At 35.6% G+C, this 127,991-nt stretch overlaps 1 protein-coding gene across 1 annotated transcript; it reads left to right on the top strand.

The window, feature by feature from the left end:
- The first annotated feature begins 7,693 nt into the window (after positions 1-7,693).
- LOC140713159 (triadin-like) lies at positions 7,694-53,206 on the top strand. Its single transcript, XM_073022440.1, has 6 exons — positions 7,694-7,755; positions 8,499-8,543; positions 17,369-17,392; positions 44,887-44,925; positions 47,861-47,902; positions 50,648-53,206. Exons 1-6 carry the CDS (start codon positions 7,734-7,736, stop codon positions 50,785-50,787), a joined length of 312 nt encoding a protein of 103 aa, XP_072878541.1. The 5' UTR covers positions 7,694-7,733; the 3' UTR covers positions 50,788-53,206.
- Positions 53,207-127,991: the final 74,785 nt, after the last annotated feature.

Here is a 127,991-nt window from a genome sequence, read left to right as displayed (position 1 = left end):
AATACACCACAGGTAGAGTAGATTTAGCGCAATTCTTAAAGGACCTAGAATTTTCAGAATGGTCAATAAGCATTGGCTTCAACTTCAAGTCACCAGCTTCATTAACCTCCAACAAGAGAATCAGTGTCTTTTGAAGACTGGAAGTCAGATATTGACTTTTCTCTCTAGCTATGAAAATTCTAGGTGACATTTTCTTTCAATAAAAGGCTATTTGTTAAGTTGTTGTTGTTGTTTGTTTAAAGACAGGGTCTCACTCTGTCACCAGGCAGTACAGTGGGGGAATCATAGCTCACTACAGCCTCAAATTCCTGGGCTCAAGTGATCCTCCCTAGAAGGCTATTTTGTCTACCTTGAAAGCTTATTGTTTATTGTAGCCACCTTGGTCAATTATCTTAGCTAGATCTCGATAACTTTCTGCAGCTTCTAAATGAGCATTTGCTGTTTCACCTTGCACTTTTACGTTATGCAAGTGGTTTCATTCCTTAAATTTCATGAACCAACCTCTGCTAGCTTCCAACTTTCCTTCTGCAGCTTCCTCACTTCTCTCAATCTTCATAGAATTGAAGAGAGTTAGAGCCTTGCTATAGATTAGGTTTTGGCTTAAGGGAAGGTTGTAGCTGCTTTGATCTTCTATTCAGCCCACTAAAACTTTCTTTGTCTCAGCAATAAGGCTGTTTCCCTTTATTAGCATTTATGTCTTCACTGGAGTAACATTTAATTTCCTTCAGGAACATTTTCTTTGCATTCACAACTTGGCTAACTCTTTGGTACGTGAGGCCTCACTTTCAGCCTATCCCAGCTTTCAACATGCCTTTCTCACTAAACTTAATCATTTCTAGTTTTTGGTTTAAAGTGAGTGATGTGCAAGTCTGTCTTTCTTGTCAATACTTAAGAGGCCATTTTGGGTTCCTAGCTGATCTAATTTCAAAGTTATTGACTCTCAGGAAACAGAAAGGACTAAAGGAAAGTGAGAGGGACTGGTGAATGGCAGTCTGAATACACACATTCATTAAGTTTTACCACCTTATATGGGTGTGGTGTGTGGCACACCAAAACAATTAAAATAGTAATATCAAAAATCACTGATCACAGACAACCGTAACAGATATAATAATAATGAAAAATTTGAAATATTGTGAGAATCACCAAAATGAGACACGGAAATGAGAAGGAAGCAAATGCCATTGGAACAATTACACCAATAGGCTTAATCATATGGGGTTGCCACAAACTTTTAACTTGTAAAAAATGTGATACCTGAGAATTGCAATTAAGTGAAGCACAATAAAATGAGTATGCTTGTATTCCACTCATTAATCCTTGAACATGTATTTATTGAGCACCTATTAGGTATATGTACCTGGTTTGCTAACACATTCACCATGATAACTAATACCTGTGCAAAAAACAAAACAACAACAACAACAACAAAAACCCAGTAATTGTATCTCTCTCTTATCTACTTTCAATTGTTTGTTTAGACGTATTGAATAAACACAGTATGAAGAACCCTTTAATAGTTATTGTGTGGGTTAAGAAAAATTAAGAGCAATATGTCCTCAATTTATTTAATTTTAACACATTAGCTTTTTATCTTCTAATTTTTTTAAAGCCCTGAGGTACATTTTATTTTGTAATTCAAAATCACTGGGGTTTCCTGGACATTTTAATCAATAATAAAAATGTCACAGTAAACAATGAAACTGTTTATTTAATCCTATTAGAATACTCAGACTGTAACCTGGATTAAAAATTGAGTACTTCAATCCAAAGTGTATCTGGATGTTGTATTTATATGTTTTGATACCCAGAACTAACCTGTCTTCTTGACAACACATGACAGATTACTTAATAATGCAGCTACAGTTTACTTCATAATGGATTCAATGCCAATTTTAAACATTAAGTGCAGCTTTGAGGCTGGAGAAATTCTCTAGTATAGTTTGTATTATTGCTACTAATGTGAATACTAGTACCAAAATTAAGGGTTGAAAGCCAAAACTAGAATGCTAATATGAAACATCATTATTAAGCCATTTAAAAATACTATATTTTTATGTAATATTATGTATTGTATACCTTCACTGTTAAAAATATTTTATTTTTTTGAATTTTGAAAATAGCTACCCAAAATAGTTATGTAAGACTGATAAAACTGATATAATGTTTATAGAAAACATTGACATTTTACAAGAGATATTTCTTAAACTATCAGAGAATTTTTATTTTCTGGAAATGTTATTATTTGAAATTATTTGTGATACAAAGTTTTTTTAAAAAACACTTGCCAGGTTATACTTAGAAATATTAATCTGTAAATTTACTGAAGGAACAAGAAGAAAGCATGGTTCTGTATGAGCACAGGCAAAAGGCAAATATAATTTTATGTCTTCTATCACTTATCAGACTGTAATCAACATGAACTGAGTTTGTTTTTGTTATACTTTTAATCTCATCCCATGACCACACTCAACTGCAATTCTGACAGCATCTTATAAATGAAGCTGGTTTAATAAATATTCTATGAATGAATGTTTGCATGCATCAATGAAGATGAAAAATTTGTGTAACAGATTTATAATTTATAATTAAGAAAACCAGCCATAGAATTTATAATTGATTAATTATATCATGTATGTTTTTCAATTTTTTACATTTCATTTTATTTTATTTTTAACTTGATAGGTACTTAGAAGTTGATATATTTATGGGTACATGAAATATTTTGATATAGGCAAGTAAATGGGGTATCCATCACATCAGCATTTATCATATTTTTTGTGTTACAAACATTCTAATATTTTAGTTATTTTAAAATGCACACTAAATTATTGTCTACTGTAATCATCCTGTTGTTCTATCAAGTACTAGATCTTATTTATTCTATCTAACCAATTCTATAATATTTAAATATACCATTTTAGATTAATTGAATACTTGTTCTATTTTTAAAATAGATGTCTAGTTACAGTTCTCAGAAATATTAAACATCAGCACATTTCCTTGCCATTTTGAGTATATGTGCCTATTGTAATTTGGAAATATCACAAGATAAGTTTCAATTGTCTGCTACTGAATAAAAACCTATACTTTTTCTTTTATTTTTTTCCTTTATTTCTACATTCTTCTTTTTTTTTTTTTTTTTTAAAGGAGCAACATCAGAAGTCACAGAATCAGGTAAATATTTACTTTTTCAGAGGAGATAAGATAGAGTTGTGGAAACGGTATGTAAATTTAAGTTTCTAGCTGTGCAACATTTAGAAAATCCCTTAGCTCCTCAAATTCCAGATATTCTGTTTTACAGAACAGCATAATGACTTCCCTACAGGCTTGTTATAAGGAGTAAATGATGCAATATGTCCATTTTTACCACATACAAACTTGTAAGTCACCGATTAAATATTGTTTTTCTTCTCACTTTTGTCTAAAAGGTGTAGCAAGAAAATTATCAATTTACCAAGACTGCTTTGAAAACTGGATCCATATTTTGCTTAGAAATATTATGTTACATTTTTATTACTTTATTTCATTAGTTTACTTATGAATCCATCATGCCAGGCAAATTCTTATTTCCTAAAGGTAAAAATTTAACATGTAGTTGTTTTTCCTGTTGTTTCTAGTTTAAACTTTTAACAAAGGCATGGCTTATTCTAGCTTCTCTTCAAAGCATAAAAGAAAAGGGGAGGAGGTGGGCAAGAGGGTCATACCTGTAAGTAAACCGAGCTACTCAGGAGGGTGAGGAGGGAGGATCCCTTGAGCCCAGGAATTTGAGCGTATATAGAAAGACTCTGTCTCAAAAAATGAAGAAGAGGAATAGGAGGAGGAAAAAAAGAAATAGGAGGAGGAAAAGGAGGAGGAAGAAAGTCATGTTTTTTAAAATGATGACTTCTTATTCTCCCCCCACCACCCGCCCCCAGGGAAAAAGAAAACTGAAATATCTGAAAAAGAAAGTAAAGGTAAAGATGACATTTTAAGATATATACATCAAAGTAGCCACATAAACAGAAACAAAAATACAAAATTATACAGATTACATGGTTTAAAAACAGTTGATGAAAATGCAGACACTGATTTTATAGCACATATCATAATTACAGTTCATCATGCAAAACATATAGGTATTGCATTTTTATTAAATATCTAAAGGATCAGGAATGTAAAGCCGAAAGCAGACTCTCCCTGTTCCTACTAAATTAAAGCTACAGACTTCTTTTCATATTACTACAGAACTGTGAAAACTGCCTACACAAAATTCAATTCCTCACCTTAAGAAGACTTGTTAATAAATATATTACTCTGATACAGAGAAAGTGGGAAAGATCTAAAATCAATACCCTAACATCACAATGAAAAGAACTACAGAAGCAAGAGCAAACAAATTCAAAAGCTAGCAGAAGACAATAAATAACTAAGATCAGAGCAGAACTGAAGGAGTGAGAGACACAAAAAACTCTTAAAAAAAATCAGTGAATCCAAGAGCTGTTTTTCTGAAAAGATTAACTAAATAGATAAACCATTAACCAGACTAATAAAGAATAAAAGAGAGAAGAATCAAATAGACACAATAAAAAATGATAAAGCAGATATCACCACTGATTCCACAGAAATACAAACTACCATCAGAGAATACTATAAACATCTCTACGTAAATAAACTAGAAAATCTAGAAGAAATGGAAAAATTTCTGGATACAAACACCCTCCCAGAACTGAACCAGAAGACGTCAAATCCCGGAATAGAACAATAACAAGTTCTGAAATTGAGGCAGTAATTAATAGCCTACCAACCAACCAAAAAAAAAAAAAAAAAAAAAAAAAAAAAAGCCCAGGACCAGATAGATTTACAGACAAATTCTACGTTCCACTAGAGGTACAAAGAGGAGCAGGTACCATTCCTTCTAAAATGATTTCAAACAATACAAAAAGAGGGACTCCTCTCTAACTCATTTTATGAGGCCAGCACCATCCTGATACCAAAACCTGGCAGAGACATAACAAAAAAAGAAAATATCAGGCCAATATTCCTGATGACCATTGATGCGAAAATCCTCAATAAAATACTGGCAATATGAATCCAGCAGCACATTAAACAGTTTATCCACCACAATCAAGTCAGCTTCATCCCTGGGATGCAAGGCTGGTTCAACATACACATATCAATAAATGTAATCAATCACATAAACAGAACTAATGACAAAAACACATGATTATTTCAATAGTACAGAAAAGGCCTTTGCCAAAATTCAACATCTCTTCATGCTAAAAACACTCAATAAACTAGGTATTGATGGAATTTTTATCAAAATAATAAGAGCTTCTTGTGACAAACCCACATCCAATAGCATACTGAATGGGAAAAAGCTGGAAGCATTCCCTTTGAAACCCTACAAAAGACAAGGATGCCCTCTCTCACCACTCCTATTCAACGTAGTATTGGAAGTTCCGGCCAGAGCAATCAGGCAAGAGAAAGAAATAAAAGTATTGAAATAGGAAGAGAGGAAGTCAAATTGTCACTGTTTGCAGATGACATGATTGTATATTTAGAAAATCCCATCGTCACAGCCCCAAAACTCCTTGAGCTGATAAGCAACTTCAGCAAAGTCTCAGGATACAAACTCAATGTGCGAAAATCACAAGCAATCCTATACACCAATAATAGACAAACAGAGAGCCAAATCATGAGTGAACTCCCATTCACAATTGCTACAAAGAGAATAAAATACCTAGCAATACAACTGACAAGGGATGCGAAAGACCTTTTCAATGAAAACTACAAAACACTGCTCAAGGAAATAAGAGAGGACACAAACAAATGGAAAACCATTCTGTGCTCATGGATAGGTAGAATCAATATCGTGAAGATGGCCATACTGCCTAAAGTAATTTATAGATTCAATGCTATTGCCATAAAGCTACCATTTACTTTCTTCACAGAATTAGAAAAAAAAGTAATACTTTAAATTTCATATGGAACCAAAAAAGAGTCTACATACCCAAGACAATCCTAAGCAAAAAGAATAAAGCTGGAGGCATCACACTGTCTGACTTCAAACCATACTATAAGGCTACAGGAACCAAAACAGCATGGTTCTGGTACCAAAACAGAAATATAGACCAATGAGAACAGAGATCTCAGAAATAACAGCACACATCTACAACCATCTGATCTTTGACAAACTTGACAAAAACAAGCAATGGGGAAAGTGATAATTCACTGTTTAATAAATGGTGTTGGGAAAATTGGTTTGCCATATGCAGAAAACAGAAACTGGACACCTTCCTTATGCCTTATACAAAAATTAACTCAAGATGCATTAAAGATTTAAACGTGCTGGGCGTGGTTGCTCATGCTTTTAATCCCAGCACTTTGGGAGGCTGAGGTGGGCGGATCATGAGGTCAAGAGATCGAGACCATTCTGGCCAACATGGTGAAACTCTGTCTCTACTAAAAATACAAAAATTAGCCTGGCGTGGTGGCACATGCCAGTGGTCCAGCTACTTGGGAGGCTGAGGCAGGAGAATCACTTGAACCTGAGAGGCGGAGGTTACAGTGAGCCAAGATCGTGCCACTGCACTCTAGCTTGGTGCCAGAGTGAGACTCTGTCAAAAATAAATAAATAAATAAAAATAAAATAAAATGGAAAGCAAAGAAAAAGATTTAAATGTAAGACCTAAAACCATAAAAACCCTAGAAGAAAACCTAGGGAATACCATTCAGGACATAGGCATGGGCAAAGACTTCATGACTAAAACACCTAAAGCATTTGCAACAAAAGCCAAAATTGACAAATGGTATCTAATTAAATTAAAGAGCTTCTGCACAGCAAAAGGAACTATCATTAGAGTGAACAGGCAACCTACAGAATGGGTGAAAAATTTTGCAATCTATTTATATGACAAAGGAATAATATCTGGAATCTAAAAGGAACTTGAAGAAATTGACAAGAAAAAATCACAGAACCCCATCAAAAAGTGGACAAAGGATATGAACGGACACTTCTCAAAAGAAGGCAAACATATTTAAAAAAGTTCATCACCACCAGTCATTAGAGAAATGCAAATCAAAACCACAATGACATACCATCTCACACCAGTTAGAATGGTAATCATTAAAAAGCCAGAAAACAACAGATGCTGGAGATGATGTGGAGAAATAAGAATGCTTTTACAATGTTGGTGGGAGTGTAAATTAGTTCAACCATTGCGGAAGACAGTATGGCAATTCCTCAAAGATCTAGAACCAGAAATAGCATGTGACCGATACTTGGAAGCAACCCACATGTCCATCAGTGATAGACTGAATAAAGAAAATTGGCACATATACACCATGGAATACTATGCAGCCATAAAAAAGAATGAGTTCATGTCCTTTGTAGGGACATGGGTGAAGCTGGAAACCATCATTCTCAGCAAACTAACACCGGAACTGAAAACCAAACACCGCATGTTCTCACTCATAAGTGGGAGTTGAGCAATGAGAACATATGGGCACAGGGAGGGGAACATCACACCTTGGGGCCTCTCTGGGAGTGGGGGTTAAGGGAAGCAATAGCATTAGGAGAAATACTTAATGTAGATGACGGATTGATAGGTGCAGCAAACCACCATGACACATGTATACCTATGTAACAAACCTGCATGTTCTGCACATGTATCCCAGAACTTAAAGTATAATTAAAAATAAATAAGTAAATAAATTACCGTTACTATTTCTTCTACACAGAAAAAGCAGACATGAAGCATCTTGAAGAAAAAGGTAATTTTTTAAAAGAATAAAAAAATAGAATGCAAAGCCCTGAAGCTAAAATATTTTAAGTCAAAATGTATTTATACCATATGAAAAAAAAAACTTTTAAAAATGTATGTGATGATTGCTAGCATGAGTAAAAGAAGAAATGTGGTAAGTAATTGGTGGCTATCTAGTAACAGCAGTGTCAAAGAAGCAATGGATGTAAGCCAAACCACGCAAATAAGCATTGATTTGTTCTGCCACTGATGAGCAAGGTATAAAATGGATTGCAGTGCTGCCATTTTTCTTAGCATTGGGTTTATTTATTTAGAAAACTACAGCATATAATATGACAATTACTGATTTGAGTGTAATTATAAAGCTTACAAAGGTCTTAATTATCAAAGAGATAGTTTATTAGATCAGTAGGAAAGCATTCTTAGGCATATCAGAATTATTGTCAATGACAAAATAACTCATTTTGTTTATCTCCAAATCCAGTTAATCAGAATGACCCATTTTTCATAGATTCTAGTTAATTTTGTTCCTACATTCATGTTATACCTCTGTTTATAAAACAATGTCTAGTGCTAACATTTATTTTTGTTAGGTACCAGTTAGATAGAAAAATTTTTTCAAAACCACCTTGAGAAAATGTTCATAACACTTAAATTATCTTCATTCTTTAAAGTTCAGCATTGATGTGAGACAATTTTTATGGAAATTTACTTTAAAAATTTAATTTTAATTTACGTCTTCCTTATTAACAGTCTCAACAAGAAAAGAAAGTCTTCAGTTACACAATGTGACAAAAGGTAATCTTGAATTACATAAGTACTATATTGGTATGAAAATATCTGAATTATTTTGTTGCTTAATATTAATATTAAATTATTTTGAAACAAAGAAATCTAAAAGATACAAACTTCTCTTAACAGCAGAGTAAGTGGACAGGTAGAAAATCTAGCAGAAGGCTTACATTTCAATAGAAAATAAGAAAATGTGAAGAAATCAGAACTATCAGCAACATTAACATGAACAAAATATTCTGTTACACACCAGAAGAAAAAGTTCTCAATTAACAAAAGACTTTTTTAGCATGAACAATGTCAAAAGTAATATGGTAGTAAAAATAAATATTACTGGGATTTATTTTCATCTATGATTAAATAACATGTAGTTAAGATGATGAATTTTTTTATTACTTATAAATTAGACCTTTAAATTAATTCAACCTAGACACAAAATAGGAAATGCCAGCATGCACAATGGAGACATTTGTTTCTTAAAAAGAGAATGATCTATTTTGCTGATATTATTATCCTAAAACTATAAATAATGTTTATACTAAATTATGTAGCCTTGGCAACATAATTTTAGGCAAATTCAATTACTTTAAAAAAGTGCTTTAAATTCTAAGTTGCTAGGTAAACATAGCATAACTAAGACAACTATTTCCATTCATAGCAAATACATAGATCTCTAGTAGGCAGAGAAAAAGCTTCGTTTTTCACTGACTCCCTTTTACTGCTCACTGTGGTGTGTATCCCTGCAATGACTAGATCTATCTAGACATACCACTTACACATAAAATTATTAATGTATTCATAATTATCACTAATATTAAGAGGTAAAACTTTCAATACAAAGGAAAATTACATCTGTAGAATAATACAGGGGCATAATTTTTATATTGAAACATTCTTTTAAATATTGTTTAATATCCTTTGAGATAATCAGCCAGAATGATGAGAAAAGTAAATTAATTAGAAAATGTATGGTTATACATTTTCCTATTATTAGTTTACTTAATCCTTAGGAAAGCCCAATTATCATGTCCAGTTTGAAGATGAGATAAGTGCAATGAAAGAAAATCTGACATATCAAGAGCATTTATATGGTACAGACAAGATTTGACTCCAAGTTTGTTATGTTTCCAAACACTATAATGGTTAAGGCCATCTATTCACACTTCAGTATTCTATTATGCTGCTGCATATACAAGAGAAAGTTTTCTGCCAATCAGAGCAGCCCAAGGACATACCCTATCCCACTTTGCCCCCAAGGGAGTGATCTATTAGAGAGATGATTTGAGGAAACCTCTGTAACTCAGCTGTACAAGGGATTCAGACTTCTGATTCAGATTCCTTACTCTGTTCTGTGAATCTATCATTTTAAAGTCTTCATATTGTGATTACATAAGAAAGCACAAGTCCAACGCAGAGATAATTGAGAGCAGGCATATTCTTATTCATTCCTTCATTTAACAGTTCATTATGTATCAATGAAAGTCTATTTTTTCCCTAAATTTCTACCTTTCTAACCAATGCTAGTATTTTTAAAGAAAAAAATAACAACATGTTAGTCTTAGTGAAATAGTTTTCCAAATTATTTATTTTATAATTTTATGCATGAACCATAGTACTCTAGTGATACAGAAAATATCTATCCAAGCTGAAAATGTTTTTTTTTTTTTTTAATTTATTTATTATTATTAAACTTCAAGTTGTAGGGTACATGTGCACAACGTGCAGGTTTGCTACATATGTATACTTGTGCCATGTTGGTGTGCTGCACCCATTAACTCGTCATTTACATCAGGTATAACTCCCAATGCAATCCCTCCCCCCTCCCCCCTCCCCATGATAGGCCCCGGTGTGTCATGTTCCCCTTCCGAAGTCCAAGTGATCTCATTGTTCAGTTCCCACCTACGAGTGAGAACATGCGGTGTTTGGTTTTCTGTTCTTGTGATAGTTTGCTAAGAATGATGGTTTCCAGCTGCATCCATGTCCCTACAAAGGACACAAACTCATCCTTTTTTATGGCTGCATAGTATTCCATGGTGTATATGTGCCACATTTTCTTAATCCAATCTGTCACTGATGGACATTTGGGTTGATTCCAAGTCTTTGCTATTGTGAATAGTGCTGCAATAAACATACGTGTGCATGTGTCCTTATAGCAGCATAATTTATAATCCTTTGGGTATATACCCAGTAATGGGATGGCTGGGTCATATGGTACATCTAGTTCTAGATCCTTGAGGAATCGCCATACTGTTTTCCATAATGGTTGAACTAGTTTACAATCCCACCAACAGTGTAAAAGTGTTCCTATTTCTCCACATCCTCTCCAGCACCTGTTGTTTCCTGACTTTTGAATGATCGCCATTCTAACTGGTGTGAGATGGTATCTCATTGTGGTTTTGATTTGCATTTCTCTGATGGCCAGTGATGATGGCATTTTTTCATGTGTCTGTTGGCTGTATGAATGTCTTCTTTTGAGAAATGTCTGTTCATATCCTTTGCCCACTTTTGGATGGGGTTGTTTGTTTTTTTCTTCTAAATTTGTTTGAGTTCTTTGTAGGTTCTGGATATTAGCCCTTTGTCAGATGAGTAGATTGCAAAAATTTTCTCCCATTCTGTAGGTTGCCTGCTCACTCTGATGGTAGTTTCTTTTGCTGTGCAGAAGCTCTTTAGTTTGATGAGATCCCATTCGTCAATTTTGGCTTTTGCTGCCGTTGCTTTTGGTGTTTTAGACATGAAGTCTTTGCCCATGCCTATGTCCTGAATGGTACTACCTAGGTTTTCCTCTAGGATTTTTATGGTATTAGGTCTAACATTTAAGTCTCTAATCCATCTTGAATTAATTTTCGTATAAGGAGTAAGGAAAGGATCCAGTTTCAGCTTTCTACTTATGGCTAGCCAGTTTTCCCAGCACCATTTATTAAATAGGGAATCCTTTCCCCATTTCTTGTTTCTCTCAGGTTTGTCAAAGATCAGATGGCTGTAGATGTGTGGTATTATTTCTGAGGACTCTGTTCTGTTCCATTGGTCTATATCTCTGTTTTGGTACCAGTACCATGCTGTTTTGGTTACTGTAGCCTTGTAGTATAGTTTGAAGTCAGGTAGCGTGATGCCTCCAGCTTTGTTCTTTTGACTTAGGATTGTCTTGGAGATGCGGGCTCTTTTTTGGTTCCATATGAACTTTAAAGCAGTTTTTTCCAATTCTGTGAAGAAGCTCATTGGTAGCTTGATGGGGATGGCATTGAATCTATAAATTACCTTGGGCAGTATGGCCATTTTCACGATATTGATTCTTCCTATCCATGAGCATGGTATGTTCTTCCATTTGTTTGTGTCCTCTTTGATTTCACTGAGCAGTGGTTTGTAGTTCTCCTTGAAGAGGTCCTTTACATCCCTTGTAAGTTGGATTCCTAGGTATTTTATTCTCTTTGAAGCAATTGTGAATGGAAGTTCATTCCTGATTTGGCTCTCTGTTTGACTGTCACTGGTGTATAAGAATGCTTGTGATTTTTGCACATTAATTTTGTATCCTGAGACTTTGCTGAAGTTGCTTATCAGCTTAAGGAGATTTTGGGCTGAGACAATGGGGTTTTCTAAATATACAATCATGTCGTCTGCAAACAGGGACAATTTGACTTCTTCTTTTCCTAACTGAATACCCTTGATTTCTTTCTCTTGCCTGATTGCCCTAGCCAGAACTTCCAACACTATGTTGAATAGGAGTGGTGAGAGAGGGCATCCCTGTCTTGTGCCAGTTTTCAAAGGGAATTTTTCCAGTTTTTGCCCATTCAGTATGATATTGGCTGTGGGTTTGTCATAAATAGCTCTTATGATTTTGAGGTACGTTCCATCAATACCGAATTTATTGAGCGTTTTTAGCATGAAGGGCTGTTGAATTTTGTCAAAAGCCTTTTCTGCATCTATTGAGATAATGATGTGGTTCTTGTCTTTGGTTCTGTTTATATGCTGGATTATGTTTATTGATTTGCAAATGTTGAACCAGCCTTGCATCCCAGGGATGAAGCCCACTTGATCATGGTGGATAAGCTTTTTGATGTGCTGCTGAATCCGGTTTGCCAGTATTTTATTGAGGATTTTTGCATTGATGTTCATCAGGGATATTGGTCTAAAATTCTCTTTTTTTGTTGTGTCTCTGCCAGGCTTTGGTATCAGGATGATGTTGGCCTCATAAAATGAGTTAGGGAGGATTCCCTCTTTTTCTATTGATTGGAATAGTTTCAGAAGGAATGGTACCAGCTCCTCCTTGTACCTCTGGTAGAATTCAGCTGTGAATCCATCTGGTCCTGGACTTTTATTGGTTGGTAGGCTATTAATTATTGCCTCAATTTCAGAGCCTACTATTGGTCTATTCAGGGATTCAACTTCTTCCTGGTTTAGTCTTGGAAGAGTGTAAGTGTCCAGGAAATTATCCATTTCTTCTAGATTTTCCAGTTTATTTGCGTAGAGGTGTTTATAGTATTCTCTGATGGTAGTTTGTATTTCTGTGGGGTCGGTGGTGATATCCCCTTTATCATTTTTAATTGCGTCGATTTGATTCTTCTCTCTTTTCTTCTTTATTAGTCTTGCTAGTGGTCTGTCAATTTTGTTGATCTTTTCAAAAAACCAACTCCTGGATTCATTGATTTTTTGGAGGGTTTTTTGTGTCTCTATCTCCTTCAGTTCTGCTCTGATCTTAGTTATTTCTTGCCTTCTGCTAGCTTTCGAATGTGTTTGCTCTTGCTTCTCTAGTTCTTTTAATTGCGATGTTAGAGTGTCAATTTTAGATCTTTCCTGCTTTCTCTTGTGGGCATTTAGTGCTATAAATTTCCCTCTACACACTGCTTTAAATGTGTCCCAGAGATTCTGGTATGTTGTATCTTTGTTCTCATTGGTTTCAAAGAACATCTTTATTTCTGCCTTCATTTCGTTATGTACCCAGTAGTCATTCAGGAGCAGGTTGTTCAGTTTCCATGTAGTTGAGCGGTTTTGATTGAGTTTCTTAGTCCTGAGTTCTAATTTGATTGCACTGTGGTCTGAGAGACAGTTTGTTATAATTTCTGTTCTTGTACATTTGCTGAGGAGTGCTTTACTTCCGATTACGTGGTCAATTTTGGAGTAAGTACGATGTGGTGCTGAGAAGAATGTACATTCTGTTGATTTGGGGTGGAGAGTTCTATAGATGTCTATTAGGTCTGCTTGCTGCAGAGATGATTTCAATTCCTGGATATCCTTGTTAACTTTCTGTCTCGTTGATCTGTCTAATGTTGACAGTGGAGTGTTGAAGTCTCCCATTATTATTGTATGGGAGTCTAAGTCTCTTTGTAAGTCTCTAAGGACTTGCTTTATGAATCTGGGTGCTCCTGTATTGGGTGCATATATATTTAGGATAGTTAGCTCTTCCTGTTGAATTGATCCCTTTACCATTATGTAATGGCCTTCTTTGTCTCTTTTGATCTTTGATGGTTTAAAGTCTGTTTTATCAGAGACTAGTATTGCAACCCCCGCTTTTTTGTGTTCTCCATTTGCTTGGTAAATCTTCCTCCATCCCTTTATTTTGAGCCTATGTATGTCTCTGCGTGTGAGATGGGTCTCCTGAATACAGCAGACTGATGGGTCTTGACTCTTTATCCAGTTTGCCAGTCTGTGTCTTTTCATTGGAGCATTTAGTCCATTTACATTTAAGGTTAAGATTGTTATGTGTGAACTTGATCCTGCCATGATGATATTAACTGGTTATTTTGCTCGTTAGTTGATGCAGTTTCTTCCTAGCCTTGATGGTCTTTACATTTTGGCATGTTTTTGCAATGGCTGGTACCGGTTGTTCCTTTCCATGTTTAGTGCTTCCTTCAGGGTCTCTTGTAAGGCAGGCCTAGTGGTGACAAAATCTCTAAGCATTTGCTTATCTGTAAAGGATTTTATTTCTCCTTCACTTATGAAACTTAGTTTGGCTGGATATAAAATTCTGGGTTTAAAATTCTTTTCTTTAAGAATGTTGAATATTGGCCCCCACTCTCTTCTGGCTTGAAGAGTTTCTGCCGAGAGATCTGCTGTTAGTCTGATGGGCTTCCCTTTGTGGGTAACCCGACCTTTCTCTCTGGCTGCCCTTAAGATTTTTTCCTTCATTTCAACTTTGGTGAATCTGGCAATTATGTGTCTTGGAGTTGCTCTTCTCGAGGAGTATCTTTGTGGCGTTCTCTGTATTTCCTGGATTTGAATGTTGGCCTGCCCTACTAGGTTGGGGAAGTTCTCCTGGATGATATCCTGAAGAGTGTTTTCCAACTTGGTTCCATTTTCCCCGTCACTTTCAGGCACCCCAATGAGACGTAGATTTGGTCTTTTTACATAATCCCATACTTCTTGCAGGCTTTGTTCATTTCTTTTTCTTCTTTTTTCTTTTGGTTTCTCTTCTGGCTTCATTTCATTCATTTGATCCTCCATCGCTGACATTCTTTCTTCCAGTTGATCGAGACGGTTACTGAAGCTTGTGCATTTGTCACGTATTTCTCGTGCCATGGTTTTCGTCTCTTTCATTTCGTTTGTGAGCTTCTCTGCATTAATTACTCTAGCCATCAATTCTTCCACTTTTTTTTCAAGATTTTTAGTTTCTTTACGCTGGGTACGTAATTCCTCCTTTAGCTCTGAGAAATTTGATGGACTGAAGCCTTCTTCTCTCATCTCGTCGAAGTCATTCTCCGTCCAGCTTTGATCCGTTGCTGGCGATGAGCTGCGCTCCTTTGCCGGGGGAGATGCGCTCTTATTTTTTGAATTTCCAGCTTTTCTGCCCTGCTTTTTCCCCATCTTTGTGGTTTTATCTGCCTCTGGTCTTTGATGATGGTGATGTACTGATGGGGTTTTGGTGTAGGTGTCCTTCCTGTTTGATAGCTTTCCTTCTAACAGTCAGGATCCTCAGCTGTAGGTTGTAGCTGTAGGAGATTGCTTGAGGTCCACTCCAGACCCTGTTTGCCTGGGTATCAGCAGCAGAGGCTGCAGAAGATAGAATATTTCTGAACAGCGAGTGTACCTGTCTGATTCTTGCTTTGGAATCTTCCTCTCAGGGGTGTACTCCACCCTGTGAGGTGTGGGGTGTCAGACTGCCCCTAGTGGGGGATGTCTCCCAGTTAGGCTACTCAGGGGTCAGGGACCCACTTGAGCAGGGAGTCTGTCCCTTCTCAGATCTCAACCTCCGTGTTGGGAGATCCACTGCTCTCTTCAAAGCTGTCAGACAGAGTCGTTTGCGTCTGCAGAGCTGCTGCGTTTGTTATTATTTACTGTGCCCTGTCCCCAGAGGTGGAGTCTACAGAGACAGGCAGGTTTCCTTGAGCTGCTGTGAGCTCCACCCAGTTCGAGCTTCCCAGCAGCTTTGTTTACCTACTTAAGCCTCAGCAATGGCGGGCGCCCCTCCCCCAGCCTTGCTGCTGCCTTGCCGGTAGATCACAGACTGCTGTGCTAGCAATGAGGGAGGCTCCGTGGGTGTGGGACACTCCCGGCCAGGTGTGGGATATGATCTCCTGGTGTGCCTGTCTGCTTAAAGCGCAGTATTGGGGTGGGAGTTACCCGATTTTCCAGGTGTTGTGTGTCTCAGTTCCCCTGGCTAGGAAAAGGGATTCCCTTCCCCCTTGCGCTTTCCAGGTGAGGCAATGCCTCGCCCTGCTTCAGCTCTCGCTGGTCGGGCTGCAGCAGCTGACCAGCACCGATCGTCTGGCACTCCCCAGTGAGATGAACCCAGTACCTCAGTTGAAAATGCAGAAATCGCCGGTCTTCTGTGTCGCTCGTGCTGGGAGTTGGAGACTGGAGCTGTTCCTATTCGGCCATCTTGCTCCGCCCCCCTGAAAATGTTTTTAATAGGAATAATCTAATTTTAATAAAATTTTAATCCTGAGGTTTATGTTAGAATCTCTACAAATCTCACAATAAACCATGTAATACAGATTGCTTAAAAGTTATATATTCTAGCCTGTCTCTTTAAATGAGACTAATGTTAGAATGCACAGGTTACTAGTCTTTTTCAAGAAGTTAGAATGTCTGCTCTAGTGTTTGGAATAATAATTTCACCTTAGTTATTTTGTCCTACATGCAGCTTAATAAGAAAGCACATTTCTTTGAAAAATAATAACCTCTCATTGAAATAAATAATCATGAAAAAGTAAACTTACTTACTTTGCATGTTGTTTTTTAAGATTTAAGATTTATTTCATAGTCTGGTAATTATTTATCTTACTTATTTTTTGAAAGAAAAATAATTCTAAATGATATATTTCATGAAGTCTGGGAATTTTAAAGAAAATATTTAGCTGTTACAAAATACAAAGTAATTTTATTCAAGTTAGGTATAATAATAGTTGAGCCAAAACTCTTAATTTTACAAAGATCCTGATTTTAGTAAGAGTATTTAAAAAGCATAAATATTTTGTGACACCTTGATGAATAGCTTTTTTGATAGCTGACATATTTTCTTAGATAAAATAGATTAACCAAGATATTCAAAGAATCAACCAGGCATAGTAGCTTACACCTGTAATACCAGCTACTTGGGAGGCAGAGCGGGGAGGATTGCTTGAGCACAGGAATTTGAGGCTGCAGTGAGCTATGATTGTACTACTTCATGTCACCTTGGGCAACTGAGACCCCATCTCTAAATAAAAATTTTTAAAAATTAAAAATTATGATAAAACAAAGACTCATGTTGACAGGCAATAGAGGACTGTATTTCTTCATTCATTCTTAAATAATAAGCAGGAAACAAAATAATTAGATATTTTTATAAAGTCTACTGATTTATAATTTCCTTGCATTTTATCTCAGTTAAACAAAACTTATTTATATTCTCTTTTTAGCAGAAAAACCTGCAAGAGTATCAAGTAAGTACAGTTTGTATTAATGCCAAGTTCTCTTTGATACATGATATCAATTTCAAGATGAAATTCATAAAATATTTCTATTTTTGATATGTTCAGTTTTAGTTTATTCTAAACTAAATCCTCTGACAGGAATTTATTAGCTTTTATTGCTACTTATATTGAAACTTAAAAAAAAGAACTATGCTATTTGAAATTACAACTTGTAACAGAAATACCTTATTATTTTCTCAAGCCTGAAAATAAAAGTGATTTGCATTTAAATAAATAAATACTTTCAGTGATTAAAGTCAAGTGAAATAAAATAATTCTGTATCTGCCTTAAACTGTCAATCACTAGAAATTTGTTAAAGACCACATATGGTCGAAAAGTGATGCTTTTGCTGCTGTTTTCTAATGTTCATTAACCTAAATAAAATTGTATATCTGAGAAACTTAAATTGTAATTTAATTGTATAGTTATAATTTAACTGTAAACATAAATTGTAATATAATTGTATATCTAAGAAACTAAATATAATTGTATATCTAAGAAAAACATCATAGTTAGGAATGGATGTATCTTCTATAGTATAAACCACAGCTCCCAGAATAGATTCGCTAGAATAGCAGGATCCAGGTACAGATAGAAATTCTCTGTATATAGGATATAACTGTAAATATTCTTACAAGTTCCTAAAATTCAAGGAAATAACAATTTATCCGTTTTTATTTCCATATTTGTAAAAAAGTTATTCTAATTAAGTGCCACCCAACACAAATATAAAATGTGACATATATGTAATTTTAATTTTCTAGTTGACACATTAAAAAACAAAAAGAAATAAGTGAAAATAATTTTAATAATATTTTATTTTATGTAACTTATTTTATACACATATTATTTCAATATATAATCAATATAGAAATGTATTTATCCTCTAAATTCATTTTTTGTATTGATATTTTGAAATCTTATGTGTATTTTATACTTACAGCACATTTTATCTTGTGCTAGTCACATTTCAATTTCCCAAAGCCCCAGGTAGTCAGTGGCTACAGAATTGGATAGAAAAGGTCCAACTGAGTGCTTATACTGTACCTAATGCTAATATTGAAGACAATAAAAATGAATCATTAAAATATGACATTTATCACATATGTCATTCAAAAGTCTTTGATTTCAGGTGATCGTAGACTTGCTTCAGGAATTTTAAAAAGGAAAGATATTGTAAGGACCCAAAATTGTCTCATTGATGGCAAGGGCAAAATGTATAGATAAAAGCAAAAGCCCTTGGAAGCTACCCCATTCCACACCATTCCTCTACAGCCAAAGGTAATGAGAGCAGACTTCATAAAGGAGGTAATGCCAAGATTTTTGCCTTGAAGAATGGTTAGGATTTGGATAGCTGGAGAAAAGGATAGAAATGGCTAACAAAGAAAGACAGCATCAGAAGTATTGGTTGAAGTTGAGGGGTAGTGTTAGAAAGAAGTGGGAAGTAAGCACATTTAAGGTGAAACTGTCAGGTGGAGAACATGTAAGGCCAAAAGATTTTAGAATGTGCCACAGAAAGCTATGGTTTACTTCCTCTCAGAAGGAAGTAAAAAGTCAAGGAATTATTGGGACACCTAACTTCATAGTAATAGCAGTTGTAGTAATAAAAGTAAGATTATGAGCAGTAACTGAAAAGGGAAAAATTTGAGAAAGAAAAATATATCATTTAAAATATATCATTTATAGGGACCATATTAAAATAAATGATCAGAGACATCATGGAATGATTCTGTTTAAAAGGTGGTTTTCTGAGTATGTGAAGCTTATTTTCTCTATAGCACACATCATTGTTTTTATTATGCTTTTTAGGAGCAAGCATCAAAAAACTGCCTTAGGTATTTATAAAGAAGAGCATACTATATATATTTGAAACTAAACAAATATCATTCTTTGTCTGAATCCTTTTACAGCGTTATGTATATGTGTTTTTTTGTTTGCGTTGGTGGTAGGAGTGGGTTTTCGGGTTCAGAACTTTTTTTCAGTCATTTGTTTCTGTTTAACTAAAGGAGTTTCATGAAATAGCTATGCTTTGTGGCCATCACTCTCTTCCCCTTGCATGTTCTAACTCCACTCTAGTGCCTGCACATCTTGTCTAGCAGGGACCAGGTCCTCTAACTTTTACAACCATGAGCATGTCATATCTTTTGTTTGTGTTCTTTTCAATTTCTTTAATCAGTGTTTGTAGTTTTCCTTGCAGAGATCTTTCTCTTTCATGATTATATTTATTCCTGGGTATTTTTCTTATAGCCGTTATAAATGGGATTACCTTCTTGATTTCTTCTTCAGCTAGTTCATTATTGGTGTATGGAAATGCTACTCATTTTTATGTTGATTTTGTATTCTGCTATTTTACCGAATTTATGTATCAAATCTAGCAGTTATTTGGTGGAGTCTTTGGGGTTTTCTAGATGTAAGATCATATCATCAGCAAAGTGGAATCGTTTGAATTCTTTTCCAATGTGGATGCCTTTTATTTCTTTCTCTTGTTTGACTGTTCACTAGGACATTCTATTTATTTCTTTCTCTTGTTTTGATTATTCTGGCTAGGACAGTCTATTCTCCCCCCTTTTGAAGTCATCACATCTATTATTTCTATCTTTATGTCCATGTGCACACATTGTTTAGCTCCCACTTGTAAGTGACAACACGTGATAAATTTGATTTTCTGTTTCAGAGTTATTTCACGTATTATGATGGGTTTCAACTCCATCCATGTTGCTGCAAAATACATGATTTTACTCTTTTCTATGGCTTTATAGTATTCCGTGGTATATAAATACTACACATTCTTTATCTAATTATCTCTTAATGGGCACTTAGGTTGATTCCATGACTTTGCGATTGTGAATAGTGCTGCAATAAACATAGAAGTGCAGGTATCTTTTTAATTTAATTATTGCTTTTCCTTTGGGTAGATATGCAGTAGTGGGATTGCTGGGTCAAATGTTAATTCTAATTTAGTTCTTTGAGAAATCTCCATAATGTTTACCATAGGAATTGAACCAATTTACATTCCAACCAACAGTGTATAAGCCTTCCTTTTCTCCACATCCTCGTCAACATCTGTTCTTTTTTATTTTATTTTATTTTTTATTTTTTAATAATAGGCTTTCTGACTGGTGTAAGATGGTATCTTATTATGGTTTTAATTTCTGTCATAATTGGTAATGCTCAGTATGTTTTCGTATGTTTGTTGGATGCTTGTATGTATTCTTTTGCGAGATGTCTGTTCATTTGCCCTATTTTCAAAGGGGTTGTCCTTTATTCTGTTGATGAGATATATCAGGTTTATTGATTTTCACACGTTGAGCCATCCTTGCATCCCTGAGATGAATCCTTCTTGGTCATGGTGTATTATCTTTTCTATATGATATTGGATTCATTATGCTAGTATTTTGTTGAGGATTTTTGCATCTATATTCAACAGAGATACTCGTTGGGAGTTTTATTTTTTTGTATGTCCTTGTCTGGTTTTGGTATCAGGGTAATACTGACTTTGTGGATTGAGTTAGGGAGAGTTCTCTCCTCATTAATTTCTTAGAATAGTTTTTAAACTGGTATGAAGTTTTTCTATGTTTCATAGAATTTGACTGTGAATCCATCCAGTCCTGGAATTTTTTGGAATGATTGACTAAATTTTGCTATGGTTGATCTGTTCAGGTCCTATTTCTTCCTGATTCAATCTTGGTGAGTTTTATGTTTTCAGGACTTTATCAGTATCCAATAGGTTTTCCAGTTACTTAGCATATAGTTGTGCATACAATTCTCTGATGATCTTTTGTATTTCTGTGGTATTTGTTGTACTGTCTCCTTTTTCCTCTGAGTTTATTTGGGTCTTTTATCTTTTTTTTTCCTTATTTTTTTTAAAATTATACTTTAAGTTCCCTTATATTTCTGCTCAGGCTAGCTGGCTGTTTTGATTTTATTATTTCAGCACACAATTTTATTGATCTTTTGTTTATTTTTATTTCAGTCTTTAATCCATCCTTTAATCCATCTTGAGTTAATTTTTGTATAAGGTGTAAGGAACAGGTCCAGTTTCAGTTTTCTGCATATGGCTAGCCAGTTTTCCCAATGCCATTTATTAAATAGGGAATCCTTTCCCTATTGTTTGTTTCTGTCAGGTTTGTCAAAGAGCAGATGGTTGTAGATGTGTGGTGTTATTTCTGTGACCTTTGTTCTGTTCCATTGGTCTATATATCTGTTTTGGTACCAGTACCATGCTGTTTTGTTTACTGTAGATTTGTAATATAGTTTGAGGTCAGGTAACATGATGCCTCCAGCTTTGTTCCTTTTGCTTAGGATTGTCTTGACTATATAGGTTGTTTTCTGGTTCCATATGAAGTCTAAAGTAGTTTTTTTCTAATCCTGTGAAAAGAGTCAAAGGTAGCTTGACAGGAATAGCATTGAATCTATAAATTACTTACTTTGGGTAGCAGGGTCATTTTAATGATATTGATTCTTCCCCTCTGTGATCATGGAATGTTTTTCCACTGGTTTATTCCTCTCTTATTTTCTTAAGCAATGGTTTGTAGTTCTCCTTGAAGAGGTCCTTCACGTTCCTTGTTAGTTGTATTCCTAGGTATTTTATTATCTTTGTAGCAATTGTGAATTCATTCATGATTTGGCTCTCTGTCTATTATTGGTGTATAGGAATGCTTGTGATTTTTGCACATTGATTTTGTATCCTGAGACTTTGCTGAAGTTGCTTATTAGCTAATGGAGTTTTTGGGCTGAGACAATGGGGTTTTCTAAATATGTAATCATATCATCTGCAAATAGAGACAATTCAACTTCCTTTCTTCCTATTTCAGTACCCTTTATTTCTTTCTCTTGCCTAATTGCCCTGGTCAGAACTTCCAATACTATATCAAATAGGAGTGGTGAGGGAGGGCATCCTTGCCTCCAGCTTTTGCCCATTCGGTGTGCTATTGGCTGTGCATTTGTCATAAATAGTTCTTCTTATTTTGAGATACATTCCATCAATACCTAGTTTATTGAGTGTTTTTAGCATGAGGGGGTGTTGAATTTAATCGAAGGACTTTTCTGAATTTATTGAAATAATCATGTGGTTTTTGTCATTGGTTCTGTTTATGTGATGGATTGCATTTATTGATTTGCACATGTTGAACCAGCCTTGTACCCCAGGGATGAAGTCAACTTGATTGTGGTGGATAAGCTTTTTGATGTGCTGCTGGATTCGGTTTGTCAGTATTTTATTGAGAATTTTGCATCAATGTTCATCAGGAATATTGTCCTGAAATTTTCTTTTTTTGTTATGTCTCTGCCAGGTTTTGGTATCAGGATGATGCTGGCCTCATAAAATGAGTTAGGAAAGAGTCCTTATTCTATTGTTTGGAATAGTTTCAGAAGGTATGGTACCAGCTCCTCTTTGTACCTCTGGTAGAATTTGGCTGTGAATCCATCTGCTCCTGGGTTTTTTTTTTTTTTTTTTCTTTTTTTTGGTTGATAGGCTATTAATTACTGCCTCCATTTCAGAACATTTTATTGGTCTATTCAGGGATTTGACTTCTTCCTGGTTTGGTCTTGGGAGGGTGTATATGTCTTGGAATGTATCCGTTTCTTCTAGATTTTCTAGTTTATTTTCATAAAAGTGTTTATCGTATTCTCTGATGGTAATTTGTATTTCTGTGGGATCAGAGGTGATATCCCCTTTATCATTTTTTATTGTGTCTATTTGATTCTTCTTTCTTTTCTTCTCTATTAGCCTGGCTAGTGGTCTATTTTGTTAATCATTTAAAAAAACAAAAAAAAGCTCCTAGATTCATTGATGTTTTGAAGGGATTTTCATGTCTCTATCTCCTCCAGTTCTCCTCATATCTTAGTTATTTCTTGTCTTCTGCTAGATTTTGAATTTGTTTGCTCTTGTTTCTCTGGTTCTTTTAATTGTGATGTTATCTTGTCAATTTTGAATCTTTCCTGCTTTCTCATGTGGTCATTTAGTGCTATAAATTTCCCTCTAAACACTACTTTATCTGTGTTCCAGAGATTCTGGTACATTGTGTCTTTGTTCTCATTGGTGTCAAAGAACTCATTTATTTCTGCCTTAATTTCGTTATGTACCCAGTAGTCATTCAGGAGCAGATTGTTCAGTTTCCATGTAGTTTTGTGGTTTTCAGTGAGTTTCTTAATCCTGAGTTACAATTCGATTGCACTGTGATCTGAGTGACTGTTACAATTTCCATTATTTTGCATTTGCTGAGGAGTGTTTTACTTACAATTATGTGGTCAATTTTAGAGTAAGCACTATGTGGTGCTGAGAATAATGTATATTTATTTGATTTCGATGAAGAGTTCTGTAGATGTCTGTTAGGTCCTCTTGGGTCAGAGCTGAGTTCAAGTCCTGAATATCCTTGTTAATTTTCTGTCTTCTTGTCCTGTCTTGTATTGAAAGCAGGATGTTAAAGTCTCCCACTATTACTGTGTGGAAGACTGTCTCTTTGTAGGTCTCTAAGAACTTGCTTTATCAATCTAGGTGTTCTTGTATTGGGTGCGTATGTATTTAAGGTAGCACTTCTTGTTGCATTGATCCCTTTACCATTATGTAATGCCCTCCTTTGTCTCTTTTCATCTTTGTTAGTTTAAAGTCTGTTTTATCAGAGACTAGGATTGCTACCTCTGCTTTTTTTTTCTTTCCATTTGCTTGATAAATGTTCCTGCATCACTTTATTTTGAGCCTATGTATGTCTTTGCATGTGTGATGTGTCTCCTGAATATAGCACACTGATGGATCTTGACTCTTTATCCAATTTACCAGTCTTTGTTTTTTAATTGAGGTATTTAGCCCATTTACATTTAAGGTTAACATTGTTCCGTGTGGATTTGATCCTGTCATTATGATGCTAGCTGGCTATTTTGCACATTAGTTGATACAGTTTCTTCATAGTATTGATAGTCTTCACATTTTGGTATTTTTTTACAGTGGCTGGTACCAGTTTTTGCTTTTCATTTTTGGTGCTTCCTTCAGGAGGTCTTGTAAGGCAGGCCTGGTGATGACAAAAATCCCTCAGCATTTGCTTGTCTGTAAAGGATTTTACTTCTCCTTCGCTTATGAAGCTTAGCTTGGCTGGATATGAAATTCTGGTTGAAAATTGTTTTCTTCAAGAATGTTAAATATTGGCTCCCTCTCTCTTATGGCTTATAGGATTTCCACAGAGAGATCTGCTGTTAGTCTGATGGGCTTCCCTTTGTTGGTGACCTGACCTTTCTCTCTGGCTGTCCTTAACATTTTTCCCTTCATTTCAACCTTGGTGAATCTGCTGGCTACGTGTCCTGGAGTTGCTCTTCTTAAGGAATATCTTTGTGGTGTTCTCTGTATTTCCTGAATTTTAATGTTGGCCTGTCTTGCTAGGTTCGGGAAGTTCTCCTGGATAATATCATGAAGTGTGTTTTCCAACTTGGTTCCATTCTCCCCATCCCTTTAAGGTACTCCAATTAAACATAGATTTGGTCTTTTCACATAGTCCTATATTTCTTGGAGGCTTTGTTCATTCTCTTTTATTCTTTTTTCTCTAATCTTGAATTTACACTTTATTTCATTAAGTTGATCTTTAATCTCTGATATCTTTCATTCCTCTTGATCAGTTCCGCTATTGATACTTGTGTATGCTTCAGGAAATTCTTGTGCTGTGTTTTTCAGCTCCATCAGTCATTTATGTTCTTCTCTAAACTGGTTATTCTAGTTAGCAGTTACTGTAATCTTTATCTAACTAAACTTCTTTAAAATCAGTATTTTGGTATTTTTATGTGGAATTTTGTGATTTTCTTTTCCATTAGGATCTATTGCTTGATAATTATTGTATTCCTTTGTAGGTGTCATATTTTCTTGTTTTGTTTTCTGTATCCTTACGTTGCTATCTGTGTATCTGGTGTAACAGTTGTTTCCTCCAATTTTATGGATTTGCTTTAATAGGAGAGGACTTTTTCCTAAAGATGTGTATGTGTTGTTGGTTTGGATAGGGTACTTTAGCTTTGACTTTGGGTGTCTGAAAATGGCCTGCCTTCCCTCTCTCTCGTTAGTGGCCATGGTGATGTTAGCCCCAGAGTAGAACACAGTTCTCTGGGGCTGTGCTCTGAGACTAGGGACAGCTGTGGGCCTACCACTAAGGATGATGGGGCCACTCTCAATAGAGTGGCACAGGCAGGCAACTAGGGGCATGTAGTTTTCTTGCACCTTGGTCCTGCAGCAACCTGCAGCAGCAACAGTAGAATTTGTCTTCAGGGCACATGAAAGTGTCAGGCCTTCCTTCTCCCTCCTTGACCTTGTGGTGACAGTGGTAGCATTGACTCCAGGGCAGGACACAGTCCTTTTGGAGCTGAGTTCTCAGAATGATGTCATGCTGTAGCTGCTCAGGGCTTGGAAGCCTGTGGGACTCAATATGAGTTCCTTCTTTGGAGCAATGCCTTTGCATAATTTTCAGGCAGCTCTCCATGTTAGTCTTGAGGCCTGCAAGAGTTGAGGAGCTCTCCCATATCCAGGAGTTAGTCTGTGTTTGAAATGTGGAGCCCTTGGAAACACTTACTGACACTTTCCCCATGTTCCAGAGCTTCTCCTGGCTCCCAGCCAATCACAGCCAGACACACTGCTACACTTTGTTTTCCTTCTTTGCTTTTGGTGCTTCCTATCACTTCTCTGTTGAATTCCAGTGTAATCTCTTGGACCATCTATTCAAAGTCTGACTATCTACTTGATATTTTTGTTTCTTTCCATGGAAGAGGCTCGTATTAGCTGAATCTAGACAGCCATCTTGCTCCCAGCCTCTGGCTTTCTAATTTCTAAATATTCATTTGATTTTCATTCTGTATCTTTATTTTTGTAGATATGGTAAATATATGATAAATAGTGTGCTTTTCATGGAGTTTGGAGGAAGACATTGGGAGGAGGATGTGTGAGATTGTGTTATATTTAGTACTTATTATCTTAAAAATTAAAAGCAAAAAAACCTACATTCTTAAAATTTAAATAACACCACTATCTATTCCTGATATTAACATTTTAAATTTTTTGAAAACTTTTTCTCTAAAAAAGCAAAAATACATCGTAAAATATTATTTTCCAGGAACTTGCCCAAAGGCAAAATGTGAAATAAAACCAAGGGATGATAAAATACATTCTTAAAAGGCAAACAATGCTGAGGGAAGGTTTTTCAACTAGATGAGTTGTAAGGCTACAGGGGGTCTATTTTTGATATACCCAAAATAGATTTGGGTATACCAAAGAAAAAGATTTTATAGGTGTGCATAGTTATTTTCTTGCTGTTGTCCGGGAGTCAACATTTAAATAAAGCTAGGTTGGTTAGATCCTCAAAATGAGTAATTCAAATGAAATAATGTAGTAGGAACATTTCTTGAGATTATTGTATTTAGAGGTTTAACTTTGCCATCTTTCCTGTATTTTTTTTTTTTTTTCTTGAATAGGGGAGCATTTTTGCCATTAGCACTTCATCAAAATTACCTGAATGCACCTAGTTTTGAGATCATTATAATCTTTGACATACAATTTTGATATTAGTCCAAGATAATAAATTTAACTTTGACATTGCCATAATAATAAATTTAGTGTTTTCTAGAAGTTTATTACTTTACAATGAAGTTTCAACCAAGCCTTCTAGAAAAGTACTTAGGATTTCCATGTTTTAAACAACTTTCTTTCTATCTTACTTTTGTGGTTTTTCAAAAGCTTTATAACTTTTAATATTCTGATCTAGATTTTTGGCTCTGCATTTTTTCCTTCCTTTATAAATATGCTAAGTAAATAAGGTAGTTGTTTCACTATTAGAGTGTAATAGATATTTTAGATGTCAGAATTAAGCACTTTGAAAATTCATCTGAAATTTAAGCATAAGGTAAAATTAAATACAGATTTTATAGATATAAAAGTTAATAGTCTTTTTCTGAATTTACATGTTTAGTGTATCTTATGTCTCTAAAAAAACTCAAATTAATATCTAGTATGGATTCTTTTAATGACTATAATTAACCATAACTAAGGCATATTATTTATTATAATATATATAATGATGAATAAATAAAAGTGTAGGCTATTTTTATTGATTATATTTTCCCAAATTGAAAATGTTCAATAATTTCAGAAAACTAGAATTTCCCAGTGTCATTCCCATTTGAAGGAATATTTCAATTTGTCAAATAATAATGTTACTATTAATGAGTAAGTAAATTATAAAATGATAATTCAGTGGCAGAAAACAACTAATTTTCTTAAACACAGAAATTCTTAAACACAAACAGAATGTGCTTCATTTTATATTGATAGCATCTTTAGTTTCTTTTTTTACATAATTAAATTAATGATATTTTCTAACATAATCAAATTCAACCTAAAAGCTACTTCAGAGTAAATTCACCTCAAAAATCAAGTAATTTATGTTATCTCAGACTAATTAAATTGTCTGAGATAAAATGACATATCAACATTTTAACTTTTAAATAAATGAATCGATTTTATTGCTTTACAACATATGCCAGTCCCATATCTAGCACTGCACAAGAAAATTTCATAGTCTAATTCGGATGTAGTTACAGAAGAAGTCTTTAAACATTGTTTACTTAACTTTACAAAATGAGTGTGAATAATGTTATTCATGTTTTGAATTCATTTGTCTAAAATTAGATCTAAATGATTCCAAAAAGTAAACTGAATTGTTGACACTAAAATGACTATTAAGTCTCTTTTACTACTTTGTTAATATTATTTGTGGAAAAAAAATCCATTGCTATAAATATATAACTGTATGTATGGCTTTTTTTCTTACATTGTTTCAGCAAGTAAGATTGATTATATATTGTAATCAAAAACAGAAAGAGAAAAAAAGATCTTCCCATTTCTAAAATAATTCATTGGAAAATAAAGTTTTGGGAGAGAGATCATCATTTTTTTTCATAACTTTCATTTATATACAAATTAATATCAAAAATTTGAATTTCCTATCCTTCTTACAAATGTAAATTATTCCAGTGTATTTTATTCTTTAAAAATACTTTATTATGTAGTTTCTGGTATATACAAAGTAACATATAGTTGAAAACTGGATACTACAAATACTGTGACTTCACTATTCCAACCCTCCATTCCTATCAGAAGTAACAACTACAATGAGTTTCATTTTTATGATTCCCTTGATTACTTTTTCCTAATTTTATGACATGTGTTGGTCTCTCATCTCTGTGTGTGTATAGCACATTGTAGAACATACACTGAAATTCTTTACTTAATGTTATGCTTCTCAGATTTATCAGTATTTTTAGGTAGTTAAACATTTTACTTATTTTCACTGCCATATAGTATATTGCTTTGTGAACATACACATTTAATCAGTTCTACTCTTGATGGATATTTGCATTGCTTCCCATTTATTTGAGGCTTTTCTGTTTCCTTTATAAATATCAAATATGTAAGCTTATTTTATTAATCGATTTCCTTTCTACTTTTACATATGTACGTAACAGCTATAAATTTCCCTTTAAGCACTACTTCAGCAGCGTCCCACAAACTTTTATAGGTAGTATTTTCATTACAGTTGAATGTTAAGCATATTTAATTTCCAGTATAATTAATTTTAACTAGTTTATTATATCGATTTTACTTATAGAATATATTTTTAAATTTCCAAAACTATGAGAACTGAAGTTATTCTTGTTTAACCAAACTCCAATTTAATTGTGTAGTAATCACAGAAAGAGTCGTTTCTTTGAAATGTGTTCAGTGTTTATCTTGTGAACTAACCTATTAGTTTCAGTGAATACTGTATATATTAAGAAGATTGTGTCTTTCCTAATGGTTGAAAGCACAATTCTGTAGCCATTAAATCAAGCTTAATTGTGCTTTTAATTATCCTGTATCTTCTTTGACTTTTTTGTATATTTGATGTATCAATAACTGAAGAAACTATATTGACATCTCCTTCTATGATGAGAAATTATCAGTTTATCCCTGTAGTTCAATCAATTTTTATATCAGGTGCTATTTCATGTTATACATAAGTTTATATCAATTTTGTGTCTTTCTGATATATTGAACATTTAGCTTTATATGATGACTTCTATATCCCTTACAATGCACTTTTTAAAAAGAGTGTATGGCCGGGGGTTGTGGCTCACACCTGTAATCCCAGCCCTTTGGGAGGCCGAGGTGGGCAGATCACGAGGTCAGGAGATCGACACCATCCTGGCCAACATGGTGAAATCCTGTATCTACTAAAATACAAAAAATTAGCCAGGCATGGTGGTGCACGCCTGTAGTCTCAGCTACTTGGGAGGCTGAGGCAGGAGAATCGCTTGAACCCATGAGGTGGAGTTTGCGGTGAGCTGAGACCACACCACTGCACTCCAGCCTGGCCACGGAGCGAGACTCCGTGTCAAAAACAAAACAAAACAAAACAAGAGTATTATACAGTATGTCTGATATTAATATAATTATTCTTTCTTTCTTTCTTTTCTTTTTTTTTTTTTTTTTGAGATGGAGTCTTGCCCTGTTGCCCAGACTAGAGTGCAGTGGCGCGATCTCGGCTCACTGCAGACTCCGCCTCCCGGGTTCAAGAGATTCTCCTGCCTCAGCTTCCTGAGTAGCTGGGATTACAGGTGCTCACCACCGTGCCCGGCTAATTTTTTGTATTTTTTAGTAGAGACAGGGTTTCACCATCTTGGCCAAGCTGGCCTCAAACTCCTGACCTCATGATCAACCCGCCTCGGACTCCCAAAGTGCTGGGATTACAGGCATAAGCCACCTCTCCCGGTCTAATTATTCTAGTTTTCTTTTGGTTAATATTTTATCTGAATGTATTTTCAATTAAACCTTTATGTCCTTCCGTGACATTATGTTTTACATACGTGTCTATCAAAAAATATTGAGCTAAATTTTATTTTACATTGTATACTACAATGATCTTTAGTTTTAATCTGATGAATGTAGACTATTTACATTTATCGTGATTATTAATATCTTAGGTCTGGTTCTCACTGTCTTACTTGTTGCTTTCTCTTTCTCATACTCTCTCAATGCTTCTTTATCATCTTTCTCGACTTTCATAAATTGAGGGTTTTTTCCTTTTATATGTTTGCATTATTCCATTTTGCAGACACTATACCTTATTTCTATTACTTTAGTGATTATCCTTACATTTTTACCATACCCACCTAACAAAGTATAAAACTGCTATTTGAAAACCCCTTCTAAACAAGAGAGGAATATGAAAACATTTAAATTCTAACACATCTAATTTTGATTTACATGGTAATCTCATTCAAAATCCTGAATATGTGAATTTTATTAGTATTATTTATTTAATCAGTATGTGCCTATATGTAGTTACATGTTTACCAGTTTGTTCACCATTTCTTTTGCCTTTTTGACTTTCTTTTGATAGCATACTTTTTCTAGTAGTGCCTTCTATGAAATTGCCTTGGGTAGAGTTCTATTAGTAGAAAACATTCTCAGTTTTTACTTATTTGACAGCTTTTCTACATCATTTCATTCCTGAAAACCTTTCTTTTTTCTTTCACATAATCCAGGGCACAGGAATTTATCGTTTTCTTGTACCTACTTGAGGAATCCATAACCATCGTTTCTTCAAAATATTGTCTCTTTTCCATTTTCTCCTTTATGCTACTGCGAAAAAGCAAGAAAAAAAATTAAGACATTTGGAAAGGAAAAAACAAAACCATCCCTATTCACATGATTCTCTGTGTAGCAAATCTAAAACCTGTATAAACACAAAAACTGGAATTAGTAAGGGAGTTTAAAAAGGTAGTAGGGTGTCCGGGCGCACTGGCTCACGCCTGTAATCCCAACACTTTGGGAGGCTGAGGTGGGCGGAACACGAGGTCAGGAGATTGAGACCATCCAGGCTAACGCGGTGAAACCCCGTCTCTACTAAAAATACAAAAAACTAGCCAGGCGAGGTGGCGGGCGCCTGTAGTCCCAGCTACTCGGGAGGTTGAGGTCGGAGAATGGCGCAAACCCAGGAGGCGGAAGATCACGCCTCTGCACTCCAGCCTGGGTGACAGGGCCAGACTCCATCTCAAAAAAAAAAAAAAAAAAAAAAGTAGTAGGGTATGAAGTTAATACAGAAAACTCATTGTTTTCCACATGCAATATGCGATTGGAAACAAAATTTAAAAAAATTAGTACAGGTTACCCAATATGGAATACTTATGTGTAAATCAAAATGTATACGTGATCTATATGTTGAAAATCACAAGATGATGATATAAATTATTAAAGAAAATCTAAAATAAGTAGAGATATACCATATTCATAAATTGGAAGATTCAACATAGCAAAGAGGTCAATTCTCCCCAAATTGATCTATAATTTAATGCAATTACAATCAAAATCTCAGACAGAATTTGTTAATATATAAAATCTCTTTTACAATAGCAAAAACATTTTTTAAAAAGAACAAATTTGGAATAATCATATTACCTAATTTTAAATGTTTCTGTACACTTACAGTAATCACAAGATGTAGCATTAAAAATCCAAGAAATAGAACCACATAACATAACCGTTTGATTTGTAATAAAAGCTCCAAAACAATTTAGTGGAGAATAAGTAGCCTTTTTAACCAATGACACTAAAACAATTGGACATCTATGTATTATTTGAAAATAAATTGTTATCTTAACCTCACATAGTATGCAAAAATTAATCAGAAAGAGATATCTCTAAATGTAAAACATGAAATTATCAAGCTTTTAGGAGAAATTATCTTTGAGACATAACATTAGACAAAGAGTTATAAGATATGACACCAAAAGGACTATTTGTAAAAGAAAAAATAATAAATTGTATACCATCTGAAAATCAAAAATATATGCTTTGTGGAAAAATAAAACTACATATCCAACAAAGGCCTTGTGTTTTTTACAAATTGGGTGAAATAAAATGTTAGTTAAAATTAATTTTAAAAAATAAACAAAAGATTTTACCATATACTTCACCAAAAAGGATGTATGAGTGGCAAATAAGAACAAAGAAAAGATATTTGACATTATTAGCTTTCAGATAATTGCGAACTAAGCTACCACTGTATAACAGCACACATTTATTAGAATAAGTAAACTTTTTAAAAACATGGAAAAACAAAAACAAGTGCTGGCAAGCATTTGAAACAACCAGAACTTTCATACATTGCTGTTGGGAAGGCAAAATGGTACTGGCACTATAGAAAACTGAGCGTTTCTTATAAAGAGAAACACATGCTTATGTTATGACCTAACCATCTCATTCCTGAAAGATGAGAGAAATAAAAATTTATGTTTGCACAAAAACGTGAACATAAATGTTTATTGCAGCTATATTCACAATTGCCAAATCTGGAAATAACACAATGTCCTTCAACCGGCAAATGGATGTAGAAGCTGTAGTACATCCACACAACAGAATATTTCAATAAAAATTTATATGTGCAATAGTTATATGAATTCAAATACATTATTTCTTCTGAAGCTAAGCTCCAAAAGTTACATACTGGGAGTTTTCATGTATATGAGATTCTTCCATTGGGTTACAGCTCAGTAGTTGCCCAAGGTTAGGGACAGGGGGAGAGTGTTACTGTAAAGGAGGAGAACAAAGGTATTTTTTGGCGGTGACTGTGGTTGTAGTCACACACATCTTTATGTGTCTTAAAATTCATAGAAGTTTGCACCAAAAAAACTCAATTTACTGTGTGATTATTTTAAAAAATAAACCTTAAAAAATAAAATAAATGATGTACAAAACTTGTGACAGATAGCTTTTTGAGATTTTCTAGCTGGGTTACTTTTTCTCACTTACCTGACCTTATCTTTTTCTTTGTCTTTACTGACCCTGTCCTGCTCACCTTTTATTCCACTCCCAGCAGTTCCTTACCATTCGTGGGAATCTATCCTGAAAGTGAGTCCTGGTTTCTCAGTTTCCCAAGATCACAGGGTATCCGATGGTTCCAGCACTTTCAGCTCTCAATGCTTACCTGCTATTGGACCTGACAAAGTCCCTCACAACTTCAGCTGATGATCTCATCAGTCTGACTTCCTTTGGGAAATACCTATTGGCTCTCTGAGAGACTGATTCCCATCTCTCAGACTCCCCATGCTTTCCCTCTGCTTCCTCTTCCACAGACTTTGATTCCTTGTAGATTTTTGACTAATTTGTCTCAACACATAGATATCTTAGGGTTCATGTAATTTTTTATAAATATTGTTCATGGTTTTTGCTGTCTACCTATTCTATCCATTTTGGGGGAAGAAATATGAAGGAAATTTAAGTTCTATACTGCTATTATGTTCTCACAGTCCCCTAGGGCAATTTTATCATTGTCCCACTCTCCCTGGCTTAATAAAGGATCTCAGCCTCTACACCCCCATTTTGCTCCTTGCACACTTAATTATTGAGTTTCAGTTTCAATACAAGCGCTTATCCTAATGTGGCTCCACTTTTCATGTATCAGCAGGATTAGTTTTTTTTTTTTTTTTTTTAATTTCCCTGGGACAGAAGGGACAATTCTATTCGAAGATTTCCTTTACTTCCTCTAAACCCAGTCCTTCAACAAAACGTATTAATTTTTGTTGCTGTGAGTGAACACTTTAGTGTATTCAGTCTCTCATATTTTCAGAAGTATTAGCGTCTGTTTTTAAGATTTTATCCACAAATCTTATTTTAACCAAGATTATTGCCTTTCTTTTTCTAAATTAAAAAACAAGATATCTTACGTCCCAGTTCTAGACAATTGTGTAAAACTAATTATGTCATTAAAAATTTAGCGAGTACTTCATTGTAGAATCCTAAATTTAATCTTTATTAAAGCAAAACAAGTCTCAGCTAATACAGATATATACAAACTGAAAAAAAAGTCGTCTTGCAATGAACAGATTAAAGCTTATTTCAGGCTACACATGGGTGTATATATATTTGATATATATGTGTTTATAAGTATATATACATCCTATACATATATGCACACACACATATATGATTTAAAAGTGATTGTTTTTATAAAATGACTTCCATTTTGTTAGAGGTCACATGCTGAAATGGAATAGCAACACTACTGTAGTTTTTGCTAAACAAATTAGCACTAAATTCATAATAGACATACATATACAAATGGTATCATAGGGTAGTAGCTGATACCAGGGAAACTAGCTTCAGAAGTACCGGTTACCATCATGACTTAAAAGCTGAATAACTTGAAAAAAATTCTAGAACATTTTTGTGCTTCAATACCTTTATTTTAAAATTCTGAATAACAATATTCCTCTCATAAATTTTGGGTAGATTAAGATAAAATAGTAGAGTGCATAAATAGAGATTGGTATATAATAAGTGAATAGTAATTGGTAACTGTAAGAATGAGGATGATGATGATGATTATGTAATGACAATGGGTTATTCCCCTAACTAGGGACAGATTTCAGTTATTAAACTTTCGTGTCAAAACGCATGCAATTATTACATGAAAAAATAAAAAGAAAGCATATATCTCTTATTTTTGCTTGGATTTAAAACAATATCACTTTTTAGAGCAAGGGTGATTAAGTTCATGATGATTTTGTTTTAGGAGAAAAAAAATGGAACCATTACCTTTGGCTGAAGCCTCCTTAATAGGTACCAGTGATCATACTCAGCACTCTGATCACCCTTTTTGCTAGACTCCAGAGAAAGGTTGTGTATGAGGCACATTTGGTGAAACACTTGTCACTGTTCATTATTAGACTTCGGGTCCCAGCACTGTGGCCTCATTCATTTAAGGGTGATGTTAAGTTGTTCTGACATTGCCCTCAAGAGAGCCGTGTTTATCCTGGGAGTGATGAGACAGACACTAAGAAAGGGTAGCATACATTTATTGAACACTCCTGGCTTCACTGTGTGCTGCCTACAAAATCCCAAATGTGAACTTTCCCTGCACAGTATATTATTCCCTAGACTCAATTTTAATAATCTTCAGTGAGTTATCAGTGTAGCAGTTCATTTTCTTTAACACTCATGATTACTTTAAGTTATAGCACTTATAGAAGGAGCGTCTCACACCTTAGGACTAAAATAAACTGGCCATCTAATGTTGCTTTGAACTACGGTGGGTTATTAAGATTTCTTGGGAAAATGTAAACTCTTAGAATGTAATATTCTGTTAAACTGGTTACACACAATTCGTCCAGTTAGTTGAGAAAATAATTTGGAGCTTTGGGTATCTCTGCAGAAACAGAGAAAGGCAGTGAATTTGATAAAGGAAGAGGGCTGAGGAAGAATACAAAAATTCATGCTAAGCTTTTTTTTTTGCATCTATGACTAAGGATCCCACATGTTTACTTATGAGGATTTCTTGTAACTGCAGAAGTCAAAATAGACTGCTGGTAGAGATGAACATAGAGTAACTGCGCTGGTACGTATACATGCATTATTTAGGTGGCTTTGATTTATTTATAGTGTTTGCTAAGAGCATGCAGAGCAGACAGGACACTACACAGAGGAATTTTATGTTTAAAACTGAGAAAGACAAAATTAATCTATGCCATAAATGTGGGTTCTTCAAAATTTGCCTTCTCCCCAAATTAAAATCTCTTTTTACTCTTTTGCATATTCCCTATCACCAGCCTCCCATTCTCATATCAAGACGCATTGCTTCTCCTAAGATTTACCATTCTCTATTCCTTTTTGATTCCATCCTCTCTTGCTTTCTCCCTCAATCATGTCTCTGTAGTTCTCACTGTAAGAGTTTCTCCCACCTCTGCCTATGAATATTCCTTTGTACAAAATTTTCCTTGCCCTTTCTGCTTCTCAGAGCTGTTGTCCTTTTGCTCCACTTGCATGTGCAGCCATTTCTGAACTAGATCTCCCAGTGATTTCTCTCCACTCCTCCAGCTTTAATTCCATGCAACCTGGGTATCTGCCCCCATTTCTGCCCCAACATACTCCCCAAATAGCTAACCTCAGGTTCAACACTGAGCTCCAAATTGTAAAGGTGAATTACCTTTTGCTCACTTCTCCCCTATTGTAACCTCTCTGATGCCTTCCACATTGTAGGTCACCTGCCCTTTTTGAAATGTTTTCCTCTTTTCCTCTTTTGGCTTTCATAATATAGGATTCTTTTTTTTTTTTTTTTTTTTTTTTCAGTCTATTTGCTCAGTACTGGGCTTCTGCTGTTTTTCCCCAGAGGCTGAATTCTTCCAACATCAGCTCTCTTTCTTACTCTTTTGCACTATTCCTCATTGGGGCCATCCAGTTTTGTTATCTACATTATCTACCTCTTTGTGGATAAGACCCAAAATTCTTCTGAAGCTTAACCTATTTTTTCAGCTCTGGTCACATATTCAATTCCTAACTTCACCCTTTGTCTGCACAAGTTTACAACTGATCTTCCCATCATAAATTTCTTCTTTCCCTTATCCCTCCACCCTCTCCATATCCCAAGAGAAGATTCTTCTCTTGCTATCCGACTTCTACTCTTTAGTCACTTAGACATAAAACTTTGAATTCTACTTTGACTAATCGGTATTTCTTGTCCCTGAACCTAATTTTGTTTTAAGTCATGTAGGCTTTTACTGTTTCTCCTCTAAACCATTACATTCACTCCCCCAGCAGCCCCTTTTCTGACTTGTCATTCTTCCTTTTTATGTCCACTGACATTAAATTTTCCAAACTTTAAAATGATTGGGCCATGTGTGTGAGAAACACTGACTATTTCTTCATAGTAAATTTGGAATAAATTCTACATTTCTAAGCCCAGGAGTCTAGAGACTCTAGAATCCAGGTATAAACTACATTTAAAATGTTTTTTGGTGTCATCATTTTCTATACATATTGTAGGTATTAGCCCAATTGAACATTCTATGTTCCTAATACTGCTGCCTCCTAAATTTGATCCTATCATTCTCTTTTCCTGAACAATTCTTCATACCTCTAACTATACAATTCATTACAATTGTTCAAAGTCTATCACCAGTGGAAGAGAGTCCATAAAATCTTTGATCTAAGTAAGAGGAAGTTACCATTTCACTCTTGAAACTACCTCGCAGTTATACTATCAATTGTCACATACTATACTATCTTGTACTTCAGAATCCCTTCTATTTGGTTGGATAGTTTTTCATTTTCTCTACATGTGACTGTAAATTACTTCTAAGTAGCATCCTGTTACCTTTTGGTTCCTTCAGGGCACTGAGCAAAGTGCTTTGCAAGTAAAGATAGTACAGTTTAGTGGAAAGAGTGAGGGTCTTGATGTTGAGGAAAGTTAGCTTCATGCCTTCTTTCAACACTTTTTAAAATGTGTTGCTTTAGGGAAGTTCTTTTCAAAACTTTGGGTCGCAAAGTTCTCTTGTAAAATCAGATATTTTCCCCCATAATTCATAGGAATATTGATAAGACTTAGGTTAAAACACCTATGTAAAATCGTGTACCTAGTAGAGTATCTGGCACAGGAAAATATCTCATTATAGTTCTTATAGTTGTTCCTGGAAAAACAACTTTATCTTAAATGAATAAATCATAGGAAACCTTCAAGGTAATATTCACTTTGACTGTAAAGCTAGACTGAAATTTTAAAAAATCTGTTTAAGATTCTACTTTTTATATTATAAACACACAGCCTACATCAAAAAATATACATTATGAATTAATCTTTTATATGAAGAAGAAACTGAGATTCCAACTATCTATGAAAAATGCTGTGAATATGCTTCTAGTAAAATGTTTTGCAAATATATAAGGGTGTTGATTGTATTCCAGTTATCCAAATTTAGAAGCAATGGTTTTCATAACTGATACCTATCCCTCTTTCCCTAACATCCATTTTTTTTTTTTTTTTTTTTTTTTTTTTTTTTGAGATGGGGTCTTGCTCTGTCACCTAGGCAAGAGTGCAGTGGAGAGATTATAACTCACTTGCAGCCTCAAATTCTGCAGCTCCAGTGATCCTCTTGCCTAAGCCTCACAAAGTGTTGAGATTACAGGAGTGAGCCACTGCATCAAGTCTCACAACTTTTATTGTTATTGTATATTTCAATTCAATTCAAAACGTTTCTTCGAATGCCAAATTAGCATTATTTAATTGGCAGGCAATTGGCATTGTACATTCATTTTCCACAAAATATGTAAAGTAAGGTGGAAATACAACCAGGCTTTTTCTCTGTAATAATTCTTACTTTGAGGAGTCCCATTTTGCCCTGTTTGTGCTCTTGCTTATATTTTGCATTATTTTATGTGTATTTCTGTGCCAGAGAAATAACATATCTTTCTTCTCAAGAAGTAATCTTTACTTTTCTCTTTTTTAAAAAATAGTTTGACATGACACTGGTTTAAATGCCTAGCAAACTTATTTTTTAATAAACATCTCTTCCTTTTGACAAGTTTATTTTTAATTATTTCCATGTGTAGTATGCTGGCTAGTTATTTATTTAGAATAGCCTTTTTTCAGAGGTTTCTCTAAAATCTTACATGACTTGAAACCAAATTTGGGTCAAGGACAAAGAATAGTGATTAGTCAAAGTAGAATTCAAAGTTTTATGTCTAAGTGACTAAAATCAGGTGGATTGCTGTAGCTTACTGAAGTCCCTGACATCCTTTCAAGCATTCCATGAAGTCAAAGCATGTTACATATCGAACCTAAGTCACTATTTATGTTTCCCTGCTCCTATACCTTCTCCAGAACCTAAATAACTTATGAGTATATCATTGCTCTAAGAGAATATGTGTTTGAGATTGTTGTGTTTAGAAAATGGCTGCTTTAGTTTCTATTGTGGCAACTATCAATATATATAATTCATAAAACAATGTTTTGGAGTCCTTAATATTTTAAGATTATAATTCTGTGAAGAAAAAAGAAAGCCACTGCTCTAGAGAATAAAACGTAGAACCAACATACAATTGATTGCTAAGAATAAGAAATCTGCATTTTAGTATAAAATTTGCAAATTCACTATCAAGCCCACGTAATTAAAAATACATGTAATTAGATACCATACCTACCATTTGGTACTGAGGCTAGCCTCTACATTTTCTCATATACTTGGAATTTTTATCAGCCAATTATAATTAGAGTCCATATTTATTAGAGTCCATACACACACAGTCTCCTAAATATCAGCAGATTAAGTCTTTAAATCATCTCTGTCTTCAACCTTATAGAACCAAGGCCACCCTTGACTCCAAAGATATGAAGACTTAATACCTGAACCCTGTTAAAAATTCCATTGGCCATGAAACTGTTTTGACCCATGGCTGCAGAGCAGTATTGGAGATAAGTAAAAACTTTCTGGCAGAAAAGAGAGGTAATTTCTTTCTTTTTCAGGCATTCCACTTGATCACAGAATAACACTTTTCTTAACAGACAGTTATATGAAATGAGGCAAATCATGGATTTTGGACAAAGGAGAAATTCCTTCAGTAAACCAAAAGATGCAAGGATTGCTTGACCAAACAAAATCCAGGACTTTCTATTGTAATAATTCTAATTTTTAATGAACTAATAGCTATTTAAGAAACCCTGTGTCAGTAGGCCAATTCATTAAGTATTAAAGAGTTCTACAAAACCTAGTCCCTGATTAAAATGACAGCCAAACAGACAAGATGGCCCATTTTTTCATGACTGTTTTATAGTGCAGACAACTGCTTGGATGGGAGGATGGATTCACTGCTATCTCTGATTCCTCTGGAATCTGTTTCTATGTAAGTGAAGAATGAAATCTACAATTTGAAAGTCAAGATAGTACATTTTTATTCTTCAATGTTAGAAATAACAGTAGCTTACAGTATTTATAATGTTTAGGCAAGCAGAAATAAAATAATATGCTTACCTCTTCATTGTCTTTATCATTTTCAAAGAAAATTAAGTAACTTTTCATTGCCACTGAGGGAGAATAGATTGTTGGAAGTGCAGAGGGACACACTTAGCACCCCTTCTCATTCTAAGGGGGTTAGTGGAATGCCTCTTTCTTCATTTCTGTTCTGCACAAGTGTGTGGCTCATGCATGACTTGACTGTCAGAGTCTGCCAGCAGGTGTGTTAGGCAACGTAATGCACGGGTACTAGAATCAGAGAGAAGTGGGTTTAGAATGTCATCCTCCAGAGGCAGTGATATGGTTTGGCTGTGTCCCCACCCAGATCTCATCTTGGATTATATCTCCATATCCCCATGTGTTGTGGGAGGGACCTGGTGGGAGGTAATTGAATCAAAGGGGCAGTCCCTCCATGCTATTCTCACGATAGTGAGTACGTTCTCAGGAGGTCTGAGGGCTTTATAAGGGGTTATCCCCTTTGCTCAGTTCTTATTCTTCTTCTCCCTGTCACCATGTGAAGAAGGACATGTTGACTTCCATTTCTGCCATGATTGTCAGTTTCCTGAGGCCTCTTCAGCCAGGCTGAAATGCGAGTCAATTAAATCTCTTTCCTGGATAAATTGCCCATCTTTATGGTGTATGAAAACAGACTAATACAGGCAGAATGGCTTAGTGATTAGCAGCACCATCTCTGGAACCAGAATGCCATAGTCTTAAAAACCAGTTCCTTCACTTCTTATAGCTCTGAGACATTGAATCTCTCTGATTTTTAATTGTCCCACCTATAAAATAGGAACAATAAGAGTATATTCCTCACAGATTCTCTGAGGAGGTGAAAAGTGTTAACATTTATAAAGTGCTTATAACAGTGGCTGGCACATAGCAAGTGTAGTATTTGTGGGATAAATTTCAATCCTCTTTCAAGAGGCCCTGATGTAGGCAGATTTGGATTATGTTCTTGTTCTGGCTCTGCCACTCATGAGTTTTGTGACCTTGGGCAGCATTTAACCCCCTCTCTCCTCCATTTGTACAGTAGATTCAATATAAGCATCCTCACCTCGGAGGTTGCAGTGAGCCAAGATCGCGCCATTGCCCTCCACCCTGGGTGACAGAGTGAGATCCTATCTCAAAAAAAAAAAAAAAGTCCTTGCCTGTTGTCAGGATCAAACGTGTTAACACATATGAAATAACTTAATAGGGCCCAGCACGTAGAAAGTCTTAAGAAATATTGACTATTTTGCTATAATTGGAAGTGATGATGTCACAGTTTACCCAGTTTTGCCCGTTAACTTGATGCATATCACTTCTAACCTTTTCAGATATCCTGCCAACTCTGTCTTGTTTCCTACTAAGCATTTGCAACTTCGTGACTGGCCTAGCACCACGGTTCAACCCATAGAAAATTGAACCTTTCATTATATCCAGCAAATATCAATGTCCCCTAGGGATTTCATTGTAGTTGGGAGTGGCACCACTGTCTTTCTCCAAACTCAGATAACATATTCTAATATTCTTTATAGTACTAATCTCTTGTGCTTACTTGTATTTAATTCTATTTCATTCTTTTGGCAAAGCCTTTTTTGTATTTAACTCCTTCAATGACTCTTACTTGGAGAATGTATTGTTTCTGTGCTATTAGAACACTTTCAAAATTGCCTGCTCTGCATTCACTTTCTCATGCTGTAGTCTTGTTTATTTCTACCAATTACATCTCTAAAACATTATTTATCTCTCGAGCAACCTTGACTAGCTGTGAAATTCAGTTGAGGGTACTTAGCCTGATGTATAAGATGTTCCACATGATAATCTTATCCAACTTTTCCAGAACATTCCCTCTACTCCCTGAATATCTCTGTCCTTTGCTGTCTGTAGCCTTTTTTCTTATTGTTGCCCTCACTTTAATTTTGGCATCTCCTTCTTCAAAATATTACAAGTCCCACTTTTATTTCCTTCATTAAACATGTTCCTGACTGTCTGTCCCACAAAAGCAGGTCACTCTTTAAAATTTCATTGGCACATTTTGACATTCCTTTCACTGCCATGATTCTACCTTTTCAGAGTCAAATATTCGTTTTGTCAAAACTACCACTCATTCAATGTGCAAGTTGTAAGAATACGTGGACTGTAAGTGCCTTATTCCTTTCTTGAATTTTATTACTAGTTCAGTAAACTTTTGCTGCTAAGTCACTTCCAGAGAAATTGCATCTCTATAGCAACTGTCCTAGGCTTGACTTTCTTGTGCTTCTGTCTCCTGAGCGATTGACATGTGACTCAGCTCTTGCCAGATTTTATCACTTATAGCCAGTTGATGCTGGATCAGAATACAGAATTTGAAAGCACGGAGGTCTTCATTCCTTCCACTTGTATTTATTTTTCTAGTGGTAATAAACGGACCCAAAGAAGAAGTTTCAAGTGTGATATAATCTACAAAAATAAAATATATGTTCCTTGTGGACACGGATTTTGCCTCATTTTATTTTTTTACAGATCTTTCATAGAAATTAGCAGGCTCTTATTACACAATTAAGATATTATTTGATTTGTTTAGGAACTGAAATTATTTTTAAAGTATACATATTAAGTTATTTCACAACATCATGTAACAGTTTGTACTGTTCTATTATTTATAGCTGTTGATTAAGCAGTTCAAGACCATGGTCATTTTATCCAGTATTTAATCTAATTAAACATGCTTAAATATTATTTAAAACTGATCAGATCTAAACTTTAATAATATATATTAAAAATATTCTAGTAATTTTCATTCTTTTTCTGTTATGTTCTTCTACATAATAGCATTTTTCTATAAAGGTCACATTGCCTTCCTATTAGAGGAAATTTGCATGCTGACCCTATCTTACCCCTTTTTCATTTATTAATGAAAAGTTGGTATGCAAAATCTAAATAAATAATACAAAACTGACCTTCTTTCAGATAATTTCAAATGTTAAAAATTAAAGCATCATTCCATTATATTGCATTAGAATTACCTCAGACTTAAAACTACTTCCACATTATTCCAATATGTGCTTGTAAGTTGAATGCAGAAAAGACCAAGTGATTTACACAATACAACTTAAGAGTCATTGTATACATATTTGAGTTTTAGTTCAAATGCAGTATCTTCCTTTCCCCACTAATTTATTGAGGTATAAGTGACAAAAATTATATATATATATTTGATATGTATATTTCAATATACATATACATTATGAAATAATTACCAACATCAAGCTAATTAACATAGCCATCACCTCACATAGTTACCACCATTCTGTGTGTGTGTGTGTGTGTGTGTGGTGAGAACATTTAAGATCTACTCTCTTAGAAAGTTTCAAGCATACAATATACTTGATATATATTTGGATATATACCCAGAGGTGAAATTGCTGGATCATATGGTAACTTCTTCTTATATATGTTGAGGATGACTATTGTCTAGTAATGAAATAAATAAATAAACAAACAAATTTTTGAGGAACCTCCATACTGCTTTCCATAATGGCAATATCAATTTACATTCCCATCAACAGTGTACAAGAGTTCCCTTTTCTCTTAAATCCTCACCAACACATCTCATTTGACTTTCTGATAATCACTATTCTAACAGATATGAGGTGATATCTCATTGTGGTTTTATTTCATTTTGTGATAATTAATAACATAGGGCATCTTTTCATGTGCCTGTTGGTCATTTGTATAGTCTTTAGAAAAGTGTCTGTTCAGGTCCTTTGCCAATTTATTTGTTTTTTTGCTATTGAGTTGTATCAATGTCTTGTATATTTTAGGTATTAACCTCCTTTGGATAAATAGCTTGCAAATATTTTCTCCCATTTCATAATTTGCCTTTTCATTTTGTTCATTTTTCTTTTGCTGTACATAAACATTTTAGTGTGATGTAGTTCCAATGGTTTATTTTTGCTTTTGTTGCCTATACTTTTAGTGTCAGATTCATAAAATCATTGCCAAGACCAATGTTAAGAATCTCTTCCCCGACGTTTACTTTTAAAAGTGTTTCAGGTTTTACATTTAAGTCTTTAAATCCATTTTGAATTGATTTTGGGGTGGTGAAAGATAAAGGTCCACTTTCATTGTTTTGCATATAGATATCCGGTTTTCCCAAGAGCGCATCTTGAAGAGACTATATTTCCCCCATTGTTTATTCTTGGTACATTTTTCAAAGATTAGTTGACCCATGTATATGCATGGGTTTGTTTCTGGGCTTTTTAGAATTGTCGAAAAGGCTCAAATCTAATCAATCTGCTAATAAATTGTGTGGGTAGACACCGATCTCTTTATCTAGCCTGTATGTGTGAATCCATTTACCTTAACTTTCCTAAATTCTATAAGTGATTATGATTTTTGCAAGGAGCTTTAGGAGTCAGAGGAGGAGGGAAACCTGGGGGTGAGTGTTAGAAGTCACCACAGGCCTTTTCTCTAAGTAACCTTTGCCAGCCTGATTATCATAGTGCAGCACTCATCATTTTCTCCACATCCTCTCTCCACGTCAGAGAAGTGCCTGTTTTGGTCATAAAGCTCTTATTTATGGAGACTGTAGGTGCTGAGTTTGTAGATTCAGGGATCTTGTGACTCTTAAAAGCCTTTAAATACAATACTTCCTCTTTGTGAAAACTGAAAAATTGACTGTGATTCTATGTGCCTTTTTTCTGTACTCTAGAAGATGTTGAAGATGTACCAGCTTCAAAGAAAGCTAAAGGTGAGTTTGCTGTCTTTGGATCATTTACAAGTTTTCTCTAAAATCTATAAGGTTTTTATCTGTCCTTATTTTTTTCCTAGCTATTCTTGATCTAGTCCTCAGCTTTTCTAGGTAACATTTACATGGTAGGCTTATTTTTAAAACAAACAGCTTTTTAACTTCATTTGGAATATATACATCTTTTCACATATTAAAGACTCTAGTTGGGTATTGATTTATTTTCAATTATCAGATGCATTTATTGGCCAATCTATGGGAATAATACTTCAAAATCACTATTCCATCAAGAATTACAAGAATGCCATGATTTTATCAAGAAGACTTGACACAAGTCACCTATATTAGCATCACCATCAGGAAGGAAGGAGAGAAGGAAAGAAGGAAGGAAGGAAGGAAGGAAGGAAGGAAGGAAGGAAGGAAGGAAGGAAGGAAGGAAGGAAGGAAGGAAGGAAAGAAGGAAGGAAGGGAGAGAGGGAGGGAGGGAGGGAGGGAGGGAAGGAGGGAAGGAAGGAAGAAGGGAGGGAGGGAGGGAGGGAGAAATGGAAGGTAGGACTCAACCCCTGCACTCTTCCAGCCCAAGCCAGAGGACAGGCAATCAGAAAAACCTGCAATCTCCAGATATACGACCTTCATGAAGTTTTTCCAGGACAAAACTTCTCCATCTGTAGAGTGAGGGCTTCAGCTAACTTGATTTTTGTTCTGAAAGGTTCTTGGCTTCTTCATTATGGTCTGGTATTAAAAAAAGGTATTATCTTAAAAAAAAAAAAAGAATTTTTATTTTAGGTTTAGGGGTACATGTGTAGATTTTTTATATAGGTAAACTCATGTCATGGGGGTTTGTTGTACAGATCAATCCTACTCTCCATTAGTTATGTTTTCTGATCCTCTTTTTCCTTCCACTCTCAACCCTTGCATAGGCCTCAGTGTCTGTTGTTCCACTCTTTGTGTTCATGTTTTCTCATTATTTAGCTCCCACTTATAAGTGAGAATATGCAATATATGGATTTCTGTTCCTGCATTAGTTTGCTAAGGATAATGACCTCCAGCTCTATCCATGTTCCTACAGAGGACACGATCTTGTTCTTTTTTATGGTAACACAGTATTCCATGGTATATATGTACCACATTTTCTTTATCCAGTCTACCATGGATTGGCATTTAGGTTGATTCCATGTCTTTGCTATTGTGAATAGTGCCACAATGAATGTATGTATGTATGTGTCTTTATGATAGAATGATTTATATTCCTCTGTGTATCTACCTAGCAATGGAATTGCTGATTTGAGTGATAGTTCTGTTTTTAGCTCTTTGAGGAATCACCACACTGTCATCAATGTGGCTATTCAGCTATCCACAATAGTTGAACTAATACACACACCCACCAACAGTCTGTAAGTTTTCCCTTCTCTCTGCAAGCTCACCAACATATGTTATTTTTTGACTTTTTCATAATATTCATGCTGACTGGTGTGAGATGTTATCTTATTGTAGTTTTGATCTGCATTTCTCTAATGAGTAGTGATGTTGAGCTTTTTTTCATACACTTGTTGATTGAATGTATGTCTTCATTTGAAAAGTATCTGTTCATGTCCTTTGACCACTTTTTAATGGGGTGGTTTGCTTTTTTCTTGAAAATTTGTTTAAGTGCTTTATAGATCCTGGGTATTAGACCTTTGTGAGGTACATAGTTTGCGTATAAAAAATAAGTATTTTCTCTTCCACTTCTAAATTTGTCTGCAGGCAATAAGAATTTGCCTAAGCATTGTTCTAGCCAACAAAGTATAAATTCTTTGCCATTGCCCAAAATTAACTACAATGTGGAAAATAGTGCTTTGAGAAAAGACACACAGGACAGGTACCTTATGAAATAAAAGTTAAGATTTACACTTGAATTAAGATACTTTTCTGAATACTATATATATATATATAATAATATGTATAATATAATATATATATATAAATTGAATTAAGAATAGCCACCCTAATAGGCTTTCTACTCATAGACCAGTGCTTCTAAAACTTTAATGTTCGTACAGATCAACTGTAGGTCTCCTTAGAATTAAATGTCTGAGTTAAAACCTAAAAATCTGCATTTATATAAATGAATCAAGTGATACTGAAACTACTGGTACATAGATCACACTCTGAGGGGAACAGCTCTAGAACCAATTGAAAAATTGATAAGATCTACAAACCTAACTTTCTATGAAACACACACACTAACATACATATACACACAAACACACACACACACACACACACACTCTCTCTTTCTCTCTCTCTCACAACTTACTATTTCAATGTTTTATAGAAAACCCCCCAAAACCCCATTCATAGATACCAGTTAAGAACTTCTAATCAGAAGAAAGGGATTCAAAGGAATAGTTCCAAATTATACAACACTACATAAACTTGTGATGTATATTGCTACAGCAAAAATAAATAGTCAGTGAATCAGATGCAAAAAGGGAAGAATGCAGGATAGTGGGCTGCTGCTCTACTTTCATGGCAAGGATGATCATGAAAAACATATGTCCCTCCAAATTTAGAATTATTTTGACTAAAATGGTCATCTTTAGCCAGATTTTACCCTTACCAAATTGTAACTCTGAGCATCGAAGATTTCTCAGGAAAGGGATGCATGTCAACTATCCTCATTAGTGTATGTGACACATCAGGGCCAGTTTTCCTATTTAAACAATTGTTTGCAGCATGCCATTTTTTTCATGGGCTTCCTTTCTATCTCTGGCTATTGCCTATCAAATTTTATAGTGAAAATATTAATAGAATCTGTGTACAAATCTAGGGTATACTATAAAAAGAGTAACTCCTGTTTCTTTCACAGTGTGCTCCTGTTTAGACATTCTCAGTCCCATACATATTTATGTAATAGCTGTAAATGTACAAGTTATTTACTTTGATTTTTTTTATCCAGTAGAAGAAACTGAAGATGTGTCTTCAACAAAGAAGCAGAAAAGTAAGTTTGTAATGAGATTAAAAGTAATAAATCATTCTATATTAAAGATGCTACATCTATGTAAAAATGTTAAACTCTTTTAAGACCAGTATTCGAAGAAGAAAATTTTTAGCATAGACATGAAAAATAACATTAAAGTAGGTCATTTATATTTTAAAGAGAAGCGTATCACTTTTGTGTTAGGCAAGAGGCACATAGTTGGAAGAGTTACAAGTAATGATTGAAGTGGCATTTATCGCAAATCCTTCTGCATATTTTTGATCCTTAGTACTATGGCTGAATCTATGCTTAAATGTGTGTCACCGTCTGCTTTATAATAGGACAGCTGAAGTAATATGCCAAATTTTTTTATATCAGGTAGAAAAAAATGAAGAAATAGGTTTTAGCAATTCGATTGCTTGGAAACTCACTTCTAAGATTCAAGATTCTTTTTGATTTTTCTAGATATACGGTAGATTCTAAATATTCAATCTTTGGGATCATTTATTTTGGAATCCAATCAATATTCATATGCAGTTACAAAATTCAATGCCCAAGTTTCTCATTATTTCAGTTCTTCCAAATTAGACATTTTTGTTCACATGGTAAAGCAATAAATTTTGAATCTACATATGCATTAATGTCATTGCAGAACAGCGTAAAGGAAGCAATTTTGAAATAGGTATAACTGAAGTTTCTTTCACAGAATGCTTTTAAAGTAAAGAGCTAGATATTTGTCTGAAGAAATGATGTTTCTTGATTCCCCAGTGCTTCTTGGATGTATTTGTGCAGGAAATTACTAAAATGCCCTTACAATAGCAAATGCCTCCTGCTTGGTACTAATAGGTGATTCATTAGACAGATACTGAATGCCTACTGTGTTCCAAGTACTTCTTTGGATGCTGGAACTAGTGCAGTAGATAAGACACTTATTATAATCCTTCATATAATAAGGTTGTGAGAAATATAGGGAAATAAGCAGAGTCTTTTGAAACTTCTGAGTAATATTACAAAATCCATAAGAAAAAGAATTATAGGTCAATCTGGACATATTTTCACTTTATATGGCAACACTTTCCAAATTATTAACCTACTGGTAACAATCTGTGGCTATGTCACATAAAAATTTGAAATCTCATATTTATAAATAACTATTAAAATATAATTCAATGAGACAGGTGAATTGTGTCAATGCCAGTTTCCTGGTTGGAATATTGTTCTATGGTTTTACAATATGTTACCACTGAGGGAAACTAGGTGAAGGCATGTGGGATCTTTCTGTATTAACTCTTACAATTACATGTGAATCTACAATTATTTTGAAGTAAAAATTTTAATTAAAAACAAAACACAAATACTTTTAGTAAAATGGTGTCAAATATTCTAACTTCGTTTGGGGGATCTATTGTATCAAAATGATATTTGCTATCTTCAACTTACAATAAGTCTGTTACTCACGAACCTTTAATGTAAGCTCTGATATTTGCAGTCATAATAATATTTTATCAGCTTATTCAACATCAACTAAATAAATGTGGCAGAACAGTGTCCACTTCTGATAAGCAGCTGGAAGGCAGCCTGTCATCGATGGGCCTTTCTACTTTTAGCACTGGGTTGCCATTCCTCCTCGTGCAGGGCCGGCTTTACTACTGTCCCTCTTGTAGCCTGCCTAACTCCCAAGCCCCCATAACCTCCAAAAACTTGAAGAAAAGGGAGTTGTATTATTGCTTCGGTTTGAAGATAGAAGAAAAGAGAAATCATTCCAGATGAGATGCATTGGAAAAGAGAACTAAATTCAAGGTTCTTCAAACTATTATCATCCTTGAAAACCCAGTGACCCATGGAAATGGAACTGGAATACTGCCTGGTTGCATCTCCAGCTTCCTTTTTCCTATCCTTTGCTTTATTCTACTTCATAAACCCCTAGTCACGTATAGATTGGGCCATCTTCCTTATCTCCAACACACCACTAGCTTTAATTATCATTTTTCTTTCCTGGCCTTCTATAAAAATCTTTGGTTGGGTGACAGAATGCCAATGGATAGGATAGAAAACACTGGAAGTCTGGCACCCAAGTTGAGGAGATACTAAACTTGCCATCTTTTACCAAAGCTGCTACCTGAGAGCACCGAATACTGAGTCCAGAGTCCTTACTTGCACCACATTCCCTTAACTTTCCTGTTTTGCTTTCTACTCAGAGCTGCTACCTGGCTGCTACCTTGGTTGCTTAAAGAGCAATCAAACCACCTTAGGAAACCTCTTGCCTTTAAAGTAAGGGCAAACAAAACTTCTAGATGTTGGCAACCACCTCTCTGTGACATTATAAAACATGCACACACACACACACACACACACACACACACACATACACAGTCTGTTGCTTTGCATATTGATAAGCTCATGTTTTGAAACCTGTGACTATGTCTCTATGATTTCTGTGTACATCAACAAATGTCTATATGACCGGAACTTTGACTTTCTCTGCCAGGCCATTTTTATTATCACTTATTAAAGGCTTATTATGTACCAGGAAGAAGTTTAAGAGCACACGTAACTCGTTTAACTGTCATAATATTTCTGTGAGGTTTTCGTTGTTTTAATTTTATACATGAAGACTCCAAGACACAACGAGGTTTAGTAAGTTGCCAACAGCTACCGAGGCTGATGGCAGAATCTGTGACCTTATCTGCCGCACTGTACTGCCTCACTGTGCTTTTTCACTCATGTTCTGTATGTTTTAACAAATTGTCATACTCTGCTCCTCAGGTCCCATCAGTTTCTTCCAGTGTGTCTACTTGGATGGGTACAATGGCTACGGATTTCAGTTTCCTTTCACTCCTGCACCCCGCCCTGGAGAGAGCTCTGGCCAAGCAAATTCTCCGGGACAGAAGCAACAAGGACAGTAAACACACATGTATGACCCTTACAAGTGCTTTAAGATTTTTAAAATGAAATATTTTGTCCACAATGGTTCAGGCAATTAAGATTATGCAACCCAGAGAATTTCTGTGAAAACATTTTGCTTTTTGGCCTGGTGTGGACAGAAAAGGTGGTCAAATGGATTGAGTGAGGAGCAGACATGTTTAAGGGTCTAAGTCTCAAGAATCTGTTATATGTGTTTGCTGTGGTACTTGTATTTATCTTATTTCCAATCACTATAAGGTTGTACACAAGCTAATTTAAAGTTTACTTAATAATGGTGTCTTTAAAATAATTGACACAATTACAAAATGGAATTCCTGGCTTCAGTTAGCTATTATTTTTTTAATGACAACACAGACTGTGCTCTAAGTTTAAAAGATGGGAAAGCTTATACAAAAGTGACTTTTTTGCATCATATGGGTATCTAAATTTAATTTACCCAATAAGTTGATGCTTAATGATTTTATTTTATTTATGTCTATTTCTATTTTAGTTGTGGCTTTGCTCTAAGAATGGGTAACAGTTGTACTACAAACTGCTATAAATTTCTTGTGATACTCTTTTAGAGCTCGAAATATCTCTGAGTTTTAGATATGGTAAGATGGAGAATAAATGCTTGATAAATCTTTAAGATATGTCTTGAATGATAATTAGGACATTCAGTCCAGTGGAAATACACCATTCAGTTAGGCAGGTCTGGTGAATCATTTGTTTAAAATATTAGCAAATGAGATGTAGAATTCTGAAATTTCTCCAGACTGTGTCCTAATAAAAATGTCACCTGGGTGAAATTTTAGATCAATCACTAAATTTGGGTGACAGATGTAAAAATATTTTCATTTCACTTTAGTATATTCTTTCTGTGAAATAAAATGTTTTCTTTCTCATAATGGCAAAATATGAATGCCATTAAAGTTTAAGGAATTCATTTTAGCCTTAAATGTCTTCATGAGATGTCTTATTTGTATTTTAGGTAACTGGTCATCAGTGCCAATGACATGGATAACAATTTTTAATCTACACAACAGTGCTTCACTGGGAATGACTGTTACATTTTTGTCATATTCCTAGTAATATAAATACTCGTGTTCTTTACCACATTGTTTTTATCAACTCTAAAAGTCATGTCTCTGTGACTTTTATCATGTTTACAGTTGCGACTGAACTTATGACAAATTAACTCAGGAAATAAATTGAGTTATCCTTTCTGGCGTTGTAATTATCATCAGCAAGGCCTGAGATAGCCAGAGCCAATACTAGCCTAGTGATTTATTTTCAAGGATTGCCACTAACTATGGTTCTTTAGGACCAAGATATAAAACGGTTTCACTAAAAATCATTAGGCTAGGTATCAGTAATATGTTCATTACTAATAATGGATATTTGGCCTCCGCCAGAAGCTGGTGGACCTCATTCACACCACGAAAGCCAGTGTTACATGAACCAGATTAACGACTCTATGGGGAATGTGGGACATCCTGGAAGTGCATAATTTCAGGAAAGATCAGACAGTACCATCTTGCAAAGCCCCTTCAGGTGACAATCTAAACTTGTGGGTAGGAGAGTGGATAAAGTTTATTGCTCAACTGCTCCTCCAGCCTGCTCAATTTACTGAGTAAAGAAATAGCAAATGTGATAGATGTTTTAGATTTCATAGAGCAGAATGGTTTGCCCATTCTTTCATTCAATGACTGTTTATTGAATACTTACTCTTTTAGGACACTGTGTTAGGTGCTGGATTGTATAAGAAAAATATAATAAATTATATTCCCAGTGCTATTCTGACATAGTGAATGACCTGAAAAATTTACTAAACATACTATGTTTATTTCTCCATGAGTAAAATAGGGATATAGCGACAAACAGTCTAATATCTTATAGAAATATCATGGAGACAAATGAAATATTTTAATATAAATATGATATTAAAGTAAATTTCTGAAGTAATGCTTTTGGATATGGCACTAATTTTTCCTCTGACTGTTTTACTGTTTCTTTCACTCTCAATATAAAAACTATTTGATGAGATAAAACATGACATATTTTATTGTAATTAGAATTTAGACAAATCAGCTATAATGTAAACGATGTTAATACTAATTGCGTTTTATCTGATTAAAGTTACAATGATCATAGCACTTTTAAAATATTATCTAAACTGTCATTTGTTTGTATGTTACCATCAAATAAAATAGTTATAGCTCTTTCAAGTTTGATGCCTTGCATTTTAAAAGGAAAAGATAAAAGGTTGATTAAGAATCTTTGTCTTTAATGGTTCATTCATAATTCAAGTTATACTGGTCAGGAATATGTAAGTATTTCATAATTGTTTTAGTTATTTTGCACAATTGGTATACACTACTCCCATTACATCCCTGCTTTTACCCACTCTTCATCCCCTCTTAATAAATAAAGATCTGAAAATAAGAATTGATTTTTCCCAAGGTTTTTGATTTATGTTTAGTTTTCTTAAAGCCTGATAAATCATTATTCAAATGGGGCAAGTTTTTTTTTCTTTAATGAACCCTAGCAAAAGCACCTGTATGATGGCTCATTCTGGCATACCTTTTCAAAACTTCTCAACTTCTTGCAGAAATATTTTAGAAACTGGTATTGAGATACTGTGTATTTTAGAGATTTAACTTGCACCCTTGAGTAATTTTTCTGGAGAAAAAAGCAAAGGGATAACAAATATTGCTGATAGAAAACTCAATGACCATATATGTCAAGTGGCACATACAGAAAATGAAACTAATCCTTAGAGAAACGTGAAAATTTGCCCAAAGTAACTGACTACTTCAAAACCAGGCCTACAACCTTGATGAAGTAACTCCCAATTGTTCTTTAATTTTCAGGGTATTATTACAAATATTGACTTATTTTTCCAGTATCCCCAAATCCATCTTGCAAATTATAATCGGTGATAAAGATGTAACACTCTATGGAAAGACTTGTCTTTTTTCCTACTTGAAAGCTGAAAAGTGCCATAAGAGTGTGTTGTATTCACTTGCTTTAGAGTAAAGAAATTAAATGTCAGAGAGTTTAGGTGGCAGGCCCAGAGGCACATTGTTAGTTAGCAGCAGAACCAATGGAATTGAGAGCTCAAATCTTTTTCTAATCCTATTCATATCCTTCCTGCCCTTTGTGACTCCATATGATATCGTCACCATCATAAAAGCTTCCCTTTGTTATTTGCAAACTAATTAAGAAATAGAAGCTCAGCACGACTTCCCAGGAGCTGGCCTCCTTGCAACATTCTTTGCTCTATTCATTTCAGGATTATATCAGTACTACGCTGTACCTTTCCTTTCCCCCTTATTAATCATATATGCCCATAAAACATTTAGTTATTACTGTAGATGCTTTCCTTTGTGTATAAAATAGAGACCTTTATTTTCCCAAACTATCCAACTATTGAAAATCATTAGTCTTTTTTTTTAAAAAAAGGTGCCCCAAATAAGAAGAAAGCAAAAACAACTTCTTTAAATTCAGCTTTCTGAAGATTCAGGTTAATAAAGTAAGAAGACAAATAATTGTAAAACATACTTGAACTCTAAAGAAGAGCTCAGAATAATTGATGAAGTGAATTATTACATATTAGTATTTGAGTCATACAAGTTCCAGTAAGAAACACATGTTAGCAAAGCAGTGATAGCAAAAAGAAGGAAATTCTTAGTTTCTCGTATAGCCACATCCAGCTCCAGGCCGTTTGCCCTCTACAATATCATCATTTCACTTATCTATGCTTCTTAGTGAACTATTAGCATGAGTTAAGTACTTGTGTTAAGTCATTAGTACTATTTTTTTACCCACCACATCCCAAATTCTCTTAAATAACAATGGTAGGTCAGTGGAATACTCCATGCCTCTGAATAGATCTGCCAGGCCAGATGTCTTTTCAGAAAACCCGCGCTGTGGTGGAGAGCCCACCGGATGAGGGGTCCACAAACCCAAGGTCAGACTTTAACTCTAGGAGTAACTCTGGCCATTTATCTTCTCTGTCCTTCAATGCTTCATCTCCAAATGAAAATAGAAGTGCTACAGCAGCAAAAGGACTTTCATCTTTGGCGAGGAATATTATGGAAAAGTACCTTGTAAAGTGGTATTATTGCTAAGATCTTTCAAATTTCCTTCCAGTTTTGTTATTAAATGATCCAAATGCAACCTGCATTGAAGACCTAGTGTTGCCAAGCGGCATTAGCCAAAGCAGCAAATAAAAATCAGAGCTACACGAACCAAATATAAAAATGGGAACATTACCACTGACAAAAACAATTTTGCATTTAAAAAATTTAGTTTTGTGTCATTTTCACAATTACTATAAATCAATGACAACAGAGTGTCCTTCAACTGACTGATTCAGAATACATGGAACATATAAGAGGCCTGTGGAAAAGTGATATTCTGAATGACAGCTGAGATGGAAAAGTGACTTATGTACCCCAAGACAACACCAAGGGGTGAGCACTCAGTACAATATCTGAAGGTATTCCAGCAATCTAAGTTAGCAAAGGTAGTGTTAAAATAAACACTAAAGGAAGCATCTCAAAACATTAAAGCATTTAGTGTATGGTGTTTGCTTAGGAAAGAAGCATCTCTCTTTCTCTCTCTCTCTCTGTGTGTCTCAGTGCACTCACACACACAACTCAGTGAGAAACCATTTAATATATTTGATATAATCATGGGCACAGTTGAACTTATCTAAATGGATGATCTGAATGGAAAATATGTTCCTCACAAAGGAAGCAATGCTTTATAGAAAAGGGAAACATAACTGCATTCTAGCAATTTTGAGGAACAATGTAGCAAGCAAACAAATTATTTTCATCTTTGAAACGTACATGTATCAAATAATATTTTTAAAATTAGGAATGTTAACTTTATTCAAAATCAAAATGGTATTATAAATGGACACGGAAAGTGTCCTTTAACTTCATCTCTGTTGCCTCGGTTTCCCATTCACCCCTATACTTTCTAAGGCTAAGCACGTTTATAGGGTCTCATGAAAATACAAATGGAAACAAAAATATATTTTTATTGTTTATTTTTCTTACACAAATGTTACATATTACAAGCATTATTCAGTGTCTTCTTTTCTTAACAATGTATCCTAGATTATCTGTATACAGGTATATACAAAGTTTCCTCATTTATACCAACAGACGTAGATGCAGATATAGATAGATCTCATACCCACAGTACAGTGCACACATCTCAAGTGTAGAGCTAGATGCATCTATGAAGTCACAACTGAAATCAAAATATGGAACATTAACACCACCCCAGAAGCCTCATTCATGCTTCACCTGGTCAATACCCTCTGGGGAACCACTGTTATGATTTCTATCATTGAAGAACTGTTTCAATTGTTTTGACTTTCATATGAATGAAATAGTAAATAACATCTTTTTTGTACCCAGTTTCTTTTCTCAACATTATACCTTTGAGATTCATTCATTTTGTTACACGCAGAAGTATTTTTTTCATTGTCTTATATTATCCATGTATGCATATACCAACAAATTTATTTACACATCCTACTATGTGTGGTAATTCACAGTGTCTCAAGTTTTTGTCTATTAGAAATAGCACTGCTTTAAACAGTCTGGTTATATGTGTGCAGAGTATGGGGAGGACATTATACATATAAGTAGAATTGCTGGCTTATCAAGTATGAGAATGTTCATCTTTAGTAGATAATATCAAACAATTTTCTAACTGCTTTATGGTTTGGATGCTTTGTTCCCTTCAAATCTCATGTTGAAATGTGACCTCCAGTGTTGGAGATGGGCTTAGTGGGAGGTGTTTGGGTCTTGGGGGCAGATCCCTTATGAATATCTTGGTGCTGTCCTCACAATAATGAGTAAGTTCTCACTCTTAGTTCACACTAGATCTGGTTGTTTAAAAGACCCTAGTGCCTCCTCCCTCCCTCTCTTGCTCACTTTGTCACCATGTGACACACCTGTTCCCCCTTTGCCTTCCACCATGACTGGAAGTTTCCTGGGTCTCACCAGAAGCTAAGCAGATGCTGGTGCCATGGTTGTACAGCCCACAGAACTTTGAGCCAAATAAACCTATTTTCCTTATAAATTGCTCAGTGTCAGGTATTCCTTTATAGCAATGCAAATGGATGAATACATTGGTTGTACCAATGTACACTCTATTAACTGAGTATAAGTGTTCCAGCTGCTCCAGATCCTTGCCAACACTTGCTATTGTAAGTTTTGTTAATTTTAACTTCTGGTGGGTATGAAGTGGAACATAATTGATCTTATAAATTGGATTTTCCTGATGACTAGTGATATTGAGACACTTGTGTTATGTTTATTGATTATTTGGATATCCTCTTTTATGTAGACTCTGATTAAACTTTTTGGACTTTTCTTAATTAGATTTTTATCTTTTTAAAAATACAGTCATGGACCTTAATGATGAGAATACATTCTAAGAAATGAATCATTAGGTGATTGTGTCATTGTGTAAACATCATAGAATGTGCTACTTACAGGAATCCAGATGGTAAGGCCTACTATACACCTAGGCTATATGATATGGCCTATTTTTCCTAGGCTACAAACCTAAACAGCATATTACTGTACTGAATACTGTAGGCAATTGTAACACAATGGAAAGTATGTGATAGAGTTTGACTGTGTCCCCACCCAAATCTCATCACGTATTGTAGCTCCCATAATTCCCTTGTGTTGTGGGAAGGACCCAGTGGGAGATACTTGAATCATGGGGGCGGTTCCCCCTATACTTTTCTCATGGTATTGAATAAGTCTCATGAGAACTGATGGTTTTATAAGGGGAAACCCCTTTCCCTTGGCACTTATTCTCTTCTCTTGTCTGCTGCCATGTGAGACGTGTCTTTTCCCTTCCACCATGATTGTGAGGCCTCCCCAGCCATGTGGAATTGTGAGTCCATCAAACCTCTCTCTTTTGTCAATTGCCCAGTCCTTGAGTATGTCTTTATCAGCAGGGTGAAAACAAACACACACAGTATGTATATATCTAAACATACCTGAGCATAGACAAGATATAGTAAAATACACCATTATAATCTTATGGGACCACTATTGTACATGAAGTCTGTCATTGACTAAAATATTGTTATGTGATGCATAACTGCATAGGAATTTTTAATATATTTTCATTACAAATCTTTAATTAGCTATATCTGTTATAAATGTGTTCTCTTACTCTGTGGCTTGCAACTTTACTCTCTTAAACCCATCTTTATCAGAAACTTAAATTGTAAAGTAGCCCAATTTTTAATTCCTTTATAAATAGTGCTTATTATGCCCAACTTAAGAAATTCTTACTTATCTTAATGCCATAAAGATACTTTCCTCTATGAACTTATAGAAGTTTTGTTTTACCTTTCACATTTAGGTCTGCAATCTGGGTAGGATTCATTTTATGTATATAATGTGAAGTGGGAGTCAAAGTTGACTTTTCCTATATGGATATAGAGATAATTCAGCACCATTTACTAAAAAGACATTTTTTTTCCACTATGTTGTAAGGGTTCCTTCACTGTAAAAGAGAAAAATGTTATATGTGTGAGTCTGCGTCTCAATTTTCTTTTCAGTTCCAGTGTGCCAATACCACATGGGTTAACTGTGGTAACATTATAGTAAATGTTAACAACAGTAGTATTACTCATCCCAATTTGTCTTCTTCATAATGGTTTTCACTGTTCATTATTTCTAATATTCTCTCTTGTGCATTGTTTTTACTTGGTTGATATTTGCATTTACACCTATAAAAATAAACTTCAGTTTGTCATTTTCCCTGGCTTCCTAAAACAGATGATTATATTATTCATTCTTATTCTTGATTCTTTTCCAACATCTGCACTGAAGTGTATATGGTGTGTGTGTATATATAATATTTTACTCTTAAGTCTGCCTTAGCATTTAACACATTTTGTGTCATATTTTGTTATCATAAAATTTAAAATATTTTCTTATTTTCATTGGTTTTTGGGTTCCATGGGTTACTTAAAACATATTGCTGAACTACAAACAATTATAAATTTGCTGGCTCTTTTTTTCTGTTTGACTTCTAGCTTAATTCCACTATGTGTTTTCAATTATTTAAGATATGCTGATGCATTCTTCATGGCCCAGAATATGATTAATTTAAAAATAAGTGTTGCCTACTCCTTGGCTGATTAATACAATATCTGCATTGCAAGGAATCTATTTCTATTGTTTGGTTTCGATCCTTTTTCTTTCCTGCATTTGGTCCTATTTCATACATGACTTTTTAAAATCCCGAAACACTGTAGAGGCCCTGGTTTCAGAATATTTAATGTTTTACTGGCAGACCATGAGCAGATTGCTTTGATACAGTTGAGTTTGAGATGCTAGCTGTATTAGGGCTAGTTTATTTCCCAGCCTCAGAGCAGTTACTCCTAGGGTATCGCCTTTCTGTGTTCTCAATGAAGGCTGGGTTGTTGACAAGGGCATCTCCACTCTAATGGGACCTGAACTTCATTCTGTATTACTACAGATTGCTGAATGCTGTGCTCCAATCTCTAGCCTCCTAGATTGTCCATTTTATTTGATTTCTTGTGTCTTACCCTACATATGGAAGATTAGCAGTAAGCAAATGCCTTTGAGGAAAAATTGCATGGTATATGTGTTCTCCAGGAATTGCATTCTCTGTAGTCTTGAACCCCTCAAGTGTCAACCACCTTCGCTGCCAGAACTCCAACTTCTGTCTTGCCAGCTCGTAGAGGCCACTGAAAGATTTAGCTTGGCCTCCATTCCTTATTATGTAGCTTGTCAAATCCCTCCAACATACAAAACAGATGAATATGGAACGCACCAAATTATGTTTCCTTTCTTCTCTAGAATTTTGGACCCTTGATTCTTGGCTACTATACTTGATTTTTTGATTCTTTGAAATGGATTTTTTTTTTCCAACTAGCTTTAGTAATTGTTTTCAGCAAGAGGATTAGTTTGATAAAATTACTGCATCGTGCTTGTAAGTAAAACTAGTGCTCATATTTTGTTTACAATTGTATAGGATTTCAATGTATGGATATACCATCATTTATTGAAGTAGTCCTCAATTATACACTTAGGTCATTTTCAATTATTTTGCTGTTATTGACAATGTTGCAATGAATAATCTTGGATACTATCACATGTACACACACACACACACACACATACACACACACACACATACACATAAAAGGCCAAACTCATTGAAGGGGCATTTTCAATTCAAAAATATATGCATTTGTAATTTTACAAGCCATGGTTGTTTGCCAATAGCATCCACAGTTATTGCTCCCTTTAAGGTCCCAGAGTTGCTCACAACAGTTAGCATTCTGATGAGGTTTTCTCCCTCTGTGAATGAATGTTCACTGTTGGATTTTGAGATCTTCCAATTTAGGGTCCTGCCACATTCTGTAGTTCTGAGCACTGTTTGCGACTGCCCATGTAGGTTTCATTGGTCTCATTTATTTTGGCTGCGTATATATATATAGTTTTGACTCCATGTTTTGCTTCCAAGTTTTGGTGAAGATACATGCTTTTGGATCATTTTGTTTTGTTTTGTTTTGTTTTCTTTGTTGTTTCATGTAGTTTCCAAAAAGTGTCAACATTTAGAATTCAGCAGCTGGCATATTTCCATTAAAATGAGAAATACATTCCTTTAAAAAATTAAATTGAATATTTTAATAACTGGATATTTGACAAATATAAATGGCAGTACTACCAGTCTAGTGATAAGTTTTTGCATGACTGAAACAAAATATATTGCACAAGCTTTTATAAATATAAATGTTTGTTTCTTTTAAAATAAAGTTTTGATGTGGTTGAGGAAATTACCCATATTTTTTGAAGAATATGAAAGAATTTTAATGTGTAATATTTACTTACAGAAATGTAAGACTACTAGGCAAAGATTTTCTAGTAGGTCATTTTGAATAACAGGAAATCTGATGTCTGCTTTCAGAACTCTGGAAATAACGCAAATTTTTAATCTCATCATGAGCCCCATAAAACGTACTTTAAAGAAATCAAAAGGTCATGATTCACACCATTAACACCCTCAGCTTTACAATTGTACCTTTGATGTGAAAGAGTCTTTAGTACTTCTTAGTTCAAAAGAATCTTTGCCTACAGTCTATAAAAATTTTCCTTCATATCTCATTTTATTTAGTTTTGTTAGAGTTTGCAAGTCCTTGTCTAGAGAGGAGGAAATTTATCATATGCATATCTAAAGTGACTTAGCTAGGGCCTAGGACAAGATGGCTGCATGCCTGTAATCTCAGCTCTTTAACAGGCCAGGGCAGGAGGATTGTTTGAGCCAAGGAGTTGAAGACAAGCCTGGGCAACGAAGGGGAAATCTGTCTCTACAATACATAAATAAATAGCCAGGCATGGTGGCCCACATTTGTGAACCAAGCTTCTCAGAAAGCTGTGGTGGGAGGATCGCTTGAGCCCAGGAGTTCGAGTCTGTAGTGAGCCATGATGGTACCACTGAACTCCAGCCTGAGCAAAGAATGAGAGTCTCAAAATAATAATAAATAAAATAAAATAAAATAAAATAAACAAAATGACTTAGCTAGACTGCTTAGCTCTGCTAAAAGCTGTTAAATACAAAAAGACTTAAAATAACTTCAGTTTATGGTGTTGATATCCATTTTATTGAAATTTGCTTTTGGAAGCCCAGTTACAGATTTTTTTTTTTCATCATTGACTACAAATTATTAGGTGGCTGAGGAGGAATTAGTGATTTCTGTTTGCCTCACTAGTGATTTTCTATCACTTTTTACTATAGCATAATGCTAAAACTGAGTAAAAATAAAACATATGTAATGTTATAATTGTTCGGAGCTCATTTTGAGGAATGGTATAGAAATTGTACTTTATGTCTTGTGTAAAGTGGTCACAAATAACATATTTAATGTGAAATGAGCTATCTACTACAGAAAATAGGACTGCAACACAGTATGTTTTCTGAATTTCAGTGGCACTACTTTTAGTCAAGAATTGGGCAGTTTGGGGAAATAGAGAAAATAATCTTGAAACATACTGAAAGATTTTTATTGTTCAGTTAACAGAACAATTCCTAGATATACAAAGATGTTTTTAAAATAAAACTCTAACCAGATTAAAGATGTCAGGATCTTTTGGCAGATTAACTACTAGAATACAGACAGCCCTCAATTCATGACTTTTCAACTTTACAGGGTATGAAAGTATCACAGTCTTGATACAATGTACAGTATTCAATACATTACAATAATTCAGCACATTACATGCTGGGTTTGGCCAATGAGATTAATTTTAAAAAGTAAAAAATTAAAGAAATTACATGAGAGATTCAATACTTTACTCTAAAATAGACTTTGTGTTAGATGGTTTTGCCCACTGTAGGCTAATATATCATGAGCATATTTTAGGTAAGCCACGATGTTCCATAGGTCAGGTGTATTAAACATATTTTTGACTTATGATATTTCCTGGGTTTATCAGTATGCAAACCCATTGTAAATTGAGGAGTATCTGTGTATTAGTAATCAAATTGATAATTAAAGCTCCTGACTGAGAGTTAACAAGAAGATAGATGCTGGTATTTATGGAACATCAATTTAATAAATGGCAAAAATTAGTACCTTTTGTTTCCTTTCAGAAACAATTGGCCACCTATTTTTAAAAGAATATTTAAAAATTCTTTACATTTAGTATTTTATTATAAAATAATACAAATTTTTAAAAAATAGTTACTAGTGTAATATGAATAGTCTTAAATGTCTAGAGAAAAGCCTACACATGTAAGTAGAAAGCTTGTATATGTAATCATAGAAATTTTGAACTTGAAGAGACAATCCTGCAATTTGACAAATAGGATAACAAAAGACTAGAGCACCTCACTGACTTACCCAAATCACAAACTTGTCAAAAGCAGAACTTATATATTATTTAGATAATATTTAGACAGCAAAATAAAAAAAAAAATCATGTCTAGTTTTACTTTCTATGGTGATACGGATTGAATAACATGATAATGGGGAAGGGCCATTTACTACATGTTATGAATTAGTTCATTAAAGGTATACATTTATGTCATGTTAACATGTCCACTGCTTTCTAATTTTTTTTAATTTCTTTTAAGTTTTCTAGTCCATTTTGTTCAATAATTTTCAATGATGTATTCTCTATTTTCATCTTTAAGACAGCAATTCCTTGATGTGTAGCATCTTTCTATTGACCTGAAGTTGTACATTTTTCTTTAATAATCTTTCAAACGGAACCTCAATCAAATGGTGTTTGCAGTAGAGGGAGTATGAAGACAATAGGGATGGTATAAATAAATACTGTCATGGATTTTATTTTATTTTGTTTTGGTTATTTTAGTCATTCTAATAGGTCTGTAGTGATATCTTATTGTGGTTTTGATCTGAATTTCTTTAATAATTAATGATGTTGAACATCTTTTCATATGCTTATTTGTTATTTATATATCTTCTTTAGGGAAACGTCTATTCAAATATGTTGCACATTTTAAAATGGTTTTTTCCTTACTGATTCTTAAACATTATGTACACATTATGTATTCAAGTCCTTTACCAGATAAGTGCTTTGCAAATATTTTCTCCTGTCTGTGGCTTGTTGTTTATCTTCTTGATGTTGCTTTTCAAAGAGCAAATACTTTGATGTAGTCCAATTTATCAATAATTTTTATAGATTGTGATTTTGTGATCTTATCTAAAACATTCTTGCCTGACTCAAGATCATAAGGTTATTCCATTATGTTGTTCTCTAGAAGTTTACAGGTTTGAGTTTTACATTTAAGATTGTGATCTATTTTGAATTAATTCTTCATATGGTGCAAGGTATGGGTCAGAGTTCTTTTTTTTTTGCAAATAAATACCAATTATTCTATTCCATTTGTTAAAAACTAAATTTTCCACATATAATTGGTTGGTATAACATTTTCCATAATCAGTTGGTCATATATATACATATATTCATATATATGTATGTATATGGGTCTATTTCAGAAACATTTTCTCTCTTCCACTGATATCTATATTACATTAACACTATGCTGGATTTGATTTGCAAATGTTGCCAAGAAACTTTTTTTGGCTGGGCGCAGTGGCTCACGCCTGTAATACCAGCGTTTTGAGAGGCCAAGGCGGACGGATCAGGAGGTCAGGAGACCGAGACCATCCTGGCTAACACGGCGAAACCCCGTCTCTACTAAAAATACAAAAAAATTTAGCCAGGCGTGGTGGCCGCAGTATGTAGTCCCAGCTACTCCGGAGGCTTCATGAAGCAGGAGAATGAACCCGGGAGGCGGAGATTGCAGTGAACGGAGATAGCGCCACTGCACTCCAGCTTGGGTGACTGAGCGAGACTCCATCTCGGAAAAAAAAAAAAAAAGAGAAGAAAAAGAAATTTTTCTTGTAAATTAATGACAGATACTGATTTTTAGTTTTCTTTTCCTGTAATGTTCTTGCTTGATTTTGGTCTTGGGGTAATGCTGGCTTCATAATGTCAGTAGAAAGGTGAGTCCTCCTATTTTCTGGAAGACTTATACAGAATTGGTAATATTTCTTCCTTCAATGTCTTGTAGAACTCAAAAATAAAGTCACTTAGGCTGGGAGTTTTGTTATTATTGTCGGAAGGCTTTTAACTACAAATTCATGTTTCAGCGATATAGAACTATTTAGGTTATCGATTTCCTCTTGCATGACTTTAGTAATTTGTATCTTCTCAGCATTTATCCATTGTATCTGAGTCATTAAATTTATGGACATAAAATTGTGACATTATTTCCTAGTCCTTTTAATGATTGTATGATTAGTAGTGATGATCCATCTTTTATTCCTAATATTGATAATTTGTATCCTGTCTCTGTTTCTCTCTTTCAGTCTGGCTAAAATTTTATCTTTTTTTTTTCTTTTCAAAAAACAGCTTTGGGGCTTATTGATTTACTCTACTGTTTTCAGTAATCATTTCTACTGTCACCTTGTCTTGGTCTATTCAGGCTGTTAACAAATTTTTTTCTTCACAGTTCTTGAGGCTGGGAAGTCCAAGATCAAGGTGCCAAGGTGAGACTTTCTCAACAATCTTGCTCCTCTTTCTGAAGTAGAAATTTTTTCTTTTACATTTACTCCAACACAGCCTGTCTTCATCTTTGGCTTGGGAAAGGCAGCTTTCTGCCCTTCTTTCATTGTCTTAAAGTTTTTCCTCAGGGACAAAAAGACGTGGTGGAGCTCTATGCCTGTCCTGATTTCCCTAATCCAGGGCTGCCTTTTTGAGAAAAGCTTTGTTTACTCTCCTGCTGTGCCTCAATCTTTTTCAAAAGCACCAGGTGAGGTCCATAAATTAGAACTCTGGGGAGGAAGGTGAACTCTCTTTGTGTTTGTGTTTGTGACTTTTAGGTTTTAAATACTTTCATCTGGCCCATATTTATTTTTAAGGCATTAATGGAAAATTTTTTCTTTCTTTCTGGTATTGAAACCATTTTTTCTCCTGCTGTTCTAGTAAGCCAAGAATTACATCTGGTCTTTACTTGGAGGTACCCATCTTTCCTGAGGTTGCATGCTAGTTTTCACAGGTTAGCTACAGTTCTTTGATGAGTATGAGAAAAGTTATAATTCTGTAGATGTTCTGATCTTTTTCTTATTTTTACGGTCAGAGTAACATTCTCCTAGCTTTGTACATCTTAATAGAAGACAAAATTCTTCATACTTCATTTACATAATTGCTAATCCAAGTTATATATTAGAAGAAAGTAAATTAATTTTTCTGGAAAAAGATTCTGAAGTATTTAACTTGATAATGGAGTACAGTTGGAATTGTTACTGCCCTTAGATCATGTTGACAAAACTATTCAGGGTTAAATGATTCCGAAGTTCTATTTTTCAAATAAATGCATTTATAACAAATATCCCTGAAATATAAAGAAATTCTTATAAGTATTCTTCTGCAAGTGTAAACCTTTCTCTAGTCTGTGAAATTATTCATATGCATTCATATGAAGATGAAGATTATAGAAAATGGATTTGGATTTTGATGTGGTTTGACTGTGTCCCCACCCAAATTTCTTGAATTGTAGTTCCCATAATTCCCAAGTGTTGTGCAAGGGACCAGTGGGGCATAATTACATCATGGGGGTGTTTTCTCCCATATTGTTCTCATGGTAGTAAATAAGTCTCATGAGATCTGATCGTTTTTTATGGGGAAACATCTTTTACCTTGTTCTCATTTTCTATTGTCTGCCACCATGTAAGATATGCCTTTTGCCTTCAACCATGATTGTGAGGCCTTCCCAGTCACATGGAACTGTGATTCCATTAAACCTCTTTTTCTTTATAAATTACCCAGTCTCAGGTATATCTTTATCAGTTGTGTGAAAACAGACTAATACAGACTTCCTTTAAAACCCCTTTATTCTCAGGTCTAAACTCTGCATGTCTGACCTCTATCTGTGTTGCCTGCTGGGGTATTTCCTGGTTTTTTGTTTGTTTGTTTCATTTTCTTCCTACTTGCCTTTATTTGGTAATGTTTCTAATCTAGGAAAAACTTTGCTTTCTCAATACATTGTTAGCATAAAACTTGGTCCTTTATTGCCTCTTGAGTCTTGCCTTTGGCATTGATTTTCTGCCCTCTGTTGTCTCTTATTTTTTGAATGCAGTCACATACCCCAATTTTTTTACTTGTCCAAATGATCTTTGAAAATATGTCTTAATAATTTTACATGTAGAGGCTACTTGAAGTACACATCCAATGCTTTGGTAAAGAACAATGCTATTCTCTTAAGAAGCATTATAAAGACATCATGCTGCTATGCATTTCATGTTAACATTATGTCCCTTGATAAGCTTATACAACAAAGGCAGAACCCTAAGCAATATTGTGGAAGGAAAAAGTCTTTGTTTCTGTCTCTATCTTTAAAAATGAAGGTCCCAATGGCTTCATATTATCTGCTGTTAGATATGAGGTTCATACCTCAGTGGTACAGTTTATAATTAAAAATAATAAAGACATCTGCCATTATTGACAATCCCCCTATGTCTCACCCTTTTCTCCACTCACTCAAGCTACTCTAGAAAAACACCTTTCTCCTATTTGGTCTAATGCAATTGGAAACATAACTGATTAGATATACATCGCTAATTGAATGCTATAAATTAACTGTGACACTGAGGGCATAGCTATTGCAGATGAAGTTTTATGGCCATTATCATTTTAAGCACAGTTTTGAATTCAAAAATTTCTCTCTATTACTGTAGTTGATTTTGTCTTTTCAATAAATTTATATACATAGAGTTATATGGTGCATAGTTTTTTGGCTATTTTTTTTTCACTCAGAGTAATGTTTTTGATCATTGTTCCAAAACTCTGCAGGGACACTGTAGAGAAATTCACAGGGACACCACATATTTTAGATTTTTGAGGGAAACATAGTCATATCTGCCAAATGCTGTGTGGACTCATAGCTTAAAGCAATATACAATTTCAGCATTAAATTGTGCTCCATTCCTTTTGATAACATGAATTCTTTGTGAAGCTGCATTTTCAGTAATTGCTTCAATAAAAAATAGGCAATGTGTGAAAATTACTCTGAAACAGGAAAGGATGGTGGTGGTAGTTTCCAATCTAATTCCTGTGTAGAAAGTTATATGATGCTCAATTGGTACACAAATTCAAATGGGAAATAATTGCTGTTTTTAAAAAATAAAATAAAAATCATATAAAATATAAATATGTAATATCATTTTTCTTTCTATTAATATGTTACTTTTAAACAGTTACTGAATTGTTAATATATAAATAATTATAAATTGTTTGAATTTAAATACTTAATCAAATTAAGTAGCGTAATATATTTCTGTTGGTCTAAGGCCTACAACAATATGACAAACACTTCAGGCTCTATGAACCAAGAAAATTTGGGAAGCTTTGGTTTTTAAGATTCCTCCATAATAACAGAAAATCAAACATTGCATGTTCTCACTCATAAGGGGGAGTTGAACAACGAGAACACATGAACACAGGGAGGGGAACATCACATACCGAGGCCTGTCAGGGGGTGGGGGGCAAGGGGAGGGAAAGCCTTAGGACAAATACCTAATGCATGCAGGGGTTTAAACTTAGATGACAGGTTGATAAGTGCAGCAAACCACCATGGCACATGTGTATCTGTAACAAACCTCCACGTTCTGCACATGTATCCCAGAATTTAAAGTTAAAAAAAAAGATTCATCCATAATATTGTATCAGCAGTTCATTCCTTTCTATTGCTGAGTAATATTTCATTCTGTAGTTTGGTTATACTGCAATTTGTTTGTCTAATCATCTTTGAGGTACAATTGGCATGTATAAAGTTTTTGGTTATTGTGAATTAAGATGTTAGAAACATTCATGTTCAAGGCTTTGGTGGGTATGTTTTCATTTCTCTTGGGTTAACTCCTAGGGGTAGAATTCTTGGGTTACAAGTGAAGTGTGTGCTTATCTTTATAAAAAATAGCCAATGAGTTTCCATCTCTTTTTATTTATTTTTCCTCTGAATCAGTGCAGTTTGGCTGGTGATATGGTTAGGTTTTGTGTTCCCACCCATATCTCATCTTGAATTGTAACTCCCAGGTCTTGAGAGAAAGAGACCTAGTGGGAGGTGATTGGATCATGGGGGCAGTTTTCCCCATGCTGCTCTCGTAATAGTGAGGGAGTTTATGTTAGCCTGTTCTCACACTGCTAATAAAGACATTCCCAAGACTGGGTAATTTATAAGTGAAAAGAGGTTCAATGGATTCAGAATTCCATGTGTCTGGGGAAGTCTCACCATCATGGCAGAAGGCAAAGGAGGAGCAAAGTCACATCTTACATGGTCACAGGCAAAGAGAGCTTGTGCAGGGAACTCCCATTTATAAATCCATCAGATATCATGAGACTTATTCACTATCAGTAGAACAGTATGGGAGAAACGACCCCCATGATTCAATTATCTCCACCTGGCCGTGCCCCTGACATGTGGGGATTACTACAGTTCAAAGTGAGATTTGGGTGAAGACACAGCCAAACCATATCAGAGTTCTCACAAGACCTAATGGTTTTATAAATGGCAGTTTCCTCCGACCAATACACACACTTCTCTCTCCTGCTGCCATGTGAAGAAGGTCCTTGTTTCCCCTTCACTTTTCACCACGATTGTAAGTTTCATGAGGCCTTCAAAGGCACGTGGAACTGTGAGTCAGTTAAACCTTCCTTTGTAAATTATCCAGTCTTAGGTAATATCTTTATAGCAGTGTGAAAATAGACTAATGTAGCTGACAACAAATTATTTCAGCTTATTTATGTCTCAAATATTTTCTCTGCTTTGATTTATAAGGGATTTATTCACTGAATATAAAATTCCATTTGTATTTTTCTTTAAGTATTTTAAATATGTCATTTCATTGTCTTTTGACTTGTATTATTTCTAATGAGAAATCTTCAGACTTTCTAGTCTTTGGTTTTTGTACGTGATGTGACTTTCCATTTCTAAGATTTTCTTGCTAACATTTGTTTCAGCAATATGATTTTTATGTATCTTGGTGTGAATTTCTTTGTTTTTCTCTTGCTTCAGTTTTGTTGAGGATATTTATCTGTGGGTTTATAATTTTGATTAATTTTTAAAATGTAGTCACTTGTTCAAATATTTAATTGCCCTTCATCCTTTTTGGGCATCAATTACATGTATATTAGACTGCTGAATTCACTATGGCTCTGCTTGTATCTTTTAAGCCTTTTTTCTTACTATACTTCAGTTTGAAAATTTTTGTCATTGTTATGCTTACAAGCTCACTGACCATTTCTTCTATACTATGTAATCTGCTGATATGCAGACCCAGTTAAATTTTTATTTCTAATATTTCTTTTTATTTTATTTTATCTATTTTTACCTCATTATGTTCATAATTTTTTTAAAAAATAATTTAACATATTTATAATAGCTATTTTAAGGTTTTTCTTGCTAATTTGTTCATCACTGTCATTTCTGGACTTGTTTCTATTGACTGATATTCCTGATATGGGACACAGTTTTATGTTTCTTTGCATGTTTAGTAATATTTAATTAATGCTGAACATTTTTTATTATGCGGTGGAATGTTGGAATTTTTGTTTTCCTTTAGAGAGTGTTCAACTTCTTCTGGTAATAATCAAGCCAAATATGAATCAGCTTTTTTCTTTAAGCCTTATTTTTCACCTTCATTATCCATCACTTTAATATTTTATTCTCTGTGGTCTCCACTGAATGATCTGTTTTCAGTGAGAAGTCTCCACTTTGGTTGGTTAGAATTAACTGTGAGAACTCAGGGAATTATTCAAGTGAAAATGCCCCAGTCATTATTTACCTTGCGTCATAGATTTTCACCCTAGGTAAGCATGGATTAGTATTCAGCATCTGACTTCATGTGTATTTCTGAAACCCTCTTTGTATCTCTCTCCTCTCCAATACTCTGCTGTACAAATTCCTGACATATTGGCCTGTCTGAGTCTTCTCTTTTCCTACCTAATGCACCGTGCCTGCCGTGTCCTGCCTTGGTTTCCCCTCTGTGCACCACAACTTGAAAAGTTTCTTCAGACAGAATTTTGTGGCAATCATTGCTCCTATAGTTTCTTTCAGTGAATCCATATTCTACTCTGCTTCTCATTCAGTTTGTACAGGCAATTTGTGCTATTTATATTCATCAGGCTTCTAATCATTTATGGTGCAAGAACAAGTACTATATCAGTTATTCTATCATGGTCGGAAGTAAAAATCTCCACTCCCTTTCACATTTTTATAGACAGTGTCAGCATCACCAGCTTTTTGGGGCTTAAATTTGTATTGTCATAGCCATATAAAGCCATATCAGGAGAGAACTAACCAAGTGAACAGTGTCACACAAAAAAAGTGGTATGAGTGTTGGGTGTAAGAAGACATAAGGTTTAGGGAAGTGGCCAAGGTACCCTGTTGTTTGAGGCTGAACCTTTGTAAACCATTAAAGCATGAGAGTGAAATGAGAAGTATTAATGGATTCTCATTCGCACTATTCCCTAAAGTACTAATGCTCTGTAAAACTGAGGCTGAAAGCAAAAATTGAAGAAAACATATTAAAATATGTTTCACAGGAAACAAATCTAAATTTAGGAATAAAGTCATTTGTGGGTAGCTATTTGTGTCCTTAGATAAATTTATTCTTCATTATAAGTATATTCACTTAATGGGAAAAGCCTAATTATGAAGAGTGTATAGCCATTAGAAGGTGAAAGAAAAGTAAAATGGCTTTTGTTATAATTTGATATGTAATAAAAATTAAAATTCATTGGTTTGAATATAAAATTTTGTAGAAATACTTTCTAATTGGTTATTTTTTTCAGTGCATTACTACAATTTTAACTCAGAGATAATACATTAAGCAATGAGACACTTTTATGGTTGCTCACTAAACAGAAGTTGCCCAGGGGGAAAATGATTTGATTAACTATTCAGAAGTGTGTGTTGGATAGCATCCAAACATGACCATAGGTCAACAGTTCCAGGATGAAGAAGGCTGTGAATCTCAAAAAACAGGCTCTTCTGGAGTATATTAAGTGAAGGCAATAGTTAATATAATGCTGGCTTATGGCGAAGCACCAGCCTGAGCTCCCTGAGGAAAAATACAGAGGGTAGGTCCTTACTCAGCCAATAAGACAGCAAATAGGTGTCTTTATATTAGGACCCCTCCAGGTCCCACCACGGTTTCATTTGTTTGAGTTCTAACTTTCAACTGCATTAACACTGAGCAAAGTCCTTCCTTATAAGACCTCTCTTTTAGAATATTCCTAAATGTATTCCATCATTAGCAATGCTTTTATTAAATATAAAAGTGAAGAATTTCCCATATTTATATTTTGATATAAATATCTCTGGATCCATATCTGGGACAAGCCTATATTTAAGTCTAATTTGGAGTCACTTTTGGGGAAAAATGGTCAGTTTTTTTTTTTAAGTAGGTTGTTTGTGTTTCTTTTACATCTTCCTCCATCTCACTTGGTAGATGTCTTCATGCTGTTTTATCTGCTGCCACCACCTGATCTGATGTATCATTGTTCATAGATCATAACTGGAAAATCCACTTTACTCCTTTCTTTTCCTCTAGTGAAATGTACCCATTTGTACTTGCAGGCCTGAGATGGGTTAAGCCCCATTATTGGCTTTTTTCCCACTTAGAAATTTGTAGCCCAATTACTTCAGAAAACTTTATAATATAAATCACTTGGCTTTAAAATCAGGCCGATTTAGGTTTGCATCCTGGTTCTGAATCTTATTTGCCTTTTGCCTTGGAGAAATTTACTTAACCTCTTTAAAAAACAGTTTCCTTATATAAAACAGGTATATTAATAACAGTTATGCCTCACTAGGCAGTTGGGAAGATTAATTTATAAAATACATGGATGACTTATTCTATGAACTCAATAAAAGATAGTTTCTTTTATTCCTACCCTCTATTTCTTCTTTTCGGTCTTAATTTCCTAGCAACCACCCTGCCTTGTTTTTCAGTGTCTAGGTCAATCAGTTGTTACCTGATCCATTGATATTCTTTGGTCATATGATTCTTGAGGAGCGCTCTGACTTTAGCCAGTCAATATCCAGTATGACCTTGCAGTTTCCTATGTCTGCTGATTCCTCTGCTTTCACCGTCCCATCTTTATATTCTCAAGCCCATCTTGCTTTCCCGCCTGTGCCCTCCACAATTATTTTCTTCATTTTGAGGGACTTGGAAAAAAAAAATGTTAAGGACATTTTCTCTCTTGGGGGTTATTTATTATTTTTGTTTTGTTTTTGTCCCCAGAGGTAAGATATAAGAATGCCACCAAAAATCAACCTCAGGAAGAATAAATTGTTTTGATAAAGATAGCTTGCCCATGTCCCAGAAATCATGCTTCCAAGGCTATGCCTGTGCTGCTTCTTCCCAAAGCGGCCTTGTCTAGAGGAAACAGATCATGGAATCTAGCAACCACTTCCAACACGGTGCTCAGGAGAGTTTAAGCTTTGGCATAAGGGAGAGCCTCCTGATGTGAAAAAGCAAGGCGATGTGGAAAGGGAGCAGCAAACACATACCCATACTAGACCACATAGATATTTTCCAAAAAAAACATGTAGTCCAAAATGTCTTCCTATAATGCTTTCTTACCTGGACTTTAACTTTCATAGCAGCATGTAGTAATCAACTTTTACTTAAGTTGGAGAACAATACTCTCAGTCTGCTCAAAATATCTCTGAGAATCAATTCATTCCCACCCATCTATCTTTCAGTCTTAGAGTTGCTGTACTTGTTCTTAACGTTCCCTTTCATTTAATTTCTAGAGATACTACATTCTCTTGTCTCTGCTGCCTTTCTAACAGGCAGGTGCCACCACAAAGCATTTTACCTACTGATGTTTTTAAGAGAAGATAATTTAATCAGCATGTGTAATTTTCTGCTCCCTTACAATCCATTGCCCCTGATGCCATCTTCTAGGAACACCTTTCTCCCTATTTAGTTCAATTTCTTCAGAGCTGTGGGGAAACTCTATTACGCTAATGATGAATCAGATAAGTGGTTTACTTAAATTAAATTAGCAAATAATTACATCCAATTACTCTGCAACCATTCTGAACTTAACAAGAAAAATCATTATCGGTACAGAAAAGATAAGGCCTGCTCTTGCCCTTCTTGGGAGAATACCTCATCTGTGTTAAAATTTCCCATCAAAAGGATTAATGGTTGACTGGTTAATGTTAACTTCCCTAAATTGAAAACTGGTATAATAAAAGAGCTAGTGACTAAGCCTGTCTCTCAATTAGAAGGCTCTAAAGTTATAGCCCTAGCTGGGCAGCTTTAACTATGAGAATGATGTCCTAAAATAGCTACTCTGTCGCATTTACTTGTAAAAGTAACGCTTTGTCATTATTTTTAAAGATATCATTACACATTCTGAGTATTATTTTTAAATTGCCAGGGAATAAAGTGCACAGATTATACAACATAATGTTGGTCTTCCTATAAGAATTCTAGGCAATAATCTCACACTAATTCATTTACAAACATTTGGTGATCATTAATTGCACGCCAGACCCATAGCACAGCCACTAGGGGTTAAGATACCACAATGAATAAGTTATGGTTTTTGGCTCAAGCATGTCAGATCAAGAAGAAGAGACAGATCTGTAAGCAAATAGGAAACAATGATATCATGCTTATAAAATGGTCACACACCACACACACCCTGTTTTGGGAGCCCAGAGGATGATGTGCTTCATTCTGACCTGTGTGACACAAAAGGACAAAGTGGGGATATTTAAGGGCAGACCCAATGGCAGTAAGGTGGGAGACACGGCAGTAGAAGGCAATTCAGGAGAAGGGGAGAATTACCAGAAAAGGCCTAAGGTTGTGAAAATCATAATGTGATGGTGTTTTGAAGGAGCAGTCTTACTGTTGTGTGAGAGGGCCATGGGAAAGGACAGGTAGAGTAGTGAGGAAATGAGGAACATGAAGTAGTTAATCAAAGATGCTTCTAAGCAGTCAGTTTTGGTGCCTGAGTGTGAAATTCATGATAAAGAAAATATTGATTGCCATTAAATTTCAGAAAAAGGCTACATAATATCACTCAGAATGTTTAACCAAGGAATCAATGACACTTACGAAACGAGAGCTAACTCTTTTATCTACTGAAGCATACATAAATCAGTTCCTTTTGATTCTATGTGATGTTTCCTTACATATTACATATTTCCTGACACAGTTCCTGACATAGTTGGAGACAACTATGTCATCATTTATTTCTTTCAAATGATATCTCATGGAAATTGCTTCTGGGCATTCAAACATTCTCCTATCCCCACACTCAGAGCTGAATTGACTTGGAAGAATGAATAAAAGCAACCTAACTAAGCTGTAATTTACGTAAGTGTTATCTTCGCAAGCATATTTGTGGACAATACTAATTTGTCAGTGTCATTATTTTACACTGTTGGGCCATTACTGTTTTCAGCTAAATACATCAAAGACTTGAGTTTTCTATCGTCAGTCTTCATAGTTTTCAATTAAGTCTTAAGAAGAAAAATGTGTCCACAGATATTGATTCTGAAGCCAGAAATCTGTCTGTGTCTGTGTGTTTTGCCTTATCATCTCCCTTTCCTTTTGAGCCACTACCTTTCAAACCAAGTTCTGACAATTCTGTCTTCTCAATGTCTATCCATTTCTCTCCATCTCCACTTCTATTTCCTTAATTCAGATCACCAGCATCCATCACTGAGTAACTATAGCAATGTTCTAAGTGATCTCTGTGCCTCTAGTCTTGTCCTTTCACTCCATTTCCTACACTGTCATCAAAGGTTCATGTGAAAATCTAATTATGTTATTTTACTGCTATTCTTCTTGGTGTCTACCCATAGAAGAGAGTCTAAACTCATCATAGCATTGCCACAGTTCACTGTCTGTGTTCAGCTTTTCTCTGTAGACTCATCTGTCACAGCTAACTCTCTGTAGCCATTCCCTCTCCACATTTTTGCAGTGCTAGAATACGTATAGTTCCCCTTACACTCCTACTAATGTAGAGTAACTTCTCAAACTACAAAGTCTTCCCATAGATTTCCTGCTTTAGCTTCCAATTATCCTTTAGGAATCAGTTTCATGTTAAATTTTCATGGAAACTTTGCTTTACCACCCAAGAATGAGTAAATGAATTCTGCAGTGCAGTCTTATAGCAACCTATGGCACTTAGTTCCCTGGATATGCCATTCTCACTGGATTCTGAATTTCTGAGAACTGAGGCTACATTTTATTCATAGAAGTATATAAAGCTTAGGGTTAAGGTTAGGGTTAGGCAAACAAATCCAATTTGTTGGAAAAGGATGGTTTATTGGAGGAACTTACAGACAGGAGTGTGGTCTTGGGTGGCCACAGGATAACTAGAGTTAAACACTATTACTCCCCAGACTCAGAAGAAATCATCTGCTTCAGTTCACTTTTCAACTGATGCAGGCCCTGATGGAACTACAGAGGAAAAGCTGATGTACCAGTATGTATGTGCTCTATAGAGACAATTAAAGGCAACCCTTCAGAACAAGCAAGAAAGCTATGTGCGTCATCGCCTGTAATTTGTACAGTAACATCAAGGTTGACATGTTCTCACACTTAAGGACAGTACATAAAATAAGAATCAGGAGGCATTCATGGGACTGGGGCTAATCAGAGGTCAATATGGCAGATTATCATCCAAGATGGAATCACCTTTGTCTCCACAAACAGGAATTTCTCACAGTTTTGGAGGCTGGAAATGTGAGATTAAAGTGCCAGCAGGGTTGGTGTCTCCTTAGCCCTCTTTTCGGCTTGCAGATGGCGGCCTTCTCGCTGTGTTGTCACATGACTTTTTCTCTGAGCATACACACACACCTGGTGTACCTGTCTCTTCTTAGAAGGTCAACACAGATATTGGGTTTGAGCTTCACCCTTACGACTTTATTTAACTTTAATTATATTTTAAAAAGCCCTATCTACAAATGCAGTTACATTCTAAGGCACTGGGGCTCAAGTCTCCGACATTATGAATTTTGTACAGAAGGCACAATTCAGCCCATAATAGTGGTATGAAATGAAATGAGAAAACACAGGATATAAAATCTTATTTCCAGAAAATCTTGAAGATAAGATACCTTAAGTCTAAAAACTAAGCAATAAGAGATAAATATATAACTTCACATATGAGGAATATTTTACTTTCTCCAGTGCAGATGGAGGATAAAATCAGAATATCTTGGGCATTTCCCCATACCTAAGAGGACATTCTAGCCCTGCTTGAACTTTTAGATGAGATTGGATCATATTAGGTAGTTTTCCTTCTTAAACATCATTTTTGTTTCCTCCATATTGAGTATAATTGTTATCACACACAAACAGAATCTTTACATATTTCTAAGCTTTGTATATCTACAAATCAACTATTTTTTACATATTGGATTTTAAAAGTTATTAAAAATCAATATTATCTAGAATCTCTATGTAGCTTTTACATTGCATTCTATCACATACATGGGCTCAGACCTAAGGTACTCACGAATCTCAACTTCCTGAGCTGTTTGGGAGTGAAGATGGCATGAAGGCCAAGTAAGGATGGAAGAACAGTAATGATAATATCCATGGCCAAAGCTGGTTAGTGATTTTGAGCGCCAGTATCTGAAATGATCCAGTCTGCTGGGAGGGTTGTAGCCTTGTGACCAGAGGTAATTAGCATTAGGCTGTCAGTAGCAACACAGAGATCTGCATTTCCTCACTGTACAACTCTAGTTTGCATCACTAATACAGGAAATGAGACCCACATCCATAAGAGAGGGCTGCTAAGTTCCAGGAGTAGCACAGGATTCTACCTTGATGGGCTGGTTCTCCTGAATGTCCCATATCACAGAAAGTATGTGGAATGCACTGGCAGGGACCAACTATTACAGGGCAGATGTTAGAGAAACCCTGAGATTTCCTAGGCCTAGAGAAATGTTAATAATTCCAGATCTGACTCCTTAAGAGACCTAAGATAGTATCATGAGTTAAATTGTTTCCTCTCCAAAAAAGAGACACATTGGAGTCCTTACCCCAGTATCTCAGAGTGTAACCTTATTTGGAGATAGGGACTTTACAGAGCTAACCAACTGAAATAAAATCACTGGGCATACCCTAATTTAATATGACTGGTGTCCTTATGAAATGGAGAATTTGGACACAAAAACAGAAATATACAGAGAGAAGATAATGTGAGGACATGCACACACAGAATGTCACTACCCACAGGTCAAGGAGAGAAGGCTGGGAGAGATCCTCTCCTCACGGCCCCCAGAAGGAACCAGCTATGAAGGCACTTCGATTTCAAACTTCCAGCCTCCAAAATTGTGAGAAATAAATTTCTGTTGCTTAAGCTATACAGCCTATGATATATTGTTATGGCAGCCCTTGTAAACTAACAGAGATGGGGAAAAAGTTTCTCACCTTGAAAAGTTCATCTTATATTTGCAAATCATGTATTATAAAAAAACACTTACCTGCCAAATCTCATTTTGAGACACTGTATACATTTATATAAACACATGATTATTTTGATGATCAATGATCATTTATCAGGCTGTGTATGTTTGCTTTACTCAGTGTAATTTGATAATCAATATCCTGCATTTTTTGGTTTATCTTTATCCTGCTTTTTCTCTTCATGGCAGTTATCAGCATTCAACTTAGGCTTATAGTTTGCTTTTTCTTCACTGGAATACAAGCTTCTTGAGAACAGGATATATATTTTTTTTTTCCTAACTAATATCTAGAACAGGGACCAGCACTCAGTATATGTTAAATGAATAAGTATATTTAAGATTGAACCACTAGTCTCCGAATGTTGGTCCATTACTATTAAATCAGTATCACACCAAAGCTCATCAATATACTACAGCTTTCTTTTAGTGTTGCTACAGACATGATGAGGCTGACTGTAAAATCAATAAACAAAAATAGTCAGAATTCTGTTGAAAAGAACATAATGCTTATGATAACAATAATGACAAATCTAAGTCACAGCAAGTATTTTTAATTGCTCATGTTTTAATTTTTGGTAATAGAATTTGCAAGCATTGCCATCCCCTCAGATATTCCCCCTTCACTCTAACAATAAGTGTGTTTGTGTTAAGTATTATTCAATGTCTACATTGTTTTTTAGAATATTTTTCAATTTTACATTAAGTTCTGGGATACATGTGCTGAACATGCAAGTTTGTTACATAAGTGTATATGTGGCGTGGTGGTTTGCTGCATCTATCAAGTCATCATCTAGGTTTTAAGTTCCGCATGCTCTAGGTATTCATCCTAATGCTCTTCCTCTCCTTGTCCCATAACCTCCAACAGGCTCCAGTGTGTGATGTTCCCCTCCCTGTGTCCAGGTGTTCTCATTGTTCAGCTCCCACTATGAGGGAGAATATGTGGTGTTTGGTTTTCTCTTCCTGTGATATTTTGTGGAGAATGATGGTTTCCAGCTTCATCCATATCCTGTCAAAGGACATGAACTCATTCTTTTTTATGGCTGCATAGTAGTCCAGGGTGTATATGTGCCACATTTTCTTTATTCAGCCAATCATTCATAGGCATTTGGGTTGGTTCCAAGTCTTTGCTGTTGTAAATAGTGCTGCAATAAACATACGTATGCATGCATGTGTCTTTATAGTAGAATGATTTATAAGCCTTTGCATATATACCCGGTAATTGGATTGCTGGGTTAAATGGTATTTCTGGTTCTAGATCCTTGAGGAATCACCACACTGTCTTCCACAATGGTTGAACTAATTTACACTCCCACCAACAGTGTAAAACTACTCCTGTTTCTTCATATCCTCTCCAGCATCTGCAGTTTCCAGACCTTTTAATGATTGCCATTCTAACTGCTGTGAGATGGTATCTCATTGTGGTTATGATTCACATTTCTGTAATGACCAGTGATGATGAGCTTTTTTCATATGTTTGTTACCCACATAAATGTCTTCTTTTAAGAAGTGTCTGTTCCATCTCCTTTGCCCAGTTTTTGATTTTTTTTTTTTTTGTAAAGTTGTTTAAGTTCCTTGTAGATTCTGCATATCGCCATTTTGTCAGATGGATAGATTGCAAACATTTTCTCCCATTCTTTGGGTTGCCTGTTCACTCTGATGATAGTTTCTTTTGCTGAGCAGAGCAGAAGTTCTTTAGTTTAATTCGATCCCATTTGTCAATTTTGGCTTTTTTTTAATTGCTTTTGGTATTTTAGTCATGAAGTCTTCACCAATGCCTGTGTCTTGAATGGTATTGCTTAGGTTTTCTTCTAGGGTTTTTATGATTTTACATTTTATGTATAAGTCTTTAATCCATCTTGAGTTAATTTTTGTACAAGGTGTAAGGAACGGGTCCAGTTTCTGTTTTCTGCATATGGCTAGCCAGTTTTCCCAGCATCATTTATTAAAAAAGAAATCATTTTTCCATTGTTTTTGTCAGGTTTGTCAAAGAGCAGATGGTTGTAGATATGTGATCTTATTTCTGAGGCCTCTGCTCTGATCCATTGGTCTATATATTTGTTTTGGCACCAGTACCATGCTGTTTTGGTTACTGTAGTCTTGTATATAGTTTGAAATCAGGTAGCATGCTGCCTCCAGTTTTATTATTTTTGCTTAGAATTGTCTTAGTTATACAGGCTCTTTTTTGGTTCCATATGTATTTTAAAGTAGTTTTTTCTGATTCTATGAAGAAAGTCAATGGTAACTTGATGGGAATAGCATTGAATATATAAATTACTTTGGGCAATATGGCCATTTTCATGATATTGATTCTTTCTATCCATGAGCATGGAATGTTTTTCCATTTGTTTGTGTCCTCTCTTATATTTCCTTCAGCAGTGGTTTGTAGTTCTCCTTGAAGAAGTCCTTCACATCCATTGTAAGTTGTATTCCTAGGTATTTTATTTTCTTTGTAGCAATTGTGAATGGGAGTTCACTCATGATTTGGCTCTCTGCTTGTCTATTATTGGTGTATAGGAATGCTTGTGATTTTGCACATTGATTTTGTATCCTGAGGCTTTGTTGAAGTTGTTTATCAGTATAAGGAGTTTTGGGGCTGAGATGGTGGGGTTTTCTAACCATACAATCTTGTCGTCTGCAAAGAGAGAACTTGACTTCCTCTCTTTTTATTTTAATATTGTTTTTGTCTTTCTCTTGCCTGATTGCCCTGACCAGAACTTCCAATACTTTGTTGAACAGGAGTGGTGAGAGAGGACACCCTTGTCTTGTGCCAGTTTTCAAAGGGAATGCTTCCAGTATGATATTCACTATGGGTTTGTCATAAATAGCTCTCATTGTTTTGAGATATGTTCCATCAATACCTAGTTTATTAAGAGTTTTTAGCATGAAAGGGAGTTGAATTTTATTGAAGGCCTTTTCTGCATCTATTGAGATAATCATGTGGATTTTATCATTGGTCTGTTTATGTGATGGATTACATTTATTGATATGTGTATGTTGAACCAAATTTGCATCCCAGGGATGAAGCCAACTTGATCATTGTGGATATAATTTTTGATGTACCAATGGATTTCTTTTGCCGGTATTTTATTGAAGATTTTTGCATCAATGTTCATCAGGGATATTGGCCTGAAATTTCTTTTTTTTTTTTTTTTTTTGCTTATGTGTCTGCCAGGTTTTGGTATCAGGATGATGTTGGCCTTATAAGATGAGTTAGGGTGGAGTCTGTCTTTTTTTGTTGTTGTTTGAAATAGTTTCAGAAGAAATGGTACCAGCTCCTATTTGGACCGCTGGTAGAATTTCACTGTGAATCTGTCTGGTCCTGAGCTTTTTTTGGTTGGTAGGCTATTAATTACTGCCTCAATTTCAGAAATTGTTTTGGTCTGTTCAGGGACTCGATTTCTTCCTTGTTTAGTCTTGGGAGGGTGGATGCGTCCCGCAATTTATTCATTTCTTCTGAATTTTATTTGTTTAGAGGTGTTTATAGTATTCTCTGGTGATAGTTTGTATTTCTGTGGGATCAGTGGTGATATCCCCTTTATACTTTTTTTTATTGTGTCTATTTGATTCTTCTTTTATTTTCTTTCTTTCCTTTTTTTTTTTTTTTTTTTTTTAAGATGGAGTCTCACTCTGTCACTCAGGCTGGTGTGCAGTGGCTGGATCTCAGCTCACTGCAAGCTCTGCCTCCCGGGTTTATGCCATTCTCCTGCCTCAGCCTCCCGAGTAGCTGAGACTACAGGCGCCCACCACCATGCCTGGCTAATTTTTTGTATTTTTAGTAGAGATGGGGTTTCACCATGTTAGCCAGGATGGTCTCAATCTCCTGACCTAATGATCCACCCGCGTTGGCCTCCCAAAGTGCTGGGATTACAGGCGTAAGCCACCGCACCTGGCCCTCTCTTCTCATCTTTCTTTGTTTAGCTAGTGCTCTATTTTGTTAATCTTTTCAAAAAAAAAAAAAATTGCTCCCAGATTCATTTTTTTTTTTTTTTTTTGAAGAGTTTTTCATGCCTCTATCTCCTTCGATTCTGCTCTGGTGTTAGTTATTTCTTGTCTTCTGCTAGTTTTGAATTTGTTTGCTCTTGTTTCTCTAGTTCTTTTAATTGTGATGTTAGAGTGTCAATTTTACGTCTTTCCCGCTTTCTAATGTGGGCATTTAGTTCTATAAACTTCCCTCCTAACACTGCTTTAGCTGTGTCACAGAGATTCTGGTACGTTGTCTCTTTATTCTCGTTTGGTTTCAAAGAACTTCATTATTTCTGCCTTTATTTTGTAATTCAACCAATAATCCATTTAGAAGCAGGTTGTTCAGTTTCCGTGTAGTTATGTGGTGTTGAGTGAGTTTCTTAATCCTGAGTTCTAATTTGATTGCTTTGTGTCAGAAAGACTGTTATGATTTCTGTTCTTTTGCATTTGCTGAGGAGTGTTTTGCTTCCAGTTATGTGGTCGATTTTGGAATAACTCATATGTGGTACTGAGAAGAATATGTATTTTGTCGATTTGGGGTGGAGAGTTCTGTAACTATTAGGTCCACTTGGTCCGGAGCTGAGTTCATGTCCTGAATATCCTTGTTAATTTTCTGTCTCGTTGATCTGTTAATATTGGCAGTGGGATGTTAAAATCGCCTACTATTATTGTGTGGGAGTCTAAGTCTCTTTGTAGGTCTCTATGAACTTGCTTTATAAATCAGGGTGCTCCTGTATTGGGTGCATATATATTTACGATCGTTAGTTCTTCTTGTTGCATTGATCCCTTTACCATTATGTAATGCCCTTCTTCATCTTATTTGATCTTTGTTCATTTCAAGTCTGTTTTATCAGAGTCTAGGATTACAACCCCTGCTTTTTCTTTTTTTCTTTTTTTTTTTCTTTTTTTGCTTTCAATTTGCTTGGTAAATATTCCTCCATCCCTTTATTTTGAGTCTATGTGTGTCATTGCATGTAAGATGAGTCTCCTGAATACAGTACACTGATGGGTCTTGAGTCTTTTTGCCAGTCTGTCTTTCAATTGGCGCATTTAGCCCACTTACATTTAAGGTTAATATTGTTATATGTGAATTTGATCCTGTCATTATGATGCTAGCTGGTTATTTTACACATTAGTTGATGAAGTTTCTTCATCGTGTCGATGGTCTTTACATTTTGGTATGTTTTTGCAGTGGCTGGTACTGGTTTGTCCTTTCCGTATTTAGTGCTTCCTTCAGGAGCTCTTGTAAGGCAGGCCTGGTGGTGACAAAGTCCCTCAGCATTTGCTTGTCTGTAAAGGATTTTATTTCTCCACTTACGAAGCTTAGTTTGGCTGGATATGTAATTCTGGGTTGAAAATTGTTTCCTTTAAGAATGTTGAATATTGGCCCTCGCTCTCTTCTGCCTTGTACAGTTTCTTCAGAGAGATCCACTGTTAGTCTGTTAGTCTGATGGGCTTCCTTTCGTGGGTAACCTGACCTTTCTCTCCTGTTGTGCTTACCATTTTTTCCTTCATTTCAACCTTAGTGAATCAGATGATTATGTGTCTTGGGATTGCTCTTCTTAAGGAGTATCTTTGTGGTGTTCTCTGTATTTCCTGAATTTGAATGTTGACCTGTCTTGCTAAATTAGGGAAGTTCTCCTGGATAATATCCTGAATTGTGTTTGCCAACTTGGTCCCATTCGCCCCATCACCTTCGGGTACCCCAGTCAAATGTAAGTTTGATTTCTTCACATAGTCTTATATTTCTTGTAGGCTTTGTCCATTCATTTTCATTCTTTTTTCTCTTGTCTTCACACCTTATTTCAGTAAGTTAACCTTCAATCTCTGATATCTTTTCTTCTGCTTGGTCAATTTGGCTATTGATAATTGCGTATGCTTCACGAAGTTCTTGTGCTGTGTTTTTCAACTCCATCAGGTCATTTATTTTCTTCTCTAAACTAGTTATTCTAGTTAGCAGTTTCTGTAATTTTTTGTCAAGGTTCTTAGCTTCTTTGCATTGGTTTAGATCATCCTCCTTTAGCTCAGAGGAGCTCGTTATTACCTACCTTCTGAAGCCTACTTCTGTCAATTTGTCAAATTTCTTCCCTGTCCAGTTCTGTGCATTTGCTAGAGAGGAGTTGCGATCATCTGGAGAAGAAGAGACATTCTGGTTTTTGGAATTTTCAGCATTTTTGTGCTGGTTTTTTTTTTTTTTTTTTTTTTTTTTTTTCTTATCTTCATGGATTTATCTACCTTGTATTTTTGAGGCTGAACACCTTTGGATGGAGTTTCTGTGTGGGGGTACTTTTTGTAGATATTGATATTATTGCTTTCTGTTTGTCAGTTTTTCTTCCAACAGTCAGGCCTCTCTTCTGCAGATTGGCTTCAGTTTGCTGGAGGTCCACTCCAGACCCTATTTACTTGGTTATCACCGGTGGAGGCCTCAGAACTTAGCCTGCTTATTTCTCTGGAAGATCTGTCCCAGATGGGCACTGACCTGATGCCAGTCGCAGCTCTCCTGTATGAGGCATCTGTCAACCCATGTTGGGAGGTCTCTCCCAGTCAGGAGGCATGGGGATCAGGGACCCAATTGAGGAGGCAGTCTGTCCTTTAGCGGAGCTCAAGCTCTGTGGTGGGAAAACCCTCCTTGTCAGGATCTGCTGCTGTCTTCAGAGGAGGCTGGTAGTAACGTTTAAGTCCGCTGAAGCTGTGCCCACAGCTGCCCCTTCCCTGAGGTGCACTGTCTCAGGGATATGGGAGTTTTATTTATAAGCCCCTAACTGGGGCTGCTGCCTTTCTTTCAGAGATACTCTGCCCAGTGAAGAGGAATCTAGAGAGGCATTCTGGCCACAGTTGTTTTGCCAGACTGTGTTGAGTTCTGCCCAGTCTGAACTTCCAGGCCTCCTTAGCGCTGTCAGGGAAATACCACCTACTCAAGGCTCAATAATGGCAGACGCCCCGCTCCCCACCAAGCTCAGCAGCTCAGCCGTTCCAGTTCAACTTCAGACTGCTATGCTGGCAGCAAGAATTTAAAGCCAGTGGTTCTTAGCTCACTGGGTTCTAGGGGAGTGGGACCCACTGAGCGAGACCACTTGGCTCCCTAGCTTCAGCCCCCTTTCCTGGGGAGTGAACAGTTTTGTCTTGCTGGGGTTCTAGGCCACTGGGGTATAAAAAAAATTTCTTCAGAGAGCTCGGTGTCTGCCCAAATAGCCACCCAGTTTTGTGCTTGAAACCAGGGCCCTGGTGGTGTAAGCTCACAAAGGAATCTCCTGGTCTGCGGATTGCAAAGACCCTGGGAAAAGCATAGTACCTGGGCGAGATAACACAATCCCTCACTGCTTCCCTTAACTGGGAAAGGGAGGCCCTTCCTTCTTTGCACTTTCAGGGTGAGGCGACGCTCACCCTGCTTCTGCTCGCCATCCATGGGCTGCACCCAATGCCTAACCAGTCCAAATGAGAAGAAAAGGATACCTCAGTTGGAAATGCAGAAATCACCAGCCTTCTGTGTTGGAATCGCTGGGAGTTACAGACTGGAGCTGTTCCTATTCAGTCATCTTGCTGATCCCTTACCTGTGTCTACATTGTTCTATCCATGAAAATGTTATTCATAATTGAATGTTGTATTTTACTATAATCGTATAATATCACCCAATTTTTTCCTGCTTTGTTTTATTTGCATCTGTTGCTAATTCTTCCCCTATCTTCCAGCAGCCTCTCAGTACAATTTTCAACAATGTCAGTCACACTAGGCCATCCATATGTTGCCATTTTTTCTTGGACATGACCTACCTGGAGACATCTACTCTCCTATCTGCTGCCCAGTTGCCATCTTGGGACATCCTTAGCTTTATATTGGAATTCTCTCTGTTTTTCCTCTAGGTTGGATTCCCTGGATTATTTCTCTCTTGTGTTTTTTTTTTTTTTCTTCATTTATTTTCCAATTTTGCTGAAATATATGCCCCAATAATTATTTCAGATCATAAAATAGTATCACAGAAAAAGGTCTGCTAATGGTAGCCTCAGTGCGCATGTCCTTTGAGTCAGACTGCCCCAAGCTGAACTGTTTGCCCTCCACGTCTCATACATAGGTTATCACGCTGAGCTTTCCTTTTGTGTTATTCCAGGGATTCGATTTGCCACTCTGCTTTTTCAGTTCTCTGGTTCTTGTATTTGGGGGCCCACTTTCTCTTAGTCTATTAGCTTATTTTGTTGGAGTATATCTCCTGGTACCTCTATTGGCAAAGGGTTCATGAGAGATATTCCTTGAAACTTGTATGTCTGAAAATATTTTGAGGAGAAAGTGCTCAACACCAGTATCTTTAAGTATTTCCTCCAGAGATACAAATTTTTTCCTGAGATTTATCCCTTGTGTGAAGTATACAGTTTTGGCTGCCAGCATTCTGGGAGTTGAGAAGAGGAAAGAGAATCACGATGCAGCAATGAGTATGTATGAGGTCATTTGATGGCCCTATTTTCAATAAGAAACCGATGGCTTTTACTGTTTCTATAGATCTCCAGGACGAAGACTTTATCCTCTGTTTAAGAAATAACATTTCATAACTGTGCTAGTGTAGGAGGGAAGCACTCATCTGGAGGCGAAAACTCTGGGAGGGATTCAGGGCTCTTACACAAATATCCTTTACCTACATCATCTTTACATGAGTGTCCTGCCTGCCCCAATTTTCAGAGATATTTGGGGCTGGTGTTTTCTGAGCTTTTTGACAATTATTCAGGAAAAAAAAAAAATATATATATATATATTGGTTTGTGCTTTCCCCTCTGCTTACCTAGGAACCGTCTTCTCCATGTCGTTAATTCAGCTTTTCCTTTTTTACTTGCTTTCTAGCTTCTAAGATTCTGTTGTTTGTCCTCTTCTCTTTCTCTTTGTGGTTTAACATATTCCACAAAATGTCTTTAAAAGATTTGTTATAATTTAGTGGGGATGTGGGACCCAAATTAGATGTGTGTGATCAGTGTGCTCATAACTTACAATATCAATTTGCTCTTAATTTCTATATTTTAAAAACTTGAATTAATGACATTGACATATTCTAACTACCTTTGGTAAAAATTATTATGTTTATGGCTGTGATTATACACTGAGAAATATCTAGGAGAAGAGTAATACTCATTTTTTCATAATGCTATATGGCCTGTGTAATGTCAAAACAACTGGATGACTAACAACATTTTATTTTCTGTCTAGATATTTCGATGTAAACTAAATGGTAGGCTTTGTCTGAGAGCTCTTTAACCTTCATGAAATACACGTAAAATTATCAGCTCCTAATACTTCTTTCTTCCCATCCCCCAGGACCCTCGTGTTTTCATCTCTTTACCATTAAATTTTTAATCCTTTATTTATATAAATAAATTACTGATAAGAGATTAATGTGCTACTTTAGCCACTTACATTTCCATTTAAAATAAACTTATCACAAAAGCATAAAAAATCTTATCAAGGATTAATGGCAGGTAGTTGTAGGTATTGAAAGTTTTCTTTCTGCCTCTTTAATCATGTCATATAGATCAGTCTTAATGACTGAAAATGTCCCTGTAACTATTATAGAAAGTTTATATTATGAGGGTTAACTCTATCTTGAAGTGATATGCTGCTCTTCGGATCTTTGAAGAATGTAGACAGTTTTGAGGAGCTCCTAATACGAAAATTTCCAGAAAGCTTAGAAGAAGGGTTTGAGGTCAGATACTATGGCTTTCTTTAGTGAAGAGCTGAGTTGGATATATAGCAAGGCTCTATTTTTCACCCATTTAACTAAAAAAAAAAAAAAAAATCCCTGGAAACTTATGTATGGATTAGACAGTTTTTCTTTGAATGATCCAGAAAACATGGCCTATAAGTTGAAAATAATTCAAGACAATTTGAAATCATTAGTATTATCTTTTACTTTCACTAAACATACCAAGATTGTTGGGAATGCCAACATTCTACCAACAACCAAGTTGACTCTTTCTCTGTCAGCCATCTATAACCCTTTGAAGTTGTCACCCACCCACTAGGCTAATATGTAAAATCTAAGCTGAAATTGTATTGATTTGGCCCAGCTTTCACCTTCTACTTATAATCATGTTTGTCCTGTAATCTAATTATAGTCATTTTTTGTCTTGTATTCCTTATTTCAATTATTAACTTCCTTTGAAGTTACTTGGAGCTTACTGAAATACGTTGCTTTTACATTATCTAGCAAACTGCCTCATGTACCTTAATGTATATACCAAAAATGTGGTCAAAAGAAATGAGATTGCAGTTGCAAATTTTCAAAAGTTTTCAAAATTCAGGGCAAACATTGTATGCTCTCGCTCTCTCTTATTGTTTAATTATAGAATTCCATCCACAATAATTCTGAATAGGTCATACCATTTATTTTTCCTGTTCTCATTCATTTTAGAGAAAGATCGTTCTATTAACATTGACCTGTGCCCCATTTGTCATCTGTTTTGCAATCTATTCAACTCCAACTACATCAAAAGGATTTGCAGGCTTAATAAAGAAGACTCAGAGAGCATTTCATCTCTCAAAAGAAGAAGCCATAACCTCAGTACAGTAGAAATGTTAACACATCACAAAACAATATATCCATTGAAAAATATGGTCTCCAAGAAATATAAAAGGGTGTAGAGGTGAGCAAAATGCAAATATCTCATTTGTACTCTTTCTTATTTTTCTTCAGAAGTAAAAGGTTTAACAGTCTTTTATGTGGGAGAAAGTTATCATGATTCTTAAAGAGATTAGAAACATCAATTCATAAACAGCACCTGATAATATAACAGAAACTGTCAAAGTAGATTTATCTACACATCCTGCAAGTAAGCCAAACACATAAACAAGGAGAACAAATTAAATAAGCTTAATCTTCACATAGGGAATAACCAGAAGACAAAGGCCCAAAGTAACATTTTGCATAATTTAAGAAATAGATACCAGAAAGTAGTAGAGCCAATTTCATGACCACATCAGAGTAGAGTGAGACTAATATTATGGAGAATAAAAAAAGAGGAGAGGGTCAGAGAGGTGATGGAACATAAACCAGTCACCCCAGAGAGAGAAGGTTCCACCCTAGAAGCTGATATACTGAGAACACACATGATAGAGCGAAGTGTCAGGCACTGGAGAGTTGAAAGGAAGTGATTAAAATTGTTTGGGACTAGATATGGCACCGCTTAAGAAGGCACTGCCTCTGGGGGAAAGTGGTGTGAGTTAAAAAAGGAAGGCATCACTTAGAGATTGGCAGTGAAAAGCAAGAAGGAAACAGGACTGGAAGTTAAAAGACAAAAACAGAATCACAGTATCAGAAAACACACCAAACTTTTGCTGTGCATTGACACAAAGGAAATAAAAATAAAAATCTCCAGAGACTATATTATTTATGTATGAATACATTAGAAAACCTGTGTAAAATAGAAAATTTCCTAGAAAAAATACAATTTACTATTACTAAACACAGTTATCCAAAGAAGAAAAAGAGAAAAATGTCAAAGATTATCCAATAGAAAGCACAAAGATCAGATGGTTTCACAGATAAATTCATGAATACTTTCAATGATCATGAAATCCCAATGCTGCATAAATCGTTTAAAATGTTTCAAATCAGGCTGGGCACGGTGGCTCAAGCCTGTAATCCCAACACTTTGGGAGGCCGAGGCGAGTGCATCACTGGAGGTCAGGAGTTCAAGACTAGCCTGACCAACATGGTGAAACCCCATCTCTACTAAAGATACAAAAAATTAACTGGGTGTGATAGCAGGTGCCTGTAATTCCAGCACTGGAATGGAGACGGAGATAAGCAATAAAAGGGGACAAGCCCTATCAGACACTGAAACACCTAAAGCCTATGTAATATATCTTGTAATATTGGCACATGGAAAAAAAGACCAGTGGAATAGAATAAATATTCCAGAAGCACATAAATCAAGTACATAATGATAGAATATGATAAAGGTAGCACTTTAACATTGCTGAGTAAAAGATAAACCTTTGTAATTAAATTGAGACAACTGGACAGCCATTTGTAAATGATAAAACAGGTCCCATATCTCACAGTACACATGAGAAAAACTTAAAAGTATCAGTGATCTAAATGCAAAAAAAATAAAAAAATAGTAATACTAGAAAACATATTAGTGAATTCTTTCTTAACTCAGCATTAGGAACATTTAAAGAATACTCAAAACCTTGATGCACTAAAAAGATCAATAAATTCAGCCATATAATAGTAAAAAATACAATATTTTGCATAGAAAATTATCAAAAGCAACCTAAAAAAATCAAATGTGCAGAAAATATTGGTAACACATATCACGAATATAGTACTCTCTCACTAGTATGTAAAAACTCTTATAAAAATTATTTTCAAAATATGAAAGCTGATAGAAAATGAGCAAAAGGTATGAACAGAAGTTTAAAGTAAAATATAGACCAATGACCTTTAAACATATGAAAGCTTGCTCAAGTTCTCTCATAATAATGGCAAATGTCTGCACAATCTGATATATTGTATTTCTGATATTGGTAATTTTTTACTTCTGCTACGTTTTTTTCCTCTTTTTTCTAGTATTTTAAGGTTGAAACTTAGATTATTGATTTGAATAATTTTTCCTTTTTAATGTAGGCATTTGATGCTGTACATTTGCCTTGAATAACTGTTTTTTCTGTATCCTGTATTTTTTGATATGGTGTTTTTATTTTTTATGAGTTGCAAATATTTTATCATTTCCTCATAAACTTCCTTTTTGACCAAGATTATTTAAAAGTTAAACTTCTAAATGTTTAGTGAATTTTACAGACATCTTTTTCTTTTTGATTTCTATTTTAATGTGATTACAGTAAGATAACATAGTTTGTATGTTTTCAGGTCTTTTAGAGCTGTTAAGATTTGTTTTATGTCACAGATTATGGTTTATCTTGAAGTCTCCGTGTTATCTAGAAAAGAATATGTATCCTGCTTTTTTTAGCAGTGTTAAATAAGCATCAGTTAGGTCAAGTAGATCTATAGCATTGTTCATGACTTATATACCTTTGTTGATTTTCTGGTCTGCTTGTTCTGTCAATTACTAAGAGTAGAGAGTTGAATTTTTCAACTACAGTTGTAGATTTGTATATGTTTCCTATTAGTTTGATCATGTTTCACTTCATCTATTTTGTATCTTTGTTGTTAGGTGCATACACATTGAGGATTGCTACATCTTGGTGAATTTACCCTCTTATCATTATTTAATATCTTACTTTCTCTGGAAATTTTTCTTGTTCAGAAGTCTATTTTGCATAATATCAATATAGCTACTCCATCTTTAGTTTGATTAGTATTTGTATGATATATCCTCTCCTAACCTGTAACTTTTAATCTATTCATATTATTATATTTAAAATGGGTTTCTTGTATACAGGATTTAATTGTGTTTTTTAAAATCAAATCTAACAGTCTCTGTATTTAAATTAATGTTTAGACTATTTATATTTTAAGTAATGATAAAGAATATTTCATTATTTTTCTGTTTGTTTCTTCTGTTTCTGATCCTCCTTTCCTGCCTTCTTTTTAATTACTTGAGCATGTTTGGTATTACACTTTAATTTCCCTACTGTCATTTAGGCTATAATGTTTTGTATCAATTTATTAGTGGCTTCTATAGAGGATATAATCTAATACTTACCTTTCCACAGTCTCCTTAGAATAAATATTTATTTATTTATAGATACACTTAAAATAAATATTTACTTTTTTATGGATGTACAGGAGCCTTACAACCATATGAGTGTATTTTATACTTCTTTATTTTTGTTATGTTTGTCATATGTATTACACCTGTATACTTTAATCCCAATGTTGTGAGTTTTGCTTTTAACAGTCATAAATGTTTTAAATAATTCATGAGTGAAAAAAAATCCTATTACAATTTTCCTATTACCAATTCTGTTTTTAATTCTTCATTTCTAAACTTCCAAGGTTTCCTCTGGGACCATATCTCTCCATCATAAAAATTTCCTTTTGTATTTGTTCTAAAGCAAATATACTGATGACAGAGTCTCTTAGTTTTTCTTAAGTCTAATAATATGTTCATTTCTCCATTATTCTTGACAGATATATTTACTGGAAATACAATACAGATTGAACATCCTTTTTCCCCCAGCACTCTAACTGTATTTTTTCGCCATCTTCTGGCTCAATAGCTTTAGGAGAGAAATTCACATTAGTTCTAGCTATTGTTTCCTGATACATAATGTGTCATTTTCCTCCAGCTTCTTTAAGATTTTTTTCTAACTTTGGTTTTCAAAAGTGTGATTATATATAATGTATCTGAACTTTTTTTCATTGAGTTTTTCCTATTTTGTGTTCACTAAGCTTCTTGAATTTGTAAATGTATTTATTTTATCAAATTTGGGGTGTTTCTAGTCATTGTTTATTTTTTCTTCATCCATGCCTTTATCCCATCCTTCAGAGAATCAAATAACACAAATGTTAAATATTTTAATATTTTCCACATACACCCAAGGCTTTGTCCATTATTTTTTTCTTTCTAGTCTTCAAATATGATAAATTATATTGTTCTATATTTATGGTTAATGACTTTTTCTTCATTTATTTTTATTCTGCTATTGAGCTTATCCAAGAAAATTATTTTTGTTCTGATTTTTCCGTTCTAATATTTCCATTTGGTCTTTTTTATAGTTTTTTTATTTCTCAACTAAGAATTATTATCTTCCTATTCATCTAAAAACATTGTATTTCTACCTAATGGAATGTGGTTCTAATAACTGCTTTAAAATGTTTATCTGATCATTTCAATACCTGGATTTTCTTGAGGTTACTATGTTGATTGTCTTTTCCCTGATAATTTGTCATAGTTTCATACTTTTGAGTATGTTGAGTAACTTTGGATTTTATTCTACATATTTTGAGTATTATATTTTTAAAGCAACTTTGGGTAGAATGCTGATTATTTGTTTCTTTTAGCAGGCAATCAACCCAGTTGGGTATAAACTCCAAATTCTGTTGCACCTCCCAAGGGGAGTGGTTCTAACTTCAGATCAGTTTTTAAAGCCTTTGCTGTGCTATTTGGATAAACCTGACACATGTGCAACTCAGATTCTGTCTGGAACTTGGACAGTAGTTTACACTTTAATTTAATTCCAAAATTGCTGTCACGAGTCTTTGGATGTGTTCCATATATGCACAGCTTAGCAGTGAGCCCACAACTGGGATTGGTTCATACAGAATCTCTCCCACACTCTCCCACTCTCAGTGAGAGAGAAACCCCCTTTTCCAGTTTTGCTGCCCAGAAATGCAGGTCTTTATCAGAGGTTTAGCTTCCCACTCGGTTAAGCCGTTGTTTACAATTGAATCTACCTTTTGGAGTGAAGCAAAGAGAGAGAAATATTAATGGGAGGTCTCTTCACACTCTGTACAACAAAGGATACATTTTCTAGTTTCTCTATCCAGGGGAAAAATCCTTCTCTATAGGATTTTAAATACCCAAGGCCATCACCGCAGCAATATAGCATTGTAGTCCCATGACTCAGGTTGGCCTCAGGGTAGGGCTTTAAGGAAAATACAGAAAAAAACAAATAAGGATTTACCCTCTTCACACTTCCTGGCTCACAGCTTCCTTTTTCCCCAGACCTCTGGCCAGAAAGATAAATTTTTCTTGGAGTTTGCTGTGTGTTACATAGTTTCTCAATTTGGACTACCATTGTGTCAAAGCTGAGAGATAAAGATGCAGAAAAAAATGCAAGGAACTCTTAACTGCCATATTGTTATTCAGTGTTTTGCCTTCCTGCCCCAATCTACCTGTTATTAATCATTGATCACTTTTCAGAAGTCTCAGGTACGTTGCTTTCTGTATTTTTCCCAGGGTTTTAAGTTGTAGTCAGTGGAAGAGATAGGCTGCAGAGGGTTTCTTCCATCTTGATTGGAAGTGGAAGTCCAGATCTTTTGTGTTTTAACAATAGTTATTCCTTACTGAATAGACAGATGAGTTAAACAATTGCAGAACCATTGGGGGCATAACTACAAATTCTACATTTTTTTCCTAAATTATAAATTATAAAACCTATTCTATCCAAATCACATGAATATCTTAATTTACATAAAAATAAAATCACACTGTCCAGTTCAATAGCAGATGAGCATTTTGGAAATAGATTTAGCAGATTATTTTCATACAACATTAAGTAACTGAAGAATACATTTTTTTTTACCTCCTGATTATGTTTCTTTGCTCACTAAGGAGCTTTCTGGTTTAACTTATCTTCCCTTGTGTAACTTCGACATGTATATTACTGAGTTTTTAAAGATGTGTTATATTCAAGAGGTAATTATGGTTCTAGCAAGAATGCAGAGATCTTCAAGTATCTTATAATATAAAAAGGCTAAACTCTACGATTACATTTTCTAAAAATTTATATTCTTTATACTAAGTGGAAATCAATACATTGATTTTTATTCATCAGATTGATATTTTTATCCAAGAGGAATGCTAACACATTTTCCAAATGGAATCATTAAAAAAAAATTCTGCCAAAGGATATTGCTTGACTGGACTACAAAATTACATAATATATTGCAAACAACAGCTGAATTCTAAGACATTCAAGACGCTGAGAGCCTCTTGAACATAGCTAAACAATTGAACTAAAGAAAATAAAACATTTAAAATACTTAATTTCTGAAGTGCCATATCAACCTCAGTTATTACTGTTATCCGCCGGGATTTATACCACGGTTTCTGTTTTAAAACCCATGCTCCTTTCACTTCATCATACTCCTTTTCTATGTTTCCATGTTAACTGAATTTCCTCCTTCAGACTTGACCTGTCTAATTCCCCTCCAACTTGCCACTATTTAAAACACAAATATACTCATGTCAATATCCTGCTTTAAACATTTCAATCACTCTCAATTATCAACAAACTAAATTTGAGGGTCAGTAGTATGTAAATAATGGTTTATCTTTTCCAGTCACACATATGCCTCTTGTTCTCCAGACACTGAAAATACTTGCAGTTTCCAGAACATAATATGCTCTTTCAAAGCTCTGTAGTTATCAAAGCCTGTTTCTTCTTCCATCTGATTCTTCTGGTGAACCATTATTTATCCTCAAATATGCATCTGACATTTCTTTCTTGATGGCCCCAGAAAAAGCTATAAAATTCCTTTTTTTTTCATCTTTTCTCAAAACATAATTGCATTTTTAGCTCATAAAACATAACACATGCTTTCCTAACTGCTTACTTTCTAAAGATTTCCCTGGCACAAACTATGTATTCAACACATGTTAAATCAGTGGTGTGTAAAGGAAGGAAGAAAAGAAAAAATTAAAGAAGGAAAGGAGCGAGGGAGGGAGAGAGTACAACTAATAAGCAACAGTACATGGAACCAGGTAGGCTGTATACTTCAAATACACGATAGTCTGCTCCCTCATTGCATTCTATTATAAAGCAAGAAAATGGTGAGCCCTGTTCTGTTCCAAAAATTCTGTTGGGTCTCTAAATTTGACACACTAGGTCTGTCACCACTGAGAAGGACGAAAAAAGAGCATTCTTGTCAGCAGTGATTGTCATCGTTATAAGATTTTATTTTTGTAATATAATCAAGGACCTGTGCTGGCACTGCTGTAGTTGTCACAGAGCTGTGACATGTCTCAACAGTCAAATTTCAAGGCTTTAAGGTCACCTGTTTCACAATCACCTTCTATTTGCTCTCATGATGAATGTTCTAAGTAGTTTCTAGTACACCAAGTGTCTTTAAGCCAAAAAAAGTTCTTATTTGATAAGATTTCTATATTTCTTGACTTGAAATGTGAAGAGAGTTTCTAACATAAATGTCATTTACGAAGATGATTTAAGGTGTTTTCTCAGCTTATACATCATATTTTCTATGACGATTCCTATGAGAAATATCTCAGGACATTGCATTGCATAAGTGGCAGCTGTGCTTCTCTAAAGCAACAGGACAGCTTTTATCTTTGGTCACAATGCATTGTATAATCGGCAATATTTCTCTTCTCACTTTTACTGGTACAAGCCTTGGATTTAAATTTGAGAGCCATCCTAGCAAGAATATAGACTTAATAACTTGCATTTTCTACATAATCTTATTTCTGTTTACATAATTTAATCCCACTTTTGCTTTTTCTTTCTCACTACTTTTCAATTGACTTTCGTCCTTTCGGAAACTCAGAAAATCTTTACCAATCAGGTCAGTAGAACACAGGGCATGCAGACTCTATACTTTTAAAAACCACTCCCACTTTTCATGTTGAATAAATGTACTAGGATGCAGTTACTGCATGGAAAGAAAGTAATTCAAAGGACTAAAGTACTCAGAATGCTTCAGCATGAAACCCAGCATCTGCTATGGTCATTTTTAGTAAATGGCCTTCTGTTTTCTGGATTATTCCTGTATCATACTCATAAGCCCAGGACAAATTCCAAGATAAATACATCAGAATTTTAAAGAGTTCCTGCTGGGTGACAGTTTCATTGGAGTTGCTTTCATTTGCAAACCCAAAATGGTTAATAAATATGTTCTTCCACCATAATTTTTTCTAAGACATTTTGGTGTATTTAAAAAAAATTGTGGGTTCATAGTAGGTGTATATATTTATGTGGTACAAGAGATATTTGGATACAATTATGCAAGGAGAAATAAACATCATGGCCAATGGGATATCTATCCCCTCAAGCATTTACCCTTTGAGTTACAAACAATCCAATTACATTATTTAAGTTATTTAAAAATATACACTTAAATTATTATTGACTATAGTCAACCTATTGTGCTATCAAAGAGTAGGCCTTATTTATTCTTTCTATATTTTGTACCATTAACTACCCCCACTACCCCCACCTCCTCCCTAACCCCACACTACCCTTCCAAGCCTCTGGCCACCATCATTTTGGTCTCTATGTCCATGAGTTCAATTGTTTTGATTTTTAGATCCCATAAATAAATGAGAACATGCGATGTATGTCTTTCTGTGCCTGGCTTATTTCACTTAACATAATAATCTCCAGTTCCATCCATTCTGCAAATGACAGAATCTCATTTATTTTTATAGCTGAGTAGTACTCCATTGTGTATGTGCACCACATTTTCTTTATCGCTTCATTTGCTGATGGACACGTAGATTGCTTCCAAATCTTAGCTGTTGTAAACAGTGCTGCAACAAACATAGGAGTGCATATCTTCGATATACTGATTTCCTTTTTTTTTTTTTTTTTTTTTTTTTTGGTTACATACCCAGCAGTGGGATTGGTGGATCATGTGGTAGCTCAAGTTTTAGGTTTTTGAGAAACCTCCAAACTATTCTTCACAATTCTTGGATTAATTTACATTCCCACCAACAGTATACAAGGGTTGCCTTTTCTTAACATCCTTGTCAGTATTTGTTATTACCTGTATTTTTGATATAAGCCATTTAAAAATGGGATGAGATGATTTCTCATTGTACTATTGATCTTCATTTCACTGATGATCAGTGATGTAGGGCATCATTTCAGTTGCCTGTTTGCCATTTATAAGTCTTCTTTTGAGAAATGGCTATTCAAATTATTTGCCCATGTTTTGATCAAGTTATTTGCTATTTTTCCTATAGAGTTGTTTGAGCTCCTTATGTATTCTATTAATCCTTTGTCAAAGGGGTAATTTGCAAATATTTTTCTCCCTTTCTGTGGGTTTTTTCTGCACTTTGCTGTTCAGAAGCTTTTTAACTTGATGTGATCCCATTTGTCCATATTTGCTTTCATCGCCTGTGCTTGTGGGATATTACTCAAAAAATCTTTGTCCAGATCAATGTCCTGGAAATTTTCTTCAATGTTCTCTTATAGTAGTTTCATAGTTTCAGGTCTCAGATTTAAGTCTTTCATCGATTTTGATTTTATTTTCTAATATGGCAAGAGATAGGGGTCTAGTTTTATTCTTTGGCATTTGGTCATCCAGTTTTCCCAGCATCATTTATTGAAGAGACTGTCTTTTCTCTAGTATATGTTCTTGGAACCTTTGTCAAAAATAAGTTCACAGTAGGTGTATGGATTTGTTTCTGGGTTCTGTATTCTGTTAAATTGGTTCATGTGTCTGTTTTTATGCTAGTACCAGGCTGTTTTGGTTACTGTAGCTCTGTAGTATAATTTGAAATCAGGTAACATGATTCCTCCAGTATTGTTCTTTCTGCTTAAGATAGCTTTTGCTACTATGGTTTTTTCATGGTTCCATATACATTTTAGAATTGTTTTTTCTATTTCTGTGAAGAATGTCATTGGTATTTTGACAGGGATTGCATTAAGTCTGTAAATTACTTTAGTATGAACACTTCAACTATATTGATTCTTCTAATCCATGAACACGGAATATTTTTCCATTTTTTGGTGTTCTCTTCAATTTCCTTTATCAGCATTTTATAATTTTCGTTATAGAGATCTTTCACTTATTTGGATAAGTTAATTTCTAGGTATCTAACTTTATGTATGGCTGTTGTGAATGAGATTACTTTTAAAATTTCTTTTACACATTGTTCACTGTTGGCATATAGATATTCTACTGATTTTGTAAGTCAGTTTTTGTATCCTGAAATTTTACCAAATTTGTTTGTCATTGCTTATAGTTTCCTTGCAGGGTCTAGGTTTTTCAAAATATAAGATCATACTATCAGCAAATAAGAATACCTTGACTCCTTCCTTTCAATTTCAATGTCCTGCATATCTTTCTCTTGTCTAATTGCTCTAGCTAGTACTTCTAGTACTATATTGAATGACATAGTGACAGTGGTCATCCCTGTCATGTTACAAATCTTAGAGGGAAGGCTTTCTATTTTTCCCCATTAAGTATGATACTAACTGTGGGTCTGTCATACATGACTTTTATTATGTTGGAGTATGTTCCTTCTATACCCAGTTTTTGAGGGTTTTCATCGTGAATGGATGTTGAATTTCACCAAATTCTTTATCAACATCGATTGAAATGATCATGTAGTTTTTAACTTTCACTCTGTTGATACAATGTATCATATTGATTAATTTGTATATGTTGAAACATCCTTACATCCCAGGGATAAATTGCACTTGGTCATGATGAATGATCTTTCTAATGTACTGTTGAATTCAGTTTGGTAGTATTTTTTGAGGATTTTTGCAGCAATATTTACCTGAGATATTGGCCTGCAATCTTCTTTTTTACATGTGTCTTTGTCTGGTTTTAGTATTAGGGTAATATTGGCCTTGTAGAGTGAGTTTCGAAGTATTCCCTTCTCCTCTATTGTTTTTGAAATAGTTTGAGTAGAATTGGAATTAGTTCTTTAAGTGGAAGAATTCAGTAGTGAAACCATTGAGTGCTGGACTTTTTTTTACTGGAAGACTTTTTATAATGGCTTTAATCTCATTACTTGTTATTGGTATGTTCAGATTTTGCATTTCTTCCTGGTTAAATCTTGGAAGATTGTATGTATGTAGGAATTTGTCCATTTATTCTATATTTTCCAATTTCTTGGCATATAGTTGCCCATAGTGGCCACTAATGAGCCTTTGAATTTCTGCAGTAGGTGTTGTAAGCTCTCCTTTTTCATTTCTGATTTTATTTATTTGGATCTTCTCTTTTTTTTTCTTGTTCTGGCTGAAGATTGGTCAATTTTGATAAACTTTTATTGCTTTTGTTAAACAAAACCAACTATTCATTTCATTGATCTTTTGTATTTATTTATTTCTAATCTGATCTTTATTATGAATTTTCTTCTAGTAATTTGGGGTTTGGTTTGCTCTTGTCTTTCTAGTTCTTTAAGATGCATCATTAAATTGCATTTAAAGTTTTTCTTCTTTTTTGCAGTGGGCATTCATAGCTACAAATTTCTTTTTCAATACTGCTTTTCTGCATCTCATAGGTTTTTGTATCTTGTATTTCCATTATCATTTGTTTCAATAAAATTTTCACTTTTCTTCTTAATTTTTCATTGTCTCACCAGCCATTCAGGAGCATATTATTTAGTTTCCATATATTTGTATAGTTTCCAATATTCCTCTTGTTATTAGTTTCTGATTTTAGTCAATTGTTGTCAGAGAAGATGCTTGGTATTATTTCAATGTTTTTGAGTGTTATAAGACTTGTTTTGTAACCTAACATATTGTTTATCCTTGAGAATAATCCATGTGTTGGGGAAAAGAATCTGTATTCTGCAGTTCTTGAATGAAATATTACGTAAATATCTCTTAGATACACTTGCTCTATCGTACAGATTAATTCCAATGTTTCTTTGTTGATTTCCTGTCTGGAAGATCTGGCCAATGCTGAAAGTGGGGTGTTGAAGTCTCCAGCTATTATTGTATCAGGGACTATCTCTCCCTTTAGCTCTAATAATATTTATTTTATATATCTAGTTGCTCCAGTGTTGGGTGTATATGTATTTAACATTTTTACATTCTCTTGCCAAATTGACCCTTTTATTATTATATAGTGACCTTCTTTGTCTCTTCTTATAGTTTTTGTGTTAAAATCTATTTTGTTTTATATAAGTAAAATGACTCTTACCCTCTTTCTGGTTTCCATTGGCATGGAATATTTTATTCCATCCTTTTATTTTCAGTCTATATTTGTCTTTTTTTTTTTTTTAATTTATTTATTATTATTAAACTTCAAGTTGTAGGGTACATGTGCACAACGTGCAGGTTTGCTACATATGTATACTTGTGCCATGTTGGTGTGCTGCACCCATCAACTCATCATTTACATCAGGTATAACTCCCAATGCAATCCCTCCCCCCTCCCCGCTCCCCATGATAGGCCCCGGTGTGTGATGTTCCCCTTCCCGAGTCCAAGTGATCTCATTGTTCAGTTCCCACCTACGAGTGACAACATGCGGTGTTTGGTTTTCTGTTCTTGTGATAGTTTGCTAAGAATGATGGTTTCCAGCTGCATCCATGTCCCTACAAAGGACACAAACTCATCCTTTTTTATGGCTGCATAGTATTCCATGGTGTATATGTGCCACATTTTCTTAATCCAATCTGTCACTGATGGACATTTGGGTTGATTCCAAGTCTTTGCTATTGTGAATAGTGCTGCAATAAACATACGTGTGCATGTGTCCTTATAGCAGCATAATTTATAATCCTTTGGGTATATACCCAGTAATGGGATGGCTGGGTCATATGGTACATCTAGTTCTAGATCCTTGAGGAATCGCCATACTGTTTTCCATAATGGTTGAACTAGTTTACAATCCCACCAACAGTGTAAAAGTGTTCCTATTTCTCCACATCCTCTCCAGCACCTGTTGTTTCCTGACTTTTGAATGATCGCCATTCTAACTGGTGTGAGATGGTATCTCATTGTGGTTTTGATTTGCATTTCTCTGATGGCCAGTGATGATGAGCATTTTTTCATGTGTCTGTTGGCTGTATGAATGTCTTCTTTTGAGAAATGTCTGTTCATATCCTTTGCCCACTTTTGGATGGGGTTGTTTGTTTTTCTCTTGTAAATTTGTTTGAGTTCTTTATAGGTTCTGGATATTAGCCCTTTGTCAGATGAGTAGATTGCAAAAATTTTCTCCCATTCTGTAGGTTGCCTGCTCACTCTGATGGTAGTTTCTTTTGCTGTGCAGAAGCTCTTTAGTTTGATGAGATCCCATTTGTCAATTTTGGCTTTTGCTGCCGTTGCTTTTGGTGTTTTAGACATGAAGTCTTTGCCCATGCCTATGTCCTGAATGGTACTACCTAGGTTTTCCTCTAGGATTTTTATGGTATTAGGTCTAACATTTAAGTCTCTAATCCATCTTGAATTAATTTTCGTATAAGGAGTAAGGAAAGGATCCAGTTTCAGCTTTCTACTTATGGCTAGCCAATTTTCCCAGCACCATTTATTAAATAGGGAATCCTTTCCCCATTTCTTGTTTCTCTCAGGTTTGTCAAAGATCAGATGGCTGTAGATGTGTGGTATTATTTCTGAGGACTCTGTTCTGTTCCATTGGTCTATATCTCTGTTTTGGTACCAGTACCATGCTGTTTTGGTTACTGTAGCCTTGTAGTATAGTTTGAAGTCAGGTAGCGTGATGCCTCCAGCTTTGTTCTTTTGACTTAGGATTGTCTTGGAGATGCGGGCTCTTTTTTGGTTCCATATGAACTTTAAAGCAGTTTTTTCCAATTCTGTGAAGAAGCTCATTGGTAGCTTGATGGGGATGGCATTGAATCTATAAATTACCTTGGGCAGTATGGCCATTTTCACGATATTGATTCTTCCTATCCATGAGCATGGTATGTTCTTCCATTTGTTTGTGTCCTCTTTGATTTCACTGAGCAGTGGTTTGTAGTTCTCCTTGAAGAGGTCCTTTACATCCCTTGTAAGTTGGATTCCTAGGTATTTTATTCTCTTTGAAGCAATTGTGAATGGAAGTTCATTCCTGATTTGGCTCTCTGTTTGACTGTCACTGGTGTATAAGAATGCTTGTGATTTTTGCACATTAATTTTGTATCCTGAGACTTTGCTGAAGTTGCTGATCAGCTTAAGGAGATTTTGGGCTGAGACAATGGGGTTTTCTAAATATACAATCATGTCGTCTGCAAACAGGGACAATTTGACTTCTTCTTTTCCTAACTGAATCCCCTTGATTTCTTTCTCTTGCCTGATTGCCCTAGCCAGAACTTCCAACACTATGTTGAATAGGAGTGGTGAGAGAGGGCATCCCTGTCTTGTGCCAGTTTTCAAAGGGAATTTTTCCAGTTTTTGCCCATTCAGTATGATATTGGCTGTGGGTTTGTCATAAATAGCTCTTATTATTTTGAGGTACGTTCCATCAATACCGAATTTATTGAGCGTTTTTAGCATGAAGGGCTGTTGAATTTTGTCAAAAGCCTTTTCTGCATCTATTGAGATAATCATGTGGTTCTTGTCTTTGGTTCTGTTTATATGCTGGATTATGTTTATTGATTTGCGAATGTTGAACCAGCCTTGCATCCCAGGGATGAAGCCCACTTGATCATGGTGGATAAGCTTTTTGATGTGCTGCTGAATCCGGTTTGCCAGTATTTTATTGAGGATTTTTGCATCGATGTTCATCAGGGATATTGGTCTAAAATTCTCTTTTTTTGTTGTGTCTCTGCCAGGCTTTGGTATCAGGATGATGTTGGCCTCATAAAATGAGTTAGGGAGGATTCCCTCTTTTTCTATTGATTGGAATAGTTTCAGAAGGAATGGTACCAGCTCCTCCTTGTACCTCTGGTAGAATTCAGCTGTGAATCCATCTGGTCCTGGACTTTTTTTGGTTGGTAGGCTATTAATTATTGCCTCAATTTCAGAGCCTACTATTGGTCTATTCAGGGATTCAACTTCTTCCTGGTTTAGTCTTGGAAGAGTGTAAGTGTCCAGGAAATTATCCATTTCTTCTAGATTTTCCAGTTTATTTGCGTAGAGGTGTTTATAGTATTCTCTGATGGTAGTCTGTATTTCTGTGGGGTCGGTGGTGATATCCCCTTTATCATTTTTAATTGCGTCGATTTGATTCTTCTCTCTTTTCTTCTTTATTAGTCTTGCTAGTGGTCTGTCAATTTTGTTGATCTTTTCAAAAAACCAACTCCTGGATTCATTGATTTTTTGGAGGGTTTTTTGTGTCTCTATCTCCTTCAGTTCTGCTCTGATCTTAGTTATTTCTTGCCTTCTGCTAGCTTTTGAATGTGTTTGCTCTTGCTTCTCTAGTTCTTTTAATTGCGATGTTAGAGTGTCAATTTTAGATCTTTCCTGCTTTCTCTTGTGGGCATTTAGTGCTATAAATTTCCCTCTACACACTGCTTTAAATGTGTCCCAGAGATTCTGGTATGTTGTATCTTTGTTCTCATTGGTTTCAAAGAACATCTTTATTTCTGCCTTCATTTCGTTATGTACCCAGTAGTCATTCAGGAGCAGGTTGTTCAGTTTCCATGTAGTTGAGTGGTTTTGATTGAGTTTCTTAGTCCTGAGTTCTAATTTCATTGCACTGTGGTCTGAGAGACAGTTTGTTATAATTTCTGTTCTTGTACATTTGCTGAGGAGTGCTTTACTTCCGATTATGTGGTCAATTTTGGAGTAAGTACGATGTGGTGCTGAGAAGAATGTATATTCTGTTGATTTGGGGTGGAGAGTTCTATAGATGTCTATTAGGTCTGCTTGCTGCAGAGATGAGTTCAATTCCTGGATATCCTTGTTAACTTTCTGTCTCGTTGATCTGTCTAATGTTGACAGTGGAGTGTTGAAGTCTCCCATTATTATTGTATGGGAGTCTAAGTCTCTTTGTAAGTCTCTAAGGACTTGCTTTATGAATCTGGGTGCTCCTGTATTGGGTGCATATATATTTAGGATAGTTAGCTCTTCCTGTTGAATTGATCCCTTTACCATTATGTAATGGCCTTCTTTGTCTCTTTTGATCTTTGATGGTTTAAAGTCTGTTTTATCAGAGAGTAGTATTGCAACCCCCGCTTTTTTGTGTTCTCCATTTGCTTGGTAAATCTTCCTCCATCCCTTTATTTTGAGCCTATGTATGTCTCTGCGTGTGAGATGGGTCTCCTGAATACAGCAGACTGATGGGTCTTGACTCTTTATCCAGTTTGCCAGTCTGTGTCTTTTAATTGGAGCATTTAGTCCATTTACATTTAAGGTTAAGATTGTTATGTGTGAACTTGATCCTGCCATGATGATATTAACTGGTTATTTTGCTCGTTAGTTGATGCAGTTTCTTCCTAGCCTTGATGGTCTTTACATTTTGGCATGTTTTTGCAATGGCTGGTACCGGTTGTTCCTTTCCATGTTTAGTGCTTCCTTCAGGGTCTCTTGTAAGGCAGGCCTAGTGGTGACAAAATCTCTAAGCATTTGCTTATCTGTAAAGGATTTTATTTCTCCTTCACTTATGAAACTTAGTTTGGCTGGATATAAAATTCTGGGTTTAAAATTCTTTTCTTTAAGAATGTTGAATATTGGCCCCCACTCTCTTCTGGCTTGAAGAGTTTCTGCCGAGAGATCTGCTGTTAGTCTGATGGGCTTCCCTTTGTGGGTAACCCGACCTTTCTCTCTGGCTGCCCTTAAGATTTTTTCCTTCATTTCAACTTTGGTGAATCTGGCAATTATGTGTCTTGGAGTTGCTCTTCTCGAGGAGTATCTTTGTGGCGTTCTCTGTATTTCCTGGATTTGAATGTTGGCCTGCCCTACTAGGTTGGGGAAGTTCTCCTGGATGATATCCTGAAGAGTGTTTTCCAACTTGGTTCCATTTTCCCCGTCACTTTCAGGCACCCCAATCAGACGTAGATTTGGTCTTTTTACATAATCCCATACTTCTTGCAGGCTTTGTTCATTTCTTTTTCTTCTTTTTTCTTTTGGTTTCTCTTCTCGCTTCATTTCATTCATTTGATCCTCCATCGCTGACATTCTTTCTTCCAGTTGATCGAGACGGTTACTGAAGCTTGTGCATTTGTCACGTATTTCTCGTGCCATGGTTTTCGTCTCTTTCATTTCGTTTGTGAGCTTCTCTGCATTAATTACTCTAGCCATCAATTCTTCCACTTTTTTTTCAAGATTTTTAGTTTCTTTGCGCTGGGTACGTAATTCCTCCTTTAGCTCTGAGAAATTTGATGGACTGAAGCCTTCTTCTCTCATCTCGTCGAAGTCATTCTCCGTCCAGCTTTGATCCGTTGCTGGCGATGAGCTGCGCTCCTTTGCCGGGGGAGATGCGCTCTTATTTTTTGAATTTCCAGCTTTTCTGCCCTGCTTTTTCCCCATCTTTGTGGTTTTATCTGCCTCTGGTCTTTGATGATGGTGATGTACTGATGGGGTTTTGGTGTAGGTGTCCTTCCTGTTTGATAGCTTTCCTTCTAACAGTCAGGATCCTCAGCTGTAGGTTGTAGCTGTAGGAGATTGCTTGAGGTCCACTCCAGACCCTGTTTGCCTGGGTATCAGCAGCAGAGGCTGCAGAAGATAGAATATTTCTGAACAGCGAGTGTACCTGTCTGATTCTTGCTTTGGAATCTTCCTCTCAGGGGTGTACTCCACCCTGTGAGGTGTGGGGTGTCAGACTGCCCCTAGTGGGGGATGTCTCCCAGTTAGGCTACTCAGGGGTCAGGGACCCACTTGAGCAGGGAGTCTGTCCCTTCTCAGATCTCAACCTCCGTGTTGGGAGATCCACTGCTCTCTTCAAAGCTGTCAGACAGAGTCGTTTGCGTCTGCAGAGCTGCTGCGTTTGTTATTATTTACTGTGCCCTGTCCCCAGAGGTGGAGTCTACAGAGACAGGCAGGTTTCCTTGAGCTGCTGTGAGCTCCACCCAGTTCGAGCTTCCCAGCAGCTTTGTTTACCTACTTAAGCCTCAGCAATGGCGGGCACCCCTCCCCCAGCCTGGCTGCTGCCTTGCCGGTAGATCACAGACTGCTGTGCTAGCAATGAGGGAGGCTCCGTGGGTGTGGGACACTCCCGGCCAGGTGTGGGATATGATCTCCTGGTGTGCCTGTCTGCTTAAAGCACAGTATTGGGGTGGGAGTTACCCGATTTTCCAGGTGTTGTGTGTCTCAGTTCCCCTGGCTAGGAAAAGGGATTCCCTTCCCCCTTGCGCTTTCCAGGTGAGGCAATGCCTCGCCCTGCTTCAGCTCTCGCTGGTCGGGCTGCAGCAGCTGACCAGCACCGATCGTCTGGCACTCCCCAGTGAGATGAACCCAGTACCTCAGTTGAAAATGCAGAAATCGCCGGTCTTCTGTGTCGCTCGCGCTGGGAGTTGGAGACTGGAGCTGTTCCTATTCGGCCATCTTGCTCCGCCCCCTATATTTGTCTTTATAGGTGAAGTACATTTCTTGTAGGCAACAGATCAATGGGTCTTGTTTTTTCTTTCATCCTGCCAGTCTACGCCTTTTGATTGGGGAGTTTAGTGCATGTACATTCAATGTTATTATTGATAAGGGAGGATTTACTGTTGACATTTTATTATTTGTTTATTTTCTTATTGTTTGTGGTCTTCCCTTCTTTCTTTCTTTCCTTTCTGTCTTTCTCTATTGAAAGTGATTTTCTCTGGTGATATAATTTCATTTCTTACTTTTCATTTTTTGTGTTTCTATTGTATGTTTTTTCATTTGAGGTTACCATGAGGCTTGCAAGTACTATCTTTTTTTTGGGGGGGTGGAGATGGAGTCTCACTGTGTCCCCCAGACTGGAGTGCAGTGGCGCGATCTCCACTCACTGCAAGCTCCACCTCCTGGGTCCACGCCATTCTCCTGCCTCAGCCTCCTGAGTAGCTGGGACTACAGTTGCCCACCACCATGCCTGGCTAAATTTTTGCATTTTTAGTAGAGACGGGGTTTCACTATGTTAGCCAGGATGGTTTCTATCTCCTGACTTTGTGATCCTCCCGCTTCGGCCTCCCAAAGTACTGGGATTACAGGCGTGAGCCACATGCCCCGCCACAAGTACCATCTTATAACCAACTAGGTTAACCTGATAACAACTTAACACTATTTGCATAAACAAACAAGCAAAAAGAAAACTAATAAAAATCTCTATGCCTTAACATCATTCCTCCATTTTTTAACTTTTTGCTGTTTCTGGTAATATCTTATTGTGTTAAATATGTCTTGAAAAATTTTTGTGGTTATTATTTTTGATTGGTTCATTGTTTAGTCTTTCTACTTAGGATAAAAATAGTTTACACACCACAGTTACATTCTTATAATATTCTGCATTTTTTGTGTACTTACTATTACCAGTGAGTTTTGTACCTTCAGGTGACTGTTTGTTTTCATTAATTTCCTTTTCTTTCTGATTGGAGTACTCCCGTTAGCATTTCCTGTAGGATGTGTCTGGTATCGATGAAATCCCTCAGGTTTTGTCTGTGTGGAAAAGTCTTTATTTCTCCTTCATGTTTGAAGGATATTTTGGCAGACATACTATCTTAGGGTAAAAGTTATTTTCCTTCAGCACTTAAAATATGTCATTCCACTCTCTCCTGACCCATAAGGTTTCCATTCAAAAGTCTGCTGACAGATGTATTGGAGCATCAATGGATGTTATTATTTTATTTTCTCTTGCTACTTTTAGGATTATTTCTTTATTCTTGACCTTTCAGAGTTTGATTATTAAATGCCTTGAGATAATCTTTAGGTTAAATCTGCTTGGTGTTTTATAACCTTCTTGTATTTGGATATTGATATCTTTCTATACATTTGGGAAGTTCTCCTTATCCCATTGAATAAACTTTCTACCCCTATCTCTTTCTCTACCTTCTCTTTAAGGCCAATAACTCTTAGATTTGCCCTTTTAGTTTATTTTCTAGATACTGTAGGTGTGCTATATTTTATTCTATTCTTTTTTCTTTTGTCTCTTCTGTGTACTTTCAAGTAGTGTGTCTTCAAACTCACTAATTCTTTCTTCTGCTTCATCCATTCTGCTGTTAAAAATCTCTGTTGCATTCTTCTGTATGCCAATTGCATTTTTAGGCTCCAGAATTTCTTCTTGATTCTTTTTAATTATTTCAATCTATTTGTTAAATTTACCTGACACAATTCTGAATTCCTGCTCTGTGTTATCTCGAATTTCTTTGAGTTTCCTCAACACAGCTATTTTGAATTCTCTATCTGAAAGGTCACATGTCTTGTTTAATTCATTTGGTGCAGTCGTGTTTTCATGAATGGTGTTGATGCTAGTAGATGTTCTTCAGTGTCTGGGCATTGAAGAGTTAGGTATTTAATGTAGTCTTCACTCCCTGGGCTTATCTGTAGCTCTCCTTCTTAGAAAGGTCCTACTGGATATTTGAAAGGATTTGGGAGTTGTGATCTAAGCTGTGTCTGTTTAGGGACACTCCTAGCCCTGTGACTGTGGTACTTGCAGACTTGTAGAGGTACCAATTTGATGGTCTTAGGCAAGATCCAGGAGAATTCTCTGCTTTTTCAAGCAGAGAGTCTTGTTCTCTTTTTTCACTTTTTCCCAAACATACAGTCTCTCTCTCTTTTCTGAGACACCTAAAGCTGAGGGTGGAGTGACACAAGCACTCCTGGGGCCACCACCACTATGACTGCATTGGGTCAGACCTGAAACCAGCACAACACTGCATCTCACCCAAGACCTGCTGTAACTGGTCTCTGGCTACTGCAAGAGAATAGTTCATTCAAGGCCCTGGGCCTCTACAGTCAGTAGGTGGCAAAGCCAGCCAGGCCTATGTCCTTTTCTTCAGGGCGGCAAGGACCTCTAAGACCCATGTGGGTCCAGAAGTACCATCCAGGAGTCAGGTACTAGTCAGAAACCTTAGAAATTTACCTGATATTCTATTGTACTGTGGCTGAGCTGGCACTCAAATAACATGATGCCCCCCTTTCCCCTTCCAAATGCAGTGGTCCTCACTCCATAGCCACTGCCATCCCATGCCACAAGAAATACTTCCAGACTACCACCAATGTTCCCTTAAGGCCTAAGGTCTTTTAAGTCAGCTTGTTGCGAATGGTGCCTGGCCTGGAACTTTTCCTTCAGGGCAGTGGGTTCCCCTCTGACCCACAGCAGGTCCAGAAATGCCATCATAGTTGACTAAAACCTGACTGTTTTAGAATTGGGACCCCAAGAGCTCACTTGGAGCTCTACTTCCCATGGCAGAGACCCCTTCTTTCTGCTTGAGGACATGAGAGGGAAGACTAAGGAAGACTAATTTACACCTAGCCACAGCAGTGGTCCAACTAGAGAGGCCCCCATTTTAGGCCCTGGCTTCCAGACTACACTTCTAGACACACCCTAGGCCAGAAGGAAAACCACTGCCTTGAAGGAAAGGACTCGGTCCTGCCAGCATTAATCACCTGCTAACTGAAGAGCCCTTGGCGCTTAATAACCAGCAGCCATACTGAGGTACTAAATAAAGGGCCTTGGTGAGTCTCTCAGTCTTGCTGGCTTCAAGTGAGACTCAGTATATAAACCAGCTGTGGTGTCTATGGGGCAAAACTTTTTCTGCTTGAGGAAAGCAGAGGGAAAAGTAAAGGGAGTCTTTGTTTTGCACCTTAGGTACCAACACTGCCATGGGGTCTCTTTTGGAGCCCCGGGCTGTGCAGCCTGAGGTTAGAGGAGGGATGACATCAGCACTCTCTTGGCTGATGAGAATGAAGAGTTGCTGAAGTGGGCACTAGAGTCACAGGTGGCGACAAATCTCAGTGCGGGTTTGAAGGTGGGATACCTAAAACTACAAGTTTGGATGTAGTACAGCAGCTATTGGTAAAAAGCATAACAGAAAGAAGCTGAAATGGAATGCCAGAGTATGTGTATATACATACACATATGTACACATTCACACTTACACATATGTACACAATTATGCAGTATTTTATATATTATACCTGTAATATATATGATATGAAATATTCTTCATATTTTAAAAATTCATCAAGAATTATGAAGGAATGAATGTAAAGACAGTGACTGACCTAGGTGACCAAATTTTCCATTAATAAGAGCGAACATCAGGAAGGTAGATTGAGGGGCAGTAGCAGATAATGTCTCCCAGTGGCCTATACATCAAAACATATAAGGATTTTGAGAGAGGAAGGAAAACTTAAGCAGGACATTTATTCCACTCTTCAGATAAGTGAGTAACATCCACGAGAGGCTGCTGGGCAACCAGTGTGGTTAGTGGACAAGCATCAGATGGAACTCAGGGCAAGACTTTTCAGGGCAGGAAAAGGGAGTAAAGATACAAAGGAATCCTTGAAGGGTTCATGAACATTCTAGAAAGTCACAAAGCTCTATTCTCATTAGAAATGCCTCCTAGCTCTTCCCTGATTCTCACATCTTCTAATAAGTGACAAAATCTGCCACGTTTCCCTTTAAAATATCTCTTGGCCAAGTATTTGCTTCCCTCCAAAAATAAAGTAGTTCATTCCTTGATTATATTTCATCCAGATAGGAAAATTATCCCTTGTTTGGGTCCTCCCCTTTTTGATCCAAAGCATACATTGCATCAAGATAATTTGTCTCAAGGGTAAGCTCTGATGTTGTCACCTTTTTCATCAAACATTTTCACTGCCTCCTTGTTATTTCATAAAGAAATCCAAATCCCTTACTCAGCCTTTCAACATTCTCTGTCCTCCATCATCTGAGAGGCAGCCAATTCTTGTGGCTAAGAGCCCAAATTCTAATGCTAAACCTCTGGGTTTGAATTCTGGCTCTGAGTCCCTGGGAAACTTACTTTCTGTATAGCTCAGATTTCTCCTCTAGAAATGGGATTAATCATAATAATACTTACTTCCTAGAGTCGTTATGAGTATTAAGTGAAGAAAGAGTCACAACAATCCTCGGCATATAAAAATGTGCTATTTTTTTCAGGACCCAATTTAACTTCTCATGTTTTTGTTGTTGTTGTTGTTGTTTCATCAGTCCCCTTCAACTATTTGTCCACAATAAGGGATACTGCTTTTTTGTAGTTTGTTAAAATCTGTGTCATATGGTAACCCAATCAGATTTGGGTTGGAATTTAAACTAATACTGAGAAGCTGCTCCCATGAAGAAATCTTTAAAGTTCCCTGCACTCCACATCTGTAATATCTATCTTACAAGGTTACCATGGATTTGAAAGGAAGGTATGCCAAGTGCACACTACAGTCATATAGATATTCACTGAGCGGTGACTATTTTCAACATTGTTATACCCACAGAAGAATCACACTTTCCAGCCTCCAATTTTTTGCCTATGCTACCATTGCAAAGAAGGGTTTCCCATCTTTGTTTCTCTAAACTTTGTCCATTATTTAGCTTGAACACCAATGCCCTCTCATTCCCTATCAAATGGTCTCTAAATTTCTTCCCATAAGAGCAATATCTTCCTCTTCTAAGTCCTATGACATTTTATTTGTACTTCCCTTTTATACCTATTTTCCAAATTGTTTTAAATTCATGCTATCTCTCTTATTGGACTGAAAGATTCCACAGGAATGATTTACACTAGTTCATCTTTTTACCACATATTTCCATACACATCATAAGCACTCAATAATGTCTTCTTGAATGGATCACAGTGGAGGCATTCATTCTAAATGTAAGAAAAAGAATTTCCACAAAATATCTCTCTTGGATGCTGCTCTTCAGTCTCATTAGCTACAGACAAGTGGACATACATTGGAGACAGGACGTAAATCAGGTTCAGATTTCACTTTTGAAAGTAACGTCTAACATTTTAGAATGTATAATGGGATTAAATACATGTAATAAATTGCCTACCATTTGAAGTGATCAACGTGCTAACTGACATGGCAATTTGGTAGTAGTTAGGGCATAATTCAAAAGCCATGTAGGTTAGTTACACTACTTACCAGCTGTGTGACTAAAGGTAAGATACTTAAACTCACTCCCAATTTCCTCATTTGGGCATGTGGATAATCATATATATTATCGAACGACATTGATGTTGGAATTAAGTCAGAAAATGCTGTTCAGTTTTATTTTTACTATTACTGCCAAGGTTATTTCAGCCAAAAGGTTGTAGTTTTTCATGTTACTGAGATATTATCATAGTATACTTGAATCGCCATCACTTAAACACCAGGCAAGAATCAAAGCCATCTGCTCAGCATATTTTTATCATGGCTCAGTGGGTTAACTATACACTGTCATGTAAACATATAGCATGCTACCACAAAATGATATTAGACAGTTTTAGGTCTTATTGCGTATTTTGGGTGCTTCTTGAATGATATTTTAAATTTTGATACTGAGTACACGCAGGCATTAATATTGTTAAAACTTGAAATGTGCGTGTGTGTGTATGTGTGTGTATTTTGCAAGAGACAGCCTTGAACAGTATTATGATAGATCCAGGGAGCCTCGCTAGAGTATAAGTTTATAGGTTCTGGCCACTATAACTGAAGTTGTAGGGCCTGGGTCATACACACTAGGCCAAGAAAACAAATGGATTTATGAAATCTCAGTAACAACCTCTTTCAAAAGCATTTCTCCTTGACTTTCTCCTTGGGACAATTCAATGATTAAGAACATTTTTGCTAAGAGCCATCTGATGCTGACTTCTTTTTTTTTCGGTCTGCCTCCTATGTGCTTACCAGGGCCAGGGCCACAAAGCAAAGGAAGTATTAATTCCTCTTTGGCTGTCTCCGCTGTAGCAATAGAATCAGTCTAATTTTCTGTATTTACCAGTACAGCACAGAGGCAGCTCAGAAAACATAGTACAATTAGAAGGAAGGCTTATCACATGTCTCAGTGTTCCCGTAATTCAAAAATTGACTTTATTTTTTTCCCTTTACATTTCTAAAGTGATTTTATTTTATTCTAACTGGAAATCTGTTTACTCATGCTGACTCATTTATTACTTGGACCTTAACAAGGCAACACTGAGTGCATCTCCTGGTCATCCATGACTGGGGAGCACTGAAGCTTTTCCTGGAGGAGAAGGCTTCTCTCTTGTATTCTGTACCACACAAATGTCTCCACCCATTCTATCATGTTTGTGCCCACCTGATGTTTGAAAATCAGTTCATATATAGATGTAAGAGGTCTATATTAGTCCATTTTCATGCTGCTAATAAAGACACACCAAAGACTGGGCAATTCTTAAGAAAGAGGTTTAATGGACTCACATTCTCACATGGCTAGGGAGGCCTCACAATCATGGTGGAAGATGAGAGAAGAGCAAAGTGACATCAGGGCAGCAGGCAAAAAAGGCATGTGCAGGGTAACCCCCTTTATAAAATCATCAGATCTCATTCACTATCAAGAGAACAGCATGGGAAAAACTTGCCCTCATGATTCAATTATTTCCCACCAGATCTCTCCCATGACACATGGGGATTATTACAGTTCAAGGTGAGATTCAGGTGAGGACACAGAGCCAAACCATACATATCAAGGGCTAAGGATACAGGAAACAGAGATGTGTTTATATTACTTTGAGCCAGTAATTTCTCCTCTTTGTACTTCAGAATTTCATCTGTAACAACAGAAAAAAAAATACAATATTTCTATAAAACCCCAAAACATGATTCTCCAGATGGCAAAACACTAGTGAAAGTCAGTTAACATCTAAGTATGCTGGAAAATATAAGAGGAAAATAGGGTGAGAAAGAAAGCAGAGAAAGAACGAAAAAGATACACATGAAAAGTGCCTTTAAAAATTACAAAGCCACTGAGAAATTTCAAGGCAGGAAAGAGAAACTTGTTTTGACGTTGTTTGATTATCATTACTATCCATGTAATAATCACTCCCACCCCCACTTGGTTGATTTCACTGAGTAATTGAAATCTGAACCAATGGCTGGTATTAGTTGTCTGCCTTGTCCTCCTAGAGTGTAATCTCCATGAGGTTAGGAATATTGTTGTCCATGTTCCTTGCTTCATCCTTAGTACCACAAGGAGTTCTGCACAGAGAATTGATGTCTCCTCAGCATCTGATGAATCTGCAGACAGAATGCACTTGACTCTCCAGAATTCCAGCTGGGAAAGAGGTCCTGAATGATTCATTGTTATCAATTAAATTTACTAGAGCACTTGTTGCTTTTGTTTTTTCATTTCTATATTCATAGAAGATATTCATAATCTCAGTATGATCAGAGCCAGATTTAACTTCACAAAGTTTATTAAGTTTTTTATGATAATTATACTTCTTCTTTTTTTATTTTATTTTATTTTATTTATTTTATTTTATTTTAATTTTACTTTTTAGAGACAGAATCTTGCTCTGTCACCCAGGCTGGAGTGCAGCAGTACCATCATAGCTTATGGCAGCCTCAAATGTCTGGACTCAAGTGATAATCCTGCCTCAGCCTCCTGAGTAGCTGGGGCTACACGAATGCACTACCATGGCTGGCTAATTTTTATTTTATTTTATTTCTTTAGAAACAAGGTCTTGCTATATTTCCCAGGCTGGTCTTCAACTCCTGGCCTCAAGCGATCATCGTATATCAGCCTCCCAAAGTGCTGAGATTACAGTTGTGAGCCACTACACACAGCCGGCTAATTTTAATTTTATAGAGACTTAAAAAAATAACTTTCTCTTCACTTCTGCATTAGATGAATTGGGAATTTTATAGTTAAAAACATGGAAAAAATTGATAATAAGGTTGTGTATAAAAACACTGACTAAATTTATGATTTATTTTACTAAATATATTTGTGTACTTGTATATCTATCTATGTGTGTATATATATTTTATGTTATATACTGTCCATAATTATATATGCAAGATAGCCTCAGACCTGTAAACATATACAAGTAGAAAAGAAATGACAAGCTTTTATAGACTGATTAATACAAATATATGGAACGCCAGGAAAATAGTAGTGACTCATAGCAATTACAATAGCCTTTAATGGTAGCTGGATATTTCAATGAAGCAGTAAAATGTGCATAAAACTAAGCCTCATGTAGCAATTTTTTTTCTGGTTCCTCTTCAATACTGTAGATTAGATTCAAATGATGTGGCTACTCGGATATGTTACTAAAAGTATCATTCCCTTGATACATAGAGAATATGCGACCTCTACTCTTTTCATGAGTGGAATAAAGATGTCCACAAATTGACGTATTTATTCACAAACAACTGCAGCATTAGTAATATTCATAAATCACCATTTCCCAGTGGTGTGACATAAGGTACATTAGTGCTTGCAGATTCTCAGTGAGAAATGAATTCACAGTTAAACATAATATTTTCATTTCAAGAGTTATGATTTGAATCAGCATAATAAAAGTATTTTCCAAAGCAATACACTTCTTCATTTAAAGGCATAGGCTTGGGCTGGGCACGGTGGCTCATGCCTGTAATCCCAGCACTTTGGGAGGCTGATGCGGATGGATCATGAGGTCAAGAGATCCAGACTATCGTGGCCAACATGGTGAAACCCCGTCTCTACTAAAAATACAAAAATTACCCAGGTGCGGTGGAAGGCGCCTGTAGTCCCAGATACTCGGGAGGCTGAGGCAGGAGAATCACTCGAACCTGGGAAGCGGAGGTTGCAGTGAGCCTAGACTGCGCCACTGTACTCCACTCCACTCCAGCCTGGCGACAGAGCGAGACTAAGACATAGTCTCTGGAGTGACATTTTCTGTGTGAATTCAAATTCTGTCACATATTAGCTATGCTACTTTGAGTAAGTTATTTGTCCTTTTCATACTTCAGATTCTACACCATAGCAACAGAAATGATAACAATACTTCCTTCTTTTAATCAATGGAGGGAAGTATGTGTTAGCACATGTAAAAGATTAGAACAGCAACCAGCAAATAGTATATATACAATAACTAATATTATTTTCATTAGAAATTTAATAATTGTTAAAATCTGTGATGAACTATGATAAAACCTATTTAGCTTTGACCCAACATTTCATTGATTCTCTGAATTTTTTTGTGTAACTACTATTGAAATCCCATAGTTTTTATTTAAATCACAAAAGCGAGTTTCTGCTTTTTGGGTGCATTTTGTGAAACACTGAGGTAGAGTATAAAACTAAGCCATTTTTCCAAATCTATCGATAATATGATTGGAAGAAAGATAAATATTTTACACTTCTTTTAAATGGAATTGAATAGAGTTTCACAAAGCATTGATCTGAGTCAGACTTATAATTTTCAAAAATGCTACCCACATGATTTGAGGCTACAAATAACAAATTTTAAAACTAATTATGTACACCATGGAATACTATGCAGCCATGAAAAGGAATGAGATAATGTCCTTTGCAGGGACATGGATGAAGCCAGAAGCCATCATCCTCAGCAAACTAATGCAAGAACAGAAAACCAAACACCACATGTCTTCACTCATAAGTGGAAATTGAACATTGAGAACACAGAGACGCAGAGAGGGGAACACCACACACCAAGGCCTGTTGCAGGGTCAGGGGTGAGGGGAGGGAACTTAGAGGATGGGTCAATAGGTGCAGCAAACCACCATGGCACATGTATACCTATGTAACAAACCTACGCGTTCTGCACATGTATCAGTTTTGGTTTTTTTGAGAAGAAATAAAGAAAAAAGAAAAGAAAATACTCCAAAAAACAAAAACAAAAACACTAATTACATTTCACAAATGGTGGGGAAGTTTATTTAAATGTAAAAAACAAATAAGGCCACCCTGATGTTCAAAACTAGGGAAGACATTCACTCATCATAATCGAGTCAACATCCTAGTGCCTGTAACATATTCAGCCTGCCCAGAGGTGTCATTGGCTTCTCAGGAGAAACACCATATGTAGCTCTATGAATTAAGAGACGAGTATATGAACACCACTGACCCAAAGATTCCAAGCCACGTTGGCTCTCAGACAAATATTTAATTTCCTCCAAGAGGATAAATAGATATTCAACTAAAGGTAAACAATTTCTGGGAGGTGTAAGTATGCTTAATATGTTATCTCTACAACCTGAGATGACATAATTGTTATCTACACTTCCCTCACCCATACAACACCCATGCAACATCTAACATAATTCATGCTAACCAAGAAGCTTTCAGATGAATCCATGGATTTTAAGTTATGTGATGTAGTAAGAACTCTCGTACTAATTAAATATTAAATTTAATATAATAAAAAATTAATATCTTGAGCTACCCATGTATTCCTCCATGGTCATTATGTTTAATGGAGACAAAACAAAACCAACACATGCACACTAAACACACACACTCACAAACACACACACACACACACACACCCCTTACATGTACTTTGAAATCCTAAAGAGACAAAGACCTATTTCTTTGGATACAAGGCAAACTGATTTTGAGCATGTGAAATGTTATTCTGGTCAAAATGACTTTTCCTACAGAGTCTGACAGCTTTTCATTTTTTGGCTTCCAAGTTATACACCTATGATAATATTTAAACCTAATTTAAATAATCCTGAAATCAAATTTTGTAGGAAAAGAATGCTCATTCTTTTACACTTGTTCTTATAGCTTCTCACTGGAGATTATATTTGCTTATAATAAGGTACAGTTCAAACGTCTACTAGTTTCTCCATCCAAAGTTTTCCTTTGGGGAAAAAGACTGCTTATCATCTGCTATGACTGCATCTCTAATCTCTACTGGTTGGCATCTAATGTAAACATGGTGCCATTTTTTTTGAGACAGAGTCTGGCACTCTTGCCAAGGCTGGAGTGCAGTGGCGCAATCTCGGCTCACTGCAACCTCTGCCTCCCGGGTTCAAGCGATTCTCTAGCCTCAGCATCCCAAGTAGCTGGGATTACAGGCGCATGTCACCAGGCCCAGCTAATTTTTGTATTTTTTAATAGAGATGGGGTTTTGCCATGTTGGCCAGGCTGGTCTCGAACCCCTGATCTCAGATGATCCGCCCACCTCGGCCTCCCAGAGTGTTGCGATTGCAGGTGTGAGTCACTGTGTCCAGCCTATACATGATTTTGAAAAGGAGAAAACATCTATTCTGCTGTAAAAATCATTGCAAAGTTAGAGGAACTTTAGTTGTGATTCTAAGATTTCTTACAATCTTTGAAGAAGGTACACTAAAAATGATAACTTTGGTAACTTTTTTTTGTACAACTAGCTAGCTTTTTTTCTGATTGATCTTACGAATGCAAAAAACCATACCCTGATGATAAAGAAGACCAAAGCAATCATGAAATAAGGCAAAGATTTCTCAAAAAAAAAAACCTTCCCTAGAAACAGTTTCCAGAGGAAATCACACAATACATTCCGCCATCCATACTCGCGACACATTCACATTTATACAATAAAGTCTAGCATATAAACTGCAAAGGAAGACAAAAAGAAATGGTAAAAGAATCTGATAAATGTGTGTAAAAGCAAGGAAAGCCAGTTTTTAGGGTGAAAGGGCACGGAAAATTATTGCAGCATAAGAAATTCATATATTGTTATCACTAACAACTAAAGCCATTTCTTCCTTCCATGCTGCCTGGAAGTAATAGAACCTATAGAAAATTACTTCAGCTTTGTCTGCCATACAGATGTTTAAAAGAAATTCCTTCAGAACTTTGAATGTAATAGCATTTTTGGACAATGATTAAGCCTCTAGGTTTGAGGATCTGAATATCTGGAATTGAATCATGACTCTGCCGTGTACTAACTGTACGGCCATGGGTAAGATACCTAACATGCTTTCCTCATGTATAAAGTAGGGATAGTGGTAGTTCTTCCATGAAGAATTTATGAGGATCGAGTCTTATTTCTTAGGTTTTTTTTTTTTTTTTAGATGGAATCCCGCTCTGTCTCCAGGAGTGCAGTGGCACGACCTCCACTCACTGCAACCTCCACCTCCTGGGTTCAAGCAATTCTCCTGAGCCTCCTGAGTAGCTGGGATTAAAGGTGTGCACCACCACACCCAGCTAATTTTTGTATTTTAAGTAGAGATGGGGTTTCTCCATGTGGGCCAGGATGGTCTCAATATCTTGACCTCATGATTCGTCCACCTCGGCCTCCCAAAGTGCTGGGATTACAGGCGTGAGCCACCGTGCCTGGCCTTATTTATTAGTTTTAACGTGATTGTTATTATTGCTGATAACACAAGAACAGGATACAAGATCAAAAATAATTTTTTTAAAAAAATTTTAGTACTGTTTTACAAATTATATTGGGTAAAACTAGGTAGTTTACATTCTACATAAAGATTGTGAGTCTTCCAAATTTTGAGAAGAAAAAAGAAAAATCAGTTCTAAAATATATTAGCAACCATCAATCAGTGTTTTTGATTGAGAAAAATTCCAGGACTTGTTATATAGTAAACAATTAGTAAATGGTCTTTGAACAATGAGAGAATAGCTCCAAGTTTTACTCAAGGTACTTGTTTCTGACTCATTCTTTGTTGTGGCACATAAATTCTCTCATTTTTTTTTTTTTTTTTTTTTTTTTTTGGACAGAGTTTTGCTCTGTCGCGCAGGCTCCCGGGTTCACACCATTCTCCTGCCTCAGCCTCTGAGTAGCTGGGACTACAGGCGCCCGCCACCTCGCCCGGCTACATTTTTTGTATTTTTAGTAAAGATGGGGTTTCACCGTGTTAGCCAGGATGTTCTCCATCTCCTGACCTCGTGATCCTCCTGCCTCGGCCTCCTAAAGTGTTGAGATTACAGGCATAAGCCACCACGCCCGGCCCATAAATTCCTTTGAGATAAGAAAAACAGCTCTCATCATCTTCAATTTACAGGTGTAAAAACAAGTTTCAGAAAATGCGATAATACATTTTTAAGTTCCCAAAGATTGTATTTGTTGGAGCTACAATATAAATTGATTTTAATTTTATAACAAAGCCAATCCTTGACTAGGCACCACTGTCTCTGTCTTCTGCCATACAGAATCCAGTGGTCATTAGTAATTTCTAATTTATTTGTTGCAGAAATTATTAAAAACAAAACAAAACAAAAAAACACTGGTTTGGTCATTAATTTCTTCACAAACTGCAAAAATATGAAGGTATTTGATGCAATTTTGTAAAATTGTAAATGGGATGAAAATGCTGTCTTTCAAAGGCTAGCTAATAATAAAGGCTAACTTTCAGTTTGTACATTTAGATACTGGTCTAGAACCCAACATTCAATTCCCACACATGTTAGAGCTATGAGAAAAGTAGAAATATATTGTATCACAGACAACAATTTTAAATATATTAATAGCATTGGTATAGTATTTTACTATCTTACATTTCATATATATCATCTCATTAGATCAGGTGAGCTAAGGAAATTATTATCATTGTAACGACCACCATACTGAGGATCAAAGTATGTATGTCACTTGCCTAAGGTCAAAAATGTGGCAAGGCAAGAAAACTGAGTTTGAACCCATGTCTTCCAGGGCTGAGTCCTCTGCTTGTGGATATACCAAAGTGATTTTGCTCCAAAGAGAAGCTTGCTCTTTGCTGCCTATCTGATCTAGTCGTGTCACAGTAGAGACTAACTCAATTATTTTGTCTGCAAGGTGGTCTGCTGTCACCTCTGTTAAAAAGCCTTCATATTAAAAGCATGGACTCCCCCATCCAACACATCCTTCCCACAGCAAGCTTAGTCACCTTTTCCACAGGAATTTCCTTTTCTAAACACTGTTGTTTTCTCTTCTATTCTTACAACAATTGATCAAAGAGTAAGCACTCTCTTTAAATAAATGTATTTAATGTTCCTGGCATATTCCTCAGTCCCCATGGCAGTGCCAAGTAGTGAGATTTATGGTGACATTCAGCAGGTTCTGTTTACCTAATAGTTCATTCAAAATTGCATCTGAGCTGTAAATAGCTCAGTAGAGAATGACCAAGCAGAGAAGGTTCTAAAAATGACCAGTGAGTGTAAATGACTCCCAGGCTTCTAGAAAATCTATTGAGGAAGGTTATTTTTTAAAATTCCCCAAGCAACCTAAACCTCCAGAAATAAAACTGAGAATTAATCCACGTGAGAATTCTCAACTATAGAATCAGAGAAAGTATAACCATATAAGTATGTTTTGTCATAATAGCAACACAAAATAAATATGACCAGATATGACTTAGAGATGACGAAATATGACTTAGATTGTTTTTTCCTCAGGGAGTTTAGGCCACTGTTATTGAAATGTAGCCATTAAGAACTACAGAGTGATGGTACATAGTGAATAGAAGGTACTTGCTGGCTTTAGATCCCAAATCCATCTTGTCGGCCATAGGACAATGGGCAAGTAACTTGATTACTATAAATGTAATTTTCCTCAAGGGTAAGTTACCACTGTCACTTCCCTCATCTTGCTGTAATGAGAACCATAGAAACAAATATAAATGAATCAATCAATGCAGAGACTGGTACCTGTTATATAAATACATTATATAATATAAATATCAAAAAATATCTCAGAAAATATTTATTAATAACAAAAAATGTCATTATATTCACGTATTTATTTTATGGAAGTGTTTCAAAATATTTTTACAAGTTTTCAAAGGTCTTTACCATCAGGTTACAAATATCTTTATCTACCAATATCAGTTACAATTTTTTTGAACACGCCTCAATTTAATCTGAACTTAGTTTTATTTGGCATAGCTTAAATAGCAGGCTATTTTTTTTAAAGTTAGGGTTACAATAAAAATGGAGCTTTTAATCTTTACTTTTCATTTTCTTTTTGCTTTCCATTGGCAACAAAGATAATAACAGTTTAAAATCCTTTACTCTGACTTCTGCTCCCAAGCTATATCAAGAATTCATTCTGAAATTTGATCAGAGTCTTTCAAATAATGTGAAGCCTTTCCTAATCCTCTCAGGAATATTAATTTTCTTTCCCCTTAATCCTCATAACTCTTTGTACATTTAGCATTCAACAAACACCAAATAAATTTGTTTAAATATACCCCTTTCCCAGTGGACTGGGTATATGTTAAAGGAATAAAAATATCTTTTATTCAGTTTGTATCTGTGGACCTGAGTGCAATGCTTGACACAATGCATGGAAATTTTCTCAAGTTCCATTTGGATAAACTAATCCAATCAATGAATAAGTGGTTGACTGAACACCATTCTTCTGGACATGATGTAGATACACATGTTGAAAGATGGTTTAAGTATGTGAAAGCACAGCTGCATTCAAAGTGTTGATTAATAGAGTGATGTCAACCTGAATGAAGGATATAGTGTGTGTAACAATCTCTCTATTTGATTCTGTTCTTTCAATATTTCTTAACTCTGAACTTGATGAATTAAGAATGGGTTGCCTTTAAAGCAAAGGCTGATTACAACACAAAGCTAGGACATAAACATAGTACCAATATATATCAAAAGTATTACATTAAAAAGAGCAAATAATAAAACTATGTGACCTATTAAGCCAATTGCATACATATATGAGTATTAAAACATGGAAAGATGTACAAACAGGCAATGAGAGTTTTATCACTATGGTTTGAGGAAAAAAGTATTTTAATACTTTAGTATATCTGTATTTCACACATATTTTCTACTGCACTAGTATTATGTGTGTAATCAGAAATGAATTTATGAAAAAATAAGCAACAGTAAATAACGTATCTCACTAAGATGGAATAATGAATTAAAACAAGTGAGGTTAATATTATTGAAAATAAAGATAAATTCCTGCATTTATTCCTTATGTGCATTATGGGATTTTTGGCTAAGAAAAAGCATATAAAAAAGATTTGGATAGAAGCATAGTGTGAGTCAATGGTGGCTGTAACAACAGTGCTAAAAGAGTGCCCGAAGCTGCAGGCACATTTCCAGAAGCATAACATTCAGTGGAGGAAAACTACAAGGGCTGCTGGTCTTTCCTCTTTATGATACCCAGAGAGGAATTACTAGTTTCGGTTCCAGTATATTTTGAAAGGGATATTAACAAACTGGAATGCATCCAGTTAGGTTACAGAAAGACTGAGTGGTCTAGAAACTGAAACTGAATGGGAAAGATAGGGGAAGAAGAAGAGACATAACAAGAATGACCTCATGTTAGCATAAGGTTTGTCTCCAAATATCTAAGTATGTCATCATGCTAACGAGAACCTAGAAATAATAATTGGATTTAGTAATACCCTGAATCTCTTTGCTTTGGCCTAGTACACCTGAGTAATATGACACACTGCCATCAGTAATTGAGACCTACTGGTAGAGATTATCACCTGCAGGATTAAATTAGGATCTCCAATTTGGGGAGTGATTGAGGTAGGGCTAAGCATTTATAGAGTTTGAAAGCTACAACTAGATTACATATTGACACACTGCCATGGTGATTACAATGGTGGTGGAATTTCCATCTCCACTTCACTCATTAAAATTATCTCTTTTAACTGCTTAACCTATACCAAAAACTCTGTTAAACACTTTTTTAAAAAATTATTATTTCACCATACTAAAAGTACAAAAATCACCTGGGCATAGTGGCATGCACCTGTAGTCCCAGCTACTCGGGAGGCTGAGGCAGGAGAATCACTTGAACCCAGGAGGTGGAGGTTGTAGTGAGTCGAGATCATGCCATTGCACTCCAGCCTGGGAGACAGAGCCAGACTCCATCTCAAAAAAAAAAAAAAAAAAAAAAAAAAAAATTCAATAGCTTTGGGGTAACAGGTAGTGTGCTTGGGTACATGGATAAGGTCTTTAGTGGTGATTTCTGAGATTTTGATGCACTCGTCACTCAGCAGTGTACACTGCACCCAATGTGTAGTCTTTTATCCCTCACCCCCCTCCCAACCTTCCCCTCAGGGCCCCAGGGTGTATTATATAATTCTTATGCCTTTGTATCCACTTGGTTGATGGGCATTTAGGCTGGTTCTATGTCTTTGCAGTTGTGAATTGTGCAGCTTTAAACATGTGTGTATGAGTGTCTTTTTCATATAATGACTTCTTTCCCTCTGGGTAGATACCCAGTAGTGGGATTGCTGGATCAAATGATAAATCTCTTTTTAGTTTTTTAAAGAATCTCTATACTGTTTACACAGTGGTTGTACTAGTAGTTCACATACCCACCAGCAGTGTAGAAGTGTTCCCTTTTCACTGCATCAATTCCAACGTCTATTATTTTTTGATTTTTTTTATTATGGCCATTCTTGCAGGAGTAAGGTGGTATCACATTACGGTTTTGATTTGCATTTCACTGATCATTAGTGATGTTGAGCATTTTTTCATATGTTTGTTGGTCACTTATGTCTCTTCTGAGAATTGATGGGATTATTTGATTTTCTCTTGTTGATTTCTTTGAGTTCCTCATAGATTCTGGATATTAGTCCTTTGTTGTATGCATACTTTGTGAAGATTTTCTTCCATTCTTTGGGTTTTCTGTTTACTCTGCTGATTATTTCTTCTGCTGTGCAGAAGCTTTTTGATTTAATTAAGCCCCATCTATTTATGATTGGTTTTGTTGCATTTGCTTTTGAGTTCTTGGTCAAGAAGTTTTTGCCTAAGCCAATGTCTAGAGGGTTTTTCCAATGTTATCTTCTAGAATTTTTATGGTTTCAGGTCTTAGATTTAATTCTGATCCATCTTGAGTTGATATTTGTATAAGGCGAGAAATGAGGATCCAGTTTCATTCTTCTACATGTGGCTTGCCAATTATCCCAGCACCATTTGTTGAATACGGTGTCCTTTCTACACTTCATGTTTTTGTTGGCTTTGTCGAAGATCATTTGGCTGTAAGTATTTGGGTTTATTTTTGCGTTCTCTATTCTGTTCCATTGATCTACGTGCCTGTAGACCAGCATGCTCTTAGGTAACTATATCCTTGTCAAGTAATGTGATGCCTCCAGATTTGGTCTTTTATTTCTTAGTCTTGCTTTGGCTATGTTGACTTTTTCTGGTTTCATATGAATTTTAGGATTGTTTTTTCTCATTCTGTGAAGAATGATGACAGTATTTTGATGGGAATTGCATTAAATTTGTAGATTGCTTTTGGCAGTATGGTCATTTTCACAATATTGATTCTACCCATCCATGAGCGTGGGATGTGTTTCCATTTGTTTATGTCATCTATGATTGCTTTCAGCAGTGTTTTGTAGTCTTCCTATAGAACTCTTTCACCTCCTTGGTTAGGTATATTGCTGAGATTTATTTATTTATTTATTTATTTATTTATTTATTTATCTACTTACTTATTTTGCATGGGTTGTAGAAGAGGCTGAGTTCTTGATTTGATTCTCAGTTTGGTCTCTGTTGGTGTGTAGCAGTGCTACTGATTTGTGTACATTGATTTTGTATCCTGAAACTTTACTGAATTCATTTATCAGATCTAGGAGCTTTCTGGGTGTGTCTTTAGGTTTTGTATGTACACAATCATATCATCAGTGAACAGTGATAGTTTGACAGTTTGACTTCCTCTTTACCAATTTGGATGCCCTTCATTTCTTTCTGTCTGATTGCTCTGGTAAGGATTTCCAGTACCATGTTGAAAAGAAGTGGTGTCAGTGGACATTCTTGTTTCGTTCCAGTTCTCAGGGAGAATGCTTTCAACTTTTCCCCATTCAGTATAATGTTGGCTGTGGGTTTAACACAGATGACTTTTATTACCTTAAGGTTTTTTCCTTCTATGTCAATTTCACTGAAGATTTTAATCATAAAGAGATGCTGCATTTTGTCAAGTGTTTTTTCTACATCTATTGAGATGATCATGTGATTTTTGTTTTAAAATCTGTTTATGTGGTGTATTATATTTATTGACTTGCACATGTTTAACCTACCCCGCATCCCTGGTATGCAACCAACTTGATCATAATGTATTGTCTTTGGATATGCTGTTGGATCCATTAGCTAGTATTTTCTTGAGGATTTTTGCATCTATGTTCATCAGTGATATTGGTCTGTAATTGTCTGTTTTGGGTATTAGGTTAGGGTAATACTGACTCCATAGAATGATTTAGGGAGGATTCCCTCTTTATGTTGTGGAATAGTTTCAGTAAGATTGGTAATAATTTTTCTTTGAATATCTGATGGAATTTAGCTGTGAATCCATCTGGTCCTGGACTTTTTTTGTTAGCAATTTCTGTTACTGCTGTTTTAATCTTGCTACTTGTTATTGGCCTGTTCAGAGTTTTTTTTTTTTTTTCCCTGGTTTAACCTAGGAGGGTTATATATTTCCAGGAATTTTCCCATCTCCCCTAGGTTTTCTAATTTGTGTGCATAAAGGTGTTTATAGTAGTCTTGAATGATCTTTTGTATTTCTGTGGTATCAGTTGTAATATCTTCTGCTTTGTTTCTAATTGAAGTTATTTAGATCTTATCTCTTCTTGGTTAATTTAACCAATGGTCTATTGATTTTGTCTGTCTTTTCAAATAACCAGCTTTTTGCTTTGTCCTTTTTTTCTTTCAATTTCATTTAGTTATGCTCTAATCTTTGTTATTTATTTTCTTTTACTCGGTTTGGTTTGGTTTGTTCTTGTTTCTCTAGTTCCTTAAGGTGTAACCTTGATTGTCCATTTGTGTTCTGTAAACTTTCCTCTTAGCATTGCTTTTGCTGTATCCCAGAGGTTTTGATAGGTTGCACCACTATTATCATTCAGTTCAAATAATTTTTAAATTTCCATCTTGATTTAATTGTTGACCCAAAGATCATTCAGGAGCAGTTTATTTTATTTCCATGTATTTGAATAGTTTTGAGTATTCCTTTTGGAGTTAATTTCCAATTTTATTCCACTATACTCTGAAAGAGTACAAAGGATAATTTTGATTTTCTTAAATTTATTGAGACTTATTTCTGTGGCCTATCGTATGGTCTATCTTAGAGAATGTTCTATGTACTGATGAATAGAATGTATATTCTGCAGTTATTGAGTAAAATTTTCTGTACATATCTATTAAGTCCTTTTGTTCTAGGGTATAGTTAAAGTTCATTGTTTCTTTGTTGATTTTTTGTCTTGATTACCTAGCTACTGCTGTCAGTGGAATATTGCTATCTCATTTCTTAGGCCTAGTAGTAATTGTTTTATAAATTTGGGAGCTTCAGTGTTAGGTGCATATATATTTAAGATTGTAATATTTTCCTGTCAGACTAATCCTTTTATCACTATATAATGTCATTCTTTGTCTTTTTTTCTTTTTAAACAGTTGTTGCTTTAAAGTATGTTTTGTCTGATATAAGAGTAGCTATTCCTGCTTACTTTGATATCTATTTGCATGGAATGTCTTTTTGCACCCTTTTACCTTAAGTTTATGTGAGTGCATATGTTTTAGATGAGTCTCTTGAAGACAGCAGATACTTGGTTGGTAGATTTTTATTTACTCTGCCATTCTGTATCTTTTAAGCAGGGCATTTGGACCACTTACATTGAATGTTAATATTAAGATGTGAGGTACTGTTCTATTCATCATGCTAGTTGTTGCCTGAATGCCTTGCTTCTTTTTCATTGTGTTACTGTTTTATAGGTCCTTGAGATTTATGCTCTAAGAAGGTTCTATTTTCATGTAGTTCAAGGTTTTGTTTTAAAATTTAGAACTCCTTTTAGCATTTCTTATAGTGCTGGCTTGGTAGTAGCAAATTTGTTTGTTTGAAAAAGACTTTATCTCTTTTTCTTTTATGAAACTTAGTTTCACTCGATACAAAATTCTTGGCTGATAATTATTTTGTTTAAGGAGCCTAAAGGTAGGACCCCAATCCCTTTTGGCTTGCAGGGTTTCTGCTGAGAAGTCTGCTATTAATCTGATAGGTTTTCCTTTTAGGTTACCTGATGCTTTTGCTTCACAGCTCTTAAGATTCTTTCCTTCATCTTGACTTTAGATAATCTGATGACTATGTGCCTAGGTGATGATTTTTATAAGATAAGTTTTCCAGATGTGTGTTTGATCTTCTTGTATTTGGATAACAGATATC

Source organism: Chlorocebus sabaeus, chromosome 13, assembly GCF_047675955.1.
Source record: "Chlorocebus sabaeus isolate Y175 chromosome 13, mChlSab1.0.hap1, whole genome shotgun sequence".
NCBI lineage: Eukaryota > Metazoa > Chordata > Mammalia > Primates > Cercopithecidae > Chlorocebus > Chlorocebus sabaeus.
The sequence above is the reverse complement of the archived record's forward strand: the minus strand, read 5'-3'. Positions and strand labels throughout refer to the sequence as shown.

Bases quoted from the DNA above. Each gene is read 5' to 3' on its own strand.
- LOC140713159 (XM_073022440.1), top strand. From the start codon at position 7,734: ATGAAGCATCTTGAAGAAAAAG. The intron at 7,756-8,498 runs GTAATTTTTTAA...CCTTATTAACAG, and splicing joins GAAGCATCTTGAAGAAAAAG to TCTCAACAAGAAAAGAAAGT. The intron at 44,926-47,860 runs GTGAGTTTGCTG...TTTTTTATCCAG, and splicing joins AGCTTCAAAGAAAGCTAAAG to TAGAAGAAACTGAAGATGTG.